Genomic DNA, 137252 nt, shown 5'->3' on the forward strand with positions numbered 1-137252 from the left:
TGAGCTGCTCTGGTTGGAGGAGGGAGTCAGTGAGAGGGAACCCAGCTCCACAGTTAAAGGGGAGGGCGCCAAGACGCGGACAGAGTCCAGGGCTTTAGACTGGGGATGGCCACTATGGTCAATAATTTCTGAAAGCCGGTGACTTGCCTAGGACAGGCCTCAGCACTTTGCCCCTGCTTGTTTCCTCCTCTGCTCAGCCCCTCGAAGCAGGGACCATCAGCACGTGTCCTTGCAGGTAAGGAGCCAGACTCCAGGAGGTTCAGAAACCGGTCTGGGATCGCACAGCAGAAGCGTGGGAGCCTGTGGACTCCTAGCTCCCGGTGAAAGGGAGGGGCCGGGTGGGGCACAGCCTCTGTTGGAGGCTGCTGTCCACAGCCCACCCTTAGGAACAGCTTTAGGGGAGACGGATAGAAGCTCCAGCCCATAAACCTTACTTTCCGATAGGAGAGAAGAACTCTGAAAAAATTAGGGGAGGTTACAAATACATGCGGGGTGTAAGTCTCCAGGTGCAGATATTGGGAGCAGTTGGGGGTTGGCACTTCCTAGGGCAGCATCGTTGGCAACCACTTCCTGAGTGCCTTTGGTGCCAGACAGCCCGTTGCTAATTCTCAGGATTCAAGTGTGTCATCGTCCCCTGCTCTGAGATGAAGAAACGAGTCCGGCAAGGTGACACAGCTGGAAGGGACGGAGCCCAGGCTGAAACCTTGGGAATCATGAGGGGCAGGATTGGGTGTCAGTGATGTGGGTCCCCCTCTGCACCCCCACTGGCGCCGGAGGGGGTTGGAGTCACTATGTGGGACCGTTCTGCAGTGAAGGAGGACTTTTCATTTGTTTAATGTTTATTTTTGAGAGAAAGAGAGTGCAAGTGAAGGGCAGAGAGAGAGGGAGACACAGAATCCGAAGCAGGCTCCAGGCTCCGAGCTGTCAGCACAGAGCCCCACGTGGGGCTCAAACCCACGAGCTGTGAGATCATGACCTGAGTCAAAGTCGGATGCTCAACCAACTGAGCCACCCGGGAGCCCCAAGAAGGACTTTTATTTTGAGTGAAAAGGCAAATAAGCCATTGGTGGGTTTTGAGCAGAGGAGTGTGACGATCAATTTTTTTTTTTTTTTTTTTTTTTTTTAATCCTCTGGCCAGATCCTCTGCCTTCTGTGTGGAGAAAACAGACTGAAGGGGGCCAGGCTGGGACAAGACAGGTGGCAGGAGAGAAGGTGAAGTGGTCAGATTCTGGACTGAATTGAAGGTGGCACCCACCAGTGTTTGGTGTTTTTCCTCACCGAGGTGCTATATTCTTTCAAGTCCCTACCTTCCTTTTTTTAAGGTTTTATTTTTCAATAATCTCTACACCCAACAGGGGGCTTGCACTCATAGCTGAAGAGTTGCACACTGCACCGACCGAGCGAGCCAGGCACCCCCTCAAGTTCTTACCTTTCTAGTCAGATCCATCCTTCAGGTTCTGGTTAAAATTCTTCCTCCTTCGAAGCCTTTATTAACCGAATCTGCTACTTGGGGGACACCCAAAGAAATAGTACTGTCTACTTGACGGCATCCCTTGTGATCTACAGCAACTTCTGGGACTTTCTGGGCTGCGTGTCCGGTTAGGGGGAGCTGTTACTGAGGAGCTGCGCGAGAGCTCTGGGGGCCTGAGGGAGCAAGTGCAGGGTTAGGGGCAATCAGAGGAAGTGGTACAGTTTGAGGCCTCGCAAGGGGCCCCCACCTGCACTATCGCACAGATAGGGGCTGATGGGTATTTTTTACGGGAGGGGCTTCCAGCTTTTCTAGGATTCCCAAAAGGATCTGTGCCCGTCCATTGACCCACATAAAGAACTGGTACCAATTTCAAATTCTGATGGGACGGAAACAGGGAAGACGGAAAGCGTGGACTTGAGGGATGGGGTAGGAGAGGACCTGGAGACTGGGGTTCTAGAACACCCCATCTCCTCCATCCGGGTGGCAGAGTCACTCTGTGCCTGCATGGGGCATCCACACTCACTCGTTAGCACCTGTACTTGTGCGTTACTCTTCGACGGTGACCGCTGGCCTGGCATCGTCCTCACCCTGTCTTCTTTGCTGATTCTGAGCAGTTCTCCTTGAAGCCTTCAGTGAAGACATCCTTCTCCGATCCTTCTTCCTCTCCAGCAGCTCCTTGAACCTCTTGAGGTGGAGGAAGAAGGTCCTCCCCCCCTTTTTATCCCTGATAGTTCTGCTTTTCTGCTTGTCTTTAAATTTTCTTCTATTGTGGCAAAATAACAAAATTTACCGTCGTAACCATTTTTAATTCTACAGCTCAGCAGTACTGAATACATCCATCGTGTGCCATCATCACCGCCGTCCCATCTCCGGACACTTCAGCCTGTAAACTGAAACTCTATACCCATCAAACAGTCCGTGATTTCACTGTACCTTTAAATGTCTGATTCCACAGGATCCTGGCCTTTGTCTTCCCTTCTCACTCTGCCTTTTCTAGACCATCTCATCTGTTCCCAGGGCTCTGAACACTCTGCACGGCATGATTCCCTTTTTCCTTATCCCTTTGCAGAGATAAAATTACTCCCAAGGTTTTTTTTATTATTCTTAAACATAGGTGTTTTTTTAAAAATGTTTAACGTTTACTGTGGGAGAGATAGAGTGAGTGAGTACATGGGCAGAGAGAGAGGGGGAGAGAGAGAGAGATCAAGCAGGCTCCACACTGTCAGCACAGAGCCCAACGTGGGGCTCAAACTCAAGAACCGTGAGATCATGACCTGAGCCGAAATCAAGAGTTGGAAGCTTAACTGACTGAGCCACCCAGGTGCCCCACACAGATTTTTTTTTTTTAATCATGTATTGTTCTTGTGAGTATAAACAAAATTAGTTGGTTAAAGTTTTCCTAAAACTTCTCCACATTAGCATTACGACTTTCCAGTTGGAGGCATTAATGCCTGTACCTTCCACGTAAGATTGCCTTCTCTAGGGGTGCCTGGTTGGCTCAGTTGGTAGAGCATGCAACTCTTGATCTCAGGGTCATGAGTTCAAGCCCTAGGCTGCGTGTGGAGACTACTGAAAAAAAAAAAAAAAAAAAAAAGATTGCCTTTGAGAGTGTTGGTCTTCCAGCATTTCCTAAAGAGCCCACAAGAGAATCAAAAGCCATTGGTACTGGGCTCTCAAGCTGCCCTTGCATTTACATAGTGCTAGCCAACTTTAAGTAATTTTAACATGCAAAAAAGCGTAATTCCTAAGTATCGATAATACAAAATGAAAATACCCATGCGAACACCACCCTGATCAAGAAATGGAATTTTCCCAGCACCCCAGAAGCCACTCCCCTGCCCCTTACCAAATATTCCCCCCTCTGAGCTAATCAAAGGGAATCACTAATCCTCACCATAGATTGGTTTTGCCTGTTTTTGAACTTTATGTAATGGAGTAATACAGTAAGCAGCCTTTTGAGACATAAAAGCTTTTTGTAGTCAGTGCTGCCCTTGCTCAAAGATGAAAGGGACCAAGGCCTGTTAGGGGAGGAAGTGCAAACCTACCTGCCCCTCATTATGTAAGCACGGGACAGAGGACAACATCGTGCATCAGACAGAGATTTGGACCGTCCAGTCCTGAGATTCTCTGATTCCGGGGTCAGCTGGCTAAAGTGTGTATCAAATTACTACCCTTGTATTTAAGGTGCAGCACATTATAAAAAGAAGTATTTAATCCATCATAAAGGCAAAAAATTAAAATATGGGTAACGCTTAAGGCTGGGGACATTGTGGGGAAAAGGACACTTCCATTTACAATTAGGTAAGTATATGATCTAATTTTGAGGACGGTCAGCTAATACCTACCAAAATGCTAAATGTTCATACTTTTTGGCCTGCAAACTTCCTCCTAGAAATCTATCCTCAAGAAAGACTTCCAGCAACTCTGTACTGAGGCTCAACTTCCCCGTTTCTTAAAACAGGGATGATGACAGTACATGGCTCAGTGGGTTGTTGAGCCAAGCAGATGAGTACACACACACACACACACACACACACACACACACACACACATTTAAATGTGTATTTAAATGGTAACTCTTGCCTTTGTCTCAGTACATTGGTACTGTTCACTTGACGTTTTCACAACAGATCGATAAAACCTTCAAGTATCGAACTCCTACCAAAGAACACACCCCTCAGGGAAACGAAGCTGGATTTTTTTGTTTGTCTCAGTGTGACCCCCTGGGAGCTTACTGAAGTGCAGGTTTCTGGGCCCACTCTAAATGAAAAGAATTACCGCGGAAGCACCGCGACCCTGTCCTTGAACAAGCTTCCCGGGTATTTCTTAGGAAGTCGCCGCCGCCTCCTTGGCCGAAAGCCGGTGGAGTCCGCCAGCCAGACGGTGTCGCTCTTCCCCAGCACTTCAGCCTCCGGCTCCCGGAAGAGCAGCTCTGTCCGCCGGGGAGGGGGTGGTGCTGCACTCGCCTCCTCTCTTCCGCTTCCGGTGTCCCCCTGCAGCCATGGCCGCCGCCGCTGCCGCTGGCGGCCCTGGGGCGCCCCTGTCCCCGGACGAATTGCTTCCGAAAGGCGATGCCGAGAAGACTGAGGAGGAGCTGGAGGAGGAAGACGACGAGGAGGTACTGGGGCCCTGCGGTGTGAGGCGGAGTGCAAGGTTACGGGCCGGGAGCGGCCCGCACGGGGGTGTGAGCTCCGCGTGCTGCGGGATCCGGGCGAAAGCGCGTCGCGGAGCCCGGAGAGGTCGGAGGGGAGGTGTCTTCTCCGGGAGGCGGGGTTAGGGCCCCCAGTGGGCCGGAGCGGGCTGCCCTAGCTCCAGGGGGTGGTTGCCATTGCTTCGATCGAGATCCGCGCCGCCTCCACCACAGCTAGATGAGACCCTGTCGGAGAGACTGTGGGGTCTGACGGAGATGTTCCCAGAGAGGGTCCGGTCCGCGGCTGGAGCCACTTTTGATCTCTCCGTCTTTGTGGCTCAAAAAATGTACAGGTAAGGTCCGAGGGCAAAGACGTTGGGGTGTGCCTGGGGTGACCGAAGTGCTGTGAATGGACATGGGCTTTGGAAGTAGCAGAGCGGGGCTGGAGGCCAACCTGCCACCTAGATCACTGAGTGAGTGACCTTGGACTGGTCTCTTAACCTTTCTTGATCTCCACGGACTCTTCCGTAAAGTGGCGATTCCTGTGGGGCAGGGTCGTTGTGAGGATCGTTTCACGTTACGTGAGGTAATTAATGTGTTGTAGAAGTAGCTTCGTAAGAACTCAGGAGGATGTTAGAACGGCTCTCGCTAGGTAAACAGCCGGCAGAACTGCCCGTCCTGTTTCTGGTCCGAGTGTGGTGCACGTGTTGGGGAAAGAACGTGCCTTTCAAAAACATTGGCGTGGGAGAGGTTTGGTTACTGGGCCGTTCTTGGTGAAGAAGAACACATCTGTGTTTGTGTCTTGCTGTCACGCTCACACCCCGTCTGCAGGTTTTCCAGGGCAGCCTTGTGGATTGGGACCACTTCCTTCATGATCCTGGTCCTTCCTGTTGTCTTCGAAACGGAGAAGTTGCAAATGGAGCAGCAGCAGCAACTGCAGCAGCGGCAGGTGAGCCCAGAGCCTTTGCCTGCGCGGCGGTGCAAGGTGTTGATTTTCCCCAAACCTGGGTAGACCCGTGGGTAGAGACTGGGATCCAGCCCACGCTCTTTTAGGTGCCCACGTGATCGGCAGTGTTTGCAGACCTCCTCTGCCCCGTCAGAGGGAAAATGCGATCCGGAGGCTCGTCCGGTGCCTTACACCTCTCCTTTTCTTTTCCAGATACTTCTAGGGCCCAACACAGGGCTCTCAGGCGGAATGCCAGGGGCTCTACCTTCACTTCCTGGAAAGCTCTAGATTGTTACTGCTCTATGACTTGTCTTGGTGGGACGAGTTTGAAAATTCAATAGTGTTGAACTGCTGATGATTTGGATTTTCTCTTTTCCTTTTTTTTTTTTTTTTAAAACTTTGGCACATTGATTTATCTAAACCTGGAGAGAATTCTCCCCAGTGTGTCACGGAGACTCCCAACTTGCAGCTGTGCCCTCCACGCTGTCCCATTTCTTCTGTCCTCACTCTGATACCAGAGTGCAGCAATGCAGACGGTTACTCCAGCTCTGGCCATTTCCCCCCCTTTCACTAAATCACTAAATCACTCGTGACCGGAAGATCTCAACTATCTGATTGTGGCAAAGGAACCGATGCCACTGGGAAGGATGTACCCCTGACCATTTTTGTTTTTAAGCATGGAGATGTTGGGAAGGGACATGCACACAGTATGAAATACATAATGCCGTTACAGCTGCAGTGTAAAGCAGCCACTGTGAATTTCTGGGGTGGAAAGGAGGGAGGGCTGGGCAGCAGCTTCGACCACGGGATGGGGACTGTGGAGGGCAGAGAAGAGCTCATTTTCTCTGCCGGTTTTGGCTATTAGAGACCTGTGTGTGTGTGTCCAAAAAAGAAAAAAGTGCTCACTTTTTGTATTTAAATATTAAAAATGATTCCGACAGAAAGTGTCATCCATGTACTTGTGATACACACCTTGAGATCACGTCCTTCGACTGCCCCTTGCATTTTCTCTCCGAAGCTAACACCACTGTGTGACAGTTTGACCCCTGAGGGCCAACGGTGGAAAACATGATCCAGTTTGGGCTAGGAACCTCTTGTTGTTGTTGTTGTTGTTGTTGTTGTTAAAGATTTTATTTTTTAATAATCTCTACAGCCAACCAGGGGGAGCTTGAACTTAACCCCGAGATGAAGAGTCACATGGTCTTCTGACTGAGCCAGCCAGGTACCCCAGAAACCTCATAATAGTAATCTTTGCCCTGAATTCAGGCAATCGTGTTCAGATCCACCAACAAAGGATCGGGTCCATGTGTTTGTACGGTCCACAGTGATACACAGTTATAAAGGATTTGTAGGGAATGACCTACTACTAACTTCTGGTCTAGGAAGGGAATGGTGGCAAATAGAACTTTTTTAGTCCTTTTAAAAATAATTGCGGAGATGAGCTGATTATGAATTCCAACTATAGCCCTGCCTTTGAACCTTGCAGTTTTTGCATTCAACGTAAATTTTTATTAGCAACGTGCTAGTAACAATACTGAGCCTTTTATGTGTATTCTGTTTGTCAGAATGATGCTATATAATTTAGGGTGTAGTGGTAGTTCTGTTTTACAGAGGAGGAAGCAGTCACAGAGAGGTTGGATAATCTGTGCCGGACCGCACAGGAAACGATGGATCTGAATTCAAGTCTAACAGGCCCCCTCTGCTATGTGATCGTGATCTTGTTAACCAGAGAAAAACACTAGTCATTTGTCAGGGCTGGTAACGAAAACTTGTGCTCATTAGGATTCCTCAGATTGTGAAGCCTAGTTTTCGTAAACTGAAAAGTGCCTCGGGATCTTGAACCAAGTGGAGTGCATATTTTGTCTGGATTTTTGAGGGCAGAGGTTGGACCGAAGCACAAAACCGCTCTGAGAGATGGCTGAGGATCGTAGTGAGTTTCTTCTGAAGCATCACGACACTAATGTTCACTTTTTTCCTTTACAGAATTACAAATTCAGGCAGACATAGAACACGTACGGAGTTTTCCATTTTTAATATTTGGTTAAACAAAATACATCTTTTGTAAACAAACCCAGCACAAGGCCAACAAAAAAAAAGGAATAAAAGCAAGAAAAACAAAAAGCCTAGGGTTGCCCCTTATTGGGCATCAGGGTCAGGCCTGCCCCTTTCCTTAAAGGACATGGGGCTTTTTGCCCTTGGGCATCAGCGTGGGTCCCTGTTCCTAAGCACCAGAATTGGATATGAACAGAGAAACCAGCCCTGAAACGTGTAAGCGTCTTTGCATATCCCATTGGCTCATGGACTCCAAGTGCACGGGGACTCCTTTGAAGTGCCATTTGCACAGGCCCAAGCAGATTGGTGGAGAGGAGTTCCCTCCTCCTCCTCCTCCCAGGAAATGGCTTACTATCACTGACAGTGCCCATGGACCCAAGGTCCTGCTCGTGACAATCAGGTTGGCTGTAACTTCTGGCTGGTGGTGGTTGGAATGTCATTGTGCAGGGGTAAGGAGCTCCCTGTGGTGCCAAGCAGGTCTGGTGTGGAAAATGGTGCAGAAGAGACTGCAGCCAGTTGCCGAGAGGGTGTAATGCAGTAGCCGCTTGGTGGCCTCTGTTACTCAGCATAAAAAACGGCCTTGTTGGATTGAAGATACATGTGCAGAAAAAGTGCTGGTGTAAACATGCACTCCAGTCACAGTGGGGAGAAAGCCTCAGCTTCGTCCTGTCAAGCCTGCTCAGTCTTGACGCGCAAGCCCCAGGCTGGCTTTGCCGCTGGAGAGGCGTGTGGCCAGCGGGGCAGCTCTCAGACCTGCCAAGACCGTCGACGTGTAAGCGGCAGACAGGCCATCCCCGCCCGCCCACCCGCCTCGAGGCAACTACGACCACTTTGGTGACGCGCTATGTGGTACACTTCCCCTCCTTCTCTTCTGTTTTCCAAAGTTACAGGAGAAAAGTGGCCTACAACTATCTCAAGAGGTAGGGGGTAGGTCAGCTTTCAGTTGACGTGTAAAGGAAACTAAAGACATGACAGATCCAGGTCCTCTAACATGATGCACATAAACACCCAACTTGAGGGCTCTGATTCTTGTCACTATAGGGACTCAGCCTGGGACTTCTACCAGTTCTAGCTGCTCTTAGTCTCTGAGAAGCTTGTCTTCACAATACTTTCCTCACCCAGCTGTGTCTCAAACTAGTGGAATTTGCTCTCAAAAGCAGACTTGTTGTTTCCTGACCTTGCCAGGGTGTGTCAACTGGGAAAACTGCCCTTCTGCCTGTCTTGTGCCCAGAGCCCCCGAAATCAATGTAGTGACGCGGCAGGGACAACGCTGGAGCGAGGCGGACAGGCCCCCCGGGCCTGCCCCAGTCTGGCTTCCGCCACGTCCTCTTAGGTATCTGGCTCACCCTGTCACACTAGAATATTGCAGGCCTCGACCACCCGGCGTGGAACACTAGAGAACTTTTCATTATAAGACTCCAAGGATGGCCGTTGACCACCCTTAAAAATGGGGGTAATGGGTGGCATTAGGGGTTGGAGACGGCATGCTGTACCACTGCTGGCGTTTTGGAGATGGTTTCCTGAGAGGCCCTTCTGCTCTGGGTCCGTCAAGCCAGTCGCGTGGGCTTTGCGTGTACTAGGTCTTCAGACCCACTGGTTGCCAGGAAAGGGGAAGTGGAGGCAGCATCTCCAGGTGAGTCACAGCAGCAGTGAACTCCAGCAGAGCCTCTGTCAAGTTCTCGTGGGAATGGGGAAAATAAGCTGGGACCCACCTTCCTTTCTCCTCTCTGAAATAAAACAAGGGTCTTCCAGAGCTGGCCCTAAGCACACAGAGCTCCTACCTTCCTTTCCCAGGAATGAGTAACGCTGGTTGCTTCTCGTAACAGTCCACACATCTGTCCTATTGCACTGTCAAATCTGAAGGGAAAACCCAGTGAGATGTTTGGGGAAGTGGCAGGGGCAGACCCGCTGTATAGGCCACAGCACGTTACAGACGATTTCGGGGCTGAGGTGAGGGAAGGGTGGGTAGAACTGCGTTACACATCAGCCCTCCAACTCTGATGGGCCTCCACCTCTTCTGGTACCACCAGCAGGAGTTCACAGTTCTTTCCTCGCAAGTGATGTTTTAGAAATTTCCTGTGGGAACAACGGGTAGATGAAAGAGAAGATGAAATGCCGGTAAAACTGCAAATTCCAGCCTCAGGGCCATGTGTTCACCGGTGACCTCCTCAGCTATACCCTTGGCAGGCCCCAAACTCTCGAGTAGGGATCTGTTCTTGCAGCTTCAGCAACTGGCTACCCCTCGATCTGGCCACTTAATTTCCAAGCTGAATTTTCACTCATTCTCATATAGAACTGCCAAACTATCGGGGCACCTGGGTAGCTCAGTCGGTTAAGCATCTGACTGGCTCTCGCAGTTGGTGAGTTCGAGCCCTGCATCAGGCTCTGTGCTGACAGCTCGGAGCCTGGAGCCTCTTCGGATTGTGTGTGTGTGTGTGTGTGTGTGTGTGTGTGTGTGTGTGTGTGTCTCTCTCTGTCTCTCTCTGCCCCTCACCCACTTGCATTCTGTCTTTCTCTCAAAAATATTTAGGGGCGCCTGGGTGGCGCAGTTGGTTAAGCGTCCGACTTCAGCCAGGTCACGATCTCGCGGTCCGTGAGTTCGAGCCCCGCGTCAGGCTCTGGGCTGATGGCTCGGAGCCTGGAGCCTGTTTCCGATTCCGTGTCTCCCTCTCTCTCTGCCCCTCCCCCGTTCATGCTCTGTCTCTCTCTGTCCCAAAAATAAATAAACGTTGAAAAAAAAAAATTTAGAAGAAAAAAAAATATTTAAAAATAAAATAAAAGTTTCTTCTTCGGTCTCTGGGAAATTTAGCCCTCTCTGGCCTGAATGTCTGTCTTCCTCCCTCTGAACTGGCAGCTTTACCATCAGTTGTCTGAGTACAGACAGAGAATGCTACAATGCCAGTCCTACCAGACCAGAGGGTCAGCATGCCGGGGGCTGGGGCTTCTCTACCAAAGGGACTTCCCGTCCTCATGGGCCATCAAAGATTTAGGTGTTTCAAGCCCAAGACCCTGTGATTCTAACCAAGGCGGGGAGAGGATCCCAGGAGCTAGGAATTTCATCTCCTTCGTCGAGTAAAAAGAAAAAAAAAGAAAGACAGGCTCAACTTCCCCAACACACCAACGGAAGGAGCCCAGCACGTTCCCAGCAGGTACCTGAGCTCGCTCTCGCCTCCAATCCACTCGGGCATCTTCAGTTTGGAGTCGAGGTTGTAGTAGGCACCTCCCACCTCTCGAACACAGATCCAGTGCTGCCTTTTGAGAGGCAACTTCAGCGGACCCCAGCACAGGCTGGAGGGCAGGTTCATGATGAAGCCCATGACGTTAGTGAGAGCAATGGCACTGACATCCCTGCGGAGGAAGAGCGGCGTCAGGCTCCGAGGCTGTCCACGCCCCAAGGTCCCCCCGGGAGCACCTCCCCACGCGTGCCCGAGTGACAGTCCTCATCGGGTCAAGCCTGGTTCGGGTTACCTGCGCTTGTCCCACCAGACAGCTTCGTAGCCTTTGGTCTGAAGTGCTGCCATAATGACGTTCACATCGTAGTTCCCGTTTCCTAACATGCTCTTCTTGTGGGGCGTCACCATGGTGTTCGGAGACAGCCTGCACGCGTGCAAGGAGCCGGGCTGAGACTCGTGGGCACGGCCGCCCGACCTCCTGCCCCACACGCCCCGGACACCTCCCAGCGTCCAGCGCAGCGCGCCCCCGCAAGGCCTGTTCCCCCCACTCAGGTACAAGGTAACTCAATACTTTACCGACGTATTTTACAGTCGGGCCTCCTACTGCACTAGGGATTGCCTTTCTTCTTATGCAAAACATTAATTCAGTGGTGCCAGGGCCTAGCTGTCTGTCATCCAGAAAGTCACTGGACACAGACTGTACTCTTATGACGGAGTCTCATTTGTGAAGCCCCTGGCCTATCCCTGTCTGCGGCCTTCTTCACTGCAGACCTTCCTGCTTTAATACAGCCATTTTTTTTAAGCATTAGAAAATAGTAATTGATATTTTCATTTGCGTGGATAGTATTTTTTGCTACTCTTGTTTTTTTACAGTTTAAATGCTTTCTATTTAAGGCTTGCACACTTGGTAATCATTAATCCTTAAATACTCCACGGGCTACAGGAGCCCAGGCATGAAACAAAAATGTATGAACCGGGGCCACGCGTAAAGCACTAAGAACTAATAAGGCCTGTATTAAACTGGCATGTCTGAGCCACCTAAAGCATTTCAAATATACGTGTCTGGTTGTGTAAGTACTTGAATAAAAAAAAATTTTTTTTAAGCTTATTTATTTTGAGAGAGAGCGCATAAGCAAGGGAGGGGCAGAGAGAGAGAGAGGGAGAGAGAGAATTCCAAGCAGGCTCTGCACGGTCAGTGTAGAGCCCAGCACAGGGCTGTATCTCCTAAACTGTGAGATCATGACCTGAGCTGAGATCAAGAGCTGGAAGCTTAACCGACTGAGCCACCCAGGCGCCTCTGGAATAAAAAAGTTTTTAAAAACTGAAACACAAAGAATCAACTGAAAACAATGTCTGTGCCAAACAAAACTCAATTATGGTCCATGCGCCCACCCCGCTCTGGGCCATTTTTGGCTGAGCCTCATTAGCTACTCCTTTGTCTCCAGCAAGGTCAGCTCCGAAGGCACTTCCAGTCCTATTATTTGGTTTTCACAAGCTTGTCAGGCCGGGACTTGAGGAAAGGCCTTCTTGAAGGAAGGGCTGGATTCCTTTTGCCTGGCTGTGAAGGGAAGTGCGAGCTTCTTGGGAACGAACGTGGAGGGCAGTATCCAGGAGGCTGCTAAGGGCCAGCTCCAGAGAAGAACCAGGGCTCGAGGGCAACCCTGAACACTCAAGAACTCTTACAAAGTTTGTTTTTTTTTTTTTTAAGCTTCTCTGTACACGGTGACCACACTGATATTTTTCAAACATAAAACATTCCTCCCACTGCTTAAACCTTCCAATGGTTCCCAAAGCACTTAAATACAATCTAAATGATTTGCTTTCTAGGCAAGGCCCTCAAGACACTGCTGGCCTCATCCCTATCGCTGAGCACAAAGACCTTCTCTCTGCTACTTAAACACACAAAACACCTTCTCACCCGAGGGCCGTTGCACGTGCTCCCTGTTTCTACCACACTCACTGTTCTGCTGTCTGGAATGCTCTTTCCCTCGGTCTGCACTTGGTTTGCTCCTTATTATTTGGGTCTCAAGTGTTAGTGCCTTAGAGGCCTTTTCTGACCACCCCAACCTTCAGTTTCTTCCAGGCACCAGCTCTTACCCCACCTGCTTTAATCACAGCCCCTGTCGCTACCAGACCCGTCTGGTTTTCCACACTAGAATGACAGGTTTCTCCATCCCGTTAGGGCTACCCCACCAGGACCCAAGGGGTGCCTGGCACATAACAGGTGCTCAAGGAGTGTTTATTGAAACATTCACCATGTTTATCTTGTTGCTCTCTTTCTCGGGAAACTTTCGTAGCAGACCCTTCCAAAGAGCTTGTGTGCTTGTTCTCCAGAGCCAGCACAGAAGAGGGCTGGAGGACACTAACCTTCACTCTGCAACCAGATTGCATCTTACCATCATAACAACTACTACTTATTGAAAAATTTCGTGCCATGCCGTCCAATGCTAGATCCTTTCATATGTATCTCACTTAATTTTCACCAGAAACCCATGAGGCTGTAAGTTATTCCCATTTTATAGGTTAAAAAACTGAAGTTTGGTGATTTAAAATGACTGGCCTGTAATCGCTGATCTTATAAGTGACAGCACTAGGATTCGATCGTGCTTGGGTTTGTCTGACTCCGGTGCTGTGCTTCCCGTCTTGTGTGGAGGAGCCAAGAATCACAGTGGGTGGTGGTAGCCGGCTGATAAGAGGAAGAGCTGGCACACCCTGGGGTCTGGGGCTAAAATGCAGCTTAAAAGGACAAAGGCCCTCAGTAGGCTCTCGCATTAAAATAAAAAAGCATATGGAAGCAAGCCTAGCTCCAGGTATATCAAGCTCCTACCCTTCCACCGATTTTCCAGTAGCTTCTCCCTACTTTCAGTGAAGTCTCTTGCCAGGAGATGCGTGAAGGCTCCAACAAGGAAACTTCCAGGTCTTCTACCTTGTTCACCATTTTACTCCCTACCAAAACTTACAGCCACGCTTTCCCGAGGGTGCTCCCAGAGGATCACAGAAGGTGTTCAATACAATAACGGCTGAATGAATCAGGTAAAAAGGTTTCCTGCAGGAATTCCTAGAGCCCCGAATACGCTAATACTTACCTTGAGTCTTGAGGAGACAGGGTACATTGCGGTTCCCAAACATATCTGACCACACATTTTTTTGAGGTGCACCTTACAGGAGTTTCCTAGGGTCTCCTTGTCCCATGCATTCTATCTCCGATTCCAACCTTCTCCTGTCTATTCCCATTGTCTCTCCCTGAACTGGAGCCTCCTTGCTCCATATCTGGGCTTTTGAAACAGGTTCCTAAATTGATCTCACTTCCAAACTCTCCTTCCACCAAGTCCCTTATATGTTCCTGCCACATTCACCAAGGTACGATGTTCTTACTTTCATGTAAGAACTGCCCGCTGGCTAACTCCAACCCTCCCGGCCCTACGGGGCCTGCTGTTCCTTTGGGTTTAGCGCACTTCAAACACCACGACCACACGGCCTCTATTCTCTCATCGTATTTCCTGTTCCAAACCAAATCCTAAAGCTTCTTCAAGGTCAACCTCACATCCTACCTTTGCCACGGAATCTTTCCTGGCTCCTGTGTAGCAGAAAATACAGGGAGATGGGGAGGACTACACATTATCCTAGCAACCAGCACCGGGACTAGTCGTTTGAGATTTAATCTCCATGCCTCTTAGCGTATCTGTAACAATGGGAACAATTCCCATTTTAGAAGACCATTAGAGAATTCCGTTGTCTTATACATGTCCAACCAAACAGCAAATTCCTGAAGCAAAGGGGATGGCTCTGCTACTCTGCAGCCCTCACAGCTAAGCAGTGGCAACTGAGCAAACATGTGCCGCCCAGATGATCAATACAGGAAATGCTGAGAATGGCTTCCACCTCATTCCCAGGGTGGTCATTTGAATACGCGGGGTCTGTCCAGTGTGCCCATTATATCAGTACTTGTTTTTACTTTAACGATAATCAAATGCCCACTGCGTCAGCTACTCTTACGAGGTTTCCCTCTTAATCCTTCCAATAGTCCTGAGAGGTTAATCTCACAGTGTGAATAAGGGAGTGGTACAGCTAAGATCCAACCCCTTCCCCTAAGACTACGCTCAGCAGTGTCCTGGATAGTTCAACACACTGGTCCCACTGAACTCCCTCGCATCCTGTTCTGTGATTGTTTTCTGGAGACTCCTTGGCAAACTCTTGCTCAGGATGGCCTTAATGACTCGGACAGAAGTTCTGGACTATAAAGCAAGCCTCTCACTTCTGTCCTCACAGCCACAGGTTAGAGCCATGAGATCTGAAGTGATCTGTAAGTGAGAAGACAGGCTCTTGCCAGGTCTCACTAATGCCTAGGCCCTCAGCTGAGTTCCTGGTCCTCCCTGGAGGTTACCGCTGTGTCTGGCTATGGTGGTGAGTTCAGATTTTAACAACAACAACAACAACAAAAAGATGTGGAAACATTCATGAAGATTCCTTTCTCTCCTAATTATGACTTTCCTTTTTACCAGGTCTGAAGAAATGTGCCATTAGAAAATAGGGCTCAGGAGAACTTCATGATGTGTCTTTATTTTATTTTTTTTTTCTTTTCAACGTTTTTATTTTAATTTTGGGACAGAGAGAGACAGAGCATGAACGGGGGAGGGGCAGAGAGAGGGAGACACAGAATCGGAAACAGGCTCCAGGCTCTGAGCCATCGAACTCACAGACCGTGGGCTCGAACTCACGGACCGTGAGATCATGACCTGGCTGAAGTCGGAGGCTTAACTGACTGCGCCACCCAGGCGCCCCAGGTGTCTTTAAATCATTAAATACATAAAGCACAGATCACAAGGCCAGGCACATAGATGTACTCTGCAGGTACTGGCGATGATGATGTGTTTGCCTGGCCCTTAGACAAGACAATTTCAATCTCTGCAGGCTAACATTCAACGCCATTTCTGAATTTACCACCACCACACCTTTAAATGTGGCCCCTTCCACCTGCTCAGGGACATTTTACTGGGGAGGCTGGATTTCTTTGTGGTAGAAAACGCTGGCTGTTCACCAATATCTAAAATCTCTTTGTCCCTTCCAGCTTGCATTAGATTTTTTGAGCGGTATCAGCCTGGTTTCTATTTAGATTTTAACAGCTATTTCACCTGGGAAGGGATGCATAGCTAGCTGCAAGAACATTTAATTACTGAAAAATTGAGGAGAGTCTTGTGAGGATGGTTCGAGGCCTGAGGATTTTCTTTTTTTTTTTTTAACGTTTATTTATTTTTGAGACAGAGAGAGACAGAGCATGAACGGGGGAGGGTCAGAGAGAGGGAGACACAGAATCTGAAACAGGCTCCAGGCTCTGAGCTGTCAGCACAGAGCCCGACGCGGGGCTCGAACTCATGAACTGTGAGATAGTGACCTGAGCCGAAGTCGGCCGCCTAACCGACTGAGCCACCCAGGCGCCCCGGCCTGAGGATTTTCCAAGTAACTCTGCAAGGCTGCCGCTCTATCATTTCACTTCCCAATCTTTCCTTTTTCAACGCAGAGGAACACATACGATGAAACGTTCGGGATCAGACGTCCACATCTGAATACATGCACCCCGCCACCTGCCCAGTTTCTGAGCTTTTCTCCAATTTCACATGTTGAAAACTGATCCTTTTCAAAGCAACGACCTCTTTTGCCATCACTGCGGCGGTTACCACGATCTTCAAATCCTGGGCTCTGCCACCTTGACTCCTCTCTTCCCCATCCCCAGGTTCCTGCTGAGCCACTAGCTTTAGTTCTAAGTCCCTGCTCATTTCTATTCCAAACATGAGTCATCTCAAGTCCCATAACTGTACTGAAACTCCACCCTGCCTTTGTATTTCTTTTTTTATCTGGCTAAAAGCGAACTGCTCCGATGAACTTCCTCTCAACAAACAGCACTCATCAAAATTTTTCTCCCATTTCTCCCAGCCATCAGCCACATCTTCAAACAGGGACAGAACTTTGTATCCGGGAATTTGAAATTATCTGGTTAAACCTGCCAACATTACTACTGTTTCCGTTAAGACCCAAACAGATCCTCTTTTCCCCTCCGTTTAAACGGCTCTAAATCCCTCGGGTTTTAACTTCATTTGAGTCTGTTCTCAAGGCCTGGTCAGTGTATGGCTCTGGGATGTACTTAGCGGCTGAGTCCTGTTCAACTTGTTTTCTCTACAGTGCCCAGCAGCGCTAGGCTGGCTGCAGGCAGCTCGTAAATCCTCGTTTATACAATGCTATTGCCCCTCCCTCATCTCGTCTCCCCTCCCTCTGATCCCTTTCACACTTTGTTTCCATTTATCCACACCAAATCTTTCCACCTAAAATACACAGAATTCCACCTCTGGAGTGGGAACAGAGTGTATTTTCTTACGTACTGGTTTGCTATTACTTTGAGATGGATCCTTACACCGTGCTGACAGGAAACTGGGGAGGCTGGTACAAATTTGCAAAAAGCTTTAATAGCCAGGAACAGAACTCTGGTTCCACGCGAGCGTTTAGCAAATATTTCGCATTCTTTCATTCAGGGAAAACACAACTGAAAGAGTCCTGCAACTACCCGCAAACTGCTTATAATCATCACCCATATCTTTGGGCCCAGGCCCAACATACTAGCAGGGTGAATGGATGCAGATGATACAACTACTCGGACATGCCTTTCCAGGAGACTCAGAAAGCAGCAGAGCAGATGTCCTGCTGTGTCCATCCAGACACTGCAGAACGAATTCTCAACCCCTTTTGATAAAAACAATTTTAGAACATCAAAGTAGACAGAGAAAGAGCTGAATTTCTATCACCCTGTCAGGTAACATGTTGCAAAGTGGGTGAAAAAAAAAAAAAAAAAAAAAAAGGCCATCTAGAATGAAGCGGAAAGGGGAAGAGATCTAGCGTCCATTTCAAAGCACAGCTTTGCTACTTGGAAGCTATTTGAACAAATTACCTGACCTTTCTGCCTGTTTCTCTCTCCATAAAAGAGAGACAGTAAAATGACTACTGGGGAGTGGTATACAAAGCAATGCACAAAGAGCACCCAGGCCAGCACATGGCCTCATGGGAAAACTGGGCACGGTGTAGAGCTGAGCACCCTGCTTATAAAACCCACAACATTCCACCTCTGATGGCAGGTGACTGAGCGTGTACAGATCTTCTCCTCTCTCCAGACTGTAAACCCTCAGACCAGGGCTTGAGAGGCATTATAGCACAGTGGTCAACAGCACAGACACTAACCTGAATTCAAACTTGGCCCCATCTGTTGTTGTTACCTAAGGCAAATTACTGAACTCCTCTGAGCCCTGTTTGTACCCATAAAATGGAAATAACACAAATTGCACGGGATTGCTGAGGACATCGCACGAGGTGACACAACAGAGGGTCCTAGCACTATGCCCCGCCTACAGTAAGTGCTCAATAAACGATAGTGATTATTATTTTTCCCATTTCTGTGTCCCTTACATCTGCTAACAGCATCTAGCTAATTAATATGTTGGTTTGAAGGCTTACCTAGCGGAGACACTGCCCCACCCACAGAAATGCAGAAATAGCAAACAGTGTAAAAATGGCAAGGAGAAGGAGTCCCCTACCTCTGGAAAATCTCTTGCAGCGTTTCCCGGGTGAAGGCGTTGCTGTCCTGGAAGACGTTATTGAGGGCATGCAGGGCACAAAGCTCCCTGCGCTGTTTCTCATGGTAGATTTGTGGGGGTGCTGCCTGGGGCAGCTCTACAGATTCAGATTTGGCCTTGTCTGCTTTCCATGGCACGCAACTCATGTTTTCGTTTTAGGCTCCAGAGAGGGCTGAAAACACCCCACCCTTCTTCCCTCCAGAGGAAGAATGTAAGTAAGCTGCTCAGTCTTTCCAGGATTCCTGAGGTCCACCTTATTTTCTGATGTCCATGATTTATGCTTGGTCACGGGGAGAAGAGGTTGGAATCAAAAGGAAAAGAAAATCCACCTTTTCTCTTTTCAATAGGAAGATCACTTTTGGATTTAGTGTTATTTCGCCACCACTGTCAAAGTGCAGAATTTTTTCAAAAATCATAGGAAATCTAAGACCTTGCTTCCCTCCTCCCACCCTCCCCTCCAAACACCCCCGACGATTTTCTTGCTGTATTTTCCTCTCTGCAAATGCCAGCCAGGCCTCAATGCAGGAGGACCGAACGGAATTGGTCACATCGCTCCTTTTCTTCCATTTCTTTCGAACCGCAACGCCACCGACTCGGGAGACAAGGCCTAGGTGGTGGGTAAAACGCAAAATTCGAGCAGCTAGCGAGGGCAGGCCAGCGTGGGATCGCGGGCGGTGCTGGGGCCTCGTAGGCGGCTCTCCATCCCCTCGGGTGCGGTGGGGCCCCGCAGGGCGCGGGCCGAGGCGGGGGCGGCTCCCTCCGAACCCGCGGACTCTCACCCTCTCGCCGCGGCCCTGCGGAGGAGACAACTCGGGTCAGCTCCGGCGGTCGGGCGGGCGGCCTCGGAGAACCAGGCTGGCGGGCTCAGCCGCGGGGCGGGTCCGGCCCCAGCCCGAGGGAAGGTCCTGCGCAGCGACCGGCAGGCCCGCGAGGGGTGGGGTCGGGCCCACCCCGCTTCGCCGCCCACACCCCCACCTCCCTGCCCGTCACGTGAGTGCAAGGCGACACGCCCTCCCGCCGCTGCCCCTCCTCGCACCGCCCGTCGCCCCCTCACCGCTACTGGCCGCCACCTGACGCTGCGGGCCGCCACCTGGGCCGCGCTCGGGCGGGCGGGCAAGCGCGCGCACCTGAGCCCGACGTCAGCAGCCCTCGCCGGGCGCGTGCTCCGGAAACGCCCTCCTGCGCCGTCCCCGCTCCCGCCCGCCGCGGCGTCACCTATGACGTCAGCCAGTCGTCAGGCGGCGCCGGCTCCAAGGCCCCGGCTGCCACGGGTCGGCCGAGTGGGTGTGGGCAGCGTGGGGCGGCCTAGGGACAGTAGGGCCAGGGGGTGCGGCGGCTGCCGCCACTAGAGCTGGTGCGCGGCTCCCGGTTCCCGGGCTGGGTAGGGCGGGGCGGCCTGCCGGAGTCTCGCCTCGACGCCCGCCGCTCCCCACCCCTCCCCTGGCGTCGGCGACGTTCCGGGGCGGCGACCCGGCCTGCGGCTGCACTTTGCGGCTCTCCCCGCCCTTTCCCCTCTCTGGGCCAGGCTTCTCGAGCGGACTGCTTTCGAGAACCTGCACTAGCTCCTTCTGCGTTGACCGTTCTATGTTTGTCTAGCGCGCTGTTCACCAGGTGATTTCAAAGAACCTTACTGATGCGGCCGGGCGTAAATTGTCTTGGTTAGTGGGCCCGCCGCCCCCCACTTCCTTGGGAGCGCTGAGGGTAAGTGCCTCGCCCGGAGTCACGTTTCAAGTGAAACAGAGCCCGATTTCAGTGCCTTGGTGTCGAATTTCGGTGCAATACACTGAGACCACTGTCCTCGCACCCTCGCCCCCTTCCCCCCCCCCCCGCCCCCCCTCCCATCTTACGGGGGTTGACACAGAATCCTCTCTGGGTTTTCTCAAGGTGTTTTGTGTGTCAAGCAGGTAAACTCCCTGTCTTGCGTGAACTTTCCCCCCCCCTTACCTAACTTCTAGGTCATGTGGAAGGCGTCATCCACCCTAGTTGCCCTTCTTCGGGATTTTAGTTCAGGGAATTGGAAAAACAATAAAAAATCATGCAATTCATTTCATTTTTTAAAAAGATTTTTAAATGTTTATTTATTTTAAGGCTTATTTATTTTGAGAGAGAGAGAGAATCCCAAGCAGGCTTCTTGCTGTCAGTGCAAAGCCGGATGTAGGGCTCCATCTCCCAAACCGGGAGGCCATAACCTGAGCCCAAGTGGGGACACTTAACCAACTGAGCCACCCAGGCACACCAATTTGTTTCTTTCTTTAGCCCTGCTACAACAGTGACACCATTACATTCACCACAGTTGCTACTTTAACACAAGCTTGCGTGCTTACCACGTGGTTGGGAGTCCTACCCTAATCCAGACAACTTTTAAATTATCTTAATTTTTTGTAATTTGTCAACCACCTAAGAGTTGCAGTTCTGTTTTCATAAGATTAGTTAATGGAGGCTTGCAAGCACTGTTCTAAGTGGTTACCATATGCTAATTTTCTGCTAACTGTGCCTTGAGGTAGCTGCTTCATTTTTTTTTTTTTAAGAGGAGACAGCTCAGGCTCAGAGAGGTTAATTAACTTGTTGGAGGTCACACAGCTAAGTAGTGGACCCAGGATCGAACCTAGGTTCTACCCTGTCTTCAGAAAGAGGATGTAAAAATGGGTAGGGACTTCCCTTCCCCAAATGTAGTTGTAGATTTCTCTATTCAAGTAAAGAAGCACCTTCTCTTGAGAATATTTTTTCTGGGCAAGCACTATAGTGAGGAGGACGTGTGTTTTAGTGTGCCAATAGATGTCAGCACATTCTGAACTTGAATTCTTTCTGGAAGAGCCAGTTGGTAAGATGCTAAATCCCAATTATTCTAGATTATTAACGCTTGATATTTGGCTTTTTGGCAAAATCAAGATTTTAACGTTTTTAACTACCTCATAGAGTAATAGGTAGGATAGTTGCGAGCAATGTAGCCAGAACAAGAGAAGAAAAAACGCATTTGAAGAGCTGTTATCAAGACCTTTGGAGTTGAATGATTTCTGGTTCCAGATTCCCAGCTGTTTGTGCACATAAGACTTGATTGTAAAAAAAAAAAAAAAAAAAAAAAAGGGGTGGGGGCAGTCTGGGTGGCTCGGTTGGTTAAGTGTCAGACTTCGGCTGGGGTCATGATCTCACGGTCCATGAGTTGGAGCCCTGTGTCGGGCTCTGTGCGGACAGCTCAGACTGGAGCCTCCTTTGGATTCTGTGTCTCCCTCTCTCTGTCCCTACCCCGCTCATGCTCTGTATGTCTCAAAAATAAATGTTAAAAAACATTTTTTTAAGAAAAAAGGCTTGATTTTAGTTGAAAACAGGAGCAAGTGGAAGTTGCCTTTTTTTTTTTTTTTTTTTTAATCAGGTGGCTCCTTAAAACTGACGGCCATTTTGAACCCCGACTCTTACTAAATCTTGTGTTCCAAACCCTGGATCTTGGATAGGTTACTGTCTCAGTGGCTGCTCTTTCTTGATTGCTGCCTAGGACGAGTGGCCAAGGCCAGATATGCGAGTTTTGGCTAATCTCTAATTTTATCAAGCTTTTCAAACGTTTGAAACCGGGAAAGATACTTAAAGCTTGTGCTGATAGTATTTTGGATTGGGGCTTATCCACAACCGATTCTACTCTTTAGGAATCATCCATTGGAAACTACCCTCACAGACCCTAGATCTTGGCTTCACAGTTCACAAATGCGGTGAGGTAGTTGTGGCTTGTATTTTAGCTGGTTGCCTCTTTTTGGTCCCGTAATTGCTCTCTCCGCAGAGGCAGTGAATGGAGAATTCTCCCTAAGGTCAGCGTTTAATTAATTGCCTCGCTCTGCTGCTATAGTATTCCAGGCATCGATCCTACTATTAAAATTGCCTGGAGGTTGCCAGCACGTCGGATTTCGGTCTGGCAGGGATTGCCCGGAGTCATTGAGTTGAGAGGAGGGAGGCGCCTCGTGCAGTTTACTATCTCGGTGGGCGGTGGCCCGAGGCGCGGGACCTATCCGGTGACTAGATTGGGCCTTGCCCCTGTCCATCATCGCGAGGCTCTCCGCGCCGACTGTTTTGCCCTGAGATTTGGAAACGGAGCACCGCCTATGGGAAAGGGGGAAGTGAGGGGCGGTGAGGGTAAACGTTGCGTGTGTTCCGCCATCTATTGGATGGCTGCTGTGTCAGTCATACTCTGCCCACTCCCGTTGGCTGGAAGGCTCCAGGCAGGTAGCGTGGACGCGGCGCTGCCCCCTCCCGAGCTGCGATCCGGGCGCGTGACGTCTCAGACATTTGTTGTTGGGGTTTGGGCCTCATTAATTATTCATCAGGTACTTGAAAGGGCTTCAGTGATTGGTGGCTAAGAGGCCTGGTCGATTGTTTCTTAGCTAGAGATACGTGTCCCTCTTTACGCGGCTGGCGAAGTTGCGCATAAATTACCCAATGAGGGGCAGGGCGGGGCAACGCATAGATTAGGCAAATGCGCCGGGGAGGGAGGGGAGGCCGGCTACGAATTAGCCTAAGTTATTAAAGATGGCGGCGGAGCGGAGTCGCTCCCCGATGGACTCGCCGGTCCCGGCCTCTATGTTCGCCCCCGAGCGCAGCTCGCCGGGGGCGGCCAGGGCCGCGGCGGCTGCCGCCCGGCTCCACGGCGGCTTCGACTCGGACTGCAGCGAGGACGGCGAGGCGCTCAACGGCGAGCCGGAGCTGGACCTCACCAGCAAGGTAGGCCTGGGCGCCGGCGGCGGCGCTGAGGGGGACAGGGCGGTGGGCCGAGCCGTCTCCGGGACGACGGTGATGGCGCCGGCGGGGGCGGGAGGGGCCGGGCCGAGCCCGCCCACCTGCCGGTGCGGGACGCGTCTGCAGCTCCCGGCCGAGGGCGAGGGGGTGGCCCCCGAGGGCCGCGCGCCGCCGTCCTCCCCCGGCGGCGCCTACCCGGCCTCCCGCCGTCGGGCTGCCGCCCAGATCGCTGCCCCCCGGCTCGGCCACGTGGAACGGGGGCGCCCGCAGCGCCCCGCGCGGTTGCGCTCCCGCTCCCGCTCCCGGAGCGGTGCCGCCTCCCCCGAGACGGCAGCCAGCCGAGCGTCGGAGGTGGCTGGCGCAGGGGGAGCGGCGGCGCGGGAGGATCAGGCAGCCCCACCGGGGGCAGGAAGGCCGCCGGGGCTCTGCCTGGTGTCGGGAAAGGAGACCGAAAGTAGTTGCTCGGTCGGAGGGAGGGTTGTCCGAGGAATTCCTGCTCGACGAACCAAAACTGAAAGACGGGCAGGACCCGTAAGCTCGCCCTCCTGGGAGTGGAGCCTCATCCTGTATGAATGGAATCACGAAGGACCTTTTAAATCGGGGCTTCTGAGCTTGGGAGAAGGTAGGCGGGAATCAAGGGCTCGGCTTCTGCTTGGCATTGTGCGAATGAAGCAGTAAGTGAAGACGCGACTGGTGTTTTGAAGGTGCTTAAACATCAATAAAGGAGAGAATGCCAATTTGGGAGTCAGGGCTGGGTTCCCTTTCCTGCCCTGCCACTTAAAAAGGCTCTGTGACCTTGGGAAAGTTTCTTAACCTCTCAGTTCTATAGCTACATCATTTATAAGTCCAAGTATGTTGTAAAAATGAGAAAGGTATTCGACGTGTTAGAAAACAAAACAGAACAGGCCCAGGATGGAGTCACTTGCCCCCAGAACCTCTCCCAGGAGTGAAATTTCTTGGTCAGTGCTAGTGAGGTAATCTGCCTGATAAGAACCCCCCCCCCCCCCCCACTTTTCCCAAAGAGAAGGTAACCTTGCCTGAAACGGATCCTTTCTTTTCTTGCCCTAATAACCTTGTCTCACCTCATTTCTGCCTATAAAATCTTTGCTTTCTGTACAGCTACATGGAGCTCCTTTCTCCTTACTGGATAGGACGCTGCCTGATTCATGAATGTAGAGCCAATGAGATCTTTAAAGTTACCTGATTGAATTTTGTCTCTTTCACAGACCCCTAGTATAGCGCCCGATACACACTACTCAGTAAATGTTTGATGGGAACTGAACAACTGGTAATTCCCTGTGCAGATTAAAGAGCAGCGGGTGGAAGACAGAACATCAATGCCACACCTCCTACCTGTTGCTGGATAGTTACAATGAAACGTGTTTGTCGAGCCTTGAAAACATTTGTGCCTTGTCAAAAGTCTGGTGGCAAAACTGCATGCAACTTGACCCAAACCGGAGAGAAGTTCCCTTGCAACCTAAGCAACCAAGTTTCAACTGTTTTCTCTCCCTCTAGTCTCAGCTGCCTACCTAGAAACCAGCTATCTGGCTTCTTTAACAGTTTTCTTGTCTGCTGTCTCCACTACCGTAATGAGAATAGCCAAGCTCAGAGAGAGGGATGGCCAGAGGCAATGTGTGAGGCCATGGGCTTGAAGCAAAAGACCCAGGCAGCACCCAGGTTGACAAGTACAAGCCCTAATGAGTCAACTCAGGAACTTGTAAGAAATGCACTTGCTTCAGAAGCAGATGAGTCGGGTGTCAGTTCATGGTCAAGGTGCTGAAGAATCCTGAAGACACAGGGTGGGAACATGCAAGGCAGAGTTGCAAAGAGAGTAGTACTGTCATTTCCTGACCAACTCATTTAATGTTCCGGGATAGGCAGGTGTTACTTCATTGCAGAGCTGGGGAAGTCCTTCTCACTGTTTTGAACTTGAGAAGCTGTAGGTCTGTAAATTTTGATGATATTGAAAAGAAAAACTGACAATGTGGAGAGGGAGCAGGGATGTGTTGATTCCTGAGGAAAAGACTAGAAGCTATAAGTGTATACGCTTGCTACAATGAACTACGGAGACCAAAAGTTCTGAGAGCTTTCAGAGGGAGAAATGATCAGTGAACTGTAGTGGCTAGTTTCATCTGAGAAGGTTTTCCCAGGGCTGATTGGGCGGAGGAAACGAATTCCCACTTACTGAGCCGTGGACTAGGTGTTTTTACATGTTATCTTACTTGGTCTTTGTAGTGGCCTTAGGATTCAGGTAGTATAATCCCTATTTGTAGATTGAAAAACTGAGACTCAGAGAGGTTAAGTTCTTTGTCCAAGGTCACACACAAGCGGTCAGAGAATGGAATCTGACATACCTATTGCTAAATGGCCTCCCCAAATAAGCAGTGTATATTTTCACGTTATTGACAGAAATTTGCAGAATGATGCGCTAACTACCCGCCTTACTGGCAATGGGTGTTTTGTTGCTGGAGATGAGTCTTGCGGCAGTTTTTGCTGCTGATTCTAAATAATCAAGATCTTGCCAAGGCGAGATGGAACCGAATTCTTTGGTTACTGTGAGAACCAGTGGCCTAGGGTGGCGGGAATGGCAGGGTAGGAGCTCTCTGTCCGGTGAACTGCAAAGTGCAGGTAGCAGACTTTGGCATGTAGGTAACAAAGCACGGCTCCTGAATGCCTCCCCACAGTGCCCCATTGTCAGTCGTGGTGGGTCCTGCCCCTCCTGTCAAGCAGCAGGAAGCAGGCTGCTCACACCCTTTTGTCTGTGGGTTGTGGCTCGGACATCCTCATTTTAGTACATCATAGAACTCAATTCCTAAAAGGCTAAGGCTCAAAGGCTATTTCAAGGGAGGCAGAGAGGACATGAGGGGGGCCGCGTAGTTATTTCAGATCAAGATGCTGTGGGGTTCCATCAGGGTCTTTGGTCAGGCTGCTGATCTACCTTGGCTGTGCTGCTCTTCTAGTAAGTGTGGTCTTAAGGCTGTTGGTTTCTCTTCTAGCTGGTTCTAGTGAGCCCTACATCAGAGCAGTATGACAGCCTACTTCGGCAGATGTGGGAGAGGATGGACGAGGGATGCGGAGAGACCATATATGTCATTGGGCAGGGATCAGGTGAGCATAGTTTTCCTTTCGCTTTATTTTTAAAAAATTATTTAGAGCACATTGTCCTTTTATCAACTTCTGGTCCTGTGTCGGCTGCAGTGATTCTTTAGTGTCTGCACAACTGTTTGGGAGGACATAAAAGGACAAAGCGGTGATGCTAACTCCCACCTTAGTGATCATAATATGCTTGATGCCAAAGATTCACTGTCCAGGCGGTTCTACAGATGCTTCCTTGCTGTCTCCAGTACCCTCAATTTGCATAAAGGGAAAGCACAAAGCGAGGAAACTTCTTATCCCAGGTAATAGAGCAAGTCCCAGTGAGGCCTGCAGTTAAGTCTTCCTTGGGCAGCTCTAGGCCCTTCCCTCTTTAGGCCCGGTTTACAGATCCCATCGCCATTATGACCTGTTTTGCAGAGAACCTTCGTGATTCTTCTTGCCGTCTTCAACAAAAGGACACCCAGCGTTCCTCCCTTTGGCGCGACCGCCTTGCCTCAGACCACACTGACCATTCGCTGTGGTTCGCTGTGAGAACAGAAGTCTTCTTTTTCTCCCTGTGAGATCCTGTCAGGCGTGTAGCCTTGTTACCATTCCGGAAGGGGCTGATCAGTGTCCTCCAGCCTGCTTGTTCCATTGTAATGGGGCCCACTGTTTTAGAGGAAGGCAGTCCTCTAAATTTTATCTTGGGCTTTCCCCCCGCTCCCCTTTGGTCACTCCTAGGGATACCCTACCTCAGAGGTGCTTTGTGTGGATAAGTTAGGTATTAAAAAATATTCCCTCGATACAAGGCCTACTTACTCTTGCTTCATTATGACATTATTTTTGCTGAAATGGCAGCTGGGCTTGTTAACAATTATGAATTTAGCCTGGACCAGAATTTGGCTCTGTCGTCTTCACAGGAAGCCCTGGTAGGCCTTGATGCGTCATTAAAGGAACAGTTCTTTGCTGAATGCAGGCTTTGCAAAGGCAGGTAATAATTCTTTTTAGTCAGAGATGGAGAAAAACTCAAAGTCATTCTTTAGCTATTTGACTAGAAGATCTGTTAAGTATCTTCTAAGGGCTTGATACTGTTGCAAAGTACTTTGGATACTTATAAACTGGCCCCCGACCCGGGAAGAAAGATAGTATATACATAGATAACCTGAGCAGAAAATATTTGGAAATGCCGCAAGACTGACGTATGGAAGAAGGGTTTGATCTCCAAATACTGCTGTGCTTTCCTTTGAAATGTCTCTCCTATCCGTCCCTTCCATTCCATCTTTGCTGCTGCCTTCCCAGTTTTGGGTCTTATCACTTTAAAGAAAGCATGGTCAGAGAGGTAGACACACTGAGAGGTTGCCTGACAAGAAGGGGAGGGGGTTGGTCAGCACTGGCAAGTGCTAAAGACAGCAAGGAGAGTCAGGTTCAGAAAGAGCCGTTCTATTTGGTGACCAGGGGTTTGTTGGTAGTCTTTTAAAAGCTTTTGTTCAGGTGCACATCTGGCCTGCTGTATTAGAATGAGTCACTCTCAGGCCACTTCACGCTTGTAGAATTGAAGAAACCATATCTAGACCAATTTTGACAAGCATCGGGACTGTTCTTTGATGGTCTGTATTCTTAGGACCCTGCCCTTCCCCGCCGCCCCCCCCTCCACCCCCCCATCATTACCATGCCTTGGCAACTCACAACTAATTAACCCTCCGGTGGCAAAGCATAAGATGTTCAGTATTCATTATTACATCTACACACCCAAGCATTATCTTTGCATCCACCAATTGGATGCTGTTAGATTCAGTGACTCCTTCCTACTGGAATTCTTTAGAGGTAGAAAGAGAGCATAACTAGTTAAACAAGTTGAACATCAAATAGAGGACTAAACCAGATGCAAGGCCCCCAGGGGTCAGCTTCATTACCGGCTTCCTGTGCTTTACTTCTGTTTATCACTTCCTTCGTCTGTAAAATGGAGTTGATGGCACACTTCCCCACCCTACCTCAGAGATGTTTTGTGTGGGTGAGTTAGATGTTAAAAAGTTCTAGGCGGAGTAATATGTTCATTAAGTATACGTTCCTAATTGTAAAAGGAGGCGGTCTCACCTGGTAGTAGATCTCCATTTGCCTACTGGCTCTTTTCCTTGTCTCCAAATGGGGTTGATAATAGAATCTGTCCCGTGGGTCATGGCGAAGATTAACACTGGACTATAGTATCACAGAAATGTTACCTGGTATTAATCATGGCAGCAATAATTTTTTAAAGATTCCAGGGTAGAGTTGATTTACCAGGAGATTTTTTTTCAAGAAGAACTTTGTTCATTTTTCATATCAAGTCATGGCTTTCTAAGAACCAGCTCCTGTATTAAAAGTTCAGGGAAATAGGAGGAGTGTCAGGTCTTTGGGGGGCAGTCAGCAAGGGCTTCAAAGAGGAGGTGCCCCTTGAAACGATACTAAAGGAGGAGTAGGAGTTTTCCAGGTTAAATGGAGGCAGTAGTGAGTGAGCTGAGAAAGCCACATGCACAGAGGCACAGAGGCATTGGTGATTGTGGGATAGTTGGTGGACCAAAAGTGATTCTGTAAAGTGGGAGCATAGAATGTGAGGTTGGGAGTATCAGGAGGGCAGGCTGGACAGATCAGCAGGGCCCACATCTTGATGGTTTTTGAACGCCACATCAAGGAATTAAGACTTTTATCCTAAAAGCACGTTGAGGAGAGTGCATACAGAAAAGGTAAGCCAGATGGCAGGACAGAAATCTGATTAGGTCTGGGCATGGCTAAATATGTGGCCTTAAGTAATTGGACCTCTACAGCTTTTCTCCTTGGCCTTTGTCTCCACTCCTACAGAATGAGCAATGCAGTGCACGCTGGAGAAGGGTAATGTGACTAGGGGCATTCGCTGGGAGGTCTGGATAGACAAGGTGACGTTCGTGATTGCCCCTTGGTGTGAAACAGGACCCGGAAGCATTTTGTTGTACCAGAAGCAGGGAAGGTTGGATAGAATTTGGGAGTCTGGCTAGAATGGCAAGGTTAGCAGGCTTTCTCTTAGGAACACTTTCAGTAAGGCCTTCTCTAACCTAGAAGATTTCTAGAGCTAAGTATGCCATGAGTTTGGGAACTCCTCAGCCCAACCAATCCCTCTGTTTTCTTTTCTTTTCTTTTCTTTTCTTTTCTTTTCTTTTCTCTTTCTTTCTTTCTTTCTTTCTTTTTTTGCATTTTGTAAACATTTGAGGACTTGATGGAGGAAAAGCACCCTCATGGGGCATCCAGGGAATGTTTGAGATACCCTGTCCTCAAGATCCTTGTATATAGTGGGGGAAGACATGCATCCAGAACCCTATTCCACAAGGGGGGTAGCGTGTGGTGTGCTGATGTGCTTTCTAGGATGGGAAATACGTAAGCAAAGGAATAGATCTGAAGAAGTGTAGGGAACAAGGAGGGATGGTAACTGAGCCACTTGCATTGGGACAAAACAGGAGGAGGTGTGGGATAAATGGGGGAGACCTTGAAGAAATTGGAACCGGTTGCTACTGGACTGGGGGAGCCCGAGGGTTTGACTTGGAAGTAACAACGCCAGAACTGTGCCTGGATTAGGAGCTTAAGCTTGTGTGTATGCAGGATGGGTTGCAGGGAATAAAGCCGGATGTGCTACGACCAGCTAGGGGTCTTGTAGTGTTTGAGGTGGAACAGGGCCTGAATTGGGCTGGTGGCACTGGATTGGCAACAGGAGAGCAGGGACAAGGACAGAAGGGCGAGGCGTAAAGCTAGAATCAGGACTGGAGGGATGAGTGTTGAGCCTGGGTGACTGGAAAGGTAGTGTTGCCATCAGAAGTCGGGAAGGCAAGGGAGGAACTGGCCGGGCACGAAGAGGAACCCTGGCCAGAGGAAAAGGGTCTACGTTTGGAATCAGAAAACCCAAACGCCCACGGCCCCTTGGCTGTCTACCAGCTCTGAGACCTCTCCGGGTTCTGTTTATCCCATTGCTAAATGGGAACAGTAATGCTTACCCCATAGGATTGCACGGAGGACTAAAGTGCTTTACTAGCAGTGTTCGTTTTTGTGCTGTGGTTTAAAAAGGGGTGTGGAGTGGTTGAGTTTAGATGCCGGGCTTCTAAGAGTTCTCACCCATGCAGCTGGAAATCCAGTCTGGAGCTCTTCGAAGAGGACAGTGCTAGAAATGAGTGTTTTTGTCGTTTACAAAGTGACGGTTGGAGCCATAGGATGAGATGGCCAAGGGAAATAAATGTTCAGAGGCTAGAGAAGAGGACCACTGAGAGAGGAAGGAACCAGACAGCGGGTAGAGAGGTAAATCAGAAGAGTTCAGGCAATAGGCAGGCAGCATGGGAGGGAAGTGCTTCGGGAAGCAAAGGTAGGGTAGCCAGCAGTGCCCAGTGTTGTAGGGGGTCAAGTAAAGGGCATTAGATGAGTGGTTGAAGGCCATTAATGACTTGAAAATTAATTTCTTCTAGAGTCCTCAGAAATACAGTCAGCAGGTGTGATCACTCCCTTGAGATGCTTGGTGGCAGAAGGGAAGAGGGGGTGGGAAAAGGCAGTGTAAAGTCTTTGAGAGGCAGTAGAAGAGAAGGGGTTGGGCACATGCTGGGGGATTAGCCTGGGGAAGGGGCAGAGGCACTCACTCTCTGAGACCCAGAGGCTGGAGGAAAAGCCGACGAGCTCTTGTGGGAGGAATTGAACGATCCCAAGTTGAAAGCACCTTGCAGGGGTTACCTTACAGTAGGCACTCAGGTGATTTGGTTGATTGGTCCCTGTCTTTCCGTTGGACTCCCTTCCTCATTCTGAGCTCAGACTCCTTTTTTCCGGCTACTTGCTGGATGTTTCACCTGAGCCACCTCAGTTAAAAATCTATCCCTAAAATCATTCTTAAATTCTCTCCCAACTTTCCTTTGCCTCCTGTCCTCATCATTTCTTGCTTGGGTTATTAGAATTAGTTCCTAACCGGGCTCCCCCTCTCTGGTCTCTCCCTTGCCAGTGCACACTCTCTGTTGCTGCTCAAGACCTCTTTCTAGCCCACAGTGAATCTGATCGTGTTACACCCCTGCCTAAACTCCCAAAGCTTCCCACTGCCTGGTACATAATGTGTTTTGCTGCCGTCTGGTGTCTGTCTGCTCTTAACGGCTCTCACCCCTTATAGGGTCTCTCACCACTTGACATCCTGCTCCCCAACACACCGAGCTGCTTATTGGTCCTTGAATGTGCCGTGATCTGCCATGCTCCGTGCTTTGCTCCTCTGCCTAGGATGTTTTTACTCCTTTCTCCGTAGGCCCATTTTTCATACTTGGAGACCCAGCTTGGACTCGGCATCCTGCAGAGCTGTCCTCAGCTTCCCTAGGCTGTGCTAGTTGCTTACACTTTACATTCCCTTTGTATAATTCTATAGTAAAGCACTCAAGTTGTATTGCAATTAATTAATTTTCTGTCTCTCCCGCTGGGCTGTGAGCTCGCCGAGGGCACCTGTACTCCCAGTACCCAGCATGAGACTTGGCATAAAACCTTGGAGAGTCTTAGTGATTACTGTTGAATGAATTAACGAATACCCTGCTTCAAGGGGAAGCCCGCGGCACTATTATTTATTAACTCTGTGTGTGCCCAAGTTTTTGAAAAGTGTCAGAGAGAGCGGTGTTGTTCTCCAGTGCCTGGGGTCGGTGGGGGGGGGGGGTGCGGTTTGGTGGGGGTGGCTGAACGGCTGACTTGTTGGCAGGCTGATGTCTGGGCTCTTGTCACCAGATGGGACTGAGTATGGACTGAGTGAAGCTGACATGGAGGCCTCCTACGCCACAGTGAAGAGCATGGCGGAACAGATAGAGGCTGATGTCATCCTCCTGCGGGAACGCCAAGAAGCGGGGGGCCGTGTGCGTGATTACCTGGTCCGGAAACGAGTAGGAGACAATGACTTCCTGGAGGTCAGGTGAGGAGGCCTTCGGGACAGTTCAGGGGTTCTGAACCCCTGCGTGACCCTGCGGTCTAGGGCTTCACGGAGAGCAGTGATTGAACCTCTGGCACTTGACACTCCTTCCCTTTCTGAGGCCAGAAAGAGTGTCCAGAGATATGATAGCTCCGTTTTCTGCTTCTGTACTTCCCCCTCCCTAAATATTTCCGTTTGGTAAGAGTGGAGGCCAGCCATCCATTGTGGCCATTGTGTGGGCTGCCTTTTCTTAACCGACTGAGCCACCCAGGCACCCTTTTCTTATCTGAGGCTACGTTGTCTCATCTAATCAACCTGTGAGGCTGAAAACCAGGATGTTGGAGGGGAGCACTTTGTGCCTCTGCCGGCTTGGGGCTCCTGTCTGGCAGCTTTGAGGAGGCTAGTGGACGTCAAGAGAGAAGGCCATCGTGACGGGAGTCTAGTTCCTCCGAAATAATTCTTTCTACTCTGGAGGCTGAGCTTCCAGGGACATTCCCAATGTGCTCAGCCACGAGTGGGAGGAGCAGTGGGCTGCAGAGGCTCAGGGGCAGTGTGTCCTTAGAGATCCAGGTACTCGGGTTCACTTTGCTTACCCACTAACTCTCACAAGGATGTATGGGTTCGTGTACATGCAGGGTAGCAGTGGTAGGCAACGTGGATGCCGGCAAAAGCACGCTTTTGGGGGTCCTGACCCACGGGGAGCTGGACAACGGCCGAGGCTTTGCCCGCCAGAAACTCTTCCGCCACAAACATGAGATTGAGTCTGGTCGCACCAGCAGCGTGGGCAACGACATCCTGGGCTTTGACAGTGAAGGCAATGTGGTAAATAAGCCAGACAGCCATGGTGGCAGCCTGGAATGGACAAAGATTTGTGAGAAATCCACTAAGGTCATTACCTTCATCGACTTGGCTGGCCATGAGAAGTACCTGAAGACCACTGTCTTTGGCATGACAGGTCATTTGCCGGACTTCTGCATGCTCATGGTAAGTGGGAAGCACTCCTGAGGAGGGGAGGCTCCAGCTGGGTTGTTTGGGAGGTGGTGATGCGCGAGTGCTAGAGATTGTTCTGCGACAGAGGCCTGTTGATTCGGGGCTTTGACACTGGGTAAGGATGACACATTTTACAGGGTTGCCTGGTCCCCTGAGTGCTGTGGTCTTGTACCTTGGTGGTGTACGCACCTCGATCTCTCCCCCTGGTGCCGGTTGCAGACCTGTTTTATTTTTCAGAGACGCATAGAGGAGGGTTTCTCCTGGGGCTCACTTACCACCTTCAGAAATGTTTTCCCGTGGCGGGGTTAGGCTGCTTTGCGGAGGTGATACTAGGTGGCACCCCCAGAGACGAGACGAACCTGGGAAGAAATGGAAGAGAGCACAGACGGCAGTCAAGAGGGGCCCGGGAGGTCACCTCTGTCAAAGCCTGGGAGGAGAGGCTCCCGTGTGCCTGGCACCGTTCCTGGGGTCTGAAGGATACAGGGCCACCCCGGGCTCCCGTAGAGCTTACAGTCCAGTGAGTAGATTTTTTGGCAGCTCATCGAAATATAGATCAACTGAAAAGGAAAGGGGGCAGAGGCTTCTGTGTTGGATCATGTTGCAAAGTTTCCATTTGGGTCCCACTGATTTTCTTCCCTGGACAGCGTGTGGGAGTCTGTGAGGCCCACTGCCTTGCACACAGCTTCACAGCTTCCACGGAGAGCACAAGTGAGCAAGTTTTCCTTTGGCAAGTGCTTCTCAAAGCCCTTCCCCATTTCCTGGTTCCTCCAGCTGCCTGTATTAATAAGTGTAGTAAACACAAGCATCTGTTGAGAGCATAACTGATCAAGTTGCCCCACAAACACAGGTTCTCAGGCAAATTCTCCCCAAACTGGAGAGTAAAGAAGCAGAGCATATGTGTGAACACTCTTCGTGGCTCTCTTCCCAAGGTTCTTGGGATCTCATTAAATCAGGATCTCCCATATCCTTGAGCATTTCAGGGGCCACCACCAACTTTGGGCTAAGAAAAACTTCCACAAGAAGGGGTTTCAGAGGAAGAGCCATAGGGCGTATTTGGGGGAATTGCTGGGTTTGTGTTAAGAAAGGTGTAGAAACCAGTGTAAAGTAGGCATTTTTCTAACTAAGTATAGGGAACAAGGGCAATTAAAGGAAATACCTTCACCCTAGATGAAATGTTATATATTATCTGACTTTGAGGCTATAATCCAAATATTAAAAATTTCTGTAGAAAACATGAAATCATCATGGCTCCATGATAATAAATTTCCGGGGGGGGGGGGGAAGGAGTCTATAAAATATATAGACAACAGAGCGTTAGAGCATTCTCTTATCCCAGCTGGAAAGAATGCAAACAAGTCTGGGTTGGATAGGAAAGGTGGTTGGAAGAAACGGGAAGAATTAGAAGGAAGAGAGAGGAGGAGTCTTGGTGTGAGCAGAAGGGAACATGGCAGAGGACGTCTGTGTCAGTGGGATGGCGGCTCACCTGTGAAGTGCGATCAAATGAAGGGCATCGCTTGAAACCGTTCTGGAATGTAAGGGGCACCTGGGTGGCTCAGTCGGTTAAGCATCCAACTCTTGATTTCGGCTCAGGTCATGATCTCACGGTCAGTGAGTTCGAGCCCCATGGTCGGGCTCAGCGCCAACAGCTCGGAGCCTGCTTGGAATTCTCTCTCTCCCTCTCTCTCTCCCCCTTCCCCACTTGTGCTTCTCTCTCTCAAATAAATAAACTTTAAAACATTTTAAAAAGGGAAGAAACTGTTCTGGAATGTATTAAACGCTATGTAAATATGTTATGACAATATTTATTTTGAGAGAGCGAGCGAGTGAGCAAGAGCAAGCATGTGCGCAGGAGCAGGGGAAGGGCAGAGAGAGAGGGAGAGAGAATCCCAAGCAGGCTCTGTGCCTTCAGCACACAGGCTGACACAGGGCTCGATCTGACAACCCGTGAGATCGTGACATGAGCCAAAATCAAGAGTCAGACATTCAACAGACTGAGCCACCCGGGTGCCCCGTCATAACAACTGGAATTCAACTTTAGTAAGTTTTAGTAAGTAGCGCATTCTTATGGCACAAAGACAAAAAGACACCAAAATGCTTCTACTGAAACGTCTCCCTTCCTCCTCTGTTCCGTTTCCTCTCCAGGGCAACCAGTATTTCCAGTTTCGTATGTAGTCTCCAGAGATATTTTGTAATCATACCAGCAAATGCGGATGTATTCTCTCCCTCCAATTTCAGACAGTCAGGAAAGTTGAAGGAATAGTACAGCGAACACCATCGACCCACAGCTCGGATTCAACAACCATTAACATTTTGCTGTGTTCATCTGTGTTTGTGATGGATGCATATGTGTGTTTTTGTTGTTTCGGTTGAGCCATTTGAAAGATTATAGGCATTGTGACTCTTGACCCCCAAATACTTTAGCACACAGCTCCTAAAAGTAAGGACTGTCTCCTACTGTTACTGTAGCTGGGAAGATGCACATGAGTTCCCTAATGCCCTCCAATATCTAGGCTCTAAGTGTTTATATTATCTCAGATGTTCCCCAAGTTTCTTAAAGCTGCTTTTTTCAAACCCTGATCCATTCTACACCCTTTTAACGGTAGCATGCTACCTACACCTTGCCTTTTTTTTCCTCTTAAAAACATGTCTTAGAGATTAACCCATGTCAGTAGACAGGAGTCTCTCTTTCTTCTGGATAGCATGCTTGGTATGTTTTGTATGGCACACTTGTACATGTGCCCTAGTTTATTTGGGCAGCCTTTATGGTGATATTTTAAAACGTTTACTGTTACGGGAAGGACCAGTAACAATAACAACAGCTGCCGTTGCCTGAACACCTCATTCGTGCCGGTTGTATTGGATCTCTGACGTATGTTATGACACTTGAACCTTAACAGGCCCTCTAAAGTGGGTGTCATTACTGCTCCATTTTATAGACCAGGAAACTGGAGGCCAGTGATGTTAAACTGAACGTATCCTTGATGGCTCTAGAGGGTTGTTTTCCCAGACTGTCTGAGTTTGTCTTTTTTATCGTTTCCAAGTCTCCTCTGATTTGGATAGCCTACATCGTTAAATCAGAGGTCAAAGCCATTGGTGCCTAGCCCAGCTTCCATCTACAGCTATTTGGTTTCCGGCCCAAGACTTCTGCCCCATGTGTCCTGTTCTGATGGAAGCCTCAGAGATGGGAGCTCTCTCTTACCCCAGCCTTCTTCGAGCCCCTGTGCTCACCCTTACTCTGTCTCCCTTGTCCTGACCGTTGCTTCTGTGTTGGGGCAGGTGGGGAGCAATGCTGGCATCGTGGGGATGACCAAGGAACATCTGGGCCTGGCATTGGCACTCAATGTGCCTGTCTTTGTGGTGGTCACCAAGATTGACATGTGTCCTGCCAACATCCTACAAGGTAAGTGAAGCTTGCAGCTAGCAGCAGTCTCTCTGTTTGGGGCTGTCGCCCACTGTGGCTCCTTGGTGGTGCTGCCAGGGCTTCAGCCCAGAATCTTTTGCTTTTTTCCCTTGTGCTCAGACCTTGGTCTGGATTTCCGTCAACCGGGAATCTTCTGCTTCCTCCTTTGTTTAGCTCTTGGTCTGAGCACACCCTCGAATGATGCCCTGCTCTTTGTTCCTTCTGGTTCCAAATATAGGATTCTTGAGATCCCTGATCTGGCGCCTCTTTTCAGCTGGCCACGGGGCCAGGACCTTGGCTTTTAGCATCTAAACAGGGGATATCTATGGAGACATTTGGGCAGAGGGTCTGATTGCCTTCTATCACCAAAGGCTTCAGAACAGCCTCACATTTCTTCCTCACTGCTACAGACGGTAGATGAGAAGTAGAGAGGTGTCCTTTTGGAATGCCTCCTAAGGGCTTCTGTGGATGTGTAAATGTCTTAGAGGTCCTTTGTCAGATGAATTTTTATCGAGGAAGCGGAACGTTCTGAGAACATTGGCTTTGTCGTGGCTTACAGGATGTGGGTCTTTTAGAGACTCTGGAGAAATCTGACCGGTTTCAGACTTGTAACCTTACCAGAGAGGCCTTATCTGTGCTCTTTTTAACCCTAGCAGGCACCTACCCACCCCAGGTCTCGATCCTCCTTTTGCTTCTCCAGGGCTGCCGTTTAACGCTGGTCTGTCCATCTGTCTCCCGCTTATGTCCGTAAGGAGTGGACCAGTCTTGCTCTGGAAGCCTGGCCAAAGAGGAAGCTGTGTCCCCCTAATTGTGTTCCATTTCACCCTTTAAGAAACCCTGAAGCTGTTACAGCGCCTGCTGAAGTCGCCAGGCTGCCGGAAGATCCCTGTGTTGGTACAGAGCAAGGATGATGTGATTGTTACGGCCTCCAACTTCAGCTCTGAGAGGTAAATGGGTAGTGAGCACTCACTTCTGGGCAGGCATAGAGAGGGGATGGACCAGAAGATTCTGAACTCAGTACAGCTTCTCCCAGCCGGGCAGTGTGGCCCAGAAGTTCTGTCAGGCCACCCATATTCTGAGGTGCTGGCCTCGCTGAGGTTGGAATCTCAGCTGAGGCTTCAGTGTCTTCTTACCTGTGAAATGGGAATAATATTCCCTTCTCCATGGCGTTCTCATAAGTGTTGGAAATGATGTATGTAAAGCACTTAGCCCTGGGTCTGGCTGCTGTGTGATACAAACGCAGCCATTTTTATAACTTATTAACTAAAAAAAAATTTTTTTAATGTTTATTCATTTTTGAGAGAGAGACAGAGTGTGAGTGGGGGAGGACCAGAGAGAGAGGGAGACACAGAATCCGAAGCAGGCTCCAGGCTCTGAGCCATCAGCCCAGAGCCTGACGAGGGGCTCGAACTCACGGGCCGCGAGATCACGACCTGAGCTGAAGTCGGACGTTTACCGACTGAGCCACCCAGGCGCCCCTTATTACTAATTTTTTATACTGTTGTCCCCCAAAAGCTGTCTCCTCACAGATCAGTTTTGGCATTTACTTATTAGTGTATCCTTTGATTCCATAGACATTTATTGGATGTTTGTTCTGTGCCAGGTTCTTCATCCGGGCATTGAGGATTCACAGTTAACTCAGGCACAGTCTTTGTCCTCAGGGTGGTCACCTCCTTGGTCAGAGAGCTACTCTCTTGATAATAGTGAACTTTGTTAAGTTTGCTCCTTTTCCCAGAGTCTGGGGGCTGCTTAGGAGCCATCGCCTCCTGGCTTGGTCTGTAGTACAGAACCCAGAGCAGCCTGTCATTTTGGTGTATGGCTGTGCCCTGATGCTGTCTTCGGTACCACCAGGCGGCCAGCAGAGGGGGGTATGTTTCAGCTGGCCCCATTTCATTCTGAGCGCCTCTTCTGTGCAGGTGTTATTCTAGAAGCTATGGAGACTACATAATTCCCAATCTTGAAAACTCTGATTAACCCTGGATAGGAGACAGAGAGCCTATTGTAATGACTGATGGAAACTGAGATGTAGTCACATGTAACAGACACAAAAAGTTTTCCAAGAGCTGGCAGGAGTCAAGAGTGCCCATCTGGGAAGGGTTTCCTGGAAAAATCTGCATTGGAGATGGGCTCTGAAGGATGAGAGGGTTTTTTAGTTGGGTAAAAGGGAAGAAATTCAGGCAGGAGGATCAGAGTGAAGATACACACGGGGAGCAAAAAAGTATTAGGCTTTCGGGAGAAGCAAAGGTTCTCTGGTCTGGCTGGCAGACAGGAATTTGAGGGAAATAAACCTGCCGACATGCTGGAAAGAGGGAATTCAGGCTGTCTCCTCTGCAGCAGAAAGGCAGGTAAGAATTTTAAACAAGCATGTGTGTGCTTTAGGAAGAAGAGGCAGTCATACGAGCCCCAAATAGAGCAGTGGTGGAAGGACAGGGACGAGGGGACAGATTTCAGAGAGAAAGCTGAGTGAGGGAAGAAGGCCTTAGAGCAGGCCTGGCCAGCCCTTGGAAGGCCAGGGCAGAGGCGTAGAGCCCTAAGAGGCCGGGGGCCCTTAGCAAGCAGCACGTGCTTACCTTTCCCACCCTGTCACCCAGGAGCTGGCCATCTGAGCTCCTTTGTCTTTCTCCACCCTCCACTTAGGATGTGCCCGATATTCCAGATCTCCAACGTCACAGGTGAGAACCTAGATCTGCTGAAGATGTTCCTCAACCTCCTCTCCCCCCGCACCAGCTACCGAGAGGAAGAGCCCGCTGAGTTTCAGATTGACGACACTTACTCTGTCCCAGTGAGTGGCTTCTGGTGGACCGAGCGGCGTGGGAGACTGGGTGGGCACTTCCTACAGGGGCATCAGGACAAGTATACGGTGGGGAGGGTCTGAGTGGGCATAGACTTACTGGGCCTTGGCCTTCTCTGCAGGGTGTGGGGACAGTGGTGTCGGGGACAACACTGAGAGGCCTGATCAAGCTGAATGACACACTGCTGCTGGGCCCAGATCCCCTGGGTAACTTCCTGTCCATTGCTGTCAAATCAATCCACCGCAAGCGCATGCCTGTCAAGGAGGTGCGGGGGGGCCAGACGGCCTCCTTTGCGCTGAAGAAGGTGAGTGTCTAGAATATTAAGAACAGCCCCTTCGGGTTCCGTTACGCTAGGCTCAGGGCCATCTGCAGTTGTCCTGGCTGCTCAGTAAGGCAGGGATTACTGACCTCACTTTTACAGGTGAGAAAACGGGGGCTCAGGGAGCCCAAGTGACTTACCCAGGAACACACAACTAGTAAGTGCTATAGCCAGGACTTGAACCCAGGCCTACCTGCCTCCTAAGCTCTGTTCCCCCTTCTAGTGCCTGAGGAGGGTCCCCCAAACTCAGTGGTGAGGTCAGAAAGACACTTCCCTCCTATGCAGATGGTCCCACTGCAAAGGGCCATTGGGATCCATGCCAGATCCTTCTCCCACTCAACCTTCCATCCCTCAGGACTTGGGATGAGCGCTAGCTATAGGGTCACCTGCCTTCCCTGCCAACCAAATTAACCAGTGGAATGGGATTTCCTTACTCCCTCCAGCAGTCATCATGCTCACCCTGTCTCTGACATCTGCACACTCGCCTGCCTGTGCCCTCTCACCTCCACTTAATTCTTATTCATCCATCAAGGCCCAGCTGAAATGCCACTTCCTGTGTGAAGCCTTTCCTGACACAACCACCCCTCCCCGCCCCCGCTGCCCCGCAGAGCAGTGTTTAAGCTTTCCATATAGCACTTAAGCCGGCCTTGTGTTGTCCACCTGGAAGGCCTGTGGTCCAGTGCAGAGAGAGGGCAAGGCTGAGCTGGGGTGGTCTTCGTTCCCAGAGGGGACGCCTGGTCCTCTGGGACCAGGGGATAGAATCCTGGGCATCATTATCCCTGAGGTCTGGGATTCCCTCTTTCTTTCAGATCAAGCGCTCGTCCATCCGCAAGGGCATGGTGATGGTTTCCCCACGCTTGAATCCCCAAGCGTCCTGGGAGTTTGAGGCCGAGATCCTTGTCCTCCACCACCCCACCACGATCAGTCCACGCTACCAGGCCATGGGTAGGTGTCTAAGGGCACTGCCAGCCCAGGAGGCCCTCTGCTCTAACTCCCTCAGCAAAGTGTTAACAGCTCCCCAAACCCCAGAGTCAGGTCTCCATTCCGTTTGGTGATGCCTTCCCCTCTGTTCTGCCCACAAGCCGCAGGGTTTAATCAGTTCCTGCACACATTAGCTGAGTGCCGGTTCTGTGTCGGGCTCTGGAGACCCGGACTTGCCCTCAAGAGCCTCACACTCACTCCTTTAGCAAACGTCGGCCTGTTATGTGCAGGCAGTGTTGCCAAGGTGCCAGGAACAAAGAGATGGGCAAACTCTGCTGTCAAGAGGCCAACAGTCTAGAGAAGGTACACACGCAAACAGAGTGCCCTGTATTTGGGGACCAAGACTGTGGGTCCGGGGACAGGTGGGGTCTGACAGTGTGCAGCAGGAGCAGACCAAAGAGCGGACCTCCAGCTCGCTTGGCCACACGCGGTCCCCTGAGGCCTGTAGCTGGCCACAGCTCAAGCGCGTGCTGTGCTCTCTCTCCTGCCTGGGGGCCACTGAGAAGCTGAGTCCTATCCTGACCTCCTGGCTCTTTTGACAGTTCACTGCGGGAGCATCCGGCAGACGGCCACCATTCTGAGCATGGACAAGGACTGTCTGCGCACCGGGGACAAGGCCACGGTGCACTTCCGCTTCATCAAGACCCCTGAGTACCTGCACATAGACCAGCGGCTGGTGTTTCGGGAAGGCCGCACCAAGGCCGTGGGCACCATCACCAAGGTATGGCCGGGAGGACCTCTTTGCCCAGTCCCAGGGAGTCCTGGGGACCATCCCATTCTCAGACTGAGCACAACAGGAGAAGCCCTGCAGAATCCTGCTAACTGTCAGGGACAGAGGCACTAGTTCCTGCCTTGGGAGAGCTGAAACAGTGCTCAGGTGTGGCCTCGGTGCCATGTTCTCTCTTTCCCGAGAGGTGTCTCTGGGCCTTCTGCCTCCCTGGGCTTTGGTGGTCACTGTGGAGGAGAGAAGGTGGGGTTGATGCCTGGCTGTCCTACCTAGGAAACAGTGGTAGGAAAGTGTCTGGTCCTAGCTATGGTCGGCCTCCGAGGTGCCAGGCATAGGCTCCAGTGGCCTGGCTGGGGGAGGGGGGGCACCCTGACAGCAGTGGGTCAGGATATAGTGACTGTTGGACAGCTAGGGTGCCTGGGCTTGAGCTGTTTCTGTGTCGTGGAGCCCACTTCATGCCCTCTGCAGGCTTCACCCGTGTTCTTGGGTAGGGGCAGTTGATAGAGTGGTTTGATTCTTGCTCTAAACAGCCTGTGTGAGATCTTGGGATCCACCTCAGGCTGGCCTTGCCTCCAGAATGGCCTTTCTCAGGCTCATCCAGGCAATTCCAAGGGCTGTACTGTGGGTGGAAGATCGTATCTTTGAAGGCTGCTTGCCTCTGGGGCTGGCTGAGAGTGGCAGAAGCTGCCAGCACGTGCCATAGTGCCCTTGGGGGTGTAGCCAGGCCTCCTCCCTGCTTTGAGATTGAACTTAGACCACAAGGGAAGGCTTTAAATCAGTCTCTCCTGGGTGGGAGCTCTTAAGATTCATGAAAGCCACACTCCAGATGTTTCCAGGTGCTGAGGCATTCAGGTGGTTTCTTTGGGAGGCCTGAAGTTAAAGCCTGCCCCAGACTCTTGTCACAGGGGCAGCAGGAGATTCAGTTGATTCCCTGAGGAGTTCAGCCAGCTTAGCAAGGAAGAGAGCCTCAGGTTGGGTTCACAAGGTTCTGGGCAGGCTGGACCTCAGCTAGGAGCGAGGCTAGGTGGGGGGTTGACAAGATTCACAGTGGTCTGCGGGAAGAGCAGCTGGGGCAGGGGCTAGGATAGAGCCACTCTGGGCTGGGCTGAGGCAGGCAAGACGTCAGCCTGGGTTGGAGCAGCCCCGAGACACTGAGTGGGAATGAAGACCTCCCTTCATCCGGCTGCCGCTGTCACGGCCTCCCTACCGCCCACCTCGCCCAGGGCTAGCCAGGCCAGGGAGGGGGAGGTCCCTGGGGGCGGAGGCACAGGGCCTGGGCAGCGGAGCTGACGTCACTGCCTGCAGCTCCGGCCCCATCCTCAACTCCTTGACTCCTGCAGCTCCTCCAGACCACCAACAACTCCCCGATGAATTCGAAGCCCCAGCAGATTAAAATGCAGTCAACAAAAAAGGGCCCCCTGGCCAAGCGAGAAGAGGGAGGCCCGTCTGGAGGGCCAGCAGTAGGGGCACCCCCTCCTGGAGATGAAGCTTGCTCTCTAGGGACGGTGCAGCCGGCTTTGTCCAGCGGTCTCCAGGCACAGGTGAGTGGACTTCTCGGGCCAGTCTGGTCCCCTGACCACCTCAGGGTGGCAGTGGGAGGGTGGCTGTTCCTCTAGCCGGTGGGGGTGACAGGAGAGCTTCGGGCAGCCTGTGCTCAGCTGCCGTGTCTGCAGTTCATAGAAGGTGCCTCCCCTCCAGCTCTTGGCACGTGAGTGCTAAATGTGTGCTGGTTGTCTCTTGAGGCAGAGCATTCTTCGAACACTGTAGAAAGCCCAGTTTAGTCGGTCCTGCTTAGCATTTGGTGTCAATAATCAGAATAGAAAATTGTCAGGGGTTCCCTCTCTGAGTAAGAGTGCTTGCCGTCTGTGTCGGCGGGGGGAGTGGGGTATGTTTGTGGTGGTCCAGAAGGTTGGAAAAGCCCTGCCTTAGAGGGTCGTCCTGCATGGCAGGGGTGGAGTAGGTGGCCTTGGGCCCCATGTCAGTGTGGTTGTCGCTCGGCATCTCCTGTTAGGTTTGTCCCCCAGTTCTGTCCCGTTCGCCCCCTCATATTGCTCCTTCCGGTGTCTTCTCCATCTGACCCTGCTTTGGAGAAGGAAACTTCTGCTTGGACCTGCCTTTCTGTTTTCTGTCCCACATTGAGCCTTTCTCTCCGTATCAGTGGGGGCAGGTGTTGGTTCCTGCTCTCCTTGTGCTTCTCAGAACGGCTCACTGTCGTCAAGTGTGACCTGCCCGCTGGGGAGGCAGGGTGGATGCCGGCTCCATCTGACAGAGAAGTGCTGTGCTCTAAGTCACACAGTAGCTGACAGCTCGGGCTAGGCTGGGACCATACCGCCTGCTGGCTTTCCTCCCGCCCCTCTTCCCGCTGCCTTGCCCCTGTGCCGCCCTGCCCTGCTCCCAGTGGGCCACTACTTTTCAAGCTCCTTCTTTCTTCCTTTCAGCCCAAGCCCAGCAGCGGGGGCCGGCGACGGGGGGGCCAGCGTCACAAAGTGAAGTCCCAGGGGGCCTGCGTGACTCCTGCCAGCGGCTGCTGAATCTCCCCTGGCCCACCCCCACCACCCAAGGGATCCATGTACTCTGGCCACTGTGCCACCAGATGGGCCAGAGCAGCTCTGACCACCACCCGTCCTCCCCCAGGCCACAGCTGGAGCCTCATCATGCTCCCCCCACCCCCATTTTCCAGGGGGGTTGTAATTTATAAGCTGAGGAAGGTGGCCAGACTTCCGGAGGACTGACCATCATCTACCTTCTTCCCTGCCTTCTTCCTTACTCACATTTTTTGTATATCTGGGCCCTTAGTTTTTATTCTTTTTATTATCTCTCTCTCTCTAGTGTGTGTGTGTGGGTGTGGGTGTGTGGGTGGGTGGGTGGGTGGGTGTGTGGTGCAGAAGTGTAGCCAGTCAGGGCCCTGGCAGTCTTTCTCCTTTTATCCTCTGTGGCCACCAGCCTCCAGGAGCTGGCTGCCTGCCCATCTGTCCATCCGTCTGTGTGTTTCTGTGACAAACTTTAGGGGCTTTCAGAAGCTGAGGAGCACATCACTCCTCTGTGCTCACCCTCCTCCCCTGTGCTCACCCTCCTCCCCTGTGCTCATTCGTCTGTGCCCAGAGCCCTCTACAGAGCCGGACTCAGGGCTTAGGGGATTCATCAGTGTCTGCTGCTACCCGAGCAGGGAGCCTTCCTTCTGGGACTACGGGGATTTTAGCAGAATGGAGCGTGGTGGCCTCCTTTTTTCTCTCTCCTTTTTTACCCCCTTAAACCCAAAACCATGTTATGCCAAAAGCTCTTAAGTTGTAGCCTGTAGATGTGTGGAGGGGAGTGGCACTTGGATTGTAGGACCCTTCCTGCCCCTAACTCTGACCCTTGCCACTGACCCAAAGACAGCAGGTGGTTTTTTTTTTTCTCCTTGGAGACAATCCTGTTTGCCTGGCCAGGCCAGGGCAACTCCTGCTCTGCTGATTCTGCTGAGCTGAGGCTTTGGCCCTTGAACTTTAACTCTGCATCTTGTTGGGCCCGGGGGCACTGATGGCTGACCTGGACTCGCATCAACTCGCTCTGGGTCCTGCTCACCAGCACCTCCTATTGGTGGGGATGTGTTCCTCTGAGCCAGGCCTGGGCTACAACTCCTCTTCCCTACCACAGCCCCGCCGTGTTGCCCCAGCTGGCTGCTACAGGAGCACAACAGGGAAAGGTCTGAGCCCCAGTTTTGGAGGCCCCTGTGGGGGTGTGGGGAGGTTAGGTAGGGGGTTGTGAAAAAGATTCTTCCAGGCCCAGCACAGAGCATTAAGCCCTCTGGAAGATTCACCGCCTGGGGTCCTCCAGGCCAGAGATGGCCCTGTGGGCCCCAAACGAGCCTGGCCTGAGCTGCGGACAGAAGCCCTTGGTTTAGGGTGGACTGGTGGGTAGAGATATGTTCTTCTAACCAGGGCAGACACCCAGCTGGCTGGGTCCTTCCTCAGCCTTGCCTTCTTCCCATCCCAGCCCTCTCCATTCTTCTTGCTTCTGAACTGCTGGTCCCTTCCCCTCCCCTCCTTCCAACTATTTCTAGTTACCACTGACCCATGGCCATGGACTGACCGGACCGGCACAGAAAATAAAAGTTTGTTCCAAGTTGATGGTGTCATGTTCCCGGCCCAGGCCCTCCAGGTGGAGGTGCTGCCATGGGGAATGCTGGCTGTGCCTCTCTGGAGCCCCCAGCTGTGGAGCAGGGCGGGGTCAGGAGGAGCCCAGCTTCTCCTCTCGGGCATGTGTGGCTTCAAAACCCAGGCTCCTCTGCCAGCGGTGACAGGGGCCAAGCTGCCAATCTTCTCTGACCCTCAGTTTCCTCATCTAGAGCAAGAGGTAAGCGCCTCTGTCACAGGGGTTGTGAGGATTCGGTGAGAGAACGTACGGTGAAGCTGTGATGTGCCCGGCACATGGGAGGTGCCCAGTGAACGGTCCCCGTGCTGCTTACCGCCGCACCAGCTGCCAAGTCCATGTGGCTGGCGATAGGCAGGCTCGGAAGGAGAAACGTGGTGTTGACAAGTCTCTGTGATGTGGCTGTGCTGTTGGGTGTCGCCCTCACTTGTTTGATTTTGAAGCTACTAGATAGGAAAGAGGTGGTGTTCCATTTTTCCGGTTAGGAAACAAGCTCAGAGAGCAGTGCCTCCAGTGGGCACGTTCGTTCCTGCCCCGGCCCACGCCGCGGCCATCCGTAGGCAGCTGCTCTGCTCCTTGCCCTTTGGCCCCTGCCTGTTCCTCGGTGTGCTGTGTCCTTGCTTTTTGACCTGGTTCTGCTTATAGGGGCCTCTGCCTGCTGGTGCCTTCGGAAGTGGAGGACTCTAGCATCGGGCAGCACCCCCTGCTCTCTGTCCCCGTGGACACAGGTGCTGTGGCGTCTGTGTTTCCACAGGGTTTCTCCAGGGTGGGACCTTGTTTTGCCTGAACTCTTTTGCCCCTAAGAGCATCACCGCTTTACTTTTGGAAGCTGTGGCCTCCACCCTGGCCTCTTGTCCTCAGACACTCAGGAGGTTGGTCTGGATCTGTGGTCGCCAGGCCCACACCTGCTGGCAGGGGCTGACTGAATACAATGTTTTACTGTCATTAACAAGGACTCCAAAGGTCCCCTACGGGTCTCCGCCCTACCAACTCTCACTTTGGAACAAAACACCAGCCCTTTTGTAGATGATAAAGAATAAAGTTGTTCACTGATCATCTCGAATGGCCAATCCTGCCCTTTCTGTACGTGCAGCTAACATTTGTGGTGTCTTTAGTTCAGTTGGGACCCCTGTTCTGGCTTACTGAACAGAATAAGGTAACAGAATATGCCACGGTGCGGAGGGAAATGCAAGCTTGGGGATCACGGGGCGTGCTTTGGGGAAAACGGGGCGAGAGCTGCGCCCCTGAGGAGACAGTAGGACTTGGACGCAGGCAGGTGGGCAGAGGGCACACGCCCAGCCCGGAAGCACACAAGCAGAGGCACGGAGCCCTGACCGTGCGTGGCAAGTCCCAGGCACTCGTTTACTGGTGCCGTTTGGGGACATCCCCGTTGTTGAGCAGTGGCGCCAGATGCAGAGCAGGTGTTGAGTGAAGTAAGGGGAATGGAGCACGTGGTCACTGGGGGTGAGCCCCAGGACCAGCCTTTCCTGGCGCACAGGACTGAGCAGTTAACTGGCCCGAAGCCTCAGGGCTGGATTTACGTTGCACCTGCTACTGTCTCCTGTGGTTTATCCCCAGCCCCTCCCTACCGACTTGTCCCTGCCTTTATTTTCTCAGCTGCAGTGGGGACCAGCCCTGGGTCAGGTACCGGGTACACTGGAAAGCGTGGTTGGAGACCCAACCCTGTCCCTTCAAGCGGCTTCTCGGGAGGCACTGGATCTGGGGACAGAGTTACAGGGAAGGGCCAGGACCTGTTCCCCTGAGCTGGTAGGTGCGGCTCTGCAGGGGCTCCATCCCAGCACAGGTACGAGGGGCAGATGCCTGGTTCCCGTGGGGAGGATCTGCACTGAAGAAGGCAGGCGTGGTCGGTTGTGAAGCAGGTAAGTTCTTCTGCCTTCTGCTCAGATGGCACTGAGAGATGCAGGGAAAGCTGCCCCTTCACACTGGGGTGTCTGTGAGGCCTAGTAAAGCCACCTCCCTTCTTTCTCCTGCCAGCCCCTGAGCCCAGAATCGCAGAGCAGGGCCTGCCTCAGGCCCCGTTCCAGCTAGGTTTTAGTGGAGAAGTCTGGTTTCTAAAGTTCAGGAATGAATCTTTGGGGCATTGTTTAGGCTCAGACTTCAGATTAAAAAAAAAAAAACTACACACTCTATTAATCCTGGGCATAATTTTATTTTTTTTTTGCATAGGCATAAATTAGAATCTGGAGATAAAAAATTCAGAACCAATAGTGCAGCATTTGTGACAGGAGAGCGCAAAATGAAACCTGGTTGTCTGGGGGGGGCGGGGGGGGAGGGCGGGGGCTGAGCTGGGGCCAGTGCCAAAGGCCCACAGGTGGCCTTAGGCCTCACCTTCCTTCTAGCTCCATCCCCTTGGAGCCCATTTGGGGCTCAGCCCTGTTCTTACGGCACCTGCCTGCACCGCAGCCCCCCCTGGCAGCCAGGTTACAAGGAACTGAAATCACCCGGTGCCCCACAGAACGGGGCTAGGAATCAAGCCCAAAGCTTTTCAGTTAAAAAACAGACCTTGAAAAATATATACATAATACAGCAGAGTCTGCTGGGTCTCAAAGCCCTCTCTTCCCCCAGCCCACACCCCTGACAGCACCCCACCCCCCCTAGAAAACGAGCCAGAAAGGAAACAATCTGAGCAAGAGCTGAGAGTCTCAAGGGAGTAGCTGAGCCCCTTACAGTCAGGTGGTGGTGGGACAAGGCCCACAGTGCGGACAGGCCTCTTCCCACCACGACACCCTGAATGTCAACCATCATTCTCATTGGACCATCCCGAGAGTCTGGGGAGTATGCTGCTCCCCAGCCTTTTAAGCTTACCCCAGCTGCTTATGGCCTCAAAAGGCAGGTCTGGGCTCCCTGCACCTTGGGGGAATGTGGCAAGCTTGCTCTGGGGCACAGGCATGCCCTAGCAGGAATGCGGAGCAGAGTGGGCCTCGGTCCCAACATCAGGGGAGAGAGAAAGCACTAACCCCAGCAGAGGGGGAATCCTACCGGCTGCCCCCGTGACCCCTCAGAGCCAGAGAGGCAGCCTCCCTTAGAGGCTCATAGGAGCCCGACCCTCAAGGGTATGAGAAGCCCCGTGGCCCACTCTGACCCAGAACACATACAGTGTATAGAGAGGCCTTTGGGGGACATTAGGGGGTCAAGCTCCATAGGTTGATGGCACTAGATTTCTGGAAGAGCCCGGCTGCCCTGCACAAGCAGCTTCCTGCCTGGGGCTCGGCCCCAGCCTGCACTGTGAGCACCTTCCTCCTAGAGGACGTCACTTCCCTGCCTGGTGATAGGGGCAGCTCACCTGCCCCAGGCCCTTGCTTGTCCCACCCATGGCTTTGGCACCTGCTTCATTCACACGCCTACCAACCGCAGCTCCTTGGGTGCCAGCCCCCCATCCTGGGTAAGGGGCAGACAGGTTTCACCCACCTCTGCTGGGACGACACAGGTCCACTCACTGCCTCTCCCCCTGCCTCACGATCACCCCATGATATGCTACATATATACACCCTCCCAAGAGGGGGAAGTAGACACCCAGTGCCTGGCACAAGGAGGTCACAAAAAGGGACGCTGGAACGTGCTGTCTACCTCGAGCTGCCCCGCGCTAGGAAAGCCCTGCATATTCTTTCTTGTCTCCATCGGGCCAGAGGTTCTTGCTCCTGGAAGTCAGTGCGCTGGTCAAGCATGTGGGGAAGGGGCAGAGGTGCTGCTCTCCCACTCCCAGAGAAGGGGGCACGTGCTGGGAGGGGCTGGCCTCCCAGCTGGCTGGCAGCAGCACAGAGAAGGCCTAGTGGGTGGGTTCCCCATGCACCCGGAAGCGGTAGATGCAGGTGTACTCGGGGTGGCCCCAGTTAGTCAAGATCCGAAGCTCCACCACCTGGTATGTGGCCATTTTAGTGTCCTGGGTAGAGAAAGAAGGTGTTAAGAGTGTCCCAAGCCCTCAGACCTCGCTGACAGGAGGGCAGAGAGGGGGACAGCCACCCCCAGGGTCCGATGCCCCCCTCCCCCACCCCTCCTGTAGGCCTCCACAGCGAACTGGACTGCAAAGCTCCTGTCTTCAGATCGTGGAGCAGAGTTTCCAGCTTGTGGGCCAAGGAGTCCCAGGGGCTTCAGAGGTCCTCTAGGGGCCATGACCCACAGCCACATAAAAATGGCCTTGTAGCTGAGGACCAGCCAGATTCATTCCAGACAGATTCACAGCAGCTCTTTATCATGGTCAAGGGACACAATCACTGTCACGGAGGATCTGATATATGTTGACGGTGGAAAAGGATCCTTTTACTCTGAATTAGGCAGAGTTTTCTTCCTCAAGTTCTTGGCAGGCCTCTGTCCTCTTTGCGCCAAAAGCCACGATTTTTGAGCTTTCGGAGCAAATGGCCCCCAGTTCGACACAACAGACACAGCGCTTTCCCGTTCCCCTCCCGTCCTCTGGCCTTCCGCACAGCCGCTTTTCCTCTACTGTCTCCTAAAGGCTCGGTCAGCACACATCCCCCGGACGTCCCAGGCACTCCCATGGCTCAGTCTTTGGTCCCCTGGTGGCTGCATGGGACTGGCCCACAGGTGCCTCAGACTTGGTGGCCAAACCCACTCCTGCATTAGCCTGCCTCTTGGCACCTGGGACAGTCCTCCCCTCCACGTTCTCCACTTCTGTCCAGTCTGACACTTGCAACTGTGTATCTACCTCCTCTCCATCCTCACTCCCGACACTCTCCGCAGCCACTTCCTGACCGGTCTCGTCCCCTGGATGCACAGTTCACACGATCACATGATCTGACTACAGCGCACAGTCTTGTCACTTCTCTGCCTAAAACGTGGCAGTGCCCACCCCAGCCCCGAGGGCCAGAACTCTTTGGCCTGGTAGCCAGGCCTGCCCCTCTCCAGCCTCCCTTCCCACCACTGTCCCTTTGCCACCTCACCCAATTCTTCACCCCTAGTGTAGCTCTCAAGCCCCGGCACAGCATTCATCTGGGCTGTCAGAACATTGATTTCTTGGGGCTGCCGGGATCTGGGAGCCTAGCTCCTGGGGTGGAGACTGGCAATCTGCATTTCTAACAAGGCCCTGGGAGACTGATGCCCGTTCAGATTGAGGCCAGAAGTCTCCCTCAGAGCCCTAGCCGTGTGGCACTGCCTGAGGCTTAGGAGGAGCACCCTCTGACAACTGCCCCCGGCTCCCCGTCCAGGATGGGCCCCTCTGTGTGGATGTCTATGTGGTGCCTCTCCTGTGCCACTTGGACAGCTGTCCCTGTTCCCTGCCTCGAACTGTGGGGAGGCAGGGGCTGTGCCTATTCTTGACCTGAGCCCGCGGTGCCTGACACGGAGTAAGTGCTTGGAAACCATCTGCCGAACGGATAGGAAGCTGAATATACCATTCCGCTGGCAGAGCAGAGTCCCATACCTGAAAATAAAAGGTCTGAATGGGCTCCCCATCCTGGTCGTAGGTGAACTGGCCAAGAAGTGTCCCCTCTTGCTGCGCATCTTCATCAAATCCCTGAAAAGAGAACAAAGGATGGAGGGAAGATCCATCCCCGGGGACAAGTGCCCCAGTCACCCGGGGAAGAATGCTCTCCCTTCCTGTTCCCACACTGGGTCCCCCGCCCCCGAGCAGATCAGCGCCAGCCTTGGTAGGACTACAGGGGCCTGAGCACTGGACGTGGGTTCTTCCAGCGCAGCCTAAGCTACCATTTCCCAGGCTGGGGCTATCCCTTCCAGATCTGCCCCCTTCCTCCCAAATAACGGTCCTGGCTCTATCCTTAGTAAAGACTCACGGTCCCGTAGCCCCTCTGACCCCCCAAAGGTAGAATACTCACAAAGATGGCAAAGTCCTTGGGGGCACTGGAGATGGTGCTGTTGGGGGACAAGGACTTGGGGACATGCTCTAAGGTGACAGCAGTGGGGCGGATGCGGGCAGAAAGGCGAACCACAGCAAAGCCCTGGGGCCCCTGGAAGGCCCAGCAGTTGCCTGGGTGCACATCTGGCTGGGGGGACGAGGAGGAAAGGAAGTCCCATCAGCACGGGGCGGGTGACAAAGACGGCCCACCCTGAGCACGGCTTTTGCTGGCTCAGGACGGGAGTCACCCAGCTATGCAGGCGACCTGCTCAGGGCCCCTGCTGCTGCCCTCACGGGTACCTACCTGGAGAATGACTCGGGGCGACTGGGAGTGGTACCACAGGGGGATGCCGAAGAGACTGAGGAGGGCCGTCTTGGTCTCATAGGTCTCAGAACATCGGGTGCTGATAACACTAGCCCCTGAGACAGGAAAGACAGGCAGTGTGGGCACCTAAAGCTGGACCCCAGCAGGGGAGGGAGGGAGACGCTGACACCTGTGCTGCTCACCAGCCCAGGGAACTCGAGAGGGGACCCCTACGGCCATGTCCTCTCTCAAGGTGGGAGGGCAGATGCCCCAGGCCGTCTTCAACCTCACCCCAACTACAGCTGTGAGCATCAGTTTCCCTGGCCAAGGATGGTATTGAGTTCATCCGGACTTCTCCAAGTTTCTTCGCTTGCCTTTGTTGTGATTTCTGCCCATCTCGAGCCCTGCCCGCCTAGCACCACGGCTGCCCGGCAGATGCCAGGGGGGCGGCCAGCACGGGACCGACCAGGCTCTGAAAAGTGGGGAGAGCACACACACAGACCTCCTGATTCCAGAGCGTAGTCCACCATCCCGATGCGGTCCTCACTGTAGCGCTTCAGGGCCTGGTTTACGATGCGCTGCACCTGCTAAAACAGGCATCCGAGGCAGCTGCCACGAGCAGCAGACTCGTCCACCCTTGAGCCCCCACTACTGGGGGCGAGGGACCCCCGGACTGGCCCCCTCCTATCCTGCACCACACACTGGTGTCCAGCCACACGTGCCACTTAACCTAGATGCAACCCCCCCCCCCCCGCCCCCACCAGCCCCAAAGCGAGCACCGGAGCCTCCTGCACGTGGTCTTGGGACGTACCGGGAAGCTGGCAGTGTGCGACTGCGCGGGTCTAGGACTCCCAGGGAGGAGGGCGCTGGACGAGGGGGTGAGGGTGGGGGTCGTTCCCGGGGCCCCACGGTCCTCACCTCCTCTGTCACCCCAATCACGCCTTCCCTCTGCAGCGTCAGCCCCAGGCTGGCGGCGGCCTCCCTCGCCGACTCGCCCCGCATCTCGGCCACGTGGGCGAGGATCCTGCCCTCCAGCTCCCGCAGCTGAACCTGCATGTCTTCCTGCTGAAGGAGCCCGTTGCGGGCCCCCCCGCCGCGCAGAAGGAACTGACTGATCCAGGCAGGGAACCGGGACTCCACCTGGCGACAGAAGGAAGGTCTCTGAGAGGCTCACAGGGACAGTGCTGCTGTGGCGGCTCCTGGCTGGAGTGGAGGGGGCGGGAAGAGAACACAAGCCGGGACGGGAAGGGCCAAGCACACCCCGCTAGTCCACCTGAAGGAAAGCGTTACGACCAACTCTCCGTGTTACTGATAACAAAACAGGAAGAACTGTCTACGAAAGCCAACATCTGGGCCAAGTCCAGACTCGGGGGACTAGCAGGCCACCAGGGCAAAAGGCTCCTTGCCGTACAGACTCGTAGGACAGACACTCTCAGAGGACACGGTGTTCGGCAGGGGACTTGGATGGTTCCAACTTACATCATCCCTCACCGCCTGCAGCTGCTGGGGCAAGAGGCCCACTTGGTCTGCCACCGAGCTCTGCTTCAGGCTCAGGGCCGCCAGCTCCTGCCGCAAGCCTGCCAGCTGGCCCTCCAGTCGACCCAGCTCCTTCATGGAGTTCTCTCGGAAGGACTCTTGGGTCATCCTACTCCCAAGGAGAGGAGAAAAGAGTAAGCCTTGGATCTCTGGTGAGGTGTGAGGCCACGCCGAGGAACACAAGGGGATCCCCTAGTTGGCTCCCGACAGAAGAGAGTGCCCAGCACCTGCACACGAATGCAAGGCCTCCGCCTAGGGACCCTGGCTGGAGAACACAGCCCCAGTGCCTTCGAATTGGCTTGCTGATCCCAACGAGCGAATTCCGATCCCGTTCCCTTCCTAAGACCAGAGCCATAATTCACTCTGCCTCGGCCTCTCCATCCTCCACACGGGTGGATGTCTGGGGCACGGAAGGCAGCCTGCACGAGTGTGTACAGAAAAGGTAGCGGGTCTACGAGTGAACCCACAGATCCCAGTTCTCTTGCGGTGCCCCCTCCCCCACCCAACCGCTCCTGCCCTTCAGATGTTCCTGAGCTAGTTTTCAGCCATCCCCTCTCTGTTCAGAACACAATCAGAACTCTGCTCCGGGGCTCTGCGCCCCAGGCCTGCCAGGGTGTGGGGTGGAGAGGTCAGGGGTAGAGCAGGCCTAGGCCGGATGGCAGTGCCCGTTACCTTTGCCACTCGGACTTCAGCTCCTGGAGTCGAGCCTCAGACTCCTGTAAGCAGGAAGAAGGCAGAAATACAACATATGCCAGGCTCAGAGCAGTCAGTCTCCCAGAGCAGGATCTATTCTGTCTGGAGTCTCTGTTCCAGCAGAGCCCTGCCCCAGGCTCTCCTGACTGCTCCAGCAAACATTAACCATCTCCTGGCCTAGGTCCTCATGAGAGGCTTGCCCCATCCGCATGCTTAGGCATGCATACATTCCCTCATTCATTCAGCATCTTATACCCAGGACAACAGGCCTCTTGAAAGCGACCCTTCCTCAAACGCACCCCCGGGCATCCCTGCAAAGCATTCCTGTGCACGTGGGTTCAGCTCCAGCAGAAGTCAGGAGATGACACCCCCACCCCATCTAGTGTCTAAGCACCCTTTGGGAGAACCAAGCTGCCTCAGCCCAAGAGCAGATGTTGAACTATAGATCAGGGCCCCACTGGGGAGGCCCCAGGTGCCCCTGAGTCCACCAACCTGGGAGGCCTGGACGATTTTCTTGAAGAGGTCTTCTGAGTCTTGTTGATGTTCTGCTCTCAGGGTGACCAGCTCTTCCTGTCAGACACAGGGGAGCGTCTTGAGGATTTTACTGAGTTACGTGCAGAAGGAACTTACAACCAGTAAGAGGCAGAATTGGAGACTGAACCAGGCCCGTCTGCCTGCAAACTTCGGCTCCTGGCCTTTGTGCCACAAGTGCTTCTCAAACACGCAAGACCCCCTTGATCTCTGCTGCACCCATACTGTGCCAGGCACTCTGTGGTCTCCTGTTTCCACAGTCGGGGTTGGGAGTGCACGGGGAAACCTGAGGGTCTCCCGTTTTAGAGGAAGGAACGAAGGCTTAGAGAAGGTGAGTGACTGCCAAGTGACACGGCTGTCCCTCTCGTGTCAGGGTGTGCAGGGCCTCACCCCTCCACCCCACACACCCACGGTGTCACCCACACGCCACTCTGCTCACGCTCAGAGACCTGGATCCGAGCAGCGGTGTCCCTACGGAAGTCCTCCTTCAGGGCAGCCTCGCGGCGGCTCACCAGCCCTTCTAGAAGTGCCAGGGTGTCCTCGTGGCTCAGGCCTACATGGCCTCCCCCACCAGCGGCCCCTTGTCGCAGCTCCAGACGTTCCAGCCGCACAGCCTCCTTCTGCCAGTTGGAGGAAAATTCGGCAGCGAGAGCTTCTAGGCGCCGCTCCAGAGAGTGTACCCGGGACAAGATGCGCTGCTCGGCCTGCTAGGGGGTGGGAGGGAAAAGCCATAGAGGTGAGGGGCCTAGGACAACAGTGCTTCCTGAAGAGAAAGGGAAGGGAATCCCAGGAACACCCAAATGTGAACTCACGCTGGCCCCGAGGACCATCCGTGCTCAGCGAGGTGAGTACCCCAGCAGGGCAAAGGGGTACCGCGAGTATGCGGCCACGTGGTGACAGAGTGCAGCACAAGGTGCCAAGGACGGGTGCGCAGGCCAGGCGGGAGGGGACACAGCGCCCTCTCCAAAGAGGGTCCAAATGGAGGAACAGGTCCAAGAAGAGGACCAGAAGAGCGGCAGGGGGCAGGGTGACCTCCCGGGCTGGAGCCAGCCCCCTTCCCTCTCTACATGTGTGCGTATGCAGGAAAGCGAGCGGCCGACAGGTTCAGCCGCCCACTTCGTTCAAGAGAACTATGGCTAGGGGCGCCTGGGTGGCTCAGTCAGTTGAACGTCTGACTTCGGCTCAGGTCATGATCTCGCAGCTGTGAGTTCCAGCCCCACGTGGGGCTCTGTGCTGACAGCTCGGAGCCTGGAGCCTGCTTCGAATTCTGTGTCTCCCTCTCTCGGCCCCTCCCCTGCTCACACTGTCTCTGTCTCTCTCTCTCTCTCAAAACAAACATTAAATTAAAAAAAAAAAAGAGCTATGGCTAAAAGACGAAACAATTTGAAGAGACTCTCTTCTAACTGGATGGCCCACAGAGTAGGTAGAGTAAGTCCTTTGGACTTGACGGTGGCACCTGATAGCATGCCATGGATTTTGAAAACCTTGTTGGCTTAAAAACAAAAATCTTTGCCAAGAGATGGCAACTGATTTGGGACAATTTGGAGTCCTATTTAAGCCCAAACTGCTCTCCCCGTGCCTGTACCCCAAACAGCAGAGACAGGGGACAAGGCAGTCTACCAGCTAGGACACCGCCTACGGAAGCTATAAGGGCAGAGAAATCAACTGCAAATAGAGGCAAGGTGAGGACCCGTGACCCTAAGCTACTCACCTGGAAGTCTCTGGACTCCCACACGTCATGCTGCCTGCTGCCGCCCTTCGCTGCCCACCAGGAAACCATCGCAGGGTGGAAGGTCTGCAGCCCATAGGGGTAGAAATACCAGGCACCTGTACACAGGAGAGAGGGGCTTATCCAGGCCCGTGGCCCTAAGCCAGAAGGCACACGCTGCTGAAGACGGCGGCCTAATCAACATGGGTTGTTAGCAGCCTGTCCCATTCTGCGAGCTGGGCTGCTGCTGGAAGGCGGTACGAGGGATGGAGGTTCCCATCATTCTCTGAGGCAGCAACTTCCACCTGACGGTCCCAGAGTATATGCTTTCTCACACTCCTCAGGAATCCCCATCTTTCTGTAAATGGCAAAACTCAGAGAACATAGCTCTAATAAAGCTAGGGATGATCCAGAGGTAGAACCAGAGGACCTGATGGTGGCTCTCAGCCAAGACTGTCCGGCAAGATCACCCAGGAAGCTCTTTGGGCGCCTGAGTGGCTCAGTCACTTAAGCGTCTGACTTCGGCTCAGGTCATGATCTCGTGGTTCATAGGTTTGAGCCCCGCATCAGGCTCTGTGCTGACAGCTCGGAGCCCGGAGCCTGCTTCAGATTCTGTGTCTCCCTCTCTCTCTGCCCTCCCCCTCTCGTGTTCTGTCTAGGGTCTCACTCTCTCTCAAAAATAAACATTAAAAAAAAAAAAAAGAAGATCACCAGGAAGCTTAAAAATACCCAATATCTGGCCCCACTCTCTAGAAAATGAATTCACTGGTCTGGAGTATCCCTCTATAGGTGAGTCTTAAAAGCTCCCCAGAGGCGCCTGGGTGGCTCAGTCGGTTAGGCGGCCGACTTCGGCTCAGGTCACGATCTCACACTCCGTGAGTTCGAGCCCCGCGTCGGGCTCTGTGCTGACCGCTCAGAGCCTGGAGCCTGTTTCGAATCCTGTGTCTCCCTCTCTCTCTGACCCTCCCACGTTCATGCTCTGTCTCTCTCTGTCTCAAAAATAAATAAACGTTAAAAAAAAAAAAAAAGCTCCCCAGATAACTCTAATGAGCTGCCATGGTTGAGAATCCCTGAAACAGGAGACACCTGCTAAAAGAAGGTGCTTTTGACTCAAGACAACACAAGGCTGCAGCCACAAAGACGCCTACATCTTGCTTCAGGGGCCATCTGCTTGTGATGTGTTTACTCCTGAGCTTACGCGTGTGGGGTGGGGGGTGAGGGCACCTGGCGAGCCGTATCAGCCAGTGGGTCTCCATCCCAGGGAGACCACGCTTGCCACTCAATCATTGGCCGTGAGCAGGTACAACCGGAAGCACACGCCCACCAGGCTTTCCATCAGACCCTCTGGACACACCTCACTTAACGCATTCCCTGAGCGGCCCGCTCCGCCGGCCTTTCAGGCCCTCCACACACATCGGCCCCAACAACCCTGTGAGGCCACGGTGAAGCTCAAGTTAACAGAGTAACTCCTGAACAAAGCACTATATGATCGTAAAGGGTCATTATTACTTCAAGGGCGATGCCCAGTTTCCACTGGACGTGAACAAGCTGTTCTGGTAACAGCAAACAAAAAGGAAGTCAACACTTGGGAAAAATTTTCTACCTGGCTGTTAAATAAAATAAATACTAGTTGAGTAGATGCTAAACCTATAAAACCAGCTCTAAAAAAAGGTAAAGCGTGGTCTTTATAAGTTAATTATAAATTGGTACAATAATTAAAATGGAGCCTGGGGGCCATGAAGGCAACTCACGTGGAATCGTGAGACCGCAACACTGTCAGATTAGAAGCTGAACACAGGGGCGCCTGGGTGGCGCAGTCGGTTAAGCGTCCGACTTCAGCCAGGTCACGATCTCGCGGTCCGTGGGTTCGAGCCCCGTGTTGGGCTCTGGGCTGATGGCTCAGAGCCTGGAGCCTGTTTCCGATTCTGTGTCTCCCTCTCTCTCTGCCCCTCCCCCGTTCATGCTCTGTCTCTCTCTGTCCCAAAAATAAATAAACGTTGAAAAAAAAAAAAATTTAAAAAAAAAAAAAAAAAAGAAGCTGAACACAATATATATAAATAATGATTACAACTATGCAGAACACGTGAAAGTCCTAAGATAGAGAATGGAACACCACCAAGCACCTTGTAAGGCTCTGTGCTGACAGCGCAGAGACTATTTGGGATCCTCTTCCCCCACCCCCTCCTCTCTGCCCCTCCCCAACTCATGCTTTCTATCTCAAATAAATAAAAAAAATTTTTTAAATGAAATATCTTAGTACAAAAGGGCAGACTTCTCTTTACAACTTTATTGTTTCGATCTTGAAGATTGAACTTGATGTCGTAACAAGAATTCACTCACTCAGACTACACCCTGATTTGGAATGCAGGGAAAATGACTACTAACAACAAGATCCCTGTCAAGATCCCTGTTTTTTACCCCAATACTCCTGTACCAGGGCATGTTCTGACTCAGATGGCCCCAAGGATGCTCCTCTGACATGCCAGGCAGTCAAGTGCGGCCACCCAAACAGAACACAAGATCAGCGGATTGGGGCATATCCCTTCTCACCCACTGGACACCCTGCACATGCCACACAGGTCCACGAGGAGCCGGGAGGGCCAGACAGGAGTGGCCGAGAGCCTGGGACTGAGCTGCCCAGGCTCAGTCTGACTCCACTCATCCTGCCTCCTTCCGTTGCCTGTAGGCGATCACCATCCCTCTGGTTTTTGCGTGTCCGCTCAGCGCCAGCCCCCCACCCACACTGCCCTGCCCCTCTGGCTCACCAGCTCCATTTCGGCCTGGCATGCTCGCCCTACCCCTGCCCTGCAACACCGGGCAAGCTTACCATAGGTCAGGCCGGTCAGAAGCAGCAGCAGCAAGAGGAACCACAGGAATGTCTTCACGGATGAGAAGCGCCTGGGCCACAGGAGGGGACAGCAGGGGAGGAAGAGGTGTCAAAGAGCATCCAGGGCTCTATATCCCCGCTGGGAGTCTGCAGAGGCTTTCCCTGAGTGCCAAACTAGAGTTGGGAGGGGGATGCCCTGGAGCATCTCATCTTCCCAGGGCTGGACTGGACACTTTGAGAGCTTTGCCTGCAAGTCTTGGAATAATGGGGACAATGCTGACTCTGAATTTTATTGATGTGATTAAAAAAAAAAAAACACGGGGTCTTTGTAAAACCTGAAATTTTCATACGAACAAGTCCTCTAAGCAAGCAATTCTAGAAAAAAATACAGAACTCCTTAAACAATATTTTCCTTAAAAAAAAAATTTTTTTTTTTTAACATTTATTCATTTTTTTTGAGAGACAGAGTATGAGCTGGGTAGGGGCAGAGAGAGAGGGAGACACAGAATCCGAAGCAGGCTCCAAGCTCTGAGCTGTCAGCACAGAGCCCGACGCGGGGCTCGAACTCATGGACCGTGAGATCATGACCTGAGCTGAAGCTGGACGCTTAATCGACTGAGCCGCCCAGGTGCCCCAACAATATTTTCTTGTAGAAAAATATGGAACCTTCTTTTGGTGACACGGATCCACCCTTGGCCCTCTTCTCAGCATAATCCTCAGCCAATCATCCAGCCAGGATTACGTCCAGAGGACCTTGACCTCTTGGCTCAGTCTTCTTTCCCGGCTCTGCTGGGTCAGGGACTTAGAAAATCAACCCACAGCATCACGCAGCACCTATCCCTGGCTTCTGAACACCCAGCAGAGAACACTGGGTTCTAGAGTGCCCCAGGGCCAGGAGGAAAGCTGAACTTTCCTCGGAAACACCACTTGTTGGGCCAGAGCCTGAAACCTGACCAGCCAGAGTAAGACCAGGCTGTCAGACTCAGACGTGGCTGGATGGGGGCTGGCATCTAGCAGGAAGTAGCCAAGTAACAGGAACCCATAATTTCAGAATTCTCCCTGAAAGGCTACTGGTTTGGAAGGCAACACCTGCCTCGATCCCATTATCTGTCAGGCAGAGAGGGGCTCTGGATAGTCTACTCCATGCTCACTGATTAAAACTACACGTAAACTCGAGAAAAAGAAACCTTCACAGAAAGGACATATACAGGTTTAGAAGCCTTATTGGTCCCTTCTGTCCCAGGGCTTTCTGAGTCATTGTCAAGGTGGGAGTCTCGCTCACCTGGTTAAAACGAAGACATCGAGGAGGGAGGCAGCTGTTGTCAGGCGATACCAGGTGGTGCCAACCCACCAGTAGAGGAGTCCAAACAGCCGGCCTGGAAGAGGGACCGTCAAGGCCTGAGCGTCACCCTCAGCCAGCGGCCTGCAGCTTGTGGTTTCAGAGCATTACTGTCTCCACCTGCAGCCCTCCCTGCCGCTACCCCCAATGCTGACCTGCCGGTGCACCTGTCCTCGAATCCCACCTGCCTACTCTGCCAACATTCTCCATCCTGCTCCACAGCTGCTCCTGCCCTTCCGAGTGGGAGTGTTAGAGTGTTGGCTCCTGGTTTCCAGTGGCTTATTCTAGGACGAGCTCTCCCTGCTCGTCCTATGGTCTCTCGGTGGGATGCCCAACCACAGGGAGAAGGGGAAGAAGGGACTGCTGTAGAGAATGGAAATAGCCGTGCACAGAGTAGCCAGCACCCACCTGGAGAGGTGACCACCATCCAGAAAAAAGAGGCTGCCCAAGAGGCTGCGTTCCTTAACCGTGAACCCGAACCACGGTGGTCAGTCTCCGAGTATCCTGCAGGGACAGAGAGGCCACGGCTCAGTCTGTCCTCCCTTTTAAGAGCCCAGAGACAGGGAGACTGCCTATTATTTATCTTCTCCTTTAGACTGTGAGCTGAGACCACGTATCATTCTCCTTCGCATCCCCAGAGCATCACCCAGGCCTGGCACCTAGCGGGTCAGTAAAGGTCTGTCAAAGGAACGCAACGGGAGGTTTCTGACATTTTATTCCCCTTGAGCTTACTGTCTGCACCCCTCTCCTCACCAGCAATCCTTCGATCCATCGTTCCGAGCTAGACCAAAGGGGTCAAGCAGCTCCTACGTGTGAAGCGCCCCGTTAAGGCAGACACAACGGAGTCGACCATAGGCTGCTCCGACTGACGGGGACAGGGCAGTCACAGTATGTCAGGGGCCGCCCCAGGCCTGGGTTCAGGGTGCCACGGTGGCATGACCAGGGGGTGCCCAGCTGGTCTGCGCAGGGGCCTGCCAGACACCACGCTCTCTCAGGTTGGCAGGGGGGCACCTTCCCCGGGCTTCCCATCACCTCCCCCAGCAGCCCCAGAACCTGCTGGAGCGTATCCCTGAGGCGTCACCCACCTGCATAGTCATCCTCTGAAGAGTAACCTGAGGAGGACCCCAGGAAGTCCTCGGAGCCCTTGTTCTCAGAGAGCCCGTTGAGTTTGCTGCTTTCGGTGCCGCCCGTGCCTCTCCTCCTCCTCACCCGCAGATCCTCACCTGAGGAGGGAAGAACTCGGGGTTCTCCTGGGGCAGGAGGCTATCCCGGAGGGCCTCATGGGGACACCTTGAGGAGCGTTTCTGACGGACAGATGGAGCTGCCCTGAGCTCCCCGGGTCCATGGGAGGGGGGGGGGGTCTCCGGGCCTGGAGCAGCATCGTGGCCACCTCGTTGTCTGAAGTGGCCTGTGGCGCCTCTTCCGAGGGCTTCTGAGGATGGGGAGCCCTTCCTCTGGCCCGGCGGGGATTAAGAAACCACTTGTGGGTGGGGGGGGGGAGGGGGGAGAGTTTGGACCTTAAATTTCCAGAGGAAGCAAAGCCTCGGGAGGCAGGTTTCAGACACTCACCCCAGTAGGGGTCGCTATGCAGCTGGTCGTCGAGGATGGAGCTCCTGGCAAGGGAGGCGGCCCGGGGGCTGCCAAAGTAGGACTCCCTGACCACCGACTCGCTGTAGTAGGACGTGTGCGTGTCGGAGGAGGGGCCCAGCTGCGGCGCTGGGGAGAGGCGCTTCATGTTGCCGGACTTCCTCTTCAAGGTCCTGTGGGAGGGGAGCCGGCAGGGGAGAGGAGGGGAGCAGGCAGGTGAGCCCATCCGGGAACAGGAAAGGGAGCCGCTCTGCCCGCCTCTGGTGAGTGGGTCAGCCTTGTTGCCAGGCAACTGACAGCTCCCAGCTGCTGACTGCGCTAACCACAGGTGCAGTCGCTGCCCCCGTTATCTCCAGATCCCACCAGCAGTGAGTGATGAAGGCAGGATTCAAATCCAGGTCTCTAACTTCAAAGCCAAAGTTTTTTGTCCCCCCACCCCCACCCTGCCGCCATGCTTCTAAGGGAGTAGCAATTTCAACCACCCACTGAAATCCCAGACCAACTCGACCTGGCCTCCCAGGGCTAGCCAAAGCCTCGTGAGCGATTATCTGGGCCTCATATCTGCAAGCGGGGCAGGATGAGGCTGGCGCCTGCTGTAGCTCATTTGCCATGCTCCTCGGACCGGGACCTCTCCTGGGCTGCCTCTGCGGGCCCCGCTGAAGCCCTGCAGAAGGTACTCCTGGGTCTGGGGAGGATGGTCGGACGGGCACATCCATCCAGAGCAGAGAGGGCTCCTGTGAACCCAGCCCGCACTGGCGGGGTTTCTGGCCTGGCTTATTCTCGAAGCTGCCTCTCCCCACTTCCTGTTCTCTGACCGAGAGGGCAGCAGCCTGGCTTACAATAGGGGGAGAAGAGACAGCAGGGCTGGGGCCTCGCATCCCCAAAGGTGCGAATGCTCCCTCTCGGCTGGATACGGGCACCTGATCTCTGCCCAGTCAGGTGGCGACAGGACAAGGCTGTGCAGCGACCTGCCCAAGCCTTCTGCTCAGCAGGTCAGCGCTATCCGTGGGTGGCCGGGGCGGGGCGGGAGGCGGGGGGTGAGACGGCAGTCCCCTACCTGAGAGGGCTGTCTTTAAACAGGGTGCTCTGGCTCCCCATCACCGAACTCCCTCCACTGCTGCTGCCGCCGTCATCATCGCCCTGGGAGTAGCGCGTGAGGCGCTGGCTTCGGCGAGACATGACGAGGTAGGATGGGGACTCTCCCCCTGAAGAGAGTCTTGGGAGAGAAAGGAAGACCAGTGAGGCCTGGCGGGGGCAGGTGTTTCAGCTCCTCCCGGCGAACAGCCTACCCCCTGCGCATTCAACACAGACAGCCCCAGAGGTGGGGACAAGGGGGCGTGTACGGAGCATCTCCCGGCACCACCCACCCTGCCACCACTCGGCCCTGCCTCGGGCTCACTTAGTGCCCAGGTGGCCTCTCTCACGGTGCTTTCCACACGCTCTTCTGGCTTTCGGTTTGACACGGAGCTGCCTGAGAGGCAGAACCGGACCTTCTGCAGCCTTTAGCAAGTAGCAGAGCAGGTGGAACGTGAGAGGCACGCAACAGACGCTAACTGAATGCCTTTGATCATTACTGCCCACACAGAGTCTCTAGTCGGGCCATCCCACTACGCTGTCCTCCCCCTGGAGCTGGGTGCACGCGCCTTCCAGCTGTTTCTCTTAGAGGGGACACACTTTCTTTTCCTTGTGGCTAGACTCGTTGACTCAGGGTCCCAATCCAACGCCGACCGGAGAAGACCTTTCTGGGGTGAGCCCCACCTACATCCCAAAGGTGTCCGCATGCTGTAGCCCCTCAATGATCATTGTAGTGCAACATCAGGGCATCCTGTATGATGATAATTGTGATGACGGAATACTTTGTTAATGCCTCCTGGGTGCCCGGCTTCTTTCGCACTCATTTCTGATCCTTATGAACACGGGAGGTACCATTACCGCCACTGTGCAAGGGAGGCACCTGGGGCCCTGAGACGACCGGTGACCTTGCCCACAGTCCCCTAGCCTGTACATGACAGAGGCAGGGTTTGAGCTCAGATCGGACAGGTGGCATGGCCTGGCTCTTTCCCCCTCTACCATAACGTTTTCAAGTTGCTTTAGGAAACGTGTGTCCCCAGAGTCTTTGACGGCCCTGAATATGCACAGAACGGGTTGTCACACGACAAATATTTGTCAACAAACTAACAAAACAGGGAGGTGGAGCGGCCGTGTGGGATCATAGTCAATTCCTCCCGGAGGGAAGAAGTCACCACGTGCCGTGGGAAATCAAGGCTCTGGAACGGATACCGAGGACTCGAAGCCAAGGTGAAGAGTCGTGGCAAAAGGCGGTGTTTGACAACCCGGGGTGGGGGGGATTAATCAGCCTTTCAGATGTAGAAACCCAAATTCAAAATCTCAGATTTCCCGCGTGAGGAGTCTCAATGTGGTGCCTTTGCCTGCCCATGCTACAAAGCGTTTGTTACACTTACGCCCCCACAAGAGTCCCTGGTACTTGTGACTTATTATCATTTCTCATATTCCTTATACTATTAGTTCCCTAGGTTGTGCAGTGGGTATAGGTTCTAGTGTTTCCCAACTCCAGCCTATGGAAACCAGAAGGTCTGGTTAGTCCTGCCGGAGAATTCAGAAGTCCTCTTCTGAAAAACAAGCAGCCTCATGTCTCGGTCTGACTGGCGTCTGCCCAGGTAGGATGCCCACCTGGCATCCCCCCCCCCCCCCCCCCCCGGTTTTTAGCCAGTGTTAGTAAAGGGACCAATCTGTAGTAGCCAAAGCAGGAAGCTCGCCTGGCTCCTTTTCTGTATTCCTCTCCTTATAAGGTAATGCCACCCCCACTACTGCCCTCCCCACCTAAAAGCTCCAGATGCCCATATAGACTCCTCTTCCTCAACCCCCACCTGCTGAAGTGGACGAAGCCTTCACCCGGGGCGGTGGGGGGGGGGGGGGCAGAAACAAAGCAACGTTTCTGCCAACTCAAGCTGCTGTTGGAAAGAATATAAATATTCAGAGGGAGGGGTGGGGTGGGGAGGGGAGGGGTGGGGGGCGTGGGGAGGTGGGGGGGCTGAAAGCATCAGAAGTCAGCACCCTCCTCCACCCCACCCCAGAGGCTTCTTAGTCTTTCCCTGTAGTCCTAGTATCAAAAAAAAAAAAAAAAAAAAAAAAAAAAATAGTTTGCAACTGAGTCCGGTTTCAGAAAATGAGAAAGGTCAGGGCTTGAATCTTCCAAAACAAAACAAGAAATGAATCTCTAGGAGCTCGAACCTTTTGCGTATCTGAATAGACCCCACCCTCACCAACTCACACACACACACACACACACACACACACACACACACACACAGAGTTAAGAAACCCTCAAACAAAACATCCCTCCCCACTTCTGTGCTGAACCACATCCCTTTTCTCAACTCCACCTTTCCCCACACCCCCCTCGGCAAACTTATATGGCAGTGTCCACCCAATCTGCAAACTCAGATCTCCGGCGACTTCCACGGGACGTTTTCACACTACTTTCCCGCGTGGGACCTGTAAAACGCTCCAGGGGCTAACTCCCTTCTCCCTTCATTTTCCCCGCGGGCTGAACCTGCAGAGATTTTTTTTTTTTTTTTTTTTTAAACTAACCACGCGCCTTCCCTGCGGCTCTGCACTAAGTCACACTCCCGCCTCCTATTTGTTTGGTTTCTTTTTTTAAGAACTGAACCAAATGGGCCTCCCTCCTATTCCCGGAGTCTGACAGGCAGAGGGCAGAGAACTGCCTGTCCCTGGAAACTGCCTGCCTGGCACGAAAACACAGGCACTGCCCTGGGCCGGTTGGAGGTAGCCCGGTTCTCGCTCCCCTCCTCTCGGGGAGGTTCTGCCCCGGGGAAGTCCCGCCTGGAGACATCCGCCCTCCGGGCTGACCAGTGGGCGGCCGGCCCCGGGGACGGGGGGCGGGCTGCGGAGATGAGTCAGGGCGGCTGGCCCCGGCACGGCGCTGGCCCTTCCCGACCGGCCCAGGGGCGTGCGCCAGGCGGGGCTGGAGCCCGGCCCGGCTTGGCCGGGAGAGGAAGAACCAGGCCTGGGCAGCTCGGCCCTGGCTGGGGCGGCCCGACGGTGACCCCGGAGTCCGGCCGGGGCCCGCGGGGAGGCGGGAAAGGCCGGCCTACCCCGCCTACCACCCTTGCCCCGCACGTCCGCCCGCCAGAGGCCTACCGCCGGCTGTTACCTGCTGCCGCGGCTGCTCCGTGCGGGGCCGGGGGCGTCCGAGGCCCGCTGCGCCGCCTGGGCGCGCCCCCTTCCCGCGTCCGAATCCTGCGAGTGGCGCTAGGCGCGGGGACCCGGGGCGCGCGGCGCGGGACGAGGCCAGCGGGCCGGAGGGCGCAGCAGACAATGAGACCCGCGCAGAACCGCGCTGCGCGAGTGGGGCCGGCCGGCGCGCGCGTGGCCGAGTGTGTATGTGTGCGTCTGCCAATCAACGCTGACAGGCCGCCGCCCATTGGCCGGGCCCCGCCCGCGTCACCGCCCACTGCCACCGCCCATTGGGCTGTTTGAACACAAAGGCCCCAGTTCGCTCCGCCCGCCGCGTGGGCCCCGGGGGCCCGGCGAGCCTCGCCTGGAGTCCGCGCGTGGGAGGCGCGGGGGGCGGTGCCGAGCCCCGGGAGCACGCAGCTGGAGCCCGCAAGTTGGGGCTCGGCCGGGCCTGACTGCGCACTTGACTCCAGGTCTGGTGGCTCAAAACACCTGATCCCGCTCCGAGCACCGCCTCGTGCGCCTCACCCCACCCGTGGCCTTCCGGCCGTGGCGTCCCCGCGCTCCGCAAACGGACTCCACACGCGGGATGCCAGGGCTTTAAAGGCATCGGGTGATTGGGGAGACACAGCCTCTCTGAGGACGGCTCCCCACTAACCCCCCACCGAGTGGGGAGCAGGAAAAGTAGAAGACCCTTGGCCTAAGGCCCACCTGGAAGGGTAGCTAGTAGTTAGTCCTCAGCGGACTAGCCAACGATTGTTGAAGGGATGCTAAACGCCTGGCGCATGCGTAATTGTCCTTTTAGCCAGGCATTTCCACACCCATTTTAGAGGTAAGGAAACAGGTTCATAGAGGTTTTAAGTGATTTGCTTCAAGTCACAGCCAGAAGGAGGCAAAAGTGAGATTAGGAGATTCTCCTCACATCCAAGTCGGCTTTGTCTGCTTAAGAGTTGATGTTGGGATTCCAGACAGGGCAAGGAGGCTCTGGCATTTCCCCGTCTGCCCCCAGGGCCCCCAAGTTTCACTGCAGAAAGGAGGGAGTTTGCTACGTTTGGTACTGAGAAAGCAGGGCTGGTTACGTCTTCCTCTGCCTCGCTCAAATTTATGTGACTGATAGATAATGAATGAGTACAAATGTCACCTGACGCCTGCCACCGGCCAACTTTACCCAAGTAGCAAGTGCACAGCTTGGGAGGAGTCATTTCCTGTGCAAATGCTTCTAAGGGTAACAGTGTCGTTATTTCACGCTTAAAGCACCAAGAGGAAGAGACAAGAAATTACAAAATCACTGAGACAGGACAGGAAGGCACCGGGGGTAGAGGCTTGAGGAAGAGTGAAACCCTTGTGCTAAGTTGACTCCAGACAAAAAAACGACCCCTCTTCCTGGGCCTCTACAGGCCCACCTGGGAAAAAAAGGGGCCTCACGTGCACTTATAGCATCTTGAAGGCAAGGGTTAGATGACAAACTGCCTGGCTCTCCAGGACCTCACGTGGGGCCTGAGTATCTGCTGACCGTGGAAGGAATAGAATGAGAATGCAAATCAGATGTAGGGCCAGCATCCTGGGGCCTCCCTTGACACCTTCTCACCAGGGCACTTAACTCCCCAATCCCGTGCTGGTCAATTCCAATGGAGGGCCTGTACCTCGCCACCACCATTGCAGAACCTGTTTCGCTCTCCCAGGATCCTGGCAGAAGGACCCTTTTCCGGAATGTGCCTTCTGCTGGTCTCAGGCAGGGGCCACACCCACAGGCTGCGTTGCCTCTGTGGGCCTGCCGGATGGCAAATAATGGCCCCAAGGATATTAGGTCCTAATCTCTGGAAACTGTGAAGGTGACTGAAGACAACATTAAATGAAGGGTTTTGAGATAGGGAGATTATCTTGCATTATTAAGGTGGCCCTAAATGGAATCCCAAGTGTTCTTTTTTTTTTTTTTTTTTAAAACGTGGTTTTTATTTCATAACCAAATGGAAGTCATTTGGGAATAATTATTTTTTTTCAACTTTTTTTTTTGGGGGGGGGACAGAGAGAGACAGAGCATGAACAGGGGAGGGACTGAGAGAGAGAGAGAGAGACACAGAATCGGAAGCAGGCTCCAGGCTCCGAGCCATCAGCCCAGAGCCCGACGCGGGGCTCGAACTCACGGACCACGAGATCGTGACCTGGCTGAAGTCGGACGCTTAACTGACTGCACCACCCAGGCGCCCCCCAAGTGTTCTTTAAGAGGGAGGCAGAGGGGCGCCTGGGTGGCTCAGTCGGTTTAGCGTCAGACTTCAGCTCAGGTCACGATCTCGTGGTCCGTGAGTTCGAGCCCCGCGTCGGGCTCTGGGCTGATGGCTCGGAGCCTGGAGCCTGCTTCTGATTCTGTGTCTCCCTCTCTCTCTGTCCCTCCCCCATTCATGCTCTGTCTCTCTCTGTCCCAAAAATAAATAAACGTTAAAAAAATAATTAAAAAAAAAAAAAGGAGGGAGGCAGAGAAGAGGAGAGGGCAGAGGTTGGAGTGGTGTGGCTATAAGACAAGGAATACTGGAGGCTGCCGGAAGCTGGAAGAGGCAAGGAACGGACTCTCCCCTAAAGCCCCAAAGGGAGCATGGCCCTGCTGACACTTTGATTTCAGTCCATTGATTTTGATTTTGGATGCCTGGTCTTCTGAACTGGGAGAGAATACATTTCTGTTGCTGATAAGTCACCGAATTTAGGCTGACTTGTTACAGCAGCCACAGAAAAGTAACAAGGGCCCCGGAGAAATTCTTGCCTTTGCTGTTGAGGTCTCCCGTGTTTGTGCCGTGCCCCTCCGGCCGTCCTGACTGTCGTCACTGATGCCACCCATCGGACTTGTGAGATCACATGCAGACCCGTCTCCCCATCTCTCTGCGCCTCGCCTGTCTGCCGTCCACTCATTCAGCAACCCTCCGCCCTTCTGGGCTCTTCCCTCTGTGGCCGCCATTCAGTTGGCCAGTCTTCCCCCAGCTCGCTTCTGCCCTCGTTCTCGGCCCCATTCTTGCTCCTCCCCTCTCTCCTCATCATCTCAGACACAGTGGCAGGGCGGGCGGTGGACAGCTTTGCCCACTGGAACAAGGGGGCTGACAGTGTAGACGCTGCAGTGGGGCCACACGATGGCTTTCGCTAGACACTTTTGCCTTGGTGGCTCCTTCCTTCATTTCATATGTATGTGTATATATACACACACACACACACACATATATATAGTTATACGTATACATATATATTATATATGTATATATGTACATATATATAAAGTTTATTTATTTTGAGAGAGAGACAGTGTGAGTAGGGGAGGGGCAGAGGGAGAGAGAGAGAGAGAGAGAGAGAGAGAATCCCAAGCAGGCTCTATGCTGTCAGCACAGAGCCCGATGCGGGGCTCAAACTCACAAAACCATGAGATCATGACCTGAGCCGAAACCAAGAGTCAGACGCCTGAGCCCCCTGGGTGCCCCAATAAAAAAAAAAATATATATATATATATATATATATATTTAAAGTTCTATATTATGATCACATTGGCTGAAAAAGTACTGCAATGTAGGCTTGATTCATGAGTAAATATTTATTACTATTATATGTAATTTTCCTTCTGGCGTTAAAAGGATGAAAACGAAAACATTTCCGTGGGCCCTGGGCGCCACGCCTGTTCTGCCTGATGGGAAAGTTCGCCGTGCGCTGGGGATGTTCGAGGAACAGCTCAGCCGGGGGGAGCCCGAACGGGCCCACCGGGGCGCTCCTGGGCCACAGAACACTCTGGGGCTCTCACCCAGACCAGCCAGAGGAAGTGAGGCGTCAGGATAGGAGTGATAAAAGGTGAGGAGAATACAGGAGCCGCAGCCCTGGCTCTAGGCCAGGTGCCCCACTTGCTTGCTCTGTGATCCGGGGGCGGCCACTTGGCCTCTCGGAGCCATTTGCCTCACTCGTAAAATGTGAATAGTAGCGACCATCCTGTGCGTGACCTTGGACGAGTCAGCAAGGCCCCCTGGCCTCTGTTTCCTCGTGTGTGAGGTCGAGTGAGGAGAGGGCTTTTGCCAATGGAGATCTTTGGGAAGACGAGGGAGGAGGTCAGCCTCCTGGTCTGTCGTGGGCTCGTAGTCAAGTCAGGGAGCTTCTCTGTGCTTCCAGAGACCCGGGCGCTCACATGGAGGTGGAATGACCTGTGTACCCCTCTGCCTGCCCCACGTGCCAGGGACGGGTCCATAGCGCTCAGTCGTGCGCACAAGTGACACACAAGTGACAGTAAAGCCTCCAGCCACCTCACTGCTGCCCAGGCCACCTCTACCTCTTCCTCTCTGCTGTCAGCACAGGTCAGCAGCCAAGGGTGTCCGCGTCTGTCCCTTAATCATCACGAGCTGAGCATCCTTGTTGGGGGTGTGGTGGGGGAGGACTTGACTTTAATGTCAGGCTTCCTGGCAGCAGGAACACGTTTGGCAGCTATGGGGGAGGAGGGGGTGGCCTCAGAGGATCTTGGGGCCCTCCCACCCCCCAGGGCTGTTTCTCTATCTCCTTGGGATCTGATGTGGGCTCCCCGTTCCACCCTGCCCCAGCTGGCGACAGGACTCCACATTTATGGGATCTTTCATCCCGAGAACTCAAAAAGCACAGTTTGTTGTCACTGGGTGGCAAGCACAGTTAAGCCTGTTTTATGGACGGGAAAGGCCAGTCCGAGGAAGGAAAGGTACTGGGGCCAGGTTACTAAGTGGGCCAGCCGGGCGCCAGGGACCTGGAACAGAAGGACACTCCCAGCCAGCTCTTATGGGTGACTGTGCCTTAGTCGTCTCTCTCCCCCGACGCCTGTTACAGGGCCAGCCTCCTAATAACCGCTCAGTAAACCTGCTTCCGCTAACTGCCTGACTCCCCAGGCTTCAGACACCCTACACCCCAGTGTGGCAGCCGCAGACCCCTGAGTGCCCCGCTTGCGCTCCCCAGAGCTGAGCCCTCCTCGGCCTCACCCAGGGCCCCTCCCGCTCGCACACCTTTGCCCAGGCCGCGCACTGGCCTAGAATGCCCTTTCCCCATTTCTCGGCCTGATGAATCTCTACGAAGCTTTCAAGGATGGGCTCAAATGTCACTTGTCCCATGGAGGCTTGCTTCCTTGCCTCCAAACTCCCCAGGCGGGGGGAAAGTCTCCCGTACCATGTTCCGGCATCCCTCATCCCCTTGTCCAGGCGCTTCTCACACTGTGTTCTGGAATGGGAACACCAGTCACCCACAGCGCCCAGGGATAGCGTGAGCTCTAGACAGGCCAGTGCCTGACGCTCGGCGGAAGCTTTGACGATCACTCCTTGCCCCCTGCAAGGCGTCTGGCCGGATGGCTTGCCCGGCCTGTGCGGTCAGGAGGCCAGTCAGAGGCAGCACTGGGGCCTCTGAGGGCACTGGCCCCTGGGCCACTGCTCATGGGCTCATATAGAAGAACTTGCCTGATATCCCCGTGAGGTTGTCTCTCCTGCAAATGACTCCCAGCCCCTTGACATCCCCACCACCTGCTCCCCCTCCTGTGGGGACATTGCTGGGCCCATTAATCAGCCCTTCTCAGCCTCAGTGTCCTCATCCATACAGTGGGGATGGCGTTGACGTGTCTACTTCATACAAGCTTAGCCCAGTGCTTGGCACAGAGTGAAGTGCCCGATCAATGTCGACTGCTTTCTAATTTACGAAGCATTTGTTCAGCCGATGCCTACCGCGTGCCTGCTTTGCCAGTGACCCAGAGCCGGTCCCGCTGGAGAGGGAGGTGAGTAAGCAGATCATCACCACACAGTGAGGCCCCGGGAGGGACACAGGCCTCTAAGGGCCCCTCTGACCTGGGCCTCGGTGTCACTTCCATGGGCCCTTCCTCCGTAAAAATATTAAAAATTCTCCTCTGCAGCTGTGTTGGTATAAAGGGCAACATAATGCAGGCTACGCTGTATCCATTTCCCCCCCTTCTGATGGAAAACATGTCCTCGGGCCTTAAAAGTGCTGTGGGCCCTGGTACTGTGCCTGCTGTGCGTAAGGGTCTGGCTGCGACTGTCCTCACCCCGATCTGGGGAGTCAGAGAAGCTGCCATCCTGCCCTGCCCTCCAGGGGCCTGTGGTGAGGATGTGAGCTGCACCGGACGACAGGGGCAGCGGTCCTCACAGCATTGCTATTGTTGGTGTGGCCAGCAGGCCTCTCCCACGCAGGGACAGACCTCCGAGGGGCCCTCAGCCCTCAGCACCCAGCTGTCAGCGCAGCAGCTGGTACGGGGAGGAAGGTCCCACCATGAGTCACTCGGTGCAGTTCCCAGAGAGGGCGCAGGACTTGTGAGCCCTTGGGCGTGGCTGGGGGCGTTTCAATCTGGGGACCCCAGACCATTCAGTTCTCCTGTGCCCCGCCCCTGTTTCCTGGGGGCATGTACCTCCATGGGCGTGGGCCAATCTGGCTGACTGGTTCTGGTGGCCCATAAGTGGGGCGGGGCAGGACAGCAGAGGCCACCTGTGGTCACCTGCTCGGCTCAGCCCTATCAGTCCGTGAACTTCTCGGCCAGCACCTCCAAGGGCACCGTGTCCAGCCCGGTCGGCAGCCACAAGCCCAGGGCCTCCCTGTGCTCAGACTCCCGCATGCCACGGCTTCCTGGTGGTCAGGGGCTGCGGGCTCAAGAAGTTTCCCTTCCTGTGACTCAGCCTTCTTGTCACGCTCTTGACAGCTTTCCTCTTGGGGCCAGGGTGGTTGCGGTTATTTGAAATTCAGGCAGTTTCTCAGTCTTCCCTCTCCGGCCCCTCCGCAGCCATCAGCCCCCCACCCCAGATCCTTCAGAGCTGGGTCCCTGCTCCACTCCACGCCTCACCCCTAACTGCCAGCCTCCCTCCCGAGACCAGCTCCTTGAGTCCTGTCCCCCTTTTCTTTCCTCCTAGGCTCCAATCCTTCCCCTGGGAACCCCTCAGCGCAGTGTGACCTCCTCCTCCCTGCCCAACGTCCCTCTGCTCCTTGGGGCCCCTCATGCCTTGGAGCATCAGAGGGCTCGAGTTGGCTCAGGCCTCCCGTGTACCCAGGAAGAAGTTGGGGGACAGCAGCACGCAGCGCACGTGATCCCTTTCGGTCACAGAAGCATCGCTTCCCAGCCTGCTCCCACAGCCCCCAGGCTTACTGTTCAGAGCACAAGCGAAGACAGTGCAGTAAACACAAAAGGGTCCCCTCATCATTTAGCTGCGGTGCCAGCAAAGGTCATGGTACCAGCACCTTGGAACGACTCAGGCCAGCAAGCCCTGCCCCAGAGCCTCCTCCCTGTGCCCCCGCCCCCAGTCTGTTCCTTTCCTTTCTCAAACTCCAGTGACAGCCACAGGGACTTGCCTACCGTTTTCACACCGTCAGGCTGCTTCTAGCCTCCACGCCTCTGCTTGTGACCTCTACCTGGCAGCCCATGTCACTTTTCCTGTCTTGGCTAACACTCCCCTAACACACACACACACACACACACACACACACACACACTTAAATCTTTCAAATCCTACTGACAATGGCATCTCCTCCAGGAAGTCCCCCTGGACTCCAGGGTGGGCTGTGAGTCCCTTCACGGGACTCTGTGCCCTCTGCTGCCTTCCTCATTAGCACTGTCCCCTGTCCCCCGCCAGAGATGGGCCAGTGTCCGAGGCTCCGTCTTGGGCTGGCAGGGAGAAGGCTCACAGGCACAGTGGGTGGAGTCCAGAGGGCCACGGTCTGCGTCCACTATGGAGATGGGGTCCCCAGGAGGAAGAGGGGGATGCAACCCCCATGGGGGACAGGACGGGGAGGGGAAGCCTCGGGGGGTGGCTCAGGATGGGGGGGGACTCTCAGTGCGCTGTGTCCCCAGGCCGGGCCCGCTCACCTGGGCGTGTGAAGAAGATTTTGCAGAGCCTTCTGTCAGTAGTGTGCCGTCTCAGATCACCTTGACAATGTTCACCCTTCCGCCCCCCAGCTGGGGGAACCCTCCAGAATTCCAGGATTCTGTCCCAGAAAAGAGGGAAAGAAGGAGACGCACTCATCAGGCCCTGGGCACTCTCCTAACACCTATCAGCTCAGTTAAATCTCTAAAATGTGAGATATAGGCTGACCACCACCTTTACAGGAAGCTGAGCTTGGGGAAATTAAGTGGCTTGTCTGAGGCAAGCATCTGGTGAATGGTGAGGCCAGAGGGTCTGATTCAAAGCAGATGCCCTTTCTACCCTCCGGGTGCCCCCTCTGGGGGGCAGGGAAACCCAGGGGCAAGATGGAGACCCGCAGCCCGGGCTGTGCCCCGGGCTTCCAGAAACCTGGCCTCAGAGGCTCACCGAGACAGGAGAAAAGCCACCCGTTCTAACCATGTTGCTCAAAGGCAGAGAAACGGCAGAGGTGGGCAGGGGTCTCCTGATCCTGGGTCAGCCTGATATTCGACAGAAGGCCCCGCCCCCCCCACTTCCCACCCGGCCCTCGGCCCCAGAGCCCAGCACTGGAAGCCTCATGCCGGGCCCGAGACCTGCTGGTCCTGGGGGAGGGGGTGTCTCGGCACCTTGCCCACAACACCAGGGACAGAATCCTGCACCTGTGAGGGAGCTGCATGGCTGTGGGGGTAGCTTTGCCTCCCTGGGCCTCAGTTTCTTCATCTGCCAAAGTGGAATAAAGACGCCCACTTTGAGGGACCACGGTGCGGCTCGAACGATGTCGTGGCACAGTCTTGCCCTTACACGCTAGCTCCCTTCCCTCTTCTCTGGCTTCCTTCCAAAAATGGTCCGCAGGAAGGCCTTTCTAAAGTCAAGAGAGAAGGGGCACCTGGGTGGCTCAGTCAGTTAAGTGTCCGGCTTCGGCCCAGGTCGTGATCTCGCCGTTCATGGGTTCAAGCCCCACGCCGGCCTCTGTGCTGACAGCTCGGAGCCTGGAAGCTACTTTGGATTCTGTGTCTCCCTCTCTCTCTCTCTCTCTCTCTCTGCCCCTCTCCCACTCATGTTCTGTCTCTCAAAAATAAATAAACATTAAGAAAATTAAAGTCAAGAGAGACGGTCCAGCAGAAGGGGCCTGGGCGAAGGGAGGGGGGTGGTTTGTCTCTGAAGAACACTGCACTTACAGTCTGCTCTGGACTCACCTCTCTGCTCAGCTCCTCGTGGCTGTGTGGCCCCGGGCAGGGTAGTTAACCTCTCTGTGCTTCATCCTCTTCACCCTGCCTCACCAGGTGCGATCACAGATGTGTGAGTGTCTGTGGAGGAACATTCCTGGGTTTTTTTGTTTTTGTTTTTGTTTTTTCCTTTGGGAATGTGGAGTGTGGCCAATGTCCCTTCCCAGGGTGACTGTCGGCTCGGGGTGGGGGTGGGGGTGTCTCTCCTCTGGAGGCGACGCTCCCAGCCACAGGATGGAGACGTGCCAGGGTGTCCCTTCTTGCTTTCTCGGATGGCTTCTGGGGCGGGAGGGGGGGGGTGTCGCTGAGAGGGACGGGCCCTGCCTGAATTTTCCTCTGCACCCAAGTCCTGTGGCCTGTGTTGGCCATGGAGGCAGGGTAGGGGCTCCGCCCTGCCCTGCTTGGAGCAAACCCTCTAAGCGGAAAATCCAAAGGGGCCTGAAAGGCAGCTTCTAGAGTGCTCCCTCGCTCTACGAAAGCTTCCCAATCAAATTGTATTAATTTGGCCTCTTCCCCCGGGGGCTAAAGTGAGAGTCAGAGCCGAAGTGGCCCCCCAGAGGGGGCACTCCAGCACAGAGGGAGGTTCTAAGGTATTGGGGCTTGGGGGCCGAGGGGGAAACCCTCGGAATAACCCTCTGGACAAAGGGGCGATGGAGTGCGGAGGTGGGAACGGGTGGAGGATGAGGTGGGCAGAGACCTGCCGCATCTCTGGCGTCTGCCCTGGGCGGGGTCCTAAGCACCTGCCCCTCCATGCTCCCGCGGCCCTGCCAGGTGGGGACTGTTGAGCAGGCGGGGTGACAGGAGGGGGCTCAGGGATTGAAGTGGGCGTGCTGAGGCCCGGCTGGGTCATAGCTTGCTGCCCCCGCATGCAGGGCACACAGTAGACGCTCAATAAACGTTTGTGAGTCACGATCGGAAGGCAGAGCTAACTCAAAGCCACCACACCTCTTCCCACTTGGGCCTGATGAACCTGAAGAGGGGGCCTGGCCGGGGCCTTGGAGAAGAGCAGGGTGTAGGCAGAGCCCCGCCGGCCCTCCCAGCGCCCTCATGTGGGCCCCGGCGGGGACGGTCGCGGCTGAGCCTTGTTATGCCCACGTGTGGCCACAAGAGGTCGCCCCGCACCGCCAGCTGCAGCGAGAACAGCCTCCCAGAGGGCTCCTAGCGGTAGTGGAGGCAACTCAGCTTGGAGAAAAAGGACCGCGCGGCGTTGCGTGCGGGGTGGACAGGACGGGGGCTGAACTGTGCCATCTGGAAGGTCAGCCCTTGGACACAAAGAGGAAATGGGCCCAGAGAGGGAGTGGCTGGCCCCTGGGACGCCCAGCCAGCTCATGGCAGAGCCAAGAGGCCCCCTCCCTGGTCTCTCCTCATGGGCTCGGGGACCGTTTACCATTGGGCGCACATGACAGCTTGCGCCGGGTTCCCCCAGACTTCCGGGCTGTAAGGAGGAGATAGCATTGGGGAGGGCAGGGCTGGGAGATGGGGAATGTGGGGTGGGGGCACGCAGGTGGCACTTGACCGCACCCAAGGCCACAGTCCTCTTGGACTCCTCCAAGAGTCACAGACACGCACCCAGACCTCCTCCATCAGGGCGGGCCTAGCAGGTCACGCTGGGGGTACAGCTCTCAGCCTGGTGGCCGTGGAAGCGTTGCCACGGGGGTAGGAAGTGCGCTCGGGGGTCTGGCTTAGCAGCTCTGCCCACCTGAGGGTCAAGGCTGGCCCCGGGTGTCGAGGCAGCTGGACCTTGCAGGCCAGGGTGAGGAGTTGGGCTTTACCCTGGGGCAGCAGGGGCTGTCAGGCGGGCGTTAAGCTGGGGCACAGCATAGTCATTCTGGCTGCTGTTGGGGGAGCGAGATGGGGGTGACGAGCTGGGTTAGGAGGCCCTGCTCTCCCGTGCACCTGCGGCATAGCCACGGCCCAGCTCCACCCTTGACTAGCAAAGCAGGTTACTTACTGGCTTCCGGCTGCCTCTCCCGAGTCCTCGTCCTCGGAGCTGGAAGAAGAGGCCTTTGTTCCTGGCTCTACGGCATCACAATCCCGCAGGAAGCTTCCGTGGCTCCCTCCCTGCTGACACGGGTGTGCCTCACCCAGCCCTAGCCCCAGCCCTGCCCCTCCCCACCCCCAGCTTCCTTGGCTACAACGCCAGACCCTGGGCCCTATGGAAATCCCTTCCAGGTCCAGCTCAAATGTCACTTCCTCTGAGAAGCCCTCTGGGCCGGTCTGGGTATTGAGGCTTCTCCCCGGCACCCCCAGCCTGTGGGATCTCAGCACTCACCAATTAGCCAGGGTTGTGGCCAAGGTCCCGGGGGGGTGGGGGTGGTAGGGAACACGCTTAGTGGCAGAGACTGGCCGTTTCGAATCCCCGGGGCCCAGCAGCAGACGGAACATTCAGCAGGAGGGATGAGGAAGAGAGGAAAGGCAACCTGAGACAGAGAAACCAGCCCCCATTCTGGAGCCTGTCTGAGCCGGACGGCCTCACAGAGGCCCAGCTGGAGACGTGGAGAGGCTTGGTCTCTCTCTGGGGCAACGGTGTCACCCAGGAGCCGCACCTTCTCCATCCAAAACTCTTGCTGTTTGTCATCGAGTTCTTTTGGGGAGGAACTGGAGGCCCGTGTCCTTCTCCCAGCACGGGCACGGGAGTTTTACAGGGGTGGGCACACAGCTCGGCCAGTGTGCCTGTGGTCGCCTGGAATGCTGTGTCCCCTCCCCGGTTTCTGCTGAGCCTCTCCAGCGTCCTGTTGAAGTCCCATGGCTTCTGGCCGAGGGCCTCCAGGGGCTCCTGAGCTGGGGTGGGGGAGGAAGCGGGGGCTGCCCTGGCTGTGACAAGGCCGCCTGAAGGGGCCCAAGAGGAAGGGAGCGAGGGCCACGGGGATGAGTCCCAGGAGCTGGAGGGTGGTATCCTTGTCACTATGGAAACAGTGGGGGGGAGGCGGGCCATGGAGCTGGGTGGGGCCAACGACCTCGCAGGAGGTCACCCCTCCAAGACACCGCCATCCCCAGCACATGACGGGTTACCACACACTGTCGCCTCCCCCCCAGCTCGGCACCCTCGCGCCATCCTGGCGTAGGCCTTCCCCCTACCCCCGGCCTGACCTCTCTGTGGCAGCTGGACTCTGCCACGTGGGTCCTGTCACCGCCTTCGTGGCCACCTGCTTCCACTCGTCGCCTCGGTGAGCGAGGCCCACAAAGGCCTGGCTCACTGCCTCAGTCCCTTCCCCTTGCGTGGGACCCCACGTCCAGTTCAGTTCAAGGTCCAGCTCAAACGTCCCTCCTCTGGTCTCTGCGCCCCTCCTGGGCACTCCCACCCCCCAGGATGGCACTTTGTCCCCAGAGCTGTCCCCGCTGGCTCCCAGGTCTGCCCAACTGCAAGCTCCCGAGGGGGTGGCGAGCATATCACACTGACCTGTGTCCCCCCCGGCCCCGCCCCCGCAGAAGCCGGCACAAAGAATGCGCTCAAAGATTTGACAGATGAATACACGGACAAGGACATTCACGTAATAAGCATTTATTGAGCACCATCTGTGTACACAACCCCGTGCGAAGCCCCTCAGCTCCCACAAGTGCTCCAGACTATGCACGTTCAAGGGGGAGACTCTGCCCGCACCGGGGCGATCGGGAAGGCTTGGGGGAAGCTTTCCGGGGGGCTTGGAAGACACGTGTCCTGAACATCCACCGGCTTACCCGTGGCTCTGCCCGCACAGGGTTCTCCAGGAAGCTCCGTCAGAGTCCGTGTCCTCACTGAGGGCAGGGGCCGCAGTGGGTGCCCATTTCCTCTGCACGGGGCCCAGCACTTCCTCAGAGTTTGTCAGATATTTGCTAAGACCACCGTGACAGCGGGTGAAGCTGAAAGTGGTTGTCAAAGGCCAACCCGGGGGTAGGAGCCCAGCTGACAGTCGCCTCTGGCAGAGGCTTTAACAACAGTAGCTAATTCGTGACCCCTTTCAATTGCTACTCTGTACCCTTAGCCCTCGCAATGACCTCTGGGGTAGCAGGGCAAGGACTTCTCCCCACTTTACACATGAGGAGAGTGGGGGCTCAGGAGCTGAAGGGACTCACTCAAGGCCACACAACTGGCAAGTGGTGGAGCTGGCACTGGAATTCGGGTCTAACTGAAACCCAGCACCCTCTTCCTGCTTTGCAATGCTCTTCCACCCGTGGGAACCCACTTACGCTGCTTCTGGATTTGAAGTGGTTCTTAGGAACCAGGCCCAAGGTGAGTGACTTTGTGAATCCCAAGCATACCTGAGGCCTTCTGTGAGGAGCCTGGAAATTTGGCATCAGAACTCAAGGGACTAGGGTCAGCCCCTGACTCAGTCATGGCTGATAACCTGCCTTGTGTGCTTGTTGCTCTAAGTTTCCTCGGACTTTTTCACTCATCCATCAACTGTCTATCCACCATACATCCATCCATTCCCATTCTATCCATCACCCAGGTATTCATCATCCATCCATCCATCACCCATCTATCCATCATCCATCCATCCATCCACCCATCCATCCGTCACCCATCTATCCTCCCATCCACCCATCCATCCATCCATCCATCATCCATCACCCATCACTCATCCATCTATCTATCCATCACCCATCCATCCACCACCCATTCATCCATCCATCCATCCTCCATTCTCCATCCATCCATCCATCCATCCACCCACCCATCCACCCATCCATCCATCACCCATCTATCCTCCCATCCATCCATCCATCCATCCATCCATCATCCATCACCCATCCATCCATCCACCCATCCATCCATCCATCCATCCACTCATCCATCCATCACCCATCTGTCACCCATCCATCCATCCATCCACCCACCCATCCATCACCCATCTATTACCCATCCATCCATCCACCCATCCATCCATCCATCCATCCATTCATCCATCATCCATCACCCATCTATCACCCATCCATCCATCCACCCACCCATCCATCCACCCACCCATCCATCCTCCCATCCATCCATCCACTCATCCATCCATCACCCATCTATCACCCATCCATCCATACATCTACCCATCCATCCACCCACCCATCCACCCATCCATCTACCACCCATCTATCCTCCCATCCATCCATCCATCACCCATATCACCCATCCATCCATACATCCACCCACCCATCCATCCACCCGTCACCCATCTATCACCCATCCATCCATCCACCCACCCATCCATCCATCCACCCATCCATCACCCATCTATCCTCCCATCCATCCATCCACCCATCCATCCATCACCCATCTATCCTACCATCCATCCATCCACCCATCCATCATCCACCACCCATCTATTACTCATCCATCCATCCATCCATCCATCACCCATCTATCCATTATCCATCCATCCATCCACCCATCCATCACCCATCTATCCTCCCATCTACCATCCATCCGTCCATCCACCCACCCATTCATCCATCCATCTACCCACACATCCATCGATCCATCCATCCATCCACCTATCCATCCATCACCCATCTATCCTCCCATCCACCCATCCATCCATCCATCATCCATCATCCATCATCCATCTATCACTCATCCATCTATCTAGCCATCACCCATCCATCCACCACCCATCCATCCATCCATCCATCCATCCAACCATCCATCATCCATCCCCCATCTATCACCCATCCATCCATCCATCCATCGCCCATCTATCCTCCCATCCATCTGTCCATCCATCCATCCATCCATCATCCACCACCCATCTATCTCTCATCCATCTATCTATCCATCACCCATCCATCCACCATCCATCCATCCATCCATCCTCCATCATCCATCCATTCATCCATCTTTTCTTTACTCGCTCACTACGATGCATCTTCAATACATATCAGGCCTTGTGCTAGACAGATAAGACATAGCCCCTGCTATCAAGTCAATAAAATGTAGCAGGTGTAGATGCCATAACAGAAGATGTGGCATGCTGGGGACACAAAGCAAAAGTCTAGAAGGGGTGTCCAGAGGGTGCAGTGGGGAAGGCGTCCTGGGGGAACTAGTCACTCTCACCACATCTCTGAGGCTGTTGGTGTGCAGGAGAGAACCCTTAACCCAAGGCCAGCCCCCGCTGCTGGCCTGTCACAAGTTCTCTTTGAAGCCATTTCCCCACTGCTGCTGGTAGTGGGGATCCTCATGGAACCTACCTGGCTCACCTCACTGGGCCATTTTAAGGCTGGAGGTACAGACACAGCTTGGAGGAGACTTGGGTAACAGCAAAGTCCTCACAAGCACTTGTTACTGAGATTGTCTTCCCTGGCTCAGGATGGAAGGGTGGGTCTAGTCCAGCTGTTTGGGGTCCTTGGTCACCGGAAGTGTGTGTGTATATGCACACCTGTGTGTGTGGTCACCCTGTCGTTCACGCTCTAGCCTGGCATGGCCGACGTCTATAGGGGCCAAGAGGCCCAAGCGTGCGGGATGGCACCCCAGACTGGCCCTGACCCAAGTCCTGGATCGGCCCTTCCAACCTTAAGCCACTTCCATGTCCGTGGCCACCGTGGCCCTAGTGCCCTACAGTGACCTTGGGAAGGAGACCGGGCCGGGGCCGGGGGCCCTCTTTTGCAGGTGAGGAAACGGGAGATCTGAGGAGCAAGAGGCTCGTCCCAGCTGGCGGGCAGACCACTGGAGAGGTTTAAGCGCTGGGGCTCTGGCGTCACCGGCCTACGGTGGTGCCTCTCAATCCCTCTGTGACCTGGGGCTTCAGCTCTCTGTGCCTCGATGACCCATCTGAAGAGAGGGGGACATTGGACAGTATCTCCTCACAGGGTGGATGTGAGAATTACGTGAGCCAGAGTTTGGAAAATGCTCAGTGGAGTGCCAGAACACTTGGTGGTGCGGGAATATTATTAATACTAATTCAGAACTTTTGCCTCCTGGGCGCGCTCTCTTTCCACTCCCCACCCCCCTGCCGGGCCTTTCTAAGGATCGAAGACAGCAGCTGGCAGTGGGAGGTGGTTGCTTTAAATATGAGATGAGAAGAACAAAAGGAAAATAGAACAGGGTGGTGGCTTGTGGCTAAACTTTAACAATTCTCCTCCCCGAACTGGGGGAGGGTCTAAAGGACAGAATCAGATGCTGCCCGCTTTTGTCTTTAAGGAGCTAAAGGCCCTGCTTCACAGCTCAGTCGCTGGTGTGCGCTGGGACCCCACAGCCTAAGGGGACACCCTCCTGCCTGCCTGTTCTCCAGAGAGGCAGGAAGTAGGTTAAGCGGGATCCTGGAGCTTCTCTGCATCAGGTCTAAGATGACATTAAGTATCCACCAGATTTCTCCACAGGCCACACAGCCTGCCCCCTGGCAGCTCGCCCACTGCCTCCGTCACATGAGCCCCATTACCAAGTTCTCACACTGACTGCCCCAGCGCCCCATGCCCCCCCCCCCCGACCTCCCCTCGAGTCTGCGCGGGCCGTGTTGGGGCAAGGGGGCAATGTTTCATTCCGTCTGATCCGCTGGCCACTCACTGCTCTCCTAGGCAGAGGGACGGAGCCCTGGGGGTTGGGGCCTATGACTCGGCCTCTAAACAAGGCTGCCAACCGCCCCCACCCCGACTATGGCCGGCCAGGCAGAAGGGACCGAGGTGGTGGTGAGCCACCGAACACGGAGGGCAGTGGAGAGACGGCCCGCAGGGGCTGCGGGTCCCGCCTCTAAGGAAATGCCCGGGGCTGCTGTGGTCCGAGCAGAGGGCAAGGTGGAGACCCGAGGCCGGTGGGAGGCAACCAGAAGGCCCGTGAACAGAGCTTGTGCAGAGATGTGCGCGGAGAGCAGAGGCCCGAGGCCGAGGCTCAGGTTCTGGCCAGAACCTTCCCAGCTGGACCCTGGGCAAGGGCCCTCATCCTCCCAACCTCAGATTCCTGATTTGTAAATGGGACAGTGACTTACCGCCTGGGAGGTCTGCTCAGGATACAGGACATCGTGGTCATAAGGGAGGGAGCCCAATGCTTGCCAAGTGGGACACGCTCAACAGACAGCGTTCTCTTCCTCCGTGGCCCCCGCAAAGCCCTCGCCTTCGGCTCGCTCCCTTCCCCCGTGCCCCCATCTTGCCCTTTGGTCCAACTCCAGGCCAAGGCCTCCACCTCCCCGAGCATCTCGGCAGCGTTCTCGGGCCACCGAGGATCTGCACGTGCTGCTCCCACAGTTGACGGCCCCTTCCCCCTGCCTCCACCCCTGGAAAAAGCCGAGGCCTAGCTCAGTGCCACCTCCTCTGTGAAGCTTTCCCCCAGTGCCCTGGGCAGTGAGTTGCTCCCTTTCCCGAACCCCGCATTTCCCCGAACCTCACCCGTCTCCTCCTAGCAGATGACTTAAACGCATCCTGCTTTTCTGTTCCTGCGTCTGTCTCCCTCGACAGACCTGTAGCCATTCACTGCCGAGACGTCACCTTCTTCATTGTGTCCCTCTCCTTTTCGGCACCTGTCAGCGAAGGCTTGTCGAACCCCTGGCCCCGAGCAGGGAGGCCCCCGTGAGGAAGGTCGGGGTGACCGTGGCTGGCCCCGACCTCGGGGAGCAGAAGGAAGAAATCCCTGGGAAACAGCTGCCACGGTGCCCAGTCACTGACCCGGCCCAACAGTGACCACACCCTCTGTGACAGCAGGACGGGGAGGGTGGGGGAGGGGGCCCTACCAGCCGGATCTTGCTGAATTTCTACCCCGTCCTGAGGGGCTGGGGGTCAGGTGGGAGCAGCAGCACACGCAAGGGTGCACATCCAGACAGCAAGAGTGCACAGCACCGGGGTGTCACCTGCCCCGGATGCGGGCCTGAGACTCCCGACCCCCTCAGGAGGCTGGTGCTTTTTATCCCCATTCTGCAGACAAAGCCACTGAGGCACAGCGAGCTTAGGAAGAGCAGGGCTGGGCCCGAGCCAGATCTGTGGGCCTCGGAGCCCACACGCCCAAGTGCCACCCCCACCACCTCGGCCGCAGGCTGCGCCAAGCCTCACTTGCTGGCACCCGCGGGTGTGGATTCACGGAGAGAACAGACGCAAAGCGGGCGGTTAGCAAACCACGGCTATTCCAGGCCTCGGCGCCCCCTCTCCCGTCACTCCTCCCTGTGTGCCCCCAATCTCTCCAGCCTCGGAGGGGGGACCTCGACTTCTCATTCAGGTCTGCCTGTCGTCAGCCCGGGACCCTGCGAGGCAGCAACTCAGCCAGCACTTAGGTCCACGAGCGACCACTAGTCTCTCTGCCCAGCCGCCCTGGTCTGTGTGAGCAAACCTTGGCTGCCTGAAGCCACGATGTCCCGCATGTCTGTTGACAGATCTACTCACGACTGGACTCAGCCTCAGAAGGGCATGGCTGGGCCAGGGGCCGAGACTCCCGGGGCCCCAGTGTCCCGCGTGGGCCAGCCCAGGAGGCCCCGCGGGGTGGGGAACAGAGGCTGCAGGGAAGAGGGGCCTGCTCTCCCCGGGGCCAGTGTTTTAGGGTCTGAGACTGGAATTGAGGGGCCGGCCCCTGAGCCGAAGGGGCTTCGTGGTCCCACAATGTGCCCCCCCATCCTCAAATCACTTTTGCCTCCGTGTCTCTACTCCCATCACCCCTCGGTCTGGAGCAGCCCCTCCCCCAGTAAAGCCCCCTCTCCCTCAAGAGTCAGCTTTCGGGCCTCGTCGGCCAGAGGCCCACCTCACTCCCTGGGCTGGGACCGGAAGCGCCCCTTCTCCTCCTGGGGTGCCCTGTCCTATCTTTCACATCTGCTTGTAACGACTGGGTTCAAGTGTTCCTCCACAGGAGACTGTGGGCTCACTGAGGGCAGGGTCTGTGGCTTTTCCATCTCCGGGACCCTGCCCCTGGGCCCTGGCATCCACCAGCTGTTGAATCAACACCTTTGCACTGAAACCACGTTATGCGAGACCAACGGCTTTACGGCAGCTCGGTCTGGCCATCGAGGGCGTCTCAGTCAGCGTCCGTGTGGCCCCAGTGACCGCACTCAGCCCCCACCCGGGACGGAACGGCGAGCGGCGGGGCCTGGGCGAGCGGGGCTGTGTCTGGGCCCCGGTTCCCAGGAGCCTCGCTATTCAGCCAGAAGTCTCTCTGGGCTCCCGGGACCCACCACAGCCCGAGGATACCCAGCCCATCTTCCCCTAACCTCAAGAGACTGTAGCTCAAGGTCCATTTTTGGTCACTTTAATTGTAAAAACGAAGACATTTATATAAATAAGACCGCTGTGTAAAATAGGATTCACCCTTCTACTAAAACCCTTCTCCCCACGCTCAAAAAAGAATATAGAAAAGCCAGCAGAGATCAGAAGTACAAATCAGCATGCGGTCCCTGATGAGAAGTAACTGGCAGGCCAGGTTTCCCTGCCGAAACAGGCCTCGTGGTGAGCGCACTCCTGGCCCAGGAGCCTCGCCGGAGGCTCAGTGACACCCACGCCCTCTGCCACGGGAGCCCAAGTGCACAGGTGGAGGCGGTACAAAAGGTTCGCGGCCTGGCGGCTGGGGAGGGAGGACAGCACGTGGGGAAAGGCTGTCGGTCCTCGCGCCAAAGCCGGGGACGACGGAGCTAGCGGTCCAATGGGAGGCAGCGGTTTGTTCAGCCTGGGGTCGGGCTGGGGAAGGGGCTCCTGGAGGGTCACCTCTTCTCCAGAGGACGAGGGGAGAAAGCTGCCAGTGTCCCTTGAGAGGACAGGCTCCTCCTGGGGCCACGTGCATATGGCCGGTGAAGACAAGGACAGTGCAGGCCGGCCGCAGCGCGGCGGCGGGGGGGGGGGGGGGGGGGGGTGGCAGGGGGGCGGCGAGGGCTCCCGGGAGGCGAGGGGAGAGCGGCCCCCAAGAGAGGTGGGGCTGGCGTGTCCTTGTGCGAAAAATCCCACCTCCCCACCCTCCTACCCTGTCACACCTCCCACCCCTCCCCTGCGTCCAGACCGAGGCCTGCTCTCCCCTTCGCGCGCTGGGGGCCTGGGGAAAGGTGTCCACGCGTTCACCCGCTGGGCGCGGCTCGGGAAACTGTCATCAAAGGGCAAAAGGAAAGACCCCAGGCTCTCCTTTGCAAAGCGAGGGCCTGCCTGGGGCCGCTCCCCATCCCTGCAGGGGACGGGGGCAGGGGTGGGGGGGGACGGTGTCAGGAGCACTTCCAGACACACACAGCCAGGGTCCCCCCGAAGTACAGGTACAGGAGGTTCTTCACCTCGTGTGTGATCTCAAACCCAAAGCCCTCGCCGATGACCACGTGCCAGGAGGAACCGAACTTCTTGTCCATCGTCTCTTTGATCATCTTGGCAGCGCTCTGGAACAAAGGGGACGCTCATCAGGTGGGAAAGGCTGGGGGGGCGGAGCACGAGCCAACCCCCGCCTCCCCCCGGGAAGCCGAAGTCTTGGCGGGAGAAGAGCCCATGCCCCACTCTTCTGCCTCCTGCCAGGGGCTGGGACACAGGGACGGAAGAGCAGACCCTACCCCACCAGTCAAGAAGACACTGGTGAGGCTGGTCGAGCAGGCCCTGGTCTGAAGAGGGAGCCCCGGGTCGGTGTCCAGCCTCCGCCTTTCAGTGCCCGTGTCTGGGGTCGGCACCGCGAGGCTGCGGTGGGGACTAAGCACAGTAACGCGTGACAGCACTCCGCACGCCTCGCGCGGTCCTCGTCACTGCGAGGAGGTGTCAAGTTTGTCTCCAGGGAACAGAAAGGTTTTTCCCTAATGGGTCCGGGGAACTTCTGGAAGGGGAGTTGGACTGCGTCCCTCAGTTACGGCAACAGCTCCCACTCCTTCCTGTGCTCTTTCAAGAAGCTTCTTCTGAGAAGAGGCCTAGGGAGGGCAGAGGACCCAGTCTCTGAGGGGGAGTCCGTGCCGGGCGCTTGGCCCGCGTCATCTCTGCACACACGTTCTCGCGGCCCCCCGGTGGGGAGGCAGCATCTGACTCCCCGTTACAGACTAGGAGACTGGGGCTCAGAGATGAGAAATGGCTTATCCGGGGTTAAAGAGCTCGGAAGGGCTGGAGACAGCATTTGAACTTGGGCCTGGGTCTGCCTCCCCACTGGCTGGGCTGTCGTGATGCTGACTTCTTTCTCACTCATCACCGGGCTGATGAATGACATTCCTGCGTCACTGCCTGTTGGCCATATCCCCAGCACCCTGAACAGTGACTGGCACAAGGGATGGCGTTTAACATCTTTTTTGGATGGATGGATGGATGGATGGATGGATGGATGGATGGGTGGATGGGTACGTGAATGAATGCCTGGGCCTCTGTTCTCCCCTGGGACGGAGCCAAGGGGGAGAGGTGCCCTACCCAGCAGACCCCCGGAGACAGGGAACACAGGCAGGGGCACCCGAAGAGCCCTCTAGGGCTGGGCATGACCACCATCAGATCAGTGCCCCAGAGACAGCACCAGCCTCTTCCCTCGCTGGCTTTCCTCGGGCTTCGAATGCTTCCAAGGAAGGCGCCAGCCGGGCCCCAGTAGGACTCTCTGGAGCTGGCTGTGGGGACCGGGGCCACCTGATTCACCCACGGGGGTCACCGAAGGCACAAGGGGCCGCCTGTACCTCATTGTTGTTGGAGAATTTCTCACAGGCCGTGACACATAGCTCCATGGTCTCTACTCGCATCTCCTCTGGCATGTCCGAATGCTAGAGACAGGGCAGGGAGACAAACAGAGAGAGGCTTAGCCCACCAGCTGGCCTTCCGGGCTGGCTTCGCCGTCCCAAGCTTAAGGCATGGACATTGGGTAGCCGCCCTGGCACGGCCCCGGGCAAGCCCATCTCCTGACTCGGGGCGTGCGGCTGGGACAGAGGGCATGGAATCTGGCGAAGCTGAGCGGGCTTTAACGCCCGGGCCCCTCTGCAAGGGCACGAAGCTTCCGGCATCACGTTCCAGCCAACAGACATGGGGAGAAGGCTGGCCCGGGCAGGAGAGGATGCCGGTTGCGGAAACAGTTTACATGGGCCCCAGAGCACAGCTGGATCTCAGCCGGAAGGGCCTGGAGAGACAGCTCCGGGTTCTTCCTAACTCGGACCGCTCTCTCTCATCCACTTGGCTGGATCCCCCTCCTCCTCCTGATTGCGGGAGGGCCCTGGGCTTCGTCCCTACCCTGTCTCTTCGCCAGCAAGCTCCTCTCCGGGAGGTCCCACCCTGTTCCGTGGCGTCATGTATCTTCTACGTGAGGGTTCTTCCGTTTTCGCTCCCAGCTCTAACCTTTTTTTTGGGGGGCTCCGGACTCCTATGGCCAACTCTCTACTTGACAAGCTTAGACGTCTAAAGGATAACTCGACTTTCCCCACAAACCTATGCTTCCTCCTCCTTCCTTTTCTTGGTAATTGACACCATTTTCTCTCCTGAGTTCGGGGAAAAAAAAAAAAAAAGTCCTGGGAGTTATCCTTGACTTTCCTGTCCTCACACCTGGCACCCAATGCGCCAGTGAGTTCTACGGCCTCAACCTCCAAGAGGCGTCCTGAGTCTGAACGTGTCCCCTTCCACTCCGTGACCTGGGCCTCTGCAGTAGTGTCCTCGCGGGTCTCCCCACTTCCACTCCGGTCCCCTAAAAATCCATTCTCCTTACAACAGCTGGAGCGATCCTTCGAAAACATCAAACGCGTCCCATCACTCCTCGGCTTAAAACACCTGCTGCTCCCTTCGGGCCCGGGAGAGCGTCCACACTCTTCACCATGACTGTCACAGCGCCTGGCCCACCTGTGAGGTCTGGCCTGCTGCCACTCTGGCCCTCACGTCCCCCCACCCGCCTCGGCACTCGCCGGCCTTCCTTCTGTTCCTCCAAAATGCCGAGCTCACTCCCACCGCGGGCGTTCGGGGCTCGCCGTTTCCCCTGCTTGGCGCGTGCTTCCCAGACCTTGGCAAGGCTGTCTCCCTAACTTCATTCAAGTCTCTGACCGGAGAACTCTGTCCAGAGGCTAACCTCTGCTCTCTAGCCCCTGACACCTGCTTTCTCTCTCTTGATAGCGCTATTTACCGGATTACGCTCCTTGAAACTTTTCTTCCTGCGGCCCAGGCCTTTGCCTGTCTCGCTCGCTACTGCACCCACAGTGCCTAGAAGAGAGCCCGACGTACAGTAGGTGACCTAAGTACTTGTCGAGTGAATGAAGGAACGAAGGAATGGAGCACTGTCAACTCTCAGACCTCCAGAGCTGAGCCAGGGGAGCCCTTAACTTCCTCCTCCTGCTGTCCTGCAGGGAACGAGCTCTCTGCCTCGCTTCGAGGCGGTGTGGGCCCTGCTGGCCGCCCTGCCTCCCTGCCCCGGGGCTTACCCTGACCAGAGGGAAGGTCTGCAGTCGCTTATAATCAGCCTCATCTTTCTTCCCTTCCGTTTCTCCCATGATCCTTCCACCGTGACCCCCGGAGGGAGAGAGTGGGCTCTCGGGAGGTGCTGGCGCTGGCAGTGAAGACCACACCCTGGGGATTCAGGAAGCAGGCCCTGCCAACTGGGTGGGAGCAGAAAATGTCTTTCCTCAAGGGGTGCTGTGGAAAACAGGAAAAACCAGGAGAAAGAGTTGGCTTTCAAACCATACATCACAAATTAGAAATGTCTCACTGACAATTTGACACCTCCCCGTCTTAACTCCTCCGCATCCTTTTCCAAATGGCCAGCAAGTCTGCAGACGGGAGGATGAGTCAACGCGAGATGCTGGGACCCGGTGGTTAAGAACACACTGGTATGCGGCTACAAGCCCACACTGTCATTATCAAGACAAATACTGAGTGCGGGCCAGGCCGAGGGTGGAGCCTGGAGCTTGCAATTAACACACGCAGCTTCTCTGTATGCACACATATGTACACGGTCCTTACTCCCCAGCACACGTAGCTGGAAAGGGAAATGTCGGGTCAGGATCAACAATCCCGGGCTTGTGTGCAAGCCGGAGCCTCTTCCACGGGTCCCTGATCTTCGGAAGGAATGGGAACAGTGATGGTCCGTGTCCTCCTCGGCTTGCCGGGCTCCCAGCACTTCCTGCCCCCTCCCCCTCAGGCCTGCCTGGTCCAGAAGCTGTAAGGCCTGGGCCTCCTGGTTCTACTGTTCCCCAGCAGTGTGGCCTTGGGCCTCAGGGTCCTCACCAGGAACCTGGGAGCAGCCACATCTATCTCGTGGGGCTGTTACGAGACTCAGATGAGAAGGTACGTGAAGCTAACCCAGTGCCCAGCACATGGCCACATACACGAGAGACTGTGTGTGGATATGAATGGAAAGTTATAAAGCCTAATACATATGTTTGGATTTTTTTTCTTTCCAAATCTAGCTATGTAAAAACAGATGGGACTTTTCCTAAAGAGAGGAGCTGGGTCCTAATGTCTGTGAGCACTGCTGGAAATCCTGGTTGTTTCTCCTTATTCTCCAATTCAATTTAGCCTGTAATTCAAGGGACTTTTTCTCTCGGAAGAAGGACTAACACAAGTGCCTACAACCCACCGTGCTGCGAACCCTGCTTAACCATCCACATTGAACACCTACAAGCAAATAATGTTACGCCAGCGTTTCTGACATTTCCAAACTGGTTTGTTTTCATGGCACGGCCACCAAGCCCGAAAACGCCGAGCGTAGCAACTAACGGGCAGTCGTGACAGGTGACGTTTGTCAGGTTTCCTGTCCCTAGTGCCCCACTGCTACAACGCCCCTGCGAGTTAGGGCCTGCACCAAAGGAGGCGTAAAGCTGCTACTCCACCGGCCTGAGGTCTCAGCCGGTGAGCGGCAGACCTGGGGTTCGACTCTGGGCGCGGTCTCCGGTGTGGGCCCCTCTCTCTCCTCGTGGCACCGACACAAGGTAGGCGCCCGGTGTGCCACCACCAGCGCGGGCCGTGTGATCCCAGCTGCGAAATGCACGTTTGACGTCTGACCGGTCGGTGACAATCGTTCTCATGTGGATTCGACCCGCGTGTGGCCGAGCACCGAGCTTTCCGCGTGCTTCTTCCGGGCTGTGCTCTCAACCGTCTCCGTCTCTCTGGTGCTTCAGAAGCCCTCGGCGCCATCCCATTTGGTGGGCTCCCTCGAACGAGGCTGGAAGCCTGCCGCCGACTCCACCATCCCGCGACACTGGTATTTTCTGGTTTCCCGGTGGACAGACGGTTCCTCTGAGCTCGTCAATTCTGGGCACCTGTACCACTCAGATATTAGCAGTTCTGGTTTGTCTCTACAGAGAAGTTGGCGAATGACCAGGCACGATCTCACTGGACTTTCTGCTAATGTTTCTCATTTCACAGAATCCAGGGAATCGTCTTGTCTCTGCTCGTTAATGTTAAGGCCCATCTCCAATCCCATCCTGTCCTGGCTTTCATAAAGGCCACTTGCTTGCTGCCTCCTCCCCGTTATCAAGGTGCAACAGAGGTGACGATCAAAGGATACGGGCTTTAAGGCGTGTTTACCTCCCAAGATTCTCAGCTTAAAATGCTGAAGCAGTCGCTGAGGCATTTCTCACCTAAATACCGAATTAAATATTTCAGTCCGATCCAGTGCCTCCTCAGGGCTCAAGAGTGCTCGCCTGGCATGGCCTGGAAGGGAATTCAGTCAAGGGTGTGCCTGCCTGCCCTTGGGGAGGGCGGGGGCTGGGGCTGCTGGGATTCTGTTTCAGCATATGGAACCCTGATGAACCAGACTCAGAGGTCAGAGATATTACCAAAGTCCATTCTTCAGGAACAAAGGGGAAAAAGCCACCGGGACAGGTTTTTTTTTTTTTTTTTTTTTGGAGGGGGAAGGGCGTGGGGAACCGCGAGGTGGGGTATTTAGGCTTGAAGGCCAGTTCTATAACCAAAATGAATTTTGTTCCCTCCGTGCTTTGCAGCCCTGGGCAAGTAATTTAACCCGAGCCTTGGTTTCCGCCTCTGTGCAATGGGATGAACCCGTCTTCTTATTCTCAGAAAGCCACTGCAAGCACCAACGGTATGTATGTGAGGGTGTGGAAACCGCAAAGCTCTGTGCACTATTCTCATCACGCTGCTCACGCTGCCGCCCTGCCGTCGGCCAGCACGTCTCCAACATTATTCAACCGCGCTTATTAAGGACCACGATTGCGAATGCCTCTTCCTAACCACTGCCAGTACTTCTGGGGATCCAAAAGGGATGAGACTTGCAGGATAAAAAGGAACAGTTATAGATGACGTGCTTCCAAATACAGAAAGGTAGGAGAATCTTTTATGATGCTGTATCATTATAGTACAGCTACAGTCATTTGGCCACGATTTAAAGCCCGCCTGGAAGAATGCTACCAAAAATAGCAGACCCAGAGGTTTTAATAACCTTATCAATCTCCCGTGCGAATGAGTGTGTGTCTGACAGCTCCAGGCCAGAAAGAAGTCCCATCAGGCCTAAAAGAGGGCCCTTTAATAATGTAAGTGTGCCCACGGCCAGGGTACTTGAATCTGCTGGGCACCAAAGCTCAACCTGTCCTAGGGACGTCCTGGTGCACAAAGCCAGTGGCGGCCTCGCCCTGTCTCCCGTCCCTTGCTCTCCTTGCCCAAGGACGCCTCCGAACGCTTGGCACAGCCTCGCCCCTGTCTACTGCGAGGCTACGCCCGGGGAACGGGAGGAAAAGACAGGGCTCTCTCTGTCATCACCTTGAAAGACCCAGCGCCCCTTGTCCTGCTGTCTGTGCCTCATTCTTTCGGACACTGACCTCAGTCACCGTGTATTGTTTTGCTCCTGAAGCACTTGGGAAGAATCCTTAGGAGGGTTAAGCGGATGTGAGAGGGGTGGGGGGGGAAATGAAGGACTCTGGGAATTAAGGCCGAGAGTGTCTGCCAGTGCCCCAGAGTGGGGGTGGGGGCAGCCACTCAATGCCTGGAACACTCCTGGCTTGTGCATCCCGGAGCACCCCCGGTCACCACCACCAGGATCCGAGAGGTGGGAGGGCACACTCAGAGCAGGGCATGGGGGTTGGTGGGTGCAGGCTCCGCGGGCAGGTCTGAATTCACATCTCGTGCCTCAGACAAGTGTTTCTCTCTCGGAGCCTTCGTTTATCTCGTCTGGAAATTGGGACGAAGAACAGACTACCTCACAATAAGCGTCAGCTTGTTACCGGTACAGTGAGAGGGGGACCTGCGATGTCTTTCTTCATATACCAGCCCACTAAACACCTAAACGTTCGGCCAGACAAACCAATAGTTACTGGGTCCCCACTCCGCAAGCCACGCTGTAAGCACTGACGGACAAAAGTCACAAGGAAAGTCTGTGGAACACAGCTGGGGCCAGTGGTGGTTGCGGGGGGGGTGGGGTACACCGGGTTTTCATTCATTGTCTCCTTTCATCCAGTAACAACCTGTGAGGGCAGCATCCACTCCCAGTCCTCAGATAAGGCACCCGGGGCTCAGAGAGGTTTGGGGGCTGGCCCAAGGGTACTGAGCCAGCAGGGACAGAGCCAGGATCCAAACCCACATCTGCCCTTCTAATTCTACCTTCTATGCCTCTTCCCCGGTCACAAGCAAGTAGGAGAAAGACAGAAACACAAGTAGCTTCAATTCTCGGCATCTGCCAGTCCAGCCACCTGCCCGGGCACGTCTCCTACTTCCAGACACGTCGGGGGGACACACTGGGTGCCCTGGTCATACCCCCCGCCCTTCCCTGCCACGTCGACCCTCTGCCTTCCGGCAAACACGGAGCAAAGCTGGCAAGGTGAGGAGCAAGGAGGCTAAGGGAGTGAGGGCATTCATCCAAGATGCTGGGGGTGAGGTCAGGAGACAACACGGGAGACCCGGATTTCACAGATCAGTTTCAAAGGGGGGAAGCAAACACAGGATTGCGTTTTCAAGTTACGCTGAGAACATTAAACACATCATCTACTATAAATGAAGGTTTTAATAGTTAGAAGGAAAGGGTTGCAGAATAAAGGACAGTCCTCAGAAAAGACAGTTACTTTCCTCTCTCTCTCTCTCTCTCTCTCTCTCTCTCACACACACACACACACACACACACACACACACACAGGAAGTTGCTGCTGTTAGTGTTGTTTTTAACATTGTCCTCTTTTTTTCTTGTTTTACTGAGGTCTAGTGAAGACTTCTGATGTGCCTTAGACCATGGGGAGGGAGGGAGGGAGGAAGAGGTGGGGGAGATAGAGACATTTTCTTTATGTGTAACACGACATACTAAACAATATTGACTCACGTGGTCCCCCCCCACCCCCGCCACCACCACCAACATACCCAAATTTGGATGAAATCCCAAACCTTTTGTTCAAGATACAAAGTACAACAAAAAGTCACGGCCGTCACAGCTATTAGCTCCAAGCGAGCACAGATGCTCACCACACACAGCCGTCTACGCAGTTTGCCGCCCCTCTCCTTCCCGCTCAAGAGAACAGATTTGAATGTGAGGGACGAAGAAGGACATTATTCCAGAAATAAATTGGAGTTGGCGCTGATTGGTTATTATTTTCTTTTAACCATTCGCAACTGCGAATTATTGGTGGCAGGTCACAACCAGCCACGACTGAGCAGTTGTGTCGCGAGTCCAGACAGTCACCTGAGGCTGAAGGGTCTTCTCTCTTCCCCTGTGGATGCCCCAGGGCACTAGTCCAGTGTCTGCCACATGGCAGAAGCCCAACAGATATCTCTATTGTCGTTAAATTAGATTTCATTTGCTCCCTGAGAAGCATCAATCCATTTGAGTATCAAATCCATTCGATCGGATTTATTGAGCACTGACCATAAGCAAGGCAACAGGATGGATATTCTACATCCAGGATCTCACTTACTGCCCCCTGTCCCCAATAACTCTGCTACACAGGTGCTATTATCCCTACTATTCTCATGGCCACGACGGCCGAGAAAAGGAAAGTGACTTTCTACCCAGCTAGTAAATGGAGGAGCTAGGACTCCCTCAGTATATATAGGACTTCAAGATTAGGCTTTTTCGATGACTCCACTTTAAGCAGGAGACAGTCTCTGCTTTCAAAGGGGCTTATGATCTGAGAGACCACCACACACACAAGGAACTGACTATGGTTCGCGACAGAAAGCAGAACATGCCACAAGGCAGATGCAGAGATAGAGGCAGGAGGAGAATTCTAGAAGGGGCAGGGGAGAGGATGGCAAGAAACGCTTGGTGGCAGGAGCAGCCTCAGAGTGGGAATCCTGGCAAGTGGACAAGGTGAGGAAGCCGTTCTGGGCAGAGAGATGAACAAACACAGCGACTTCAAAGCAGAAAGCTCAAAGCATTTTCTGGGAAAGTCCAATGGTTCAATCTGGCTGGGGACAGAACCTGGCACAGGAGAAGGGAGAAAAAAGGCTGGGAAACAATGCTGGGGGGTGGGTTTGTGGAATCATAGAAAGGCCCTATAACCTAGGCCTGAGAAGCGTGGACATTTTTGGTGGGGAAAGAGAAACGCTTTGGAAGTCTCTCGGGGGTTGGTGACATTGCATTGTTTTCAGGCAATTATTCTGGTGGGCTGGGTAAACAGAAGAGACTGGAGGTAGGGACACCAGTTAGGAAGTTACGGCACTGGCTCAGGTGATCTGAACCAAACTGGCCGCTTCTGGAATGGAGATGTGAGATCCTCAAGGAGGCAGAATCAAAGCAACTTGACAACTGCCTGAGTGGGATGGGACGGCAGAGTGAGGGAGGATGGCCATGCCACTGAGAAAGACGGCATGTCGGGTAGGACAGACGGATGGTGAAGAAGCGGGCCGGTCTGATTTTAGAACTACGGAGTGTAAGTTGCTCGTAAGACACGGCGAAGAAAAGTGTCTCGTCACCGAATCGCACGTCATCAGGCACAGAAGGGAAGGTATTGAGTCCAACCACCACAGCGATATATCACGCACTACCCTCACCCCCACTCCAAAGCATCCCGAACCATGAAAGCCCAGGAAAAAGATCAGAGCACGGGATCTGGGTTTCATGAAGGAATGACCGCTGATAATAAGGGAACTGATGACACTTCTCAGAGAGGGAAAATGTGGGGAAGAGACAAAGGAAGTGAAGTCACAAATGCTGAATCTACATTGGATCAGACTCTTTAAGAAACAAACAAACAAACAATTCAGTTTATTTATTTTGAGAGGAGGGGCGAGGGGCAGAGAGAAAGAGAATCCCAAGCAGGTTGGGGGTATCCAGCGCCCAGCCCTAGGAGGGGCTCGAACTCACCAACGGTGAGATCATGACCTGAGCTGGAATCAAGAGTCCTACGCTTAACCGACTGAGCCACCCAGGCGCCCTGGACCAGCCCCTTCATACTTCAATTCCTTATCCTCAGAATTCCCCCCAAGGCGACGTATCCTGATTTTATATATACTCAGACTGGAGTCCAAGGAGGTTAGAGAACTTGCTAAGGTCCTGTGATTGGGAATTCAAATTAGGTTTGTCAAGTTCTGTTCACTACACCCATGGGTAGCACATCCTCAGGGAAGCCCATGGTTGGATCAAAAAGCACATCCTAGAACGTCAGGGTCGAAGAGGCCTTAGAGATGATTCAAACCAACTTCTATTTACAGACGGGGAAACTGAGGCCCAGAGAAGGAAATGACCAGCTTGGGGTCCCAGCACGTCACCAACGGTCCAAATCAAGCGTCCTGGGCCAAGGCGATGGCGACCACCGGCCCAGCCGCGGGAGCGGGGAACTGCTCCGCGAAACGTGGGGGGGGGGGGGGGGGGGAGATTAAGGTCCTGGGGGGAGTCGGGTCAGGGAGGATGGGGGACCGCGCAGCGTGACGGGGCTTCGGGTGTGTGGGGGAAGGAGCGCCCCGTAGAGTCGCCACAGCTAATCGCTCACGGCCCATTTCCCAGGTCCCCGAAGTGAGGGGGTGGGGGTTGGGAGGACCGGGGGCTGGGGACCAGCAGGCAGGAGACTCGAGGTGGGGCCTCCGCGGTGGGCGAGGCCCCACCCGCCCCGCGACGCCTCGCGGCCCCGCTTCGGGCCGGCCCTCCCCGCCCGGCTGCCCGCCGCGCCCCAGGGCCTCACCTGCTCCCGCGGGGGCCGGAGCCGGGGCCACAGCTAGCGCACCCCCGCCAGGGTTGTCAAGGAGCGAAACAAGAGTGTCTTAGCAACAACAAGGAAGTCCTGCCCCCTCGCCGGACGTTGACAGGGATTTCACTTTTTATTGGTGAATAAAAGTGTCAATCAATGTTAAAGGCCCCTCCAACGTCAGGCTGGTACGGAAAGGGGCGTGGCTAGGGGCTGGGGAGGCGGAGCTGCGGTTATAGTCGTCTTAAGTGGGCCTGAGGAGCCGGGGAGCTACGGAAGTTCTCGTTTGAGAGAAGCAAGCTGGGAAGAGTGGTGTTACTTTGGGCGCTTCTTTGAGCCATTTGAAATTTACAAACGCAATTTGTTGGTGTCGTGACCCCACGATACTGCTTTATTAGAATCTCAAAGGCCTAATAATAACTAGCAGTTATGTAGGCTTCGCAACGAGTATTTCACGTGATTCTTCACATCTTTTTTTTAGGTAATCATATTCGTAACCCCATCTCGGAGAGGTTAAGTAACTTGTTAAAGGAAAGAATCAAAGTAAAACTCCCTGACGTTGAACCAAGCCCTCTTTCCACCGTAGCACACCCACATACTGTTTCCTAATTCCGTAGGAGATGTTGTACCATCTAAAGACACAGTTGTCCAGAGCGTGCCTTTTCTTCCTTTTAGGAGGGAAAATTGATCTGAAAGCCTTAGTGTAACTAGGGAGAAAGGAAAGCGAGGAGGAGAGAAGAACCCGCAGATTCAATTATTTGATTGGTGGGCCAAAGAGTGGGTGGGGTGACTCCATAATTTAAACATTTACTTTTTCATGATGGTACTTCAGGCGAAACCCCACTTCACATTCACTGGCACCTGCTGGGAACTCAGCCCCTGGCCAGGTGCTGGTTATTCAGAGAAGAGGAAGAGGAAGACCTTGGCCCCAGAGAAGACACAGTCCAGTGAGGGGAGAGCTGTGTCAACAAATAGATACAGAAGACTTTATTCTACCTGTACTCTGGTATAGGTGTGGGGTGCTGGTTCTCTCCAAGGAGGGAGTAACTAACTCTCAGAGGAGGTGGTATTGAGTTTGCTGCATCTAAGGCGACTAGCAGGCTAATGAGGGTGGGAGAGCACAGTTTACTGGGGAACTGCCAGCGACTCCCTGAAACCTGGGCTCGGGATGAATGTGGTACAGTGGGAGGTGGCAGTGGAAAGGGTGGGGGTGAAAATGTAGAGGGAAGTAGGGACCACAAGAGTCAGAAGGATTTTGAATGCCAAGTTCAGGGACTTGGGTATTCCTGGGAGTGTTCTCTGGGGTCTTTTAGGTGAGAGTGGAGAAAGTAGCTGTTGGACAGTTCCAAGTAGGGCAGAAATATGGTCAGATCTTTTTTGACCATTGAAAGATCACTTGGGTGATGAATACGGTGGATCAGACTTGGAGTGAGTAGACAGAATGCGGGCACAGTGGGTTTGGTTTTAAGACTTGGCAGCTTGAGGTGTGCTTGGCCCTTGCCGATTCCCAAATCGCCTTCCTGGTGCGTTCTGAGGGTCCGTGGAATGTCTGACTCAGCCTCCAGATTTCCCCAATCCGCTTTGCCAAGTTTCTCCAGGAGATGGAAGTTGGCCTTTGAGGGGGATGAAGCTCTCGCCTCCGCCTCTCATCCAAACTTCTAAAAGGGGTCCACGTTTGCTGTGTTCTCTTTCTCACCTCCTATTCAGTCTTCAGCCCACTACAATCTGGCTTCCACTCCCACGCTGCCACCACCGAAATTACCTCTTCCATGGTTACCGGTGACCTCCTGAAGAGTGGAATCCAACAGACCCTTGTAGTCTTTATCTTTCTGGACCCATCCCCTCTGCTAGTGTAAACTTGTCGACCACATCCGTCTTTGTGAAATTCTCTACTCCAGAAGTAGTGCCTGCAGAACTCAATTTTCAGTGCAGATTCTAGGGCTCCATGGCATCAGAATAGTGACGGGCAGGAATCTGTATTTTTCACAAGTACCCCCGGTACACATTCACAGTTGAGAATCACTGCTCTATCTTAACATCTGGGCACTTCATTCTCCTGGATCTCCTTAAACCTCTCTTCCTTTCTGGCTCCTTTTTCCTTGGCTCTCTGTGCCTACCTTGACCCTATTTTCTTCTTACCGGTGTTCTCAAATTTCTTCCTACCCAAGGTCACATCCTCAGCCGCAAGAGTTACCCTTGGTCACACTTCCTAGGCTTGATACTCTGGAAAAGCCCCTCTGGTGATTCCAGACCCTCCCAGGGAGTTATGCCACCCCATGCGTATCTTGTTTAGAATTGCTGCCTTAAGACTTGTCCTTTGGGGATTTCATCTACTCCCATGGTTCCATTGTCAGTGTCCTAGATTCTGATGGTTCTTGTGTTTCTCTCTCCAGAGTAGGCTTCTCACTGGAGCTCCAGACCTAAATATCCAAATGCTCCTGGCCATCTCCACCACCAGAATGTCCCACAAACCCGTCAAAGTCAATATGTCCCAAATTGAATTGATCATCTCCTCCTGATTTGCTCTGTCTGTATCCAGTATCTCAATAAATGGCACCACCAGGTTGCCTGCATCAGAAACCAGAGAATCGTGCCCTTCATACTTACCACCCCCTGCCATCCCCCACCTGAAGTCAATCACAAGCTTCTTGATTCTGACTCCTAACTATGTTCTGATTACAGTCCCTTCTGGCTGTCTTCATGGCACTCCCCATGTGCACAGCACTATGATCCCATCTGTATTATTGCAACATCTTCCTAAAGGGACTCCCCGACTGCAGTCTTACCCTTCTCCAATCCGTCCTCCACGCCACTGTCAACGCGATGCTTCAAAACCCAGTTTCACCACTGCGTTCCTCTAACAACTCCTCCCCTTTGTCCACAATTCCCCATCGCCTTCCAGGTGACATCTAGATGCCCCAGCCTGGCATTTGAGGCCCTCCCATGGCATGGCCCATGGGTGCCGCCATCTTTTCTTCCTGCTCCTTCTCCTGGGCTCTGCACCCCAGCTACACCAACTCTTACGGCTCTCCACACCGTCCACACTGTTTCTCACTTTGTCTTTGCTCACACATCCTCTTGGCCACATTCTCCCTCTAGCCTTCCAAAGGGCCCATACACTTTTAGTCTAGGTTGTATACACTGGGATTCCACCACTTGCAATCAGAAGAGACCTCTGTGCTCCCATCTCCTCTGGTGCCTGTTCCTGTCTTTGCTCTTCTCCACAGTTTAATTCTCTGTCTTCCCCTGTGAGCTCCTGGAGAGCAGGAACCTTGTCCTACACATCCGTATAACCCTGTGCTACACACAAGATCTAGCAGAGAGTAGGCGCTTAGTCAATGTTTCATGAATGGATGTCTGAGTGAGTGAATGAAGTGGATAGGGTCTTACCCTACTTCTTCAGACTCAGCTCGTGTCAATGCTCAAGATTCAGCCCACATTCCAGCTACACCCTTTCATGTACTGCTCCTGATGTTTAACATGGCTGTTGGGGGGACACCCTGGAATCAGTTAGCAACTGGATCAGCTGCAAGTAACAGAGTGACTTAAAACAACATAAATTTATAATCTTATAGTTCTTATAGTCAGTCAGATGACTGACATGGGTTTCACTGGGCTACAATCAAAGCATCCCCAGGGCTGTGTTCTTCCTGAGGCTATAGGCTATAGGTGAGGCTGTTTCTTTTCCCTTTTCCAGTGTCTAGAGACTTTCCACATCCCTCTGACCCTGGCTCTTCAGCCTCCCTTTCATATCTGAGGACTCTTGTCATTACATCAGGGTCTATCCAGATAATCCAAGTTAATCTTATCTCCCGGTCATCTGATTAGCAACCGTAATTCCATCTGCAGTCTCGTTTCCCCTTGCCACGTGACTTAACACAGTCACAGGTTTTAGGGATCAGGAGATAGACATCTTCGGGGGACCATTCTTCTACCTACTCTTGTCAGTTTGGGTAAATCTTCCACATGTAATTGAAAAGATTATATACTCTGCAGTTGCTCCGTTAGGTCAAGTTTGTTAATTGTTTTGTTCAAATTTTGTATACTCATACTGGATTTTGTTTGCTAGCTTTATAACTTTTTGAGGGAGGTGTGTTAACATATCCCACTACAATTGTGGATTTGTCAAATTTTCCCTTTGGTTCTGTCCATTTTTACTTTCTATATTAGGAAGGTGTGTTAATACATGCATCCAGATGTATAATTGTTATATCATTCTAAAAGACTGACTCTTTATCACCATGAAATGTCCCTTTTATCTCTAGCTGTGCTTCTTGTCTTAGAGTCTGGTTTGAACTAAGTAACACCAGCTTGCTTTGAATTGGTGTTTGCATGGTACATATTTTTCTGTCTTTTAAATTTCAACCTGTCATATAACCAGTTTTGCGAGATTAAAAGTTTTGTTGGAATATTTCCCTTTTTTAAAAAAATATTATTTGGGGGAGAGCACAAGCGGGGGAGGAGCAGGCAGAAGGGGACAGAGGATCTGAGGTGGGCTCTATGCCAAGGCTGACAGCAGCGAGCCTGATGTGGGGCTTGAACTCATAAACTGTGAGATTATGACCTGAGCTGAAGTCAGATGCTCAACAGACTGAGCCACCCAGGCACCCCCGGAATATTTCTCTTTTACTATTTAATGTAATTACCCACTTACATTACCTTCAGGTTTAAATCCGTCAACTTACTATTCATTTCCTATTTATTCCACTCTGCGTATTCTCTTTTCTTCCCTTTTTAAGCCTTCTTTTGAATTATTTTTATTCTTTTTTCTCCTGTTGTAACATGTTAGTTCCATATTCTTTTACAATCCTTTTAGTGATTACCGTAGGAAAATAAAATATTGATCCTAGATGTATCAAACTCTAATATAAGATCAATACTCTCACTACATTCAGGACAATGCAAAGGAATTAGAATATTCTAACTGCATTTACCTCTTCCCACCTTTTATTCTGTTATGAATTTTAAACCTCACAGGACATAGCTGTTATTATCTTTCTCAATCGGAATTAACTCAGATTTACCCACATGCTTATGCTTTCTGTTGTTCTTCATTAGAATTTCCATGTTTTCTTTCAGGACCCTTTTCCCTCTCCTTAAAGAATTTTCTTTAGTCCTTTAGAGAAGCTTTGTTGGTCACAAAACCCATTGATGATATTCTCATTTTTCCTTGTCTGAAAACGTTGTTAGGTCATTTTTATTTTTGAAGAGTTTTCATTGAATATAGAATTCTAGAATGGTGGTTATGTCAACACTTTGAAAGTATCACTTCCTCGTCTTCCTTTTCCCGTTCCTTCTATGGAGAAGTTAGTTGTTCTGGCCATCGCTCCTTGGAAGGTAACGCGTCTTTTTCTCTGTGGGAACTTTTAAGATTTTTCTTTTTTGTCATTGATTTTAAGCCTATTTCACTATCAAAGTCCTAGTTGTGGTTTTATTTGCATCTTTCACGCTTGGTGTTCCCTGAGATTCTTAAATCTGTGGCTTAATGTCTTTCAACAGTTTTTGGAAAATTCTCAGGTGTTGTCTGTTCAAATACTTTTTCTGCCCTACTTGCTGCCTCTACTTCTGGGGCTTCTTCTTGTGTGACCTTTTCACAATGTCCCATATTAATCTTATGCTTCCCCTCCCTCCCCCCCCCCTCCCATTTACTTTCTATTTTCCCTCAGTTTTTACTCTGGCTCATTTCTTTTGAGATCTCTGCGAATAGAGTACACAATTCCTTCTTTAGGTGTGTCTGACCTGCTGCTAGACTTATTTATTGAGTTCTCAAGTTCAGATAATGTGTTTTTCAGCTCTGGAATGTTCATTTCATTATTCTTCATAGTTTACAGTTCTCTGTTGAAATTCTATGTGTTATCTACATTTTTCTTTTTAAGTAGGCTCCACGCTCCATGTGGAGCTTGAACTCACAACCCTGGGATCAAGAGCCAGATGCTCTACTGACTGAGCCAGCCAGCCATCCCTGTCATCTAAATTCTTAAATATATTAACCATAATTATTTTCAAGTCTGTATCTCATAACTCCACCATATGGATCTCTTAAAGAGGTCTTAAACATTTTTTTTTAATGTTTATTTATTTTTGAGAGAGAGAGAGAGAGAGAGAGAGAGAGTAGGCAAGGGGCAGAGAGAGAGGGAGACACAGAATCCGAAGCAGGCTCCAGGTTCTGAGCTGTCAGCACAGAGCCCAAGGTGGGGCTTGAACACACAAACCATGAGATCATGACCTGATCCGAAATTGGACACCCACCCTCCTGTGCCACCCAGGCGCCCCTAAAGAGGTCTGTTTAAAATGAGACTTTTAATTTTGAGATCATTATAGATGCACATTCAGGTGTAAGAAGTAATACAGAGAGATCTTATGTGTCTTTATCCAGTTACCACCAATGGTAGCATCCTGCAAAACGATAGGAGAGTATCACAGACAGGACACTGACATTGATACGCTATTATTCAGATTTCCCATTTGTACTCAAGTGCGTGTGTGAGTGTTTGTTTTGTTCCATGCAATTTTATCATACGCGTAGGTTTGTTGGCCTTTAAAAAAAATTTTTTTTTTGCCTCTTGATTTTTAGTCATTCGGTTTTGTTTCCAGATATGTCTGGTGATGCCAAACCTTGTGTAACAAAAATATAATGTGAGTTTGGATGATATTGTTATCCTTCCTCCCGAGAGAATTTACTTTTGCTTTTGGCAAGATGTTGGTGAAAGAACAGACACCTTAATTCAGTCAGTGACTGAGAGGATTGGAAGCCAAGATTCCGTCTTTGGAGGGCTGGAATATTTCCAATTTACCCTACTCTCAGAGTGTAACCTTTTGGGGTCTCGCTGAAAGCCTGCGTCACTTACCTAGAGCCCCTTATCCTGAACCCCAGTTTTTAGCTGGAATCTCTGCTTCTGTTTGTCATACAGTTTCTTGGACCCATTAACCAGCTGCTCAGCTACTACCCTCTGCTCAACTTAGGCACTTGGTGTAAGTGGACAGGTGCCTCAAGAGGAGCATTGGAGCCCCCAAGTCAGGCTCCCCTCTCTGAGCTTCTGTGCTCTATGGGATCTTTGGCACTTAACTCTCACCTCTCTTGATGCCTCTCTGATGCCTTTTTTTGGAGGTTTCAGGTGTGCTGTTTGGTGTTTCTAGCTTTTCTCAGTGGGAGAAGTAATCTGCATCAGAAATCTACATCAGCCTTTGTTTCTCAAGCCAGTATTTGACATCCCGGAGGGGCTTAGGGGAAGCCAAAGTCACAGAGCATACAGTGCAACATTTGAGGGCTTGCTCTGGAGTCAGGAAGGATTAAAATCCCAGTGTTGCCACTTCCCAACTGGATGACCTTGGACAAGTGCCTTCACCTTTCCGGGCCTGTTTGCTAGCAGCCCTTCCCTCCCAGGGTTAAATAAACGAGTATGTGTCGGGTGATCAGAGCAGTGAATGCCTGGCATACAGTAAGCACTTAATATAAATCAGTTATTAGTATTCAGTGAATACATAGTAAGCCCTACTCTGCCAGATGCTGGATGCACACTGTGGTGGAAAAGACAAATACAGTCCTTTCTCTGGTGGGGCTGACACTCTGGGCGACCTACAATTTTTTTTTTCTAATGTCTGTTTATTTTTGAGAGAGGGAGAAAGAGCGCGATCAGGAAGGGGCAGAGAAAGAGGGAGACGCAGAATCCGAAGCAGGCTCCAGGCTCCGAGCTGTTAGCACAGAGCCCGAAGCGGGGCTCGAACCCATGGACCCACGAGATCATGACCTGAGCTGAAGTCAGACGCTTAACCAACCGAGCCACCCAGGAGCCCCTCTGGGTGACCTACAATTAAAAGTAAATAAACAAGATCATTGTCAAAGAGAGGTTCATGCTATGGAAAGAAAGAGAATGATAGAGCACATCACCCCAATGATAGAGGTTTGTGTCCAGGATGAGTAGGTAAGGCTCCGTTCCCAATTCTGGGGACACAGACAAGACCGAGTGAGTCGCAGAGGGTGACCAGGCAGCGACCGAAGGCTGAGGGGTCGGCGAAACATCTGTGATTGTTGCGTGACAAACTGAGACCTAAATGACAAGGGGGAGCAAGTCCTCTGAGAATAGGGGAAGGTGGGGGCGCCTGGGTGGCGCAGTCAGTTAAGGCGTCCGACTTCAGCCAGGTCACGATCTCGCGGTCCGTGAGTTGGAGCCCCGCGTCAGGCTCTGGGCTGATGGCTCGGAGCCTGGAGCCTGTTTCCGATTCTGTGTCTCCCTCTCTCTCTGCCCCTCCCCCGTTCATGCTCTGTCTCTCTCTGTCCCAAAAATAAAATAAAACGTTGAAAAAAAAATTAAAAAAAAAAAAAAGAATAGGGGAAGGTGCCTTCCAGGCAGAGGGAACATGTGCAAGATCCCTGGTTCTGGCATGCTTGGGGGACAGACGGAGGCCTGCATGTCCCGCAGCGTGATGGGAGAAAGGAGAGTTACTGCACAAGACCTGAGAGGTGGGCAGGGGTCAGATCACGCAGGGCTTTGTAAGTCAGGGTGAGGGTGTGTATCTCATTCTAAGTGTATCAACAAGCTTCGGAGAGTTTTATGAAGCAGAACGATAGTATTTTGATTGCAACGTGTTCATTCTGGGCATTGTATAGAGAATGGATTTTTTAAAATTTTTTTAATGTTTTATTTATTTTTAAGACAGAGAGACAGAGCATGCGCGGGGGAAGGGCAGAGAGAGAGAGGGAGACACAGAATCGGAAACAGGCTCCAGGCTCTGAGCCGTCAGCACAGAGCCCGACGCGGGGCTCGAACTCCCGAACTGTGAGATCATGACCTGAGCCGAAGTTGGACACTTAACCGACTGGGCCCCCCAGGCGTCCCGAGAATGGATTTTCAGAGGGGCTGTTGCTGTTGTACAATCAAGAGGCGACGGCTTGGACAACCGGTTTGGACAGGCTGGTACCGGAAGTGGAGAGGAGTGGGCGGGCTGGAGATGCATGTTAATGGTAGAGTCAGAAGATGGACGTCCAAGAGAAAGAGGGAAATCAATGATAACACTTGCATTTCTGATTTGAACAACTGGCAGATGGTGAGCCTATTCGGTAAGGGGAAGGCTTGGGGCAGAAGTCGAGGGGGACCAGGAGCGTGGGATATATTCATTCCGAGACTCCTATTAGGCAACCTGAATATATACACGAGGAGTCGAGGGAAAGGTCTCGAAAGGAGTCATTGGTCTGAAAGTCATCAGATGATAGCCAGAGCCATGAGCCTGGATGAGATTGCCTAGGCAGAGTGTCTGAATAGAAAGAATAGGGGTGCCTGGGGGGCTCAGTCGGTTAAGCGTCTGACTTTGGCTCAGGTCACGATCTCGCGGTCGGTGAGTTCCAGCCCCGCGTCCGGCTCTGTGCTGACCGCTCAGAGCCTGCAGCCTGCTTCGGATTCTGTGTCTCCCTCTCTCTGCCCCTCTCCCACTCATTCTCTCTCTCTCTCAAAAATAAATAAACATTAGAAACAATCTAAATAGAATAAAGAGAGGCAGTGCTGTGCCCTGGGGTACTGCAGACTTAGAGGATGGGGAGATAAAGAATCAGAAGGAGCCTGAGAAGGAAGAGGCAGTGAAGGAAAACAGTGCTTCTTAAAGTACGGGCCAGGGACCAGCAACCATAGCATCACCTAGCACTTGTTAGAAATGCTGAGGATCAGGCCGCACCCCAGCCCTGCTGCCTCAGGCCCAACCAGGGGGGAGGCCCAGACATCATCAATGCTTTCACTGCACTGCAGGCTAAACCAGTGAGCTGGGAGGCAAACCAAGGAAGGGTGTGTTTTGTTTTGTTTATTGTAAGAGAGACAGAGCACCAGCTGGGGAGAGGGGCAGAGGGCGGGGGGGGGGGGGGGAGAGAGAGGGAGAGAGAGAACCCCAAGCAGGCTATGCACCGTCAGCGAAGAGCCCGACGCGGGGCTCAAACCCACTAACAGTGAGGGCTTGACCTGGGCCGAAATCAAGAGGTGGCCGCTTCACTGACTGAGCCCAGCCAGGTGGCCCAGAAAGGTGTGGGTGGAAAGGCAAGAGAAGGAAATCTTTGGAGCAGGAAGGGTTAACTATGTGTCCGTGCAGCTGGGAGCTCAACGCAGATGAATACAGAGGCTTGGCCATGAAGTTTCATAATGTGGAGGTCACCGTTGGCCTTGACAGCCGTGATCTCGGTGAGCTGTGGGGGCGATGGCGGAGTGGGAACCGGCGAAGGAGTGAACGCGAGGAGTGAGTGGCAGAAAGACTGTGGACCCCATGTGCAATAAAGGGTTACCCCGGCCACCTTAGGGTGCTCAAACCCTGCACATCCCCCCCACCCCCCAAAGGCTTGCGCCTTGGCTAGTGGCTGCTATGTGAGCCCTTGGAATATCTTGCCCGATAAGGGTCCTATCAGAGAATGTAGGATACCCAACTGATTTATGGGAAGCACCTGTTTTTCTTTGCCTGGGGCCCTGTATCGGTTTTAACCCCCCCCCCCCGGTGGCGGGCCGTGGGGTGGGGTGGAGACTGAGTAGTTGAGGCTCACACAGGTCCTCGTGCCTCCGTGACTGACCCCGAGTACAAGCCCTGGACCCCAAGGCTCAGGTGAGTTTCCCTGGATGATGATTTTCTGTACAGGTGTCACACATCGTTGCTGGGGGTGGGGCAATGAAGCATCGTCCGTGACACCCCCCCCCCACACACACACACCAGAAGGGAATACCTGGAGGCTTGCTCCTGGTCCCTCCCGGACTCTGCCCCATGTGCCTTTTTCCTCTGTCTCTGTTCGCTGTAACAAACCATAACCATGAGAACAGCCTTTCTGAGTCCCGCGAGTCCTTCCAGGGAATCATCCAACCGGAGGGTGGGTGGTCTTGGGGACCCTGACACACCGGCTTTTTCAAGAAGGCTTGCAGTGAAAGCAGCAAAGAGAGACCAAGAGCTGAAGGAGGGTGTTGGCTTGGGGTGGGGGAATTTTGAGATACAAGGGCATATTCACAAGCCTGTTGGAATGATGAAACAGACAAGGCGAAGTCGGTGATTCAGGAGAGACGTTCTTGAGAGGGCGAAGGGGTACACAAGGACCCCTAATAAGGGCAGGGACAGATCCCTCCGAGTGGCAGGAGGGCAGTCAGAGAATGTGCAGCTTTGGGGACACCCTTGGGGAGGTGACGATCGCTTGGTTTCGTCAGTGGGCTATGGGGTAAGACCACCCTTGAGGGGGCAGGGCTCCAGGCGGTCCGAGGAGAGAGGGAGGGCATGATTCTTTAGCCATTTTGGCGAGCAAGCCCCTCACACAAGGCAGGTGCTAAGATCGTGGGGCGGGCAGAAACGCCTCTTGGAGATCTCCGGCCATGGATTTAAAAGGAGCGTCAGCGCGGGTCAGAGAGCCCCATGCTTTTCTGCCTCGGGGTTCAGCTGGGCAGGTGCTGGCACGAAGCAGGTGGGCAGAGGGATGACACCGGGGTTGGGCACGGCCTGCTGAGTGGGACAGAGGGAGAGAGGGTGTTTGTAAGTAAATCAGGACAAGAGAGGATAAACAAAGTATCTGCCGGCAGCTTCGTTCTGTTCGGTGGAAAGTAATTAAAAGCATTCTTTTCAGGGGCGCCTGGGTGGCTCAGTTGGTTGAGCGGCCGACTTCGGCTCAGGTCATGATCTCGCGGTCCGTGAGTTCAAGCCCCGCGTCGGGCTCTGGGCTGACAGCTCGGAGCCTGGGGCCTGCTTCAGATTCTGTGTCTCCCTCTCTCTCTGACCCTCCCCCCGTTCATGCTCTGTCTCTCTCTGTCTCAAAAATAAAATAAACGTTAAAAAAAAATTTAAAGGGGCGCCTGGGTGGCGCAGTCGGTTAAGCGTCCGACTTCAGCCAGGTCACGATCTTGCGGTCCGTGAGTTCGAGCCCCGCGTCAGGCTCTGGGCTGATGGCTCAGAGCCTGGAGCCTGTTTCCGATTCTGTGTCTCCCCCTCTCTCTGCCCCTCCCCCATTCATGCTCTGTCTCTCTCTGTCCCCAAAAAAATAAATGTTGAAAAAAAAAATTAAAAAATAAAAAATAAAAAAATAAAAATTTAAAAATAAATAAATAAATAAAAGCATTATTTTCAAACAAATCTGGATTCATTTCGGAGAATGAAGGAAGCACATGAGCTCTTCAGACAAGCCTCAGATACGTTTTTCCTGTTTCAAGTGCTGCTTCCGGCTATATCCCCTCCGGTCCTCACGGGGTGAGGTCACTTAGGTGGGAAATCTGGGAAACTTTGGAAAAGTCTGGGAAGGCATGTCCTACTGGAGTGACCCCCCCCCACACCCGATTGGGCCCTTGGCGTTTCACAGGGGCTGTCTGAGGACGTGGCCCAGCTACGAGCAGTGACATTGATGGAGCAGGAGAATGGAGGCCGCGCCCCTAAGATGGGGTGGACAGGGAGGGCTGGGGACCAGATCAAGGCCTCCTGGGGGTACCGTGGGTGCTGGAAGGGGGCGTGGGGGCAGCAGACTCTGACACTAAGAGTCCAGCCTAGGGGCGCCTGGGTGGCGCAGTCGGTTAAGCGTCCGACTTCAGCCAGGTCACGATCTCACGGTCCGTGAGTTCGAGCCCCACGTCGGGCTCTGGGCTGATGGCTCAGAGCCTGGAGCCTGTTTCCGATTCTGTGTCTCCCTCTCTCTCTGCCCCTCCCCCGTTCATGCTCTGTCTCTCTCTGTCCCCAAAATAAATAAATGTTGAAAAAAAAAAATTAAAAAAAAAAAAAAAAAAGAGTCCAGCCTAGAGGCCGAACGAGTCACAGGTAGACTGTGGAGCAGGGGCAGGCTGAAATACAACCGAGTCCCTCCCTCTCTCCTACCCCATCTCTCTAGGACCCAGGGGAAGCAAGGCTCTGGGGGTCCAGGCAAGTGATTCAGGCAGACTGGGTCTCAGGGAACAAGTCAGGGACCTGGTTCCCAAAACTGGGGCACGAGGTGGGGATGGGATGTCGGGAATGAGGCCAAAGCCCAGTTATCAGAACTGGGACACTTTCCATGTGGGACTTACATCCTTCCTGCATAAATCCTGGGAAACGGGGTGTGTCTGCACCCGGGAGCTGGCAGGACTCTTCGTTTGAGAGGCAAAAGTGGGGTTGGGTGCGGCTGTGGGACATCAACTTACCACCTGCTCTGTCCCGCCCGGCACCCCAGGCTAGCTCACCCTTGGAAGAAGAGCCTCAGAGTAAACATTGTTTATTTTGAACATTCAAATTTACAAAAACAAAAAAGTAACAAAAACCCATGACATAGCTCATACACATACACACACACACACACACACACACACACACGTTGCATCTCATGTCACTTTATGTACAAAATTGGGCAAGGAGAAGGGGGCGGTGGGTGGGTCACCAGGAGGGTACAATAGTTTCACAGTGTCGGACAGCTGGACGTGCTCACTCACTGCTCAGCCTGGGCCCACACGAGCCTCTTCCCCACCCGGCAGGGGTGAGGTGGGATTTGGGGTGGCAGGCAGCTGTGACAGAGGGGAAAGAGAATGATCCCATCTCTGGGAGGGGACCCCTTCTCCAGTCTGCTCAGGGCAAGGTGCTGGGAAATGTAGAGGAGCAGGGACCCAATTTGGGGGGGGGGGCGGGGGTAGGGGCCACTGCGTTGTGGGGAGTCAGAAAGCTGAGATCAGGTCTCCAAGGGTCCTGGCCGGGTGGCCCTGAGGGGCGCTCACCTTCCCTCATCTGTAAAACAAGCCGTGGGCCTCTTGAAGAATCCTTCCTGCCCAAAGCTGTGGTCCAAGGTCATGCACAATTATGGCAAGGTGATCGGCCCCCTTGGGATGTTGACTGGGGGTACAACGTGCCACAAAGGTGGGGAGATCTGGCAGATAAGAGCTGTGAAGCACCTGGCGCAGGGCTTGGCTCAAAGCAGGAGTTTGAGAAACATCATTTTCCCCCTTCCCTGCCTGGGACACTTGGGAGACTATCCAGCTTCCTCTTCCCTTTCATTTCTCCTGGAAACTCCAGCCAGGAGGGCTGAGGTGGCGGGCACACTTCAGAGGCACAGGTTCCCTGAAGGGGCTGAGACCCCTCCCATGGCTTCACCCAAGGGGACCCTGGCCCTGGGGCCAGCCCATCCTGGGCCTCTGCCTCCATCACAAACCCTGTGAGGGTAGTGAATGGGGTCAAGCATCTCTTCAGGCCAAAATCCACCCGGAGCAATGATGATAAATGTCACTCCCTACAGAGAGCAGGGGTGCCCGTGCCTTTGCAACCTGTTTGGTTTGAACGCTGGACTCCATCTTCTGCCAGCTGATTGACACTGGGCAAGTTACTTAACCTCTCTGTGCCCCAGTTCCCTCCCTTGTATAACGGGGCCCCAAACCGTTCCAACCTCATAACTGTGTTGGGAGGATAAATGAGATGATGCGAGGTGCTCAGCGCAGCGCCTGACAAGGTTGTAAGGAACACGGGCCCCGGCACCGTCGTTAGCCACAGCAGCTCAGGGACGCAACCGAGCGACATTTCTAGCTCCTCCTTCCCTGTCTTCTCGGCTGTGCCCAGGAGCCGCTGAACAAGACCAAAACTGGAGTCCAAACGGCAGGTGTTGGGCAGAGGTGAAGAGCGGTCCATGGATGAAGGAGGGGTTGGGACACCAGGCTTGCATCTTCCTGGAATGGGAATAGTCACCCAGGCCACTCGCCGATGGCCCGGACTCACGGTCTGCACCTTGACGCCTCGGGTTTGTTCCTGTTCCCTCTGGAGGGCTGACCAGGGTGACTCAGCACAGGACCGAGGTCAGATGTCTCATTATGACCATGACAAAGCATAAAGGACTTGGGAGGACGCCTCTGGGTGGGCTCAGCCATCAAACAAGTTCTGTCACTTTCCTCCTAAGACCCTTTCTTTCCCCCCAGGCCTCCACAAAAGCTGCTTCCTTAAAAACAATAACAGAAACCCAATAAGGCCCAGTGTCCCCGAAATCTGAGTTCTGAATTCCGCTGTCACCCCAGCAACAGCATATGTCATTACGAGACGCTTGACCCAGCACTTGGGCTGATGTCATTGGCTGTTACCGGGGCAACCTAGGTCTCAGCAGTCTCTGGCAGAAGCGCGCCATCGCTGCTTCTAGGGGGAGCTGGGCTGCAGGTGCCCAACGGTCTATCTGTGCTCTTGAAATGGAAACAAGGATCTGGGAGGTGGCGGCAACAAGTTTTGGAGAAGCCTCCACAGCAACGGCCCCACAGCCTACAGCTCATGCCTCAGGTTACGTGCTGGCGGGGAGCAGAGACGGGGAACAGAAAGCGGGACAAAAGGCACCTGTACCTGCTCGAGCCCGGTAGCCTGCAGCTGCCCAGACACCTGGTAGGTGACTGGCAGAAGGGACACCTGCCTTTTCAGCTTTCCATTCCTGCCAGAGTGCCTGGAGATCACACCTGTCCTCCCCCCTACTTCCTGGCGGGGCCGGACGCCAAGATGTTTCTGTGCGTCATCAGGGAAGATGTTCGTGTTGGAAAGCATTCTGACCTCCCAAACGTCCATCCTCTCAGGCGAAGGCTGGACTCGAAGACACTCGTGGACAGGCGGAATGGCATAGGAGGGGAAGAGCCCTGAAGAGGGATTCAGAAGCCCTGGGTTCTAGTCCTGGCTCTGCCCCATTGGGCTCTGTGATCCTGTGCAAGTCATTTGACCTCTCTGAGCTCTTCCCCAGCTATACAAGCAAGAGGTCAGACTGGGTGGCTTTAACTCAGCTTTTACACCCTTCTACTCTCTTGGGGGAATCGGTGAGGACTCAGGGTGAGACACTCTCAAACAGGCAAGGCGGGAAGGGGGGGGGGCGGCGTTGGAATCCAGAAAAGCTGTTTTTTACAATCTGTGCATGAAGTTGGTCTGCCTAGTCCCTTGCCCTGGCCCCTGACTCTCTGGAGCCAGCTGCTGACCCTGACCCATGCCCAGCCCATGATCCCATCTGCTGCCAACTCTCAGAATCTACCCCTGCTACGTCCCCTGGTTGCTAGGCAGCTTCAGGCTGGCCCCACCCTGTCCACGTGGAATCATAGACAATCTCACGTTTGATCTGGAGAGCTCTCAGCAATGACCACAGCAAGGGCCTCAGCTCACAAATGAGGAAGATGAGCCCAGAGAGAGCAGGGACTTACAGAAGGCCACACAGCAGGTTAGCAGCGGGGCTGGCTAGGAACCATGGGTTCCTCCTTCTCATCCAGCGCTCTGCACACCACTCCACCCTTCTCCCCTCTTTGCCTGCTCAGTTCCTCCCTGCCTTCCTTCCCCCAGAGGCTGCAGGGCCATGCAGAAGGGCTAGGTAATGCGACTCTGCCATAGCCTGGGTCCCAGGGCGCAGTGCCTCTGCCTCAAGCTGCTCCTAGGCCAGGCTGAAGTGGCCCAGGTCCTGTCCTGGGCACGGAGGAGGAGAGGGGACCTGCCACTTAGCACACATGTGGGCGAGCACAAGGGGTGACTATGGCCTTTTGGCCTCCTAGGGTCTTGATCCCTCAGGCTGGAGCCGGGAAGGGAATGTCCTGGAAATTGAGGGGGGGGGGGGTGGGCCAGGCATGGAACCAACATTCAAACCACTGCACACAAAGAAACAAGGAAAGAGGAAGAAGAGAGGGTGCGGGAGGCTCCATCAAGATCCCATTGCCCCTTCAGGGGCAACTGGTGGGAAGATGGAGGAGGGGTGAGTCTGAGTCTCCTATGTCTCTGTCATGCCCTTCTAGGCTGAGGGGACAGCTCTAGAGCTTGTTGTGGCCCTGAAGGGGATGGGGCCAGGCCTGTTGCATGGGGGACAGGAGCACTGAGATAGCAGGCCCTTCCCGCCACCGCCCCCCCCCCCCCAACCCGGTGGGATGTGCTGTTGAGATCAGCGGAATCAGACATGGCTGATGGGCCAGGGTGGGTGGGGGTAAGAGACAGCTCTAGTCTAATGCCAAGAGAGCAGACAGAGCTGTGGGCACTGTTACCACCCTCCTCCAGGTCCTGGACTCACCCCAGGCTTGACCTGTTGGCTTGAGCTGCTTGTCCCCGTCCAAGTGGGGGTAGGGGACAGCCATAGCAGGGCAGGGCATTCTGGAGGTATAGGTATAGGTGGGGGAAACAGGAGGCACGGCCAGGAGCAGGGCAGGAGGGGGGGCAGTGTGTGGGTAGGCTGAGGAGGGAATGTGTGCCCCCAAAATAAGGTCCCCAAAATGGCAGGCAAGGGAGGGACCCTGGATGAGGTGGCCCCTCATGCCTTGGCCCTCCCCTTGCAGACATCAAAGGTAGCCTTTTTTGCACCCCCGAAGGCCTCCACCAGCTTGTCTTCCCAGGGAAGGACGTTGCCCAGCAGTGGCCCGGTACAGTTGGCAATGCCCAGGACCTGGGCAGGTGTCAGGGCGTGGTCCCACAGGTTAAACTGGGCGATGTCACCCACGAAGGCCTGAGTGGCGTCAAACCGGCCACCCAGGGCATCCTGGGCCAAGAGAGGAGCAGAGAAAGGAGAGAGACATGGAGTGAGGCAGGGGGAAAGACAGGCAGGCTGACTCAATCAGGGCCCAGGTCCTGCTGAAGCCCCGTCCCCAAAGTTCTAGCCCCGTCCCCAAGTTCCAGGCCTGTCCCCAAGGTTCCAGCCCCTTGGGCAGGTCTCTAGTCTCTCTGGGTCTCAGTTTGCCCACCTGCAGAATGGCTGGGTCAGACTGAGTGATCACTGCTGTGCTCTTAGGGTCCCTCTACCTAACCCCTCCTTCTCAGGGGCCCTGGGTGAGTGAGATATCTTACTTAGGCCTCATGCCCCCATAGCACCCTGGGCCTTACCTGCTCCTGGCCCAGGATGAGGATTCCATGTGGCTTGATGGGGTGCCAGGCAGCCAGGTTCTCACCGGAGCCCTGCAGCTCCCCATCCTGGTAGGCAGACCACAGGCCGTCCCTCGTCGTCCAGGAGATGCAGATGTGGTGCCAGCCATTGTCCTTCAGGCTCAGAGGCAGCTGGGCCACCTGGACATAGGTCCCGCGACCCCGGGTCAGAGGTGCCACAGTCCCAAGGCTGGACCAGTGAGGAGGCGGGGGGACCAGGAGACCCGTGTTCTTCTCTCCAGGGACTGGCCCAAGGCTTGACCCTCCCGCTCCTCCCAGCCCAGCATCTTTCGGACCCCTTTTTCTTCTTTCCCCACAACTCAACCAGGCAGCTTCTGCCAGATCACAAGGGACTCTTTGGTACTGGTTTTCAGGTGTTTCCAGCTAGTTTATTCACCCTCTTACAGGGTGCAGGGCGGGAGCCACATCTCACCATCTCTGAACACCTCACACAGTGCCTGGCACGCAGCTGGGCTCACACTGGCAGTGGCGGAATGAGCCTTGGACTCTGAGGCTGGGCACTGGCACCCAACCCTGGCTCTCCCAACCAACCTCCCGTGGGACCTTGGGGAGGCTGCTCTTTCCTCCCTGGGCCTCAGGTCTTCATCTGTGAAGTAAGGAGGTCAGGCAAAGGGTGGCAAATGTGTGGCCAGCTCTGGCTCCTCCACCCAAGGCAGACGTGGCTAATCAATTACGAACCTAGGCTCAGCCTCGGGATCTTTCCTACCACGGGGCTCTGGGAAAGCCGCTGGTGATTGATTCAAATTGGCCCGTGAGATGAAAGGTACTTGCTGCCTGTGGATTTGGGACTCCCGAGGGCCTCTTTCATCACCTAGTTCTGAGATCACACTTGAATACAACACTATCTGAGGCCTGCTTGGGGCCAGGCCTTGTTCTGGACACTGGGGATATGGATCCGGTCTCAGCTATAAATGAGTCTGAGTCTGCACGGGAGGGAAGAGCTTCAGGGCAACATTACAAGACAAAAGACCAGGGGCCATTTGGGAGGTACAGAGGCTGTGAAGGCCCATAGGAAGAGGCAGGTGTGGGAACAGCAGATACGGTATTCGAACACATCTGGAAGGACAATGCATCTGACCATCCCAGCAAGTTGGGGGCACAGTGGCAGCAAAGGCTAAGAGGCTGGAATCAAAGGAGACCGGAGTAATCCCTGAAGTTGACCCTCAAAAGGACTCTTGAAGTTCCTGGAATAGCGCTGTTCACTGCCCTGTCCAGGGTGCTGAATCCTTTCCACAGAGACCTGAGTGCTGAGCTTGCGCAGGGCCAAGGATGGCAGCCAGGGGGTGTACGAAGGGGACGTGGCAGCAGGATCTAGATGTTGTCCAGCTACCCTAGGCTTCTTAAGACCTACTGGGCTACAAGAGAAACTCCTGTCCCCTGGGCCCATCTCCTTCTTCTTCATCCTCCTCCAGGACACCCATGAAAGACACCTCCTGCTGAGCTGGGTTCTGATGGGTGACAACCACTCCTAGCAGATCTATAGGCTGTGGGCTGGTCACGAGTGGGTGTGGTAGGTGGTGCCTACATTTCCAGGGGGTCTTAAAAGACCACCATGGCTGCAAATCCCAAAGCAATATGGCAGGCGAAGGAGGATATTTGAGGGGAATGAGGGTGATAAGACACTCCCTCTTCTGCTCAATCACCGTGCCTCTGCCACACCACTCCCCCATGTCCTTGTCCTGCCCTGCAGATAGGCGCAGGGAGGGCTGTGGGGCTGGGGGTCCAGGCATGGGGCATATGGGTGGCCCAAGCACAGAACGGTGGAGGGGTTCACGGGGGGTTTCTGCAGCCCCAAACCGTGAATCATATCAGCACCCCTTCACCAGCTGTGTGGGCCTGTGTGCATTCTTTGCCCTCTCTGAGCCTCAGCTTCTCCATGTGCAAAATGGTAATGATAAGGGTGCCTACCTCCCAGTGCTGTTGGGAGGGTCAAGGGTGATAATGTGAGTAAAGTGCTTATGAGCACTGGGCCTGGAATAATAACAACAGCTCACGTGGCTCAAAGCTCGTTAAATGCGAGGCTTGCTCACACCCCTTTACATGTATGTAAGCCACTCATTTCTCACCACAACCCCACGGTAGAGACTACTGCCAGTCCTCCTTGGCGGATGAGGAAACTGAGGCACAGGGCGTGTGAGTGACCAGTCTAATGTCACACAGAGGGTAAGCAGCAGAACCAGAATTCAAATCCGGCATTCAGGCCTGACCATGGCCCATTCTACTCTCCCTATGAGGAGGGCGGCAGAGGGGGAGCTGCAGAGGAGGACGGGGGCAAGGACTCCACCAGCGCTCCCTCCCCAAGTAGGTCCTTGGGCCTCATTGGCTTCTCTCTTTGCCCATGAGAGAGACAGCGCCCTGGGACAGACATCTGTAGCCATGTTCCTACAGCTGGGTCACTGGGGAAGCCCCACAGGTCTCCTCTGTAAATGGACATGCCATCACTTACAGCTCTCGGATCCAGGCCCCTCTGCAGCCAGCCCCAGGTCTGGCTTGTCCTTGTACTCCTAGAACCCAGCCTGGCACACAGTAGGCATTTCATATGTGCTGAAGCTGCTGAGCAGGAGAACTGAAAGGGACCCAGCACAGTGCAGGTGCTCCTGGAAGGGTCACCCCGCCCCCCACTTTCCTCCCATTCTGCCCAGCCTCCACTCACCTTGTCGTTGATCAGCAGTTCCATGGGGTCGTGGCCCGCCTCCAGCAGCACAATCTCATTGGCCTGCCCGGGCACGGAGTAGGAGAAGGGTGTGCCCTGGCCATTGCCACCCGACCTGGACCGCAGCCACATGCAGACGGTGAAGGCGTAGAGCTCAGGCAGCGCCTTCCGCACGCGGGCGTACATGTAGTTGTTGCGGATGGGGATGCTGATCTTGAAGGCATCTGGGGGGCTGTAGGCTGAGGACCCTGAGGGGGGTGGGCAAGGTGGTCATGGTGGGGATCAGTGGCCACTGATGGGGATGGGCAGCGCGGACTATAGAATGAGGGCTACTAGTCCCTGGGCATCTGCCATGTACCGGATGCATTTGCAGCCTTTTCTACCCTGCCATTGTGTTGACGGGGGTGGTTAAGGTCCAAGGGCTCTGGACCTGAGACGTCCTGAGTTCAAATCCGGGCTCCACACTTCCCAGCCACATGACCTTCCACGGTTCAACTTCACCTCTCTCGGCCCTAGTTTGCTCAGTAAGATGGCATAAATAACATTTCCTCCCTCTCAGGCTTGTGTGAAGGTTGAGTGGGACAAACTATGTAAAGGGCCTGGCCCAGAGTAAATGCTCGACAAATGTTAACTATTCCAATGATCATTGTTTGGACTTCTTTGCCTATTGTTTATTTTTTTAAATATTTATTTTAGAGAGAGAGGGAGTGAGCATGAGCAGGGGAGGAGCAGAGAGAGAGAGGGAGACAGAGAATCCAAAGCAGGCTCTGTGCCGTCGGCACAGAGCCCAATGCGAGGCTTGAACTCACAGACTGTGAGATCGGGACTTGAGCCAAAGTTGGACGCTTAACCAACTGAGCCACACAGGTGCCCCTCTTTGCCTGTTTATTTAACAAGCACTCTACAGTGCCTTCTGCATGGCAGGCACTGTCCTAAGAGCCTTTACATACATGACCTCCTTCATTCTTATGACAGCCCTATGAGGTGGACACTGTTATAATCCTCAGTTTACAGATGAGGCAACCTTGGCACAGAGGGATTAGGTAATCTTCTCAAGGCCACACAGCTACTAAGTGGCAAAGCTGGGATCTGAACAGGATCATCCTGGGATTCCTTGATATCCAGGGCAGCACAGAGTTTCAGGGATTCTATGCCTTAAGTATTAGAGGGCTTTCTGCAGGGGCAGACTGGGGAGTCGCCATCTCTATGGGCAGGGGGGTGACACCCACCACACCCACCTCTGGGATAGGAGTTCCCCTCCTCCAGCTGGTTGTTGAGGGCTGGGGTTAGGGGGTTAGGGCTGGGAATGGTGGACCCAGGTTCCCAGGTTCGGTTGGGGCTTGGGTTGAAGGCTGATGTGATGATGCATCATGGTAAAAGAGGAAGGGGCTCGGTGACGGTCCCTTGAAGCCTGTTTCATAGATGAGGAAGTCGAGTCCCAAGAAGGGACTTGCCCACAGGCATACAGACATCTAGCCTAGTTGCCTCCCTCTTCTCTGCCCGACAGCCGCTGGAGGGGGCATTTCCCCCAATCCCTTAGAAGATGCAGTATAGGGGGGCCAGTGGCAGGACTGAGGAGGGATGAGTTTGCCTTTCTTGTCTCTGTGCTCCAGCCGGAAACCCACCAGGCCAAGCCTTGCCTTCAGCTGTGCCCCTGCTATGGCCCCTCCACTCCACAACTGACTCTACCTCTGCCTGCAAGGACTAGCTTGAGGCTCACCTCCTTCAGCCTCTTGGATTTCCTTCTCTGAAACTTCTGTCCCCATCTAAGCTAGTCCCAGATAATTACTCAGGATCCCCCCTAACTTGTCTGTAAGCCTCTTACAGGATGCTCCTCCCAAGGTTTCAAAGATGAAAGTTCCCTGAGACCTCCTGAGTCCTAAATCCCCGTATTTCAGATGAGAAAAACGAGGCCTGAGGAAAGGAAGCAAAATTCAAAAGTCTCAGCGCAAGCCAGTGACAGCTGTGGAGCCCGGAGCCAGGTCCCCTTGATGCTCATACCCATGGACTACCCATTACCCTGACCCCTGGAAGCGCCAGGCCCAGGTGTTTAACAAGTGACAAAATCTGGATTCACTGAAGGTGCTATTTTGTGGGGTGGCTAAATGCACGGACTTTGGCAGGAGACCCACTTTGAGGTTCAGATCCACCATTCACTGGCTGTGTGACGTTGGACAAGTCACTTGACCTCTCTGAGCCTCGGTTTCCTTTTCTGCGAAATGGGGATAATAACACACCATCCCTGTGTGGTTTGTGAAGGTTAACCCAGCTGACGTGTCACGTACTTAGCCCACTCCCAGAACGTAAGTGCCAGAAAACGCTAACCGTTAAAAATAATAATCCTGATGATACTCCCCAATTATTCTCACCCTCTTGGGTTCTGCAGCCTCCTCCCCCGCCATCCCACCTAGCTTTAGCCTCTGGAGAGCATAAAAACGTTTTCGAGTGAATCTGCCACTTTGAGGACCCATCTGAGAACCAAGGCCTCGCCTGCTATGCCCTCTGCGGGGCCCAGGACCCACCGTGCTCCAGTTCGGCTACGCGGTCCTGTAGCGCATCCAGCTCCTTCTCCACTTCCTGCCGCTGCCGGTGGCTGCTGTGACTCAAAGCCATGCGCTCCTTCTCCAGGGTCAGCACCTTGGCCAGCAGCTGGCCCTCCAGTTCATCCATCTTGGAGTGCAGGGCGGTGGGCACCGCGGGCGCAGGGGCTGGGGCGGCTGAGAAGTTCACACGGGCCGGGAGCTCCTGCTGCTTACGGGGCAGAAAAAAAAGGGGGGGCATGTGAGGTCACTTGCAGGGAGGAAGGAAAGAGACACGGGGCTCAGAGATGCCTACCACCCACCCCTGGTGATTGACCCCAGGTGAGCCTCAGCATCTCCATATGCAAAGTGATGGTGAGCTGACCTCAAGAACATGTCAGCCTATGGTGGGGTCGGGGGCCGGCAGCGGAGAGCTCTGAAAGCTCCCCTGGGTGGGTCTGATGTTGCCATCGGGGCTGAGAGCCACTGCTGAGCCCTTCTTAACTGAAAGACTGGACACTGATGGGTCTTTAAAGGAATGGATAGTCTTCACTCATTCACTTGGCAAGCTTCTCTAAGACGGTGAGAGGCTCTGCGTGGGCACTGGGCAGATAGATGCAGGGGCACAAACCAGGGGCTTCTGGAATAGAACTGCAATGGTGCGCCCATTCCAGAGTAGCATGTGGTTCAAGTCACAGGCTCTGGAGTCGGACAACCCGGGGCCCAAATCCAGCTCAAGAACCAATCTGCTGTGTGACCCTAGGCAAATGCCTCCACCTCTCTGAACCCCTGTTTCCTCACAAGCAACAGGGGACAAGCGTATGTATTTAGAAGGGTTGGGGGACGATTGGGCAGTTAACGCCAATGAACAGAGCCTGGTTATTGCAATTACTGTCTAGGGCAGAGTGTTCTAAGCTGGTCTCTGACACCCTCATCCTGCCTGGGGTGAGGACGAAGTGTTTAGAGTCCCCCTTTTCCTGTCTTAAGACCCCCAGGGGGCAGGAGAATTGGGACAGGAGCCAGCGGGCGGGGGGGGCTCTCCTCCCCCTCTCCTGCTGGAGGAAGCCCCTTCTGGGGTGGAAGAAGGCAGGCAAGGCCACACGTCCAGACTCTGGGAGGGGGTAGTCTCTGGCAGGCAACGGGAGCATCAGTAGAAAATTAATAATTCAGTGAGCTTCTAGGAGCCAAATTAGACCTTCTCTGTCCCCTTGGCTTCCTCCACATCCCCAGAGGCCCAGGCAGTTCCCGCTCAGTCAGCCCCGGGCCTTGTCTGCAGGCTTAGCCCCAGACCCGAGCTCACTGAGTTCTCACGAATCTGTAAGTGAGCGAGTAAACGGTGAGCGCCTACCGCGGGCAGGGCACGGGGTGCTGGAGAGACAGCTGAGGGTCAAGTGGACAACCAAGGTGCCCTGTGCCTCGCAGGGACGGCCCCTCGGCTTGGGGCAAGCAGCCCTCCCTGGCCCCCACTGGCCCAGCCCACTTGCTGGGTGAGACTGGGTGGATCCCTTCGCCTCTCTGAGCCTTGTTTTCTGGCCGTGTGATGAGGGGGTAAACGTGTCCCCCGCCTCAAAGCGCTGGGGGTGGGGGAGGGCGGTGCCTGAGAGAAGCTGCCAGGACCTTACGCTGAGGAGCTGGGGGAGGGGGACTGACGCGTGGTTCTGTCACTCCGCCTTGAGAATGGGAGCAGGTGGGCTAACTTCTCTGGGGTCATTTTCCCTCATTTATAAAATAAGGGCTTGGAATGCCCAGCTTGCAGAGCTGTGGTCAGGATTAAATGACGGTGGGCAGGAGAAGGGCCCAGACCAAGCCACCTTTATCCCCCACCACGTCCCACATAAGAGGGCACAGCCATCCATCCGTCCGTCCTCTGTGTAGCCGCTTGCTTGGCCGGCCGGGCTGGGCTGGGCTGCAGGCCGAGGGAGGTGGGCGGGCGAGGGATGAGCAGCTCCAGCGCACCTGACCCCACCCGTTACACGAACCTCCCATGTCCTATCTGGAGGGCTCCTGCTGACTCCCTGGGTGCCTACGAATCCTGACTCTGGGTGACTAAAAACAAAGCCTCAGTTTCCCCTTCTGTAAAATGGAGACGACCAGCCCCAGGACAGACGTAAGGATGGCAGAGAGCAGTAACAGGCCCTCGTGGACTATGAGAGCAGAATGCAAACTGTGAGCCTTGGATATATCGGCCAACGAAGAGCTCACTACCTCCAGAAGCTTCCCTGGACCAATGCCGGCGGGGGGGGGGGGGCTCTGGCTGGGTGTTCTGGGCTCCGGCACCCTCTATCCTCAGTTTCCCTCTTTTGACAGTGCCAAGCTTGGCACGAAGGGCACACATCTGAGTGAGACCGCGTGCCAGGCCCATCCTTGGCACTGCACGCGTATTTACTCCTCAGTCCTCACAGCCGCCCTTTTTGGTTGGTACTCTTACTGTCCCCATTTCACCGATGGGGGAACTGAGGCAGAGGTCCTTCTGAATTTTCTACAGCAGCGGGGCCGGGCAAAGCCGATACCTCTGGCGCTCTCTAGCAAAGCGTCCTCCTCCCGCGGAGGGAGAAGGGGCCTGGCAGGAAGGAACAGGACGTCTAGTGCTATTTACACAGACGCTGCGGTGAGCGGGCGTGCAAGCTGTTCTTTTGTCGGAGCCACCAGCTCCGCCGCCGGCAGGAAGGCCAGGGAGGAGGTGGGCTCTCCAGATCGTGTGCGGCCCCCTCCCCACCCCAGTGTCTGAATCAGAAGAACACGACTCCCCCCCACTTTCCCCATCTGCTGCGGGCTCAGGCTGTGCCGCGTGGGCTCCCGGCTGATGCCAATCGGGCCCCTGGCCCAGGGTGGGGGGGAGGGATGATGATGCCATCACCCCCCACTCAGGTCCCGAAGAGGCAGGAAAAGGGGGGCTCCGAGCCCACAGGCTGTTGCGCTGGGAGTCTGCGTGGGGTTCGGTGTAAGCGCACAGGCGCTGAGCCAGCGCCGGGGTCCCGGTCCAGCTCAGCGCTAACGGGCTGGGCTCATTAGCGCTCGGCAGGGAGGAGGCGGGCAGAGGAGTTGTCCTCGCTGCCGTCACTGCTGTCACTACCGCGTGCCAGGTCCCGCACAAGGGAAGCACCGCGCGAACACTTCACAGCCCTCTCGGCGATCTGGGGAGGTGAGGAGGCCCACTCTACAGATGGAGGAACTGAGACAGTGAGGTGCAAGAACCCCAGCCCAGGCCCTTCTGATTCCAGAAGCTGTTCCCATTCTTCCCTCGCAGTGTGGGTCTCGGGCTGCCAAGTGGGCACGATGCCGGCCGCCCTGCCTGCCAGGGGGGCCAGCGGAAGTGGTTCTAGTGGCCACGAAAAGGCTGGGAGGGTCTGGCAGGCTATGTGAGACCGTGGCGGGGGGGGGGGGGGAGGGGGGGCGGCAGCCTCACAGAGGGGGCCCGGATGGGAGGGACCTGCCCAGGCCGGGTGGCCCTGAGGCTGGGAGGATGCAGAGAAGACCCCAGCCGCCTTGTCCCCACGTGGGGTCTGTTCCTTTCCTGTGGGGAGCAAAGGGAGGGTGCTGGACCTCAGTGCACAGCTCACCCCCCACCCCACCACCCCCCCCCCGCCCCCCGGACCACGCAGGACCCGGCTCCAGGGGCAGCCCGGGCGGGTGGAAAAGAACCAGCTTCACTCACCTCCCCACCTGACCACCCCCAAGTCTCGTGTGACTCTGCTGGGCTCAGCTCGGTTCCACCAGCCCAGTGACCTTATGTACAGCTGCTGTGCCTCAGTTTTCCCAGCCGAAAGGGGACAGCAATAATACCTCCTAGCACATTAGTGATAATTGAGTTACATAATGCCCTTAGGGTAGAGCTGGCCTACGAAGGGCTCTGCAAGTGTGGATGATATTATTATTACTACTTGATTATCTCTTGAAGGGACCCACCCTGCTCCAACTCCGACCATAAATCTGTTTGTTTAACCATTACAGCGAGAGAAGAAGCAAGTCTCAGAAAACAGCTACATACCGTTTATACAAAGTTGCAAAGATTCGAAACCGGATCATGGATTTGTAAAAGCAGGAAAAAACACAGGGGCGAGAAGGATACAAGTTCGGGACAGAGGTGACCCTCTCTCGGGGGTGGGCGGTCTGGGGCTGGGAGTTGGGAGGCTCTCAGGGGCGTGAGCTGGCTGTAAATGTTTTGGTTCTTCTTGAGCCTGGATCCCTGCCTGGACAGTGTTCTTCACACCTGCGTGTAGGTCTCAGATACTCTGCATTGATTTTCTTTCAAACAAAAACAAAAAAGAAAGCAGGAAAGGGGCGCCTGGGTGGCTCGGTCGGTTAAATGCCCAACTCTTGGTTTCAGTTCAGGTCATGATCTCACAGTTCGTGGGTTTGAGCCCTACGAACCCCCACTGATAAAGTCCCAGCCCCTCTACGCTCAGCCCTCACTCCCCACCCCTGCAGGCTACACTTCATTCCCACCTAAAGTCACCAACGGCCCCCAGCTCCTTTCTCACCCCAGGGCCTCCGTACATTCTGTTCCTTCTGCTAAGAACACACTTCCTGTTCCCACCCCACCTCCCCCCGCCAAAGCCTGCTCACCCTCCAGATGGCAGCTTTCCCCACACCTGATCTAAGATGCTCCAAAGGGAGAAGAAAGAGGGCTTCTGTGGAGAGACTGAGGGTCTCGATTCACTCAGTCCCTCCCTCACTCATTCGTCCACCCATCCACATACGCTGTGGCGACTCGATGTCACGAGCACAGGCACGACTCACATCAGACGGGCCAGCGTCATTCCCAGGCTCCCCGCTTACTAGATCTGTGGCCCTGGACAAGCTGCTCAACTCCTTTCCTCAACTCTAAAATGGAGATAATGGGGCGCCTGGGTGGCTCCGTTGGTTAAGCGTCCAGCTTCGGCTCAGGTCATGATCTCGCGGTTCGTGAGTTCAACCCCCACACCGAGCTCTGTGCTGACAGCTTGGAGCCTGGAGCCCGCTTCGGATTCTGTGTCTCCCCCTCTCTCTGCCCCTCCCCCGCTCACGTTCTGTCTTTCTCTCTCAAAAATAAACTTTTAAAAAAATGAAAAAAAAAAATAAAACGGGATAATAATAGTCTCTACCTTCTGGAATATAAGTAACGACAAAATGAAAGAACGTACGTGAAGACTGGCACACGATGAGTGACTGATAAATGGTTATAACCATTATTATTATTTGCGGCTACTGAGGGGCAGGAGAGCACAGTGAGTAGTGACTGTGTGGGGCGGGTGGGGAGCGGGGGCTGGAGCCGGCTGTCAAGAGGGAAATCCCGACTGTGTGACCTGGGCAAGGTCAACCCCTCTGAGCCTCCGTGTCCTCACCTGTGAAATGGGAGCAGTTAAAAATCCCATGGTGCTTATGGGGACTCAGTTGGAAGGCCCCTAGAAAAGGCTGGCACAGAGGGTGCCCTATGCCCTGCTGCCTCTTCCTGAGTGACAGGTGCAATGGCTCCAGAGGTGGACGAGGCCTGCACCGGGCATGGGCCGTGCTCCCAGCTGGGGCGGGGGTGGGGGGGGAGGTAGACTGGGGGGTGTGACAGCACGAGAGCCCTCATGGAGGCACGGGCTCTGCGGGGTGGCAGGGGTCAAGGTGAGTCAGGGCAGGCCTCTCCCAGCAGGCCCCGTGTCTCCAACGTACCCAACGGCGAAGGGGCAGGAAAGCAGGCCATAGAGGCCGGACTGGTCTTCGGTCCTGGGCTCTGAGGCCTCAGAGTTAAGTGATAGGTCACCCCCAACCCTAGGCTCCCTTGCCTCTCCCTTCAAGTGCTCCCTGTCCAGGGCTGCATTGCCACGGAATTCCCTCTCGGGCCCTGCTTGTCCACATACTCCTGGGCCCGGGGCCAAACATCTACAGCAAAGACTGGGGATCCCCCTTACCCCCTCCCAGCCCATTTTAATAGAAAATCCTGGCTGTGAGCTCAGCTCAGCTTCTGCCGTGCTGTGTGGCCTTCAGTCACTCGGGCTCTCTGGGCCTCAGCTTCCCCTGGAGTCAAATGAGGGGCATGTGGGGGCACATAAGTGTTTCCACCCCGGGCTGGCTGTCTCAGCCCCTGCTGCTAGAGTTCTATGGGGGGGACCGTGCGCCCGAGATTGTCCTCAGGGAACCCCACCACACCGTCACCTGGTGAGGAGCGCCAGCCCCTGCCTGACCTTTTTCCGCCTCCCATAGGCAAGGACTCCACCAAATGGCCAATAAACAGAAGAAAAGGTGCTCAACATCGTGAGTCATCAGAGATACACAAGTTAAAACCACAGTAAGTTCACTGCACGCCCACCAGAACGGGGAGGGTTTTAAAAATAACCACACCAAGGCTGGCAAGCTTCACACACAGGTGGGCATGTAAACGCTTACTGCCACTTCGGCAAAGTGTTTGGCATCACCTCCTAAACGCTACGTAAATGTCTCTCCCGGGACCCAGACACCCACTCCTGCGGATGTATCCAGGAGAAATGAGGGCTCATCACCACCAAAAGATGTCACAAGAATGTTCACGGCAGCCTTATTTGTAACACCCGGATGTCCATCCACAGGGGAAGGGGTAAGTAAATGTAGGCGTGTCTATGCACCCAAACACTACACGGCATGAAAAAAAATCACAAGCCACTGTCACCTGCCCCACGATCAAATGTCAGCCATCACGTACAACAGAAACACCGGACATAAAGGGATGCGGCAGTCTGGGGAAGTAGGGACTCCAGGGGTCCCAGAGGAGCCTTCAGGGACACTGGAAATGCCCTGCTCTCGATCTGAGCGGTGCTCTCGTCCACACGTAAGTGTGCACTGAGCTGCACATTTAAGATTTGTGTGTTTTGTAAGTGAGAGACGTGAGCTCTTACGTATCTCGAATAGAAGATATACTTCAAAAGAAAAAAAAAAAATCCCCCAGGTTAGGTGCTGCCTTCTGTTCACGTAGCGCCTGCCGAGCTTGCAACAGCAGGAAGGGCCTCCTCCCCTGGGGCAAGGCTTGCCAGGGACGGGAGGCCACCAGGGCACCGAACGACGGGGCAAGCTGGCTCCTCGGAGCGCCGTGTGCACCCCTTACATCTGACAGATGGAGAATCTGAGGATCAGAGAGAAGAAGGAATTTTCTAAGGTCACAGCAAACAGGTGGCAGAACCGGGGTTTTTAACACCCGGTGTCTTGCTAGACAAAGGCGTGGCACAGGCAGGAGTAGGGGTTAAGGGCTGTGCAGTGGGACTGTACCACCTAGAGATGGGGGGGGGGGGAGGCAGCCACAGGGCGAGGCGCCATCTGGGGCTGCAGGTGGCTGGTGGGCCCCGAGGATCCATATCCTCAAACAGAAGGCCAACGGGCAGAACCCCTCTTGCTGTAGCGCGCCAGCCCCCTTCACGGCCAAAAGAGGTAGGGTCAGGGAAGCAGCCCTCACAGAGCAGAAGCTGCCAGAATGGGCAGCAATGTAAAAAAAAAAAAAAAAAAAAAAAAGCAACAGACTTTAGCAAAGGCACCGATAGATTCCCTAAGGCGCTGTGTTTCTCTGCAGATTTCTCTCAGAAACTGGAGGCCTGGGAGTGGGTGGGTGGGGGCTCGGTGAGGGCCGCACACACATGTAACCGCCCTCAACTCTCCCCCCCCCCCTCCCCGCCACCGCCAATCCCTAAGCAGGAGGCATCCGCCCAAGAACTCCCAACGTAGAGCCCAAAGGGCCGGGCCCAGATCCAGCCTCCCCCTGCCTTCCACCCACTTTACAGATTAGAAAACTGACAAAAAAACAGAGAGGGAAGTAAAGAGCTTAGAGTCACAAGCAAAAAGAACTCCACTTTATGCCACCAGCCGCACTACCTCGGAGAACATTTCGAGCTGAAAGGTGTTTCGCGAACATCTGGCCCGCTGTATCATTTCACGGGGCGGAAGCGGAAGCTGGCGCGTGGGGGTGGGGTGGGGGTGGGGTGGGGGTGGGGTGGGGGTGGGGCGGGGGTGGGGCGGGTTGTCGGGTTCTGGTTCTTCCACGTCCTTATCTGTAAGAGGGGAGCGTGTACAGCCCATTTCACAGGGCCCAAGACTGAATGAGCTAATAAGTGTTACTTAATACTGTTATTTATTATTAGCAAAACTTCCACGTGAGCCTTCTGCCGGTCCTGCCGGCCGGCAGGACAAGCCTTTGGGGACTGGCCCTCATCCCTCTGGCCCTGGGGGCTCTGACACAGAAACGGTCCGGGGCACCGTCTAGCAAGAGGCCCTGCCCCCCACAAGCCTTTCCCACTCTTCCTGAAGGTAGGTGAGGTCTGACCTCTCCAGATGGATCTAGAGAAAATGATGCCCACTAAGGGCTCTGGAACCAGACACTGACAGGTTCCCCTGCTGTGCGACCTCGGGCCAATTGCTTTCACTCTGAACGTTGGTTTCCTCATCCGTACAAGGGGGATGAAATGGTTACCTCCCTTATGGAGATTTGATGAGGATTAAATGAGATAATGCCCAGTGCCCGACACACAGTAGGTGCTCAGCAAGCATGAGCTATAATTGTTATCAAGGCCAGGGTCCCCTGTGACCATTGTCAGGGTGTTCCTTACCCCCGTCTTTCCACCCCAACATGGAGGCAGGCGACCAGCTTGCTAGGCCGGGTTAAGGATGTGGTTTAGTCAAACAAAGAACTGCTGATGGAATCAATCTGAAAGCTTCGTTTGCCACATACATTAAATTAATGCAAAAAAAAAAAAGGAACCCTGGAACATGTATGCGTGGCTGGTTGCCATGTAAATGGTTCAACCCTTTTGGAAAGTGGTTCTTGGCCACAGCCATAAAAAATCAATATCCTCTGACCCAGTAATACCTCTCCTGGGAATTCAGCCTAAAGAAATAATTCAACAGACTTCAAAAGAAAAAAAAAAAAACAAACAAAAAACTATCTGCATGAAATTGATCCTGCAATGAGCATCTAGAAGAAAAATAATTAGGAACAACCTACATCTCCAAGCAAAGGAGAAGAGATGGTCAGAGCAGTGATGGATGGTGGAGCCAGAGATAGATCCCAGCATATCATGGCCATCATTAAAACGGTAATTACCGGCAACCGGTAATTCTGGAACAATGTCTACATCTGGATAAAGGACCAGAAGGGGCTGAAAAAATGGATGAAATGGCGGAATTAAATGCGATTTTTTTCCCCCCAAGACACATTTTGACTTTTTTTCCATTAACGGCCACGACCATAACAACAAAAACAAAAACACAGGCAAGAAGAGAAATAATTTCTCCTAGGCTCACAAACAGGGTTCTCACTTGAGGCCTCGAGGAGAGGCTGGGCCAGTGTGACCTTCCCTCCCCTTTGGTAGAGGGCTGGTGGGGTGAGGGAGGGGGTGATACAGAGACGGGCCAGGTGGGGACGGGCAGGGATGCGCAGAGGGCTGCGGGAGCAGGAATGGGGGTAGGAAAAGGTCAGTGTGCGGTCAGGGAGGGCCTCTGGGAGGAGGTGTCCTCAGAGCAGACTCTTGGCTGATGAGTATGGCTACTCTGGGGGTAATCTGGGCAGAGGCAAGAAGGAAATGGGAGACGGGCCAGCTCTGTGATGAGAGCCTGGGAGCAGGCTGAGGGGTTTGCACCATGAGGAAGCCCCATGATGGGCTTAAGGACGATCCTTGGGGCTTAAGGAAGATGGATGGAGGGGTGGGTGTGCCTGGAGTGGGAGACGACTGAGGAGGCTGCTGCAAGAGAGGTGAGGTCGACTGGAAGGAGGGCAGGGCGGGAACTAACCATGGCTTATCAGAGCACACCTGAAAAGCGGGTCGGCGGAGGACCTGAGTCCAGGTTGGGGCACCATGAGGGCAGGGGGCCAGTGTGACGTCCAGAGGGAGGTGCTCAAGAAGCGGTTGGATCTACCGGTCTGGAGCTCCGGAAAGAAACCTGGGCTGGACGAAGTTGGCTGGGGCGCCACAGCGGACTGGGCGTTGGGAGCCTCCGGGTGTGGCTGAGTTCACCCAGGGAAAGTGAGAAGAGAGCCAGGAGGGGTGCGACCGATAAAGGAGGAGGACCCCGAAATGGGACACAGAAGCAGAGAGGGAGGAAGAGCAGGTAAGAGGTGTCTAGAAGCCAAGGGCCCGGAGATCTTTAGGAGGGAATGATCACTGGGGTCAGATGTTGGAGAGGCATTCATCAAGGTAAGGACAGAATCGTTCCCATTCAATTGATCGTCTTGGGTGACGGCCCCAGAGCACGTTCAGCGAGCTGTAAGGGGAGAGAGGTGAGTGGCGAGAAAACAGACCCTGAGAATCGGGGGGCAAGCTTTTGAGGATATCGGATGAAGAGAGGGGAGGAAGAAGACAGTAGCTAAAGAGAGCACGCGGTTCCGCTGAGCTCGGGAGTCTGACCCCACAACTGTCAGGGTCCAGACCCCAGTCCCTCCCAAAGACCCCAGGGAGATTGGCTCTGGGGCTGCCAGGCCCAGAAGGCAGATCTGGTGGGCAAGCAGACCCCCGCCTTCCTGCCTCCAAGTCCACTGCGCTCAGAAAGCAGGAGGGGCGTGTGTAGGGAAGCCAGGGCTCTCCCAACCCGGGAGGCTGGTCTGGTGACAAATCCCAGGTGCCAGGATCCCCACCCTCCCAACCTCAGCAGGCTAACTGGAGGGGAGCCCACCCTGCCAAATGCACAGGTGCTGGGGGAACAGGTCCAGGGCAAGCCCAGCCCTGCCAGCCCCAGACGTGGGAGGAACCACGGTGCCATCTGGGTGTGGAGGCAGGGGCTGGGGCAGGCAAGAGGAAGTTTATTGAAAACCGAATCTTTTTTTTTCTTTTTTTGACATTAATAAACTCTTTTTCCTAAAAAGGGGGGGGGGTTGTCCCCATTTTGATCTTTGGCTACTTGAAAAATTAGCAATATGATTGCTTAATGATAAAAATAGCCATCACTCAAGTTCATGGAGCACATCTCTGCCCGACGCCGTTCTGGGCCGTTCACAAAGATGAACTCACTTCATCTTCCTAACGCCCCGACGAGGCAGGTGACATTACTGTCCCCATTGCACAGGTGGGGAAACTGAGGCTCCCCTTCACAGTTGCGCTTCAGTGTTCCTCTGATTATCTCCCTGCTCTTGGCTCTCGCATCCTAGAAATGCCCCAGAGGTGAAGTAGGAACAGGGGGTGTTGGCCTGGCACACAAGCCTCCTGGGCTCTCCTCCTTCCTCTGTCACTCACCTTAGGAGGGCCCTGAGCCCCAAGTGTCTCACCAGTAAGATGACAGGGCTGGCTGTGATGGCCTGGCTGCCATGTGACAACCCCCCGGCGGACCCCCACCAGAGGCGGGTGCTGACACCTGCACAGACTCCCTGGAGGGCCACCGGGCCACGGCAATGGCCAACCTTCCACACAGGCATCATTTGGTGCCGCTGGGCCGGAGGTTGATCTGCGAGAGCCATGAGGAGGGGGGAGTCCCTACCTTCCCTTCCTTCCAGCCTCTCCTCCCTCTGCCTTCCCTTCCTTCCAGCCTCTCCTCCCTCTGCCTTCGCCAGGTGCACCCGGTTGGGGGAAAATGCTAAAGGAGCCTTTGGCCTCTTTCTCCCCGTCTCTTTCCACAGACTCAGTTTTGTTGCTAACCCCCTTCCCTGCCATCTGGAAATCACGGATGGCTGGGGGGTGGTCAGTGTCTTGCAGCTGTCTGTCCTTCCTAGTCTGCCCAGCTCCCGCTCCGGGGTAGGGGGGGGGGGGCAAATGGGTTTTCACAGGGAGGTGGGGGGTCTGGAGACTTCAAATGAGAAACCACTGGTGGCGGAATCACACCACAGCCCAGAGCCGACTCCCTTTGTTACATCCCTTGTGTCTGACCTGAGCCAGGGACCGTTGAAAGGGGTGTGTGGAGAAGGAGCCCGCGGGAGAGCCTGTTCTCTGGTCAGTCCCCACCCCAGAGCTGCTGGCTGCCGGGCTAGGCCAGCGCTATCTAAGTTCCTGCGGTTGGGCCCGCGGTCTGAGCCCGGGGCGGGGGCGGGGTACGGGGAGGGGAAGCACTGAGGGGCAGCCGGATTTGGCTTATGGGACACTCCCTTCCCTGCTCTTCGGCAGGACAGCAGGTTCCCCAAGTCCCCTGGACAGCGCTTCCTATCTCCTGACCACAGGAAGTGAGTGGGACTGGTCCCGCGTTGGGGGGGGAGGGGGGTGGTGTCTGGAAGAAAGAAACGAAACGGGCATTTAAGGAGGCCCTAGGACGGGCCAAGCATTTCCATATACCTACATTTTACTAAATCCTCACTACAAGCGGGCACTCACGCCCATTTCGCAGAAGCCCAAACCGAGGCTTCCGGCAGAGGGTGCCTGGAGGAAAAGGGGAGCGGAACGAGCCTTTCCCGCGCGCCCCCTGAGCCTCAGTCACGGCGTCGGCCACGGCCGGCCTCCCCGGGGCGCCCGCGAGCGGCCCCTCCCACCCCCGCCCGCCCGCCCCCGACGGCGCGCGCGGCGCTCACCTCGATGCGGTCCAGGCGGTCCCGGAGGGCTCGCACGGCGTCCTCCAGCTCGAGGATGAGGGCCGGCGAGTCCCAGGGCCCGTCGGCCATGGCGTCGCGGCGGGGCCCGGCGTCCTGGAGGCCGCGCGGCAGGCCGCTCTCGCAGCGGCCCAGCTTGCCGGTGAGCTCGCGGATGGTGTCCTGGTCGGCGCGGATGCGCGCCTCCTGCTGCAGCGCCGTCTGGCGCAGCTGCTCGGCGGTGCTCTGCAGCAGCAGCAGCTCCTCGCGCTCGCCGGCCGCCGCGTCGCCCTGCTCGGTCCCCGACGGGCAGGCGGCCGCCAGCGGCGTGCACAGGAAGCGGCTGAAGAGGGGCGCGGGCGGCAGCGGGTGCGCGCTGGCCGCCGGCGCCCCGGGCAGCGCGGGGGGCCCGGCCGAGCCGCCCGCGCCGTGCAGCGCGCTCAGGCTGCGCTGCGGGCCCGGGGACGCGGCGGCGGCGGCGGCGGCGGCGGCGGCGCTGGCCGAGGCGGCCGAGGCGTTGTCGGCGCCGCCGGGCAGCGCCCGCGCCGGGCTGGCCGCCAGGGGCACGCTGGCGATGATGCAGATGACGGCACCGAGGAACGCCAGCATGCCCGCGGCCAGCAGCACGGCCAGGAACTTCAGCGTGAGGCGGGCGGCGGGGGCGCCCGAGGCCCCCCGGCAGGCGCGGCGGCGGGGTCGGGGCGCGGGGCCCGGGCGCGCGGGGCCGAGCGGGAGCCGGAGCGGGAGCCGGAGCCGGAGCCGGAGCCGGAGCTGTTGCCGCGGCCGCTGCTGCCGCCGCTCTGAGCCCGGGCGGCGCGAGGAGGAGAAGGCGGCGGGCGGCGGGGAGGGGGAGCGGGCGCGGCGGCCCCGCCCCGCCGGCTCCCCCGGGGCCCGGCCGTGGCCCAGCCCCGCACCCGTTCCGTGCCGGGCGCCGAGGCCCGGGCGCCGGCGAGAGCTTTAGCCCGGCCGCCCGCCCGCCCGGCGCCGGGGGCGGCGACGCGATGGCCGCGCGGCGGGACGCCCTGGGGACCCCACCCCCACCCCCCACCCCGCCCCGCTCCGGTGCTCCGGCCCCCTCCCCGAACCCGTGATGCCGACAGCTACCTCGCGGGGAGCTTTTCTTCGTTCCGGGCCCAGTGCCGAGCGAGCTACAAGCTCGGGCACAATTAAGCCTCACGGTGGACGTGCTCCCCGTGGAAATGAGGGGACCGAGGCCCACTGGGGTCAGGTCGCCGTCCAAGGTCACACAGCTAGGATACGCTGGAACAGCGTTTGAGTTCAGGCGCTTCTGACCCGACTCAGGCTGGGCGACGGAGGTGGGGTGGGCGTGGGGAGAAGAAGAAGAAGAAGAAAAGAGGTCAGTGTTGGGGACAGGGGACTGGAGATTTTGAGCCACCTTCTTCCTATACGGTGGCCACCTGCCTGTCACTTGCCACCTCCAAGCTAAAGAAGGAGTAGAGTTCACTTGCCTCCACTCCCACAAAACACGACAGGACACAACACACACACACACACACACACACACACACACACACAGTGGAAAAACAAAGAAAAACTTCCTGTGATCTCAGAGGGTAGTAGAAATTTCCTCTTCTGAATCCTCAGGGGTGCCAGAGAAGACCCCCTCTCCCCACTGCAGTCTATATTAGGAAGGCAAAACCCCAGTGAGCAGGTGGACCAGGCACTAGAAGGAACCAGAAGGAATGGGAGTGAGCTGTGGTGTGGGGGTGGTTGAGGAGACTTTTACTTTCTCCTATCAAAAATGTCTATAGATATATATTGTGTTGCAAATGAACTTTTGCAATTAAAAACTTCAAAGAAAATCATACCATTCTTCACAGTTCAGGTCCCCTCCAATTTTCCACAAGGCGTTTTCTGACCAGCGTGGCTTCCCAGGGCTGGAAGGGCATTCAGAAGGCGGTGGATGTTCATGGCTGCAGCCTAGGCTGGAGGAGAGGGGCTGTGGCACCTGGGAGTCATGGGCCAAAGCCACACCCAGGTCAATCCTGAACCTAAGCCACGCCCAGGCCTGTCTCCCTTTCTAGCATGCGTTCTTGACTTCAGGGGGAAGGCACAAACTGGGGCTCTGAACCACCACAGGACCGTGTGGTCTCTGCATCGTGCTGGTGGTGGGGAGAGACGGGAACATTTCTCAGAAGGCCACAGCCCCGGGGACCATCTTTGACCACTGGGATCCTGAGATCACATGCTCCACACACCCCGCCCCACCCCCAGCCCCAGGATGATGCCTGCTCTGCTCCCCGGATCTCTGGGAGTCAAGGATCACGAGCTGTAAAGTGAGAGCAGAGCAAAACGCAAGCCCTGTACACGAACCCCTCAGAGCCTTATGTGCGTGGATGTGAGTTTGTACTCGTTGGAGCCGTGACCTGGAAACCCTGCCCGGCGTCACAGCTTCGAGGAAGCATCATCTCCCTGATGGAGAGGTGAGCCAGGCTCTCTGAAGGCAAAGGCAGGCAGGAGGAGACCCATGAGGTCCTGAAGGTGCATGAGGCACGGGGGTCCTGGCTACCTCTACACGTGTTCTGTGAAGACAGAAACATGCACAAAACATCCGAGGGGAAACCGTCGTAGAAAATCCAGGGAAGGCTGGGAGAGGGGGCTGCCACCAAGGGCAGCAGAGCCACTGTGGCTTGGGTGCCAAATGGTGCCACTTTTATATGAGCCGCCCCATGAGATTTGAGGACTGTTGGATAAATGGGCCCAGAGGCTGGAGTCTCATCTTGTTGAAGATTGGTCTGTTGATCCCCTAGGCTGGCTTTTTAAGCCTCTTGATAGGAACAGGCCACTCTCCTGCTTATAAATCCATAGGTGGCTCCCCATCCCTTATGGAATAAATTCCAAACCCCTTAGGGAGGGGCAGGACTGCCTAGCGGTCAAAGGCATGGGTTCTGGAGCCAGAAGGCCTAATTCTGGCCCTGACTGCCCCCATTACCAGCTGTGTGACATAGTTTGCAAGGAGGGTAGAGTCTCAGGCCTTTCCCAATTCTTGACACCCTCTCTCTGTGCCTCAGTTTTCCAATCTATAAAATGGAATAACAGTAATACACGGAAAGCCTCAATAAATGCCGGGCCTTATGCTAGCTAGCTTCTTTTGGTTTGTGAGACTGTTGTCAATCTGGACACTGCTCACCCCTCCGGCCTCACCTTCTATTCCCCACCTTGTTTGGAACAGTATCCAACGAGGCATAATGCCCCAAACTCACCAGAGTGTCTCCTCTCTCTGCTTCCTGCCTGGAACAGCTCCCCTTCCTTGGCTCGTCTCTGTCCTCAACATTCAGCACAGGGCCCCTTCCCAGGGTGGCCTCTTGGTAAATATTTGCAAAACTAGTTCCCCCATGGGCAACACTGGCTGCTGCTGGAGGCAGAGGGGAGGGGAGGCCAGGACAGGGAGGTCCCGAGACCCGTTTCTCCGGGGCTGTGGGAGAGACACCTCCCTCCAGTCCTAACACAGAATTTCTCCAGAGATGGTCAGAGACAGAGTCTCAAGGGGGAACTTCCCTCAGAATTCAATTGTCCCCACATTTCCTCTCTAAAGTCTCACGTCTCTGAGGCTTTTTATTTCTTCACTTATATTCCGTTCTTAGGCTAAGGGGAATTCTGCCCTAAATAAACAAATATAATTATTTATTCAAAATACATGTTTTGAGACCGACTTTGTGCCAGGCATAATATCAGGCCCAGGGGAGAGCTGGAAATAAGACAGGCTCACAGTTCATAATCTAGTCGGGGAGGCAAACAGTAAACAAAAGAATAGTTAAATCAACAAGTTAATTTATAATAGTAATGAGGACTACCAAAAAATTTTTGAAGTAAATATTATAGAAAGCTGTAGGTGGGGTGTGTGTGTGTGTGTGTGTGTGTGTGTGTGTGTGTACGGTGGGGGGGGGAGTTGGGAGATGGGCATTATTTATAAAATTGTCAGAAAGGTCCTGCATATGAGATTTGAATGACCTGAGAGACCAGCCATGCAGAAGTCTGAGGGAAAGACCGAGTGTTCTAGGCAGAGGCAACAGCAAGCGCAAAGGCCCTGGGGCAGAAATGAGCTTGGTATGTTCCAGGAACAGAAGGAAGGCCACTGGGGCTGGAGCAGAGTGAACTTCAGTGGAGAAAGATCTGGAGAGAAAGGCAGGGTGAAGTCATGTAGGACTTTACAGGCTAGGGGAAGGGAGTGGGTTTGGTTCTAAGCCCAGTTGGAAGACTTGAAGCAGGGAAGCGACATGGCGTGGTTTGTGCTTGTAAAAGATCATTCTGATGGTTGTATGGAGACTGGGTCATAGCGGGGTAGGAGAGGAAGCAGAGAGACCGGGTAGGGGCCATGCAACCATCCAGGTGAGAGGAATGGAAACTTGGGGGTCATGGTGGCCCAGAGAATTGCATGGATTGTGGTTTGGTTTTGGAGGTGAAGTTTGCCACTTGGGTCCTCCAGGAAGCAGACACTGAGATGGGCTGGGATGTACAAGTGGTTGATCGGGGGGCTAAGGGCTGGGAGAGCCTCAGACCCCAGTGCAGATCTGCCAAAGTCTTGGTCAACCCACCAGGGAGCTCCAGGGTCAAGACTGCCCCATTTGGGAGGTTTTGCATTGTGCAGAAATTCCCAGGCCCTAACACTCTTTTCATGCCCAGCCATTAGTTGGGAGTGGCCCCACAAGAAGGTGGCTTCAGCTCAGAAGCCGGGGCCATGTCCACACAAAAACCTACGCACGGATGTTTATAGGAACTTTATTCATAATTGCCCAAACTTGGAAGCAACCAGGGTGTCCTTTGGTAAGTGATCGGGTAAATAAACCGGTACATCCAGACAATGGAATATTATTTGGCGATAAAAAGAAATGAGCTACCAAGTCATGCAAAGACATGGAGGAAACTTAAATGCATATTACTAAGTGAAAGAAGCCGGTCTGAGGCGGCTACATGCTGTATGAACACCTATGTG

The 137252-nt window shown here is 54.4% G+C and overlaps 6 protein-coding genes and 1 long non-coding RNA gene across 15 annotated transcripts; 2 read left to right on the forward strand and 5 right to left on the reverse strand.

The window, feature by feature from the left end:
* The first annotated feature begins 4433 nt into the window (after window positions 1–4433).
* Window positions 4434–7658, forward strand: TOMM22 (translocase of outer mitochondrial membrane 22). 3 transcript variants are annotated; one of them, XM_047867648.1, is made up of 5 exons: window positions 4434–4589; window positions 4836–4954; window positions 5433–5550; window positions 6701–6769; window positions 7531–7658. In XM_047867648.1, the coding sequence occupies exons 1-4, from the start codon at window positions 4473–4475 to the stop codon at window positions 6734–6736; spliced, it is 390 nt and encodes a 129-aa protein (XP_047723604.1). In that variant the 5' UTR covers window positions 4434–4472; the 3' UTR covers window positions 6737–6769; window positions 7531–7658. The 3 variants fall into 3 exon arrangements, with proteins under 3 accessions (XP_047723604.1, XP_047723603.1, XP_047723602.1); XM_047867647.1 differs by having other exon boundaries at window positions 6701–7566; XM_047867646.1 differs by lacking the exons at window positions 6701–6769; window positions 7531–7658 and adding an exon at window positions 5761–6491.
* JOSD1 (Josephin domain containing 1) lies at window positions 7565–18833 on the reverse strand. The gene is made up of 4 exons (XM_047867645.1): window positions 18350–18833; window positions 11068–11196; window positions 10753–10947; window positions 7565–9675 (listed from the first exon to the last, which is right to left on the reverse strand). Exons 1-4 carry the CDS (start codon window positions 18532–18534, stop codon window positions 9576–9578), a joined length of 609 nt encoding a protein of 202 aa, XP_047723601.1. The 5' UTR covers window positions 18535–18833; the 3' UTR covers window positions 7565–9575.
* A 983-nt stretch (window positions 18834–19816) lies between these two features.
* On the forward strand, window positions 19817–44151 carry GTPBP1 (GTP binding protein 1). 6 transcript variants are annotated; one of them, XM_047867642.1, is made up of 14 exons: window positions 23543–23729; window positions 26104–26215; window positions 26306–26505; window positions 26621–26759; window positions 31916–32096; window positions 32729–33077; window positions 36360–36483; window positions 37316–37430; window positions 39121–39265; window positions 39397–39579; window positions 40404–40539; window positions 41118–41296; window positions 42643–42843; window positions 43741–44151. In XM_047867642.1, the coding sequence occupies exons 5-14, from the start codon at window positions 31948–31950 to the stop codon at window positions 43831–43833; spliced, it is 1674 nt and encodes a 557-aa protein (XP_047723598.1). In that variant the 5' UTR covers window positions 23543–23729; window positions 26104–26215; window positions 26306–26505; window positions 26621–26759; window positions 31916–31947; the 3' UTR covers window positions 43834–44151. The 6 variants fall into 6 exon arrangements, with proteins under 6 accessions (XP_047723599.1, XP_047723594.1, XP_047723595.1 ...); XM_047867638.1 differs by lacking the exons at window positions 23543–23729; window positions 26306–26505; window positions 26621–26759 and adding an exon at window positions 21587–23092; XM_047867639.1 differs by lacking the exons at window positions 23543–23729; window positions 26306–26505; window positions 26621–26759 and adding an exon at window positions 22953–23092 and having other exon boundaries at window positions 31890–32096.
* A 3432-nt stretch (window positions 44152–47583) lies between these two features.
* On the reverse strand, window positions 47584–66218 carry SUN2 (Sad1 and UNC84 domain containing 2). 2 transcript variants are annotated; one of them, XM_047867637.1, is made up of 18 exons: window positions 65981–66218; window positions 62843–63001; window positions 61768–61958; window positions 61284–61421; window positions 60607–60702; window positions 60142–60235; window positions 58860–58930; window positions 56036–56151; window positions 54774–55028; window positions 54286–54363; window positions 53773–53816; window positions 53044–53209; window positions 52483–52704; window positions 52067–52151; window positions 51565–51680; window positions 51241–51408; window positions 50829–50921; window positions 47584–49334 (listed from the first exon to the last, which is right to left on the reverse strand). In XM_047867637.1, exons 2-18 carry the CDS (start codon window positions 62962–62964, stop codon window positions 49221–49223), a joined length of 2169 nt encoding a protein of 722 aa, XP_047723593.1. In that variant the 5' UTR covers window positions 62965–63001; window positions 65981–66218; the 3' UTR covers window positions 47584–49220. The 2 variants fall into 2 exon arrangements, with proteins under 2 accessions (XP_047723593.1, XP_047723592.1); XM_047867636.1 differs by having other exon boundaries at window positions 54774–55031; window positions 65981–66217.
* A 3386-nt stretch (window positions 66219–69604) lies between these two features.
* LOC125170515 (uncharacterized) lies at window positions 69605–75170 on the reverse strand. The gene is made up of 3 exons (XR_007154065.1): window positions 75062–75170; window positions 73832–73950; window positions 69605–70443 (listed from the first exon to the last, which is right to left on the reverse strand). It is a non-coding gene; the product is annotated as an uncharacterized LOC125170515 (long non-coding RNA).
* A 10025-nt stretch (window positions 75171–85195) lies between these two features.
* On the reverse strand, window positions 85196–97016 carry DNAL4 (dynein axonemal light chain 4). Its single transcript, XM_047868416.1, has 4 exons — window positions 96913–97016; window positions 89281–89491; window positions 87565–87648; window positions 85196–86313 (listed from the first exon to the last, which is right to left on the reverse strand). Exons 2-4 carry the CDS (start codon window positions 89347–89349, stop codon window positions 86149–86151), a joined length of 318 nt encoding a protein of 105 aa, XP_047724372.1. The 5' UTR covers window positions 89350–89491; window positions 96913–97016; the 3' UTR covers window positions 85196–86148.
* Window positions 97017–110072: 13056 nt separating this feature from the next.
* NPTXR (neuronal pentraxin receptor) lies at window positions 110073–132907 on the reverse strand. Its single transcript, XM_047866540.1, has 5 exons — window positions 132302–132907; window positions 119896–120124; window positions 117374–117621; window positions 114661–114840; window positions 110073–114319 (listed from the first exon to the last, which is right to left on the reverse strand). The coding sequence occupies exons 1-5, from the start codon at window positions 132905–132907 to the stop codon at window positions 114095–114097; spliced, it is 1488 nt and encodes a 495-aa protein (XP_047722496.1). The 3' UTR covers window positions 110073–114094.
* Window positions 132908–137252: the final 4345 nt, after the last annotated feature.

This window comes from Prionailurus viverrinus, chromosome B4, assembly GCF_022837055.1.
Source record: "Prionailurus viverrinus isolate Anna chromosome B4, UM_Priviv_1.0, whole genome shotgun sequence".
NCBI classification, from domain to species: domain Eukaryota; kingdom Metazoa; phylum Chordata; class Mammalia; order Carnivora; family Felidae; genus Prionailurus; species Prionailurus viverrinus.

Bases quoted from the DNA above. Each gene is read 5' to 3' on its own strand.
- GTPBP1 (XM_047867638.1), top strand. From the start codon at position 22,901: ATGGCGGCGGAGCGGAGTCGCTCCCCGATGGACTCGCCGGTCCCGGCC. The intron at 23,093-26,103 runs GTAGGCCTGGGC...TTTCTCTTCTAG, and splicing joins AGCTGGACCTCACCAGCAAG to CTGGTTCTAGTGAGCCCTAC. The intron at 36,484-37,315 runs GTAAGTGAAGCT...TCACCCTTTAAG, and splicing joins TCCTGCCAACATCCTACAAG to AAACCCTGAAGCTGTTACAG.
- SUN2 (XM_047867636.1), bottom strand. From the start codon at position 62,964: ATGTCTCGCCGAAGCCAGCGCCTCACGCGCTACTCCCAGGGCGATGAT. The intron at 58,931-60,141 runs GTGAGCGAGACT...CCTGTGGCCCAG, and splicing joins GATGTCTTCGTTTTAACCAG to GCGCTTCTCATCCGTGAAGA. The intron at 51,681-52,066 runs GTCTGTGTGTGT...TTCCTGTCTCAG, and splicing joins CTACGCTCTGGAATCAGGAG to GGGCTAGTGTTATCAGCACC.
- DNAL4 (XM_047868416.1), bottom strand. From the start codon at position 89,349: ATGGGAGAAACGGAAGGGAAGAAAGATGAGGCTGATTATAAGCGACTG. The intron at 87,649-89,280 runs GTAAGCCCCGGG...CCCTGTCTCTAG, and splicing joins AGACCTTCCCTCTGGTCAGG to CATTCGGACATGCCAGAGGA. The intron at 86,314-87,564 runs GTACAGGCGGCC...CCTTTGTTCCAG, and splicing joins AATTCTCCAACAACAATGAG to AGCGCTGCCAAGATGATCAA.
- TOMM22 (XM_047867646.1), top strand. From the start codon at position 4,473: ATGGCCGCCGCCGCTGCCGCTGGCGGCCCTGGGGCGCCCCTGTCCCCG. The intron at 4,590-4,835 runs GTACTGGGGCCC...CCTCCACCACAG, and splicing joins AGGAGGAAGACGACGAGGAG to CTAGATGAGACCCTGTCGGA. The intron at 5,551-5,760 runs GTGAGCCCAGAG...TTTCTTTTCCAG, and splicing joins AGCAACTGCAGCAGCGGCAG to ATACTTCTAGGGCCCAACAC.
- NPTXR (XM_047866540.1), bottom strand. From the start codon at position 132,907: ATGCTGGCGTTCCTCGGTGCCGTCATCTGCATCATCGCCAGCGTGCCC. The intron at 120,125-132,301 runs GTGAGCGCCGCG...CTGCCCCGTAAG, and splicing joins ACCGCCTGGACCGCATCGAG to CAGCAGGAGCTCCCGGCCCG. The intron at 114,320-114,660 runs GTAAGGCCCAGG...CTCTTGGCCCAG, and splicing joins TCATCCTGGGCCAGGAGCAG to GATGCCCTGGGTGGCCGGTT.
- JOSD1 (XM_047867645.1), bottom strand. From the start codon at position 18,534: ATGAGTTGCGTGCCATGGAAAGCAGACAAGGCCAAATCTGAATCTGTA. The intron at 11,197-18,349 runs GTAGGGGACTCC...GCACGCGTGCAG, and splicing joins CTGCAAGAGATTTTCCAGAG to GCTGTCTCCGAACACCATGG. The intron at 9,676-10,752 runs GTACCTGCTGGG...TTGTTCCCACAG, and splicing joins GGAGGCGAGAGCGAGCTCAG to GAAATTTCTAAAACATCACT.